Below are 143,583 nucleotides of genomic sequence, written 5' to 3'. Positions count from 1 at the left end.
TCGCCGAGCAGAAACTTATAGCCAAGTTCCGCACACATGAGTGCGGCCTCAACCGGGACCTGGGATTCATGTCACATTACATTCATCCCCCACCATCTGGCCTGCGAAATCCTACCAACTGTCCTGGCTTGATGCAATTCACACCTCATTAACCTGGGGTTACCCCATCTCTGGATCTGTAAAGATTTAATCACCTGCTAATGCTCGCATTCCAAGCATTGTTTGGCATCTTTGAATTTGTCTATATATGTGTTTCTGGAACATACCTCTTCATTCACCTGAGGAAGGAGCCGCGCTCCGAAAGCTAGTGACATCGAAACAAACCTGTTGGACTTTAACCTGGTGTTGTAAGACTTCGTACTGTTCTCTTTGGTGAATGCTGATGCAAAGTATTCATTTAGTACCTCGCCCATTTCCTCTGGCTCCACACATATATTCCCTTGCCTATCCTTCAGTGGGCCAACCCTTTCCCTGGCTACCCTCTTGCTTTTTGTGTACGTGTAAAAAGCCTTGGGATTTTCCTTAACCCTATTTGCCAATGACTTTTCGTGACTCCTTCTAGCCCTCCTGAGTCCTTGCTTAAGTTCCTTCCTACTTTCCTTATATTCCACACAGGCTTCGTCTGTTCCCAGCCTTTTAGCCCTGACAAATGCCTCCTTTTTCTTTTTGACGAGGCCTACAATATCTCTCGTTATCCAAGGTTCCCGAAAATTGCCGTATTTATCTTTCTTCCTCACAGGAACATGCCGGTCCTGAATTCCTTTCAACTGACACTTGAAAGCCTCCCACATGTCAGCTGTTGATTTGCCCTCAAACATCCGCCCCCAATCTATGTTCTTCAGTTCCCGCCTAATATTGTTATAATTAGCCTTCCCCCAATTTAGCACATTCATCCTAGGACCACTCTTATCCTTGTCCACCAGCACTTTAAAACTGACTGAATTGTGGTCACTGTTCCTGAAATGCTCCCCTACTGAAACGTCTACCACCTGGCCGGGCTCATTCCCCAATACCAGGTCCAGTACCGCCCCTTCCCTAGTTGGACTGTCTACATATTGTTTTAAGAAGCCCTCCTGGATGCTCCTTACAAACTCCGCCCCGTCTAAGCCCCTGGCACTATGTGAATCCCAGTCAATATTGGGGAAGTTGAAGTCTGCCATCACCACAACCCTGTTGTTTTTACTCTTTTCCAAAATCTGTCTACCTATCTGCTCCTCTATCTCCTGCTGGCTGTTGGGAGGCCTGTAGTAAACCCCCAACATTGTGACTGCACCCTTCTTATTCCTGATCTCTACCCATATAGCCTCACTGCCCTTTGAGGTGTCCTCCCGTAGTACAGCTGTGATATTCTCCAAAACCAGTAGCGCAACTCCGCCACCCCTTTTACATCCCCCTCTATCCCGCCTGAAACATCTAAATCCTGGAACATTTAGCTGCCAATCCTGCCCTTCCCTCAACCAGGTCTCTGTAATGGCAACAACTTCATAGTTCCAAGTACTAATCCAAGCTCTACGTTCATCTGCCTTACCTGTAATACTTCTTGCATTAAAACATATGCACTTCAGGCCACCAGACCCGCTGTGTTCAGCAACTTCTCCCTGTCTGCTCTGCCTCAGAGCCCCACTGTCCCTATTCCCTACTTCTCCCTCAATGCTCTCACCTTCTGACCTATTGTTCCCGTGCCTACCCCCCTGCCATACTAGTTTAAACCCTCCCGTGTGACACTAGCAAACTAGCCAGGATATTTATGCCTCTCCAGTTTAGATGCAACCCGTCCTTATATAGGTCACACCTGCCCCGGAAGAGCTCCCAGTGGTCCAAATAACGGAAACCCTCCCTCCTACACCAGCTGTTTAGCCACGTGTTTAGCTGCTCTATCTTCCTATTTCTAGCCTCACTGGCACGTGGCACAGGGAGTAATCCCGAGATTACTATTCAGCCCATATCATATCAGCCCGCCTTTGGCCTCCACTCCAAATTTTTTGTCGGGGTTTACTCCCTTTGCTCTCCCAAGGTCTCCACAAGGAAGTGGGGCTATTTGCCCACAGCTGGGAGTTTGCCTAATGAGTGCTGGGGATGTCCATATTCCGGTGGGCCTGCACATGGCATGCCTAGGGACAAAATCTCTCTAAGTTCCTCTGAAGTTTTTGCTGTAGCTCTCTGCCCTCCTTTTGTAAGACATGTACTAAACCCTGCTTCTATGACAAAGTGTTTTAGTTACCATATCCGTTCACTTCTGGTGACGCTGTCAGGGTGCTCGCCAGTGAAACAAGACCCCCCTCCTGCAATTTATTCAAGTTGCCAGGACAGTGGGTTAAGTGAACCCATCTCAAAAGAACATTCACCAGGAAGACTAACTTGCCTGTTGCAAGCCACCATTAAAATGTCATAAATTTGAAGGTGCATGTTTTTCATTTGCTGCTGACTTAATTGCAAAAGTACAATTTAATCTTGCGACAATGTCTTTTATTGAGTATACATGACATGCAAATTTATTAAAAATAGGTGTCTACCTCTTCCTGCAGCACGGTAGTCTTGTGGATAGCACAATTGCTTCACAGCTCCAGGGTCCCTGGTTCGATTCCGGCTTGGGGCACTCTGTGCGGAGTCTGCACATCCTCCCCGTGTGTGCGTGGGTTTCCTCCCACAGTCCAAAGATGTGCAGGTTAGGTGGATTGGCCATGATAAATTGCCCTGTGTCCAAAATTGCCCTTAGTGTTGGGTGGGGTTACTGGGTTATGGGGATAGGGTGGCGGTGTTGACCTTGGGTAGGGTGCTCTTTCCAAGAGCCGGTGCAGACTCGATGGGCCGAATGGCCTCCTCCTACACTGTAGATTCTATGATCAAGAACCACAATCTGTCTTTAATCTGCCACCAACTTTTACCCCATCATCAGGAATCTGACATTACAGGGTGGCGCAGTGGTTAGCGCTGCTGGCTCACAGCGCCAAGGACCCGGGTTCAATCCCGGCCCCGGATCACTATCCATGTGGAACTTCCACATTCCCCCCTTGTCTGCATGGGTCTCAACCCCACAACCCAAAGATGTGCAGGTTAGGTGGATTAGCCACGCTAAATTGCCCCTTAATTGGAAAAAAGGAATTGGGTTCCCTCAATTTATATTAAATAAAAGGGAAACTGACTTTTCACTTGCACTGCTAAGTACCCTACCTGCCTTGTTTCCTCATATCATTAGATTCTGCCCCAGGGCTACCAATAGGACTTTAAACTAAATAGACAGAATTCATACAAGGTGAAATTTCGAAGCTAAAGAGAAAGGGCAAAACAATAGCACGGGGCAGTAATATAGGTAATGATAACCCAGACTGTGATGGGAAGGGGCAGAGAATGCAATCATAAAAGTGCACAACCAAAGAGGATCAGGTGGGCGACACAGTAGCACAGTGGTTAGCATTGTTGCTTCACAGCTCCAGGGTCCCAGGTTCGATTCCCGGCTTGGGTCACTGTGCAGAGTCTGCACGTTCTCTCCGTGTCTGCGTAGGTTTCCCCCGGGTGCTCTGCTTTCCACCCACAGTCCAAAGATGTGCAGGTTAGGTGAACTGGCCAGGTTAAATTGCCCTTGGTGTCCAAAAAGGTTAAGTGGGGTTACTGGGTTATGGGGATAGGTTGGAGATGTGGACTTGAGTAGGGTGCTCGTTCCAAGAGCCAGCGCAGACTCAATGGGCCGAATGGCCTCCTTCTGCACTAAATTCTATGATCCTATGAAAGGAATACTGGGAAAAAGTCACCCCGAATTTTTAACCAGATAGAGGAATTGATAACACAAAGGAAATAATTGCTCAGTTAATAAAAGAATGAGATCAGTAGTAGTGAGAGTGATCTTCGCTCAGAAAGCCAAGATGCAGAATCAGTTTGGTTGTGATAAGTAGCAAAGGAACTTCCACATAACAATTGACTGGGAGTAGTTTTGTAGGACAGATTAATCATGAATTTTGGGGACTTGTAAGAACGGTGCCACAATAATCATGGCCGACTTTAGGTTGGACAAATCAAACTGCGACAAGTTCATAGTGTATTTGAGACAGTTTCTTAGAAGAATATGCTGTGGAACCAACCAGGGAACAGGCTATTTTAAATCTTATGATATGTAATGAGAGCGGATTGATTAATGATCTCGTAATAAAGGTTCCCCCGAGGAAGAGTGACCATAACATGATAGAATTTCACATTCAGTTCAAGAGTGAGAACTTTGGGTCTGAAACCAGTGTCTTAAACTTAAGTAAAGGCAATTACAAAAGTATGAAGGCAGGGTTAGCTAAAGTGAACTGGCAAGACAGATTGAAAGGTAAGGCACTAGATAAACGGTGACAGGCATTTAAGGAGATATTTTATCATTTTCATATATGAATATAAAGTTATATTCCATCAAGAACAAAGGACAATACAAAAAAATGTACCATCTGTGCCTAAACAAGGAAGTTATAGATGGTATCAAATTGTAAGAAAATTATATCAAATAATGTTGCAAAGTACAGCGGTAGGCCAGAAGATTGGGTTAAAAAATTGGAAACTAGTAAAGGATGTTAAAAACATAATGAGGGAGAAAATAGTTTGACAGTAAACTAACAAAATGCAAGAACCGGCAATAAGAGCTACAAGTATGTGCTATCCACAATGCTTATGTGAGTGTTGGCCCCTTAGAACAAAGAACAAAGAAATGTACAGCACAGGAACAGGCCCTTCGGCCCTCCAAGCCCGTGCCGACCATGCTGCCCGACTAAACTACAATCTTCTACACTTCCTGGGTCCGTATCCTTCTATTCCCATCCTATTCATATATTTGTCAAGATGCCCCTTAAATGTCCCTATCGTTCCTGCTTCCACTACCTCCTCCGGTAGCGAGTTCCAGGCACCCACTACCCTCTGCGTAAAAAAACTTGCCTCGTACATCTACTCTAAACCTTGCCCCTCTCACCTTAAACCTATGCCCCCTAGTAATTGACCCCTCTACCCTGGGGAAAAGCCTCTGACTATCCACTCTGTCTATGCCCCTCATAATTTTGTATACCTCTATCAGGTCGCCCCTCAACCTCCTTCGTTCCAGTGAGAACAAACCGAGTTTATTCAATCGCTCCTCATAGCTAATGCCCTCCATACCAGGCAACATTCTGGTAAATCTCTTCTGCACCCTCTCTAAAGCTTCCACATCCTTCTGGTAGTGTGGCGACCAGAATTGAACACTATACTCCAAGTGTGGCCTAACTAAGGTTCTATACAGCTGCAACATGACTTGCCAATTCTTATACTCAATGCCCCGGCCAATGAAGGCAAGCATGCCGTATGCCTTCTTGACTACCTTCTCCACCTGTGTTGCCCCTTTCAATGACCTGTGGACCTGTACTCCTAGATCTCTTTGACTTTCAATACTCTTGAGGGTTCTACCATTCACTGTATATTCCCTACCTGCATTAGACCTTCCAAAATGCATTACCTCACATTTGTCCGGATTAAACTCCATCTGCCATCTCTCCGCCCAAGTCTCCAGACAATCTAAATCCTGCTGTATCCTCAGACAGTCCTCATCGCTATCTGCAATTCCCTAGTCTTATCCTTGGAGGATAAGACTAGGGAATTAATAATGGGAAGTAAGGAAATGGAAGAGACTTTGGACAAATATTTTGCATCTGTTTTCATGGGAAAAGACAGTAAAAGCATCCCAATAATAATGGAAAAGCAGGGAACAAAAGGAAGGGAGGAACTTAATTTTAATTAGCAAAGTTAGTACGAGACAAATTTATTGGACTGAAGGCTGACAAGACTCCTGGACCATGCAACCTGTATCTGAGGGCCTTCAAACATGTGTTGTTTCTAACTAGCAAGAAAGGCGGGCGAGAGAAATCAGGAAACTATAGCACGGTTTCTATATGTCCAGTATCTGTCACTGAGATAATGCTGGAAACCATTATTAAAGAAATAATAGCAGGACATTTAAGCATAATACAATCAGACAGAGTCAGCATGGTTTGAAGAAAAGGAACTCGTGTCTGACAAATTTAGAGTTCTTTCAGGGTGTAACAGGTGGGTGGGGGGGGGGGGTGGAATTTAAAACCTATACATGTACGAACGAAGATCAGAAATTGGAGCAGTAAACCGTATGGCCCATTTAGCCTGCTCCACCTTTCCATACTATCATGACTTCTTTAGCTTAGTTCCACTTTCTCATCCGCTCCCTGTATCCCTCATTTCCCCTGGGGAATGTAGTGTATTTGATCAGGTGCCACGCATAAGGTTACTGCACAACATCAGAGCTCATGGTGCTGGGGCTGATATATCGGCATGGATAGAGGATTGGCTAACTAGCCCAAAACAGAATAGGGATAAACAGGCCATTTTGAGGTTGGAGATTAACTAGTGGAGTGCCGCAGGGAGCAGTGCTGGGGAAAATATTGGCAGATGGAGTACAATGTGGGGAATGTGAGGCAGAATAGCAAAACAATGATTTAAATGGTGAGAGACTATGGAATGCTGCAGCACAGAGAGATGTACAGGGTGTTCTTGTGTGTGAAACATGAGTTTGCATGCGGTACAGCAAGTGATTAGGAAGGCAAATGGGAAGTTGGCCTTGGGTGGAGTATAAAAGGAAGCCTTGCTGCATCTGTACAGGGCATTCATACACCCAAACATTTTTGTATACATCTTATTTAAGGAGGGATATACTTGCATTGGAGTGAGTTCAGAGAAGGTTCACAGGGTTGATTCCTGGGGTGAACGGGTTGGCTTATGAGGAAAGCTTGAGCAGGTTGGGCCTGTAAGTCCCGAAAGACGTGCTTTTTGGGCGAATTGGACATTCTGAATTCTCCCTGTGTACCCGAACAGGCGCCCGAGTGTAGCGACTAGAGGATTCTCACAGTAACTTCAATGCAGTGTTAATGTAAGCCTACTTGTGTCACTAATAAAGATTATTATAGTCATTTGAGTGGGAAATAACCTCACTCTGAGAGGGCTTGACAGGGTCTTTCTCTCTTGAGGAATTGAACTGTTTCAGAACATGGGCTCACCCATTTAAGAGGCGAGGAGGGATTTCCTCTACCAGAGGGTCAGTAATCTTCGGAATTCTTTACCACAGAGCTGTGGAGTTGTGTTATTGAATAGATTCAAGGCTGAGGTATAGATTTTTGAACAATTGGGGTGGGGCGGGGGTAGGGGCAGACGAAGAAGTGGATTTGAGGCCAAGATCAGATCAGCCATGATCTTATTGAATGACGGAGTGGACACAAAGGGCCTACTCTTGCTCCTAAGTCTTCCAATCTTATGAGCTCGGCTGAGCACCTGCCAAACCAGTCAAAATACTCTCTGCAGCTGTGAGACTCCATTGGGAATGTACAGTGTTATTGCACTGCCTTCTAGTCTAGGGGGTGGTGTCTGGACACTACAGGGTGACTCCTGGTTTTGTTTACTTTTACAAACTTTGTTTTTGTGACTTTGTGCTCGACAGAGGGGAATTGGATCAATCTTTGAAATGGGAAAAAAATGGGGATTAAATAGCTCTTTCAAAGGGCTGACACAAGCACGATGGGCTGAATGGCCTTTTTATGATTCTACGAAGAGGGACTTGTGCCGGCGATTTGGATGAAGGGATCAAAAGTATATTTCCATGTTTGCTGGTGACACCAAACCTGGTGAGAATATTAGTGGTGAGGAGGAAGCAAAGAGGCTCAAGGTGATGTAGACAGGTTGAGTGAGTGGGCAAGTGCATGGCAGGTGCAGTATGATGTGGGTAAATGTGAAGTTGTCCAGGGAACAGAATGGCAGAGTAGCATCTAAATGGTGATAGATGGGGAAATGTTGAGGTAGAAAGTAACCTGGGACCTTACATTAACAGTTAGGTATGTAAATGGAGCGGGCAACACGGTGGCGCAGTGGTTAGCACTGCTGCCTCACAGCGCCGAGGTCCCAGGTTCGACTCCCGGCTCTGGGTCACTGTCCGTGTGGAGTTTGCACATTCTCCCCGTGTTTGCGGAGTTTCACCCCCACAACCCAAAGATGTGCAGGTTAGGTGGATTGGCCACGCTAAAATCCCCCTTAATTGGAAAAAGTTAATTGGGTACTTTTTTAAAAAAGGAATGTAAATGGCGTGTTAGCCTACATTGCAAGAGGATCTGAGTACCGGAACAAAGATGTCTTGCAGCTTGGTGCGACCACACCTCGAGTGTTGTGTGCAGTTTTGGTCTCCTTACCTAAGAAAAGATGTACTTGCCATAAAGGGAGTGCAACAAAGGGTAACCAGACTGATTCCTGGGGTGGCAACATTGCTGTACGAGGAGAGATTGGGTTGACTTGGCCTGTATTCATCGGAGAGTTTAGAAGAATGAGAGGGAATCTCAATTGACACGTATAAAATTCTGACAGGGCCGGACAGACTGGATGCAGGTAGAATGTTTCCTCTGGCAGGGACTCCTGGGGATACGGGGTAGGCCATTGGGACTGAGACGAGGAGAAACCTTGTCACTCAGGGTGGTGAAGCTGTGGAATTCTCTACCACAGAAGGCTGTGGAGGCCAAGTCACTGAATATACTTAAGAAGGAAACAATACTAGACTATAAAGGCGTCAAGGGGTATAGGAGAATGTGGCAGTATGGTGTTGAAATAGAGGATTAGCCATGATCATATTGAATAGCGGAGCACTGAAGGGCCTCCTTTCTACCGTCCAACCTGGATTCAACCCAGAGTTCTAGAGATGAAGGCAATCTCCTAACTGCACAATCTTGTGGCTTCCTCACCACTTCTCCACCTTGATCTCTGCTGCATATTCCACTTTCATTCAGCACCCTCCTAAAAAGCTGCCACTTTTCAGGTGGTGAATCATGGCTATGAGTCTCTCTCGGTGGAACAGTGCCTTCAGAATAAAGATGCCCCACCCAAACACAAATGGCCTGCTAATGACTCGGGCGATCAGTCAACCCAGCCATTAAATTATAAAAGAATATAATTTAAAAACTATACAGCTGAGTCAGAACAAAATAACAAATTTGCAAATCAACGGGAAATGAGGACTGGGCAAAGAAAGGGTTGTATTTTGTGTGTTAAATTGTGCACTGCGCATGCTTCGTTGTAGCACATGGCTGTTCTTTGTTGCTGTGGTTTAATTCCTGACCACAGTCCACCTCCAGTCTCAAATAAGTGCAACAGATTTTGCATTGTTCTCGTTTTCTTGTTTCATGAAACAATTTCCCCAGTAAATTTCGCTTTTTAAATTTATTAAAAATATAGTTTCTGTTGCCTTTGATTGTTTATACATGTAACGTTTTAGGATGGCTGGAACCTATCGAATTGACTCCTATTGTAAAGTATGTCACAATTTGGCTATTTGTGAGGTTTCTCTGTAATATCACTCCGCCATCGGTGGGACTTTATTGTAATTGCTTGGCTGCTTATTCAGATATGACCTGTCCCTGGGAATCTATTGGCTTGGGTGTCTGCATAGCTGATTCAAAATCATTGCAGCCAGAATTTTCCGGGGCTTGAGTGGGAATGTGCCCAACCCGAACTCACGTAAAAACGCACCTTCAGGAGATATTTTTTAAAAAATTTAAATTGAGAGTACCCAATTCATTTTTTCCAATTAAGGGGCAGTTTAGCGTGGCCAATCCACCTAGCCTGCACATCGTTTTGGGTTGTGGGGGCAAAACCCACGCAGACGCGGGGAGAATGTGCAAACTCCACACGGATAGTGACCCGGAGCCGTGATTGAACCTGGGACCTCGGCGCCGTGAGGCATCAGGACTAACCCACTGCGCCACCGTGCTGCCCCCTTCAGACGATATTTTGGTCAGTGCGCGAAAGTTGGATACGGGCCTGCTGACAATTAAAAGGACCGTTGAGCCCATTAAACATACAATTGGCCTGAATTTTACATGGTCAGTGCACTTTTACGCTTGCTGCAAGGGTCATTGGGCCAGGTGGCGTACACGTTTTTTTTTTTTTTTTTTTTTTTTACACCATTCCCGATCCAGGGCAGGCGAAAGAGTCCAGGATGAAATAAAATGTGATGCCCGAGTGTTGCAGTGTTGGGTGTTTCACAGCATGTTAGTTGACTCTGCATGATGGAGAGTATTTGCAAATGTCATTGGCTCAAAAGTGCAGTTCGCTGAGGCAGCTGTCAGCCTTCCAAGAGCTGGTTGGAAATGCCCACCTGCACTGTCACTTCTCTTGGCACCCACCTTCCTCCGCAGCACTCAGCCTTTCATAGCATGCATTTCATGCTCGTGGGCTGTTAATTGGGGCTGATCATGGCCTGTGTGTATTGAACCTGCTTCCACCAGGTTCGTGTGACTGACGGGTGAAAAATTCAGGCCTGTGCTTAGTTACCAACCCTACAATAGATACCAGTGTCCGTCACTTCTGAATATTTGCAGAAAGTCTCATGGTGAATGTATTTATACGTGTCCATGTGGAAACGGGTATTGAGGAAAGAGCAATCTCCCAGCATCTTAGAAGCACACCCAGTGTTTGTAATAATTAGCATGCAGTGTGAACAGGCTGCTTTGACTTGGTACAGTGGTTAGCACTGCTTCCTCACAGTGCCAGGGACCCAGGTTAGCACTGCTGTCTCAGTGCCAGGGACCCAGGTTAGCACTGCTTCCTCACAGTGCCAGGGACCCGGGTTAACACTGCTGCTTCACAGTGCCGGGACCCGGATTAGCACTGCTGCCTCACAGCGCCAGGGACCCGGGTTTACACTGCTGCCTCAACAGCACCAGGGATCCGGGTTAGCACTGCTGCCTCAAAGCACCAGGGACCCTGGTTAACCACTGCTGCCTCACAGCACCAGGGACCCATGTTAGCTCTGCTGTCTCACAGCACTAGGGACCCGGCCTTGGGTGACTCTGTGTGGAATTAGCACATTCTCCCTGTGTCTTGTGGGCTTCCACCGTGTGCTCCGGTTTCCTCCCACAGTCTACATATGTGCAGCTTAGGTTGATTGGCCATGCTAAATTACCCCTTAGGATGAGGTTGCAGGAAGAGGGCAGAATATCTGGCCTAGGAAGGGTGGTCTTTCGAAGGGTCGGTACAGACTCGATGGGCAGAATGGCCTCTTCCTGCACTGTAGGGTTTCGATGACTCTTTGCCCCCTCTGTATTTTTACAAATACTCAGTAGAAGACTTCTTAAATCTTTGCAGCAGTCTCTTTACTTTTAATTCGTCAGGTGTTGCAGGATTTGGTTTCTGATTTTTTTTTTAATTGACTTATCCATCTAAGCTTGTTTCATTTTAACTGCACCTCCAAGTCCTTGCTGTGTTTGCACTTACCCTACAAGTGCTGCAACTATTGAGGTTTCATTGAGCACAAACCCCGCCCCAATCCATTTCCTCAAGCTCTTCCTGTGTAATGTTGAAGTTGGCCTATTTCAAAGTTGCATATCTGACTATTTTCTGCAGTGGTGGCACAGTGGTTAGCACTGCTGCTTCGCAGCGCCACAGACCAGGGTTTGACTCCGGCCTTGGTGACTGTGTGGAGTTTGCACGTTCTTCCCGTGTCTGCGTGGGTTTCCTCCAGGTGCTCCGGTTTCCTTTCACAGTCCAAATATGTGAAGGTTGGGTGAATTAGTCATTATCAATGTGCGAGGTTTCTGGAATAGGGCGGGGGACTGGGCCTAGGTAGTGTCGGCGGGTCGGCGCACATTCTGGCTGAATGACTTCCTTCTGCACTGTAGGATTCTATGGTTTGTGCTGAATTGTGTGGAATTTAACCCTATTCCATTCACTGTTGTCTTAAGGGTGCTATTACCTCTATTTCCAGTTAGCAATCTGGGTCTACCTTCCTTTATCGCCCACGACAAACTCAAATCAGAAAGCAACCCTGAACGACATCCACCAGCTCAGTTCTAGAATGCTGGAGCAGTCACAAGCCTGACCCATCCTTTACCTTAAAGGAAGAATGAAAGAGCTTGCATTTATAATCAACGTATCATCTTTGCCCCAAAGTAATTTACAACAGTTAAGGTACATTTGAGTTACGGTCTCTGCTTTCACAAATGGGATAGCCAACTCGTGAAAAGCAAGCTCTCGTGTAGAATTGAGAGGAATCACCAGTTTGACAAATTGAGCAAGTGGGCAAATGAATGGCAGATGCGGTATAATTTGGATAAATGTGAGGTTTCCCACTTTGGTAGCAAAAACGGGAAAGCAGACTATTGTCTGAATGGTCATACATTAGGAGAGGGGAATGTGCAATTAGACCTGGCTGTCCTTGTACACCAGTCACTGAAGGTAAACATGCAGGTGCAGCACGCAGTAGAGGCAAATGGTACGTTGGCCTTCTTTGCGAGAGGATTCGAGTACAGGAGCAGGAATGCCTTGCTGCAATTATACAGGGCCTTGGTGAGGCCCCACACCTGGAGTATTGTGTGCAGTTTTTTCTCCTTATCTGAGGAAGGATGTTCTTTCTTTAGAGGGAGTGCAGCAAAGATTTACCAGACTGATTCCTGGGATGGTAGGATGGACGTATGAGGAGAGATTGAATCGGTTAGGATTGTTCTCGCTGGAGTTCAAAAGAATGAGGGGGCAATCTTAGAAATCTATAAAATTCTAACAGGACTGGATAGAGTAGATGCAGAAAGGATGTTCCCAATGGCGGCAGTGTCCAGAACCAGTGGTCACAGTCTGAGGATACGGGGTAGATCATTTAGGACTGAGATGAGGAGAGATTTCTTCACTCAGAGTGGTGGGCCTGTGGGATTCGTTACCAGAGGAAGTAGTTGGGTTCAAAACATTGTATGTTTTCAAGAAGCAGTTAAATATAGCACTTAGGGCGAAGGCGATCATAGGATATTGGGGGGGGGGGGATTAGGCTATTGATTTGGATGATCAGCCATGATCATAATGAATGGTGGAGCAGGCTCGAAGGGCCGAATGGCCTCCTCCTATTTTCTATGTTTTCTGCTGGAGTTAAATCAGGGTGAAGAGTTGGCTGGTAGCCCAGGGGAATTCCTCTGCTCTTCAAGTTGTGTCATGGGATCTTCTGCAGTCACCGAAACTTCCGGCTTCACACTGTTCATAGAATGCAGCAGAAGGCAATTTGGCCCATTGAGCTTGCACTGACAATCTGAGAGAGAGCACCCTACCTAGGCCCAATCCCCCAGCCTATCCCTGTAACCCCACCTCGGGGCAATTTAGCATGGCCAATCCACCTAACCTGCACATTCTCTGGAATATTACGATACCCTGGGCTTGTGCATGGTCAATTCCAGCTCCACTTGAGCCGGAGCTACAACACAAGTGAATTAACCAACAATTCTTGGAGAAATACCCAAAGTCTTTGGCCCTTGGCTGCCCAATAGTTACAGTCACCAGGCTTGTAAATGTAAACACAATTACTGTATATTTATAACAAGAACTATAATGAAATATTCAGCAAATACAACTGGTGATCTATTATCTAATTCCGGTTAGCACTGCTACCTCACGGCGCCGAGGTGCCAGGTTCGATCCCGGCTCTGGGTCACTGTCCGTGTGGGGTTTTCATATTCTCCCCGTGTCTGCGTGGGTTTCAGCCTCGTAACCCAAAGATGTGCAGGGTAGGAGGATTGGCCACACTAAATTGTCCCTTAATTGTTATTTTAAAAAAACTTATATATAATTCTCCACTTTATAGTGTGCTGCCCCCTCGCCCTCTATATACACACACAAGGGATGGGGGGAAGTTGGGGGGAGGGGGGTAGGAAGGGGAAGGGGGGGAAGTGAGAGAGAGAGATTCTTCTAAAACACTCTTCCACACACCTGTGCACTGTCTTCTTCAACAGGTCCATGTTACGATTCATTCAGTGTACTGAGCCAGTATAAGCACACATGTGCTCTAAACTCCTAAAACAATGGGGCCTTTTATTTCAGATTGGCAGGTGGAATTATATGAGATAATGTTTCATGGAGGAGGGGGGGGGTCACCCCTGCTAGCCCCACCTTGGATCACAACTGCACCACTCTATCAATTCCACAGGAATTACAAACCTACTGACACCACTAACGCCATCGGGTATCACAGCCTCACTGATCCCATCAGGTATCACAGCCTCACTAATCCCATCAGGTATCACAGCCACACTAAATGTATCGGGTATCACAGCCACACTAAATGTATCGGGTATCACAGCCTCACTGATCCCATCAGGTATCACAGCCTCACTAATCCCATCAGGTATCACAGCCACACTAAATGTATCGGGTATCACAGCCTCACTAACCCCATCAGGTATCACAACCTCACTAATCCCATTAGGTATCACAGCCTCATTAATCTGATCGGGTAACACAGCCCTACTAATCCCATTGGGTAACACAGCCCCACTAATTCCATCAGGTATCACAGCCCTACTAATCCCATCAGGTATCATAGCCTCATTAATCTGATCGGGTATCACAGCCCCACTAAATGTATTGGGTATCACAGCCCCACTAAATGTATTGGGTATCACAGCCTCATTAATCCCATCAGGTATCACAGCCCCACTAATCCCATCAGGTACCACAGCCCCACTAATCCCATCAGGTATCACAGCCCCACTAATCCCATCAGGTCTCGCAGCCCCACTAACGCCATCGGGTATCACAGCCCCACTAATCCCATCGGGTATCACAGCCCCACTAATCCCATCAGGTATCACAGCCCCACTAATCCCATCGGGTATCACAGCCCCACTGATCCCATCAAGTATCACAGCCCCAGCTGTAGTGACATGTACGAACGACTGTTAGAGAGGGCCGACACCAAACTGGCCACGACAAGGAGGAAATGGGGGGAAGACTTGGGGTTTGAAATATGGTGGGGTCTGGAGTGAAGCACTGCACGGGGTCAACTCTACCTCCACATGCCATTTTGTGGGCAGCACGGGAGCACAAGTGGATAGCACTGGCTTCACAGCGCCAGGGTCCCAGGTTCGATTCCCCGCTGGGTCACTGTCTGTGCGGAGTCTGCACGTTCTTGCGTGTCTGCATGGGTTTCCTCTGTTGCTAAGTTTTGGTTGGCTCTTAAATGTTGCTCGTTGTGTCTTTACTTAATTTGCTCTGTTTCTATAACCTTTGCTCTAGAGTCGCCAGGTATCTTTATGATACCACCACGAGGTTCAAGTTCCAGTGCTGATCAATAACTCAATACACCAGTTAGTACGTTTCAAATCAAAACACATTTATTATACACAGTCAATCACTACTCATGCTTAAAACTCTACTTACTAGACTATCTCTAACACTAAAAGGCCTATACTTAGCTTTGGAACTGGCCCACCAGGTCTGGGGAACAAATGGCCTTTCGTTCGATTCTGAGTCTGCAGGCTTCAAAGCTGGTATAGACTGGTAGCTAGGAGCGCCTATCTCGTAGCGTGCGTTGACTGGAGACTTGGTTGGTGCAGCTACTAGGCAGGTCACGGTCGAGGGTTGTTTCGAGCTGCTGAGAGGCCCTGCCAAGAAGGACAAATTGAACTTGGGGACTCTATTTTATAGTCCCCGGGGGCTTCGCGCCATTCGGGGCGGACCCCGTACCTGGTTCCAAGTGATTGGACTAAGTTCTGATCACTTGGATCGATTTCTCCAATACTGGAGCTGTTCCCTGATCGTTGGGCGGTTCCTAAGTGTCCGTTGGCCTTCCTTTGTCTTGGCTCCTACTGGCGCTGAGGAGTCTGGTTTGGCCTTGTTTACCTTCACTGTTTCCAATTGTTTCTGGGGATCGCTCATTAGTATGTAGATGGTTGTTAGTTTCAGTGCTGTCTGGGTTCCTGCAAGTTCTGATATACAGGAAACTTTGCACCTGCTTGTTTTTCCTGCGTTTGACTGAATTTCCCTGCATTCTTAGCGGATCTCCATTTTAAAGTCGGGAAGTGGCCACACCTCCCACAGTCCAAAGACATGCAGGTTAGGTGGATTGGCCATGCTAAATTGCCCTTGGTGTCCTAAAAGGTTAGATGGGGTTATTGTGTTACGGGGATAGGGTGGAAATGAGGGTTTGTGAGGTCGGTGCAGACTCGATGGGCCGAATGACCGCCTCCGCACTGTATGTTCTATCTGATCTATGCGCGAGGCTCAACCAAACGCAGCTAAAAGTGGTACATAGAGCCCACTTGACCAGAACCCGAATGAGCAGGTTGTTCCCGGAGGTGGGTATAGATGTGAATGATGCCAAGGAGGCCTGGCCAACCATGCCCACATGTTGTAGTCTTGCCCCAGACTACTTCGAGGCAATGTCCAAGGTGGTGGGGATGAGGGTGGAGCCATGCCCGAACATGGCGGTTTTCGGGGTGTCAGTCCAGCCAGATCTATTCTTGGGGAGGAGGGCGGCGCCCTAGCCTTTGCCTCCCTGATCGCACGCCGCAGAATCCTGCTCGGTTGGCGATCAACAGCACCACCTAAAGCTGCAGACTGGCTGTCCAACCTATTGGAATTTCTCCAAATGGAGAAAATCATATTCGCCTTCTGTGGGTCAGAAGAGGGCTTCCACAAAACATGGGAGCCATTCACCTGACTGCTCCGGAACCTGTCTGTGGCCAACACATAAATAAATAAGTAGTCAGGATCCAGGGAGAAATAGCCAGGACAAGACAGAAAGAGAAAGCGAGCAAGGTGAGGCAGCAAAACCCAGCGAAAACGAATGGGAGGCAGCAGAGGGGGAACAGATAAGAGAACAAAAATGGGATGACAGCACAGGGGAAGACAACAGTGGCAGCAACCACAGCACGGCGAGAGAACGCAAAGAAAAACGGGAAGGGGAAACGAGCAATGGCTGATGCTGAGGCAACTGCACAAAAGAATGTAAAAAGCATTACCTCCATCCTAGTTAGATGATCTGTAAAAAAGAAAGAATAGAAGAGGGGGAGGAAAGACCCCTTCCGTCAGGCTCTAGGAAATAAAACCAATGTGTTTTGCTTCACAATTATATACCTGTATCTATTGTACAAAACCCAATAAAAAACATTTGTAAAAATAAACGTATCACAGCCTCACTAATCCCATCAGGTATCACAGCCCCACTAATCCCATCAGGTATCACCGCCCCACTAATCCCATCAGGTATCACAGCCCCACTAATCCCATCAGGTATCACAGCCCCACTAATCCCATCAGGTATCACAGCCCCACTAATCCCATCAAGTATCACAGCCCCACTAATCCCATCAGGTATCACTGCCCCACTAATCCCATCAGGTATCACAGCCCCACTAATCCCATCAGATATCACAGCCCCACTAATCCCATCAGGTATCACAGCCCCACTAATCCCATCAGGTATCACAGCCCCACTAATCCCATCAGGTATCACAGCCCCACTAATCCCATCAAGTATCACAGCCCCACTAATCCCATCAGGTATCACAGCCCCACTAATCCCATCAGGTATCACAGCCCCACTAATCCCATCAGGTATCACAGCCCCACTAATCCCATCAGATATCACAGCCCCACTAATCCCATCAGGTATCACAGCCCCACTAATCCCATCAGGTATCACAGCCCCACTAATCCCATCAAGTATCACAGCCCCACTAATCCCATCAGATATCACAGCCCCACTAATCCCATCAGATATCACAGCCCCACTAATCCCATCAAGTATCACAGCCCCACTAATCCCATCAAGTATCACAGCCCCACTAATCCCATCAGGTATCACAGCCCCACTAATCCCATCAGGTATCACAGCCCCACTAATCCCACCAGGAATCGCAGCCCCTCTATCCCATCGGGAATCGCTGCCCCACTACTCCTATCGGGAATCACAGCCTCACTAGCCTCATCTAGAATTGCAACCCTGCTAATCCCAGTCGGAATCACAGATTTGTCATTCCTGCTAACCTCACTGCGGATCACAGTTGCACCACTCATTATTCCAGCAGGAATTACAAACCTTCTGAGCCCTACTAGTGCCATTGGGAATCACCACTCCAAGCACCTGATTGGGAATCACCACCTCACTAATCCTATTGGGATTCATAATCCCACTAACAATGGAAATCCCAGCCCCACTATTCCCATTGCTAACCATAACCCCACTACCCCATTGGGAGTAACAGTTCTGCTATTCCCAGTGGGAATTGAAATCCCCCTAACAGTGGGAATCAAAGTCCCACTGACATTGGGAATCCCGATCCCAATAATCCTATTGGGAATCCCGGTCCCACAAGTCCTGTTGGGAATCCCGGTCCCACAAGTCCCATTGGGAACCCAGTTCCACTAATCTCATTGGGCATCCCGGCCCCACTAATCCCATTGGGCATCCCGGCCCCACTAATCCCATTGGGAATCCCGGCCCCACTAATCCCATTGGGAATCCCGGCCCCACTAATCCCATTGGGAATCCCAGCCCCACTAATCCCATTTGGAGTCCCGGCCCCACTAATCCCGTTGGAAATCCCGGCCCCACTAATCGCATTGGGAATCCCAGACCCGCCGGCGCCGTGGGTCCCAGTCCCACTAATCCCATTGGGAGTCCCAGTCCCGCCGGGTGTCCCAGTCCCACTATTCCCATTGGGCTTCACAGCTCTAATTGTGAAGTTCTTGTCTGCTATATAATTGGCCTTATTTTAAAATCGTGTTTACACTTTTTATCAGCCTTATATTTTTATATAATGCTTTAACTAATCTAGTGCTCTATTTAGCGATTGTACACAGTCAGAGTTACTTGATGCACTAAACTAGATTGCCTAATGCTCGAGTCCGATTACCTTTGCTCAGGACCTAAATCCAACACATGGCGGCGACCTTTATTTCGCTGCAGCTCTTTGCTGTCTTCTTTGGTGGCATGGACTTCTAACACACAAAGTGTTACTAAAACAATACTGTACCTACAAAGAAGAAATAGAGTCTATGAAACTGGCCGTATTGCAGATTGTTTTTGTGCAATGAGTACGCTGGTCAACTTAGAAATAATGAACAGGAAATGATATGTAAACTGATATTCTAAAGATATAAAGCCTTAAAATCAGAATTTCTTTCAGGGGTAATTAGTCCAGCTGCCTGACCCTGTAAAATTTTACAAACAAGTTGCAACACAAACAGGCCTGTGCTGATCCATGCTCCAGGCAAGCCATCCCCAACTTCCCCTCTTCACACCCTCTCAGACTACCCTTCTATTCCGACCTCCCTCAAACTTAGCCTCGCTCCCCCTTTGCAGCTATCTATGCTTTTCATCTCAACTGCTTGCTGTCGTAGTAAGTTCCACATTGTCACCACGCTGTGGGTAGCAATGCTTCTCCTGACAACATTATTGGATTTATTCCTTTCCGTTGTGTATTTATGTCCCCCTCGTTCTACCTCCACCACAAGTTGAAACATCTTCCTTTTCCAACCCCTTCATAAAGTTAAAGTCCTCTTTTCTGTCACTTCTCAGCCTTCTGTTTTCTAGAACTTCAGAACCTTGAGCCAGTTATGTCACTTAGTGAGATTAGGTCTGATCTGTATCCTAACTCCATCCGCATGCCTTGACTCTGTCCCTTAATACCCTTGGCCAACAAAAGTCATATTGCTCTCAGATTTAAACTGATTAATTGAGTTTACCTCTCTAGGTTTTCTTTTTGGAAGAGTGTTCCAAATGTTTCGGAGATGTGTTCCTTAATTTCTCACCTGAATGGCCTAGTACTGATTTTGGATACGAGAGAGCCAACATATTCAATCTTTTCTAATAACTATGGCCTCTTAGTTCAAATATCCTCCTTTTATAGATTTGCTTATTTACACTTTGTCCAGTCCCTTTATACCCCTATTGTAATGCAAAGACCAGAACGATGCAGTGAGTGCTCCTAACCGTTTATTAAAGATAATCTCTTGCATCCATGCAGTCCTGAAGATGGAAACCACTGACCTGGTCGAGAAAGCGAAGCTCGCCGAGCAGTCGGAACGCTATGACGACATGGCAGCCGCAATGAAAGCCGTCACGGAGAAAGGCGATGAACTCTCAAACGAGGAACGGAACCTGCTCTCCGTTGCCTACAAGAACGTAGTGGGAGCCCGTCGGTCATCATGGCGGGTCATCTCCAGCATAGAGCAGAAAGCAGAAAGCAACGAAAAGAAGAAGGAATTGGCCAAAGCATACCGAGAGAAGATCGAGAAAGAGCTGCAGGACATCTGCAATGATGTGTTGGTAAGGTCATGCACTGCTTGTGGGATTTCAAAGAGGAGTTGAACAAATGCTTCAAGGGGATGGGGAAATGTGCTGGGTAAGGAGAAGGGCAGTGGGACTAACTTTCCCTTTAATCTTCCTTTGCTATGACGGCCTGCTTTTTGGACTGTGGCCTCCCTTTAAGATTATTACACGGCCACACTTCTTAAAGGGAACATTGCTATTCTCTTTGCCACCTGTATGGCAAGTTCCTGATTGTTGCTCAGACACGTAGCAATGCAGTTTAGGGGGAACGTTGGGATTGATTGATAAGAATCAGTTCAGGCTGATGGGTTCACCAATCCCTTTCGATGCTCCTACAGTCTGTAAGCAGGCATTAAGGTGAGATAGCCTGGCCCTTGATTGGTGAATCCATTTATTGCTCCCCAAGTGGAGCAGTTACAATCAGAACTCTCCTTGTAATAAATTACATTTGTGGATTTTCTCATTTTACAATTTTGCTGAAGGTCAAATTAAATTCATGCAACCGTGATTGCAGTGAAGTCGGGGAATTATTGAGTGACATGTTATCCAGCTATTTCTCCATGCAGATTTGTTGCTTGCATTGGAATTATTCCTCCAGTTGAGATGTTTGGGACTTCGCTCAGTCTCTTGGACCTAGTTGCATTGTGTAAAATTTTAAGTTCAACACTCTGGCTTTATGTTGGAACCTGGCTTTCCCATTAGTGTAAGATATAATTGAAATAATAATATAATGGAACAATTATTATTCAGAATACTACCTGGGTGAGATCTTCACTGTATCATTGAGAGCCCATGAACAATGCTTTCTGTAGCCTATTTTCCTTGCGCTTACTGAGCTTGAGTTTCAGGGGTGGAGCACTCTACATTGTTCCAGTTGCTGGTTGAATGATCTAACCCCATTACGCTGAATAGTAAGCATGGGATGCCAATAGGTTCTGGTAAACGTACGCCAACCACCGAAACTGGAATGCTGCATAGCTCTGCCTGTCGTTCCACCTGGAGTCGCTGCAGTATTTGAGAAAACGTCAAAGAGTTGAGTGCACCCAACTGCAGTTATGACCTTAGAACAGTCATTCTCGTCAGACCCCACAGATTCTGATCACCTTATGTTTCTCCATATGAGTTATGGGAAGGAGATTACATCCATGGAGATATCAATTGGTTCCTAACTGGGCATAATCCTGTATCATATGATATACCATCTGTTTAGAGCTCTGCATATATCATTTTGCATTCTTAATTATTAGACATTGCAATTACAGTTAGTAGTCCTGCTGGCTTATTAGCACAAACCTTGGTTGTCACTATATGAATATACATAAGGAGAATGTAGCTCTTTATTTTTTGAAGTTTTATTTCAGTCAGGATATTGATGTGCCTTCCTTTTTATCCATGTCCACACCAATTAGATTAGGTTTCATGATGAATGCAGAATATTTTGTTTATATGTTCATGAAGCTGACATGGGAAAGAGACCATGGTTATCGCACAGAAAAGCATATTGTGAAACCATGGAGAAAGAGTAGTATCCACTTAATCAGCATCTAAGAATTCCAGTTTAGGTTCATTCTACTCATTCTCTGCTAACTGCTAAGTTTCCTTGGCTTGGCATTGACACTGTGTCGAGCAGCTCCAAAGAGAACTTTTCATATTTTCTATAGGTTACCAAGTCCTGTTTGTCCATCACGCTGTGCTCTACGACCTACATAAAAACAAAATTTTTAAAAAATAATTATTCTCCTCTTCAAATCTCTAACCTCATCCAGCACTACAACCCACCAAGATCTCTGCACCCCTCCATTTCTGGCCCCTTGAGCATCCCCGATTTCTGTTGCTCCATCATTGGCACCGTGTCTTCAGCATCTCGGCCCTAATCTCAAGATGTTCCTTCCAAAACCTCTTCCATCTCTTTACCCACTTTCCCCCCTTTAAGGTGAGTCATGAATCTACCCGGCAACAGCAGTAAACCGAATGTAACAAAACATAATATGATGCGAGATATCCAGCAACAAGTAGGAATCTTCCTAGAGACAGTAGTAGACAGTTTTCAAAAGGCCTCAATGAGATGCATGTCTCCTAGTAACGGGTTTAGAAATCAGTTAGATAAGAAAATGTGAATAGCTTATGAGGAGAAACAGCTAATCGACGTTTGGAAAGATAATGAGGTATACATAACCAGGTATATACTGGTTAATGTATAGTCAAGGAAGTTATTAAGGGGATCAGGGGTTATGGGGAGAAGGCAGGAGAATGGGGATGAGAAAATATCAGCCATGATTGAATGGCGGAGCAGACTCGATGGGCCAAGTGGCCTAATTCTGCTCCTGTGTCTTATGGTCTAAGTTGAGAGGGGCAGACAGCCAAATGCACGGAAGGCATAATCAAAGAGGAACAAAGGTATAATTTGCCTGACGATCAGATGCCAGGCAGGCAGTTAGCACCTAGCAGTCTCAGAATGCAGACAAGCCAGTTTACAGCCACCCGGCTTGATGGCCAAATTTCACAGCTAACAGTCTCGAAGTCCTAGAGCCAAGGCAGTGCAGAAAATCTTTATAAAGGCAGCTTAAATATCTTCGCTGGACCAGACAAAGACGTTTCCCATCCCTATGTTGTGTGTAACTATAAGCTGGTTATTTAAGATGGATGTTGTTTGGAGAATAGTAAAGTCAAAGTCTTAAGAGTTCAGGTATCGTCGGTATGTTTTGGAATAAGGAGTATGTTCTATATAAACTTGTGTGTGTGTTTAGTAATTCATATACCATAATTGTCTGAGAGTAGAGTAGTCCTGTTCATGTTTATTTGTCTTTACTTTAATAACTAGTCTTTAATAATAATTGTTACACGGCGATTGGGCTGTTTATTCTCACTGTAGTTTCACTTATCTCAAAGCAAAACTGTACACCCCTACGAACCACTGTTCCAAGTTGGGATAACATCAGCGTGATTCATGACGGATGCTTCTTAAAACATACTCCTTTGATCCCGCTTGTGGTCACTCATCCAAAATAGCTCCTTATGTAGGCCGGTGTCACATGCTCCTATTAAACTCTTTGGGATGTTTCATTATGTTAAAGAGAAATTCTATACGTTTTTGTTGTTGTTTGAACTTAGCCGGGAACTGTGACATCTTGGTGTGCATGGGTCAGTTTCTAAGTTTGAGGGTGATACGAAACTTGGAAACGTTGTAAATTGTGAGAGGAACAGCGCAGAAATTCAGAGGGACAGGGATAAGTTGGTGGAGTGGGCAGATATGTGTCCGGTGAAGTTCAATGCAGAGAAATATGAGGAGGTGGTAGGAAGAACATGGACAAGCAATATAAAATAAGGGGTGCAATACTTAAAAGGGCGCAGGAGCAGAGGGAGCTGTGCACATCATTGAAGGCGGCAGGGCAGGTGGAGAGAGCAGTTAATAAAGCAGATAGCAGGGCAGCACGGTGACGCAGTGGGTTAGCCCTGCTGCCTCATGGCGCCGAGGTCCCAGGTTCGATCCTGGCTCTGGATCACTGTCCATGTGGAGTTTGCACATTCTCCCCGTGTTTGTGTGGGTTTCCCCCCCACAACCCAAAGATGTGCAGGCTAGGTGGATTGGCCACGCTAAATTGCCCCTTAATTGGAAAAAATTAATTGAGTACTCTAAATTTAAAAAAAAAAAAGCAGATAGTATTCTGGGATTTATTAATAGGGGCGTAGAGTACAAGAGCAAGGAGGGTATGCTGAACTTATACAAGACACTAGTGAGTCCTCAAGATGGAGTATTGTGTACAGTTGTGAATGCCACACTATAGGGATGATGGAAACACATTGGAAAGAGTGCAGAAGAGATTGACAAGAATGGTTCCAGTAATGAGAAACTTAGGGCATGAGGATAGATTGGAGCGGGTGGGACTGGTCTCCTTGGAGAGAAGGGGTCTAAGAGGAGATTTGATAGAGATGTTCAAAATCATGACCGAGTTGATAGGGAGAAACTGTTTCCTGTTCCCACTCGTAAAAGGATTGAGAACAAGAGGACAAAGATTCACAATGATTTGCAAAAGAAGCAAAAGTGATGTGGATCATTTTGACACAGCAAGTGGTTCAGGTCTGGAATGCACTGTCTGGAAGTGTGGTAGAGGGAGGTTCAATCGAGGTATTCAAGGGGGCATTATATGTGCAAGGATACGGGGAAAAGGATGGAGAATGACACAAAGTCATAATGTTCATTTGGAGTGCCGGCCGGTACATTTACGGTGGGGCGAATGGTCTCCTACAGCACTTCTGCATCGGTGATCTTTTTTCCAACAGATTTCTTTGGCATCAGGTTTGCAGTATTCCTGTTTGAGTCTTTTCCTCCCATTCCTCTTCCCCCTCCCCCCAATCTCCTTTCATCCCATTCACCCTAAGTGCTATATCTAACTGTTTCTTGAAAACATACAATGTTTGGGCCTCAACTACTTCCTGTGGTAACAAATTCCACAGGCCAACCACTCTCTGGTGAAGACATTTCTCCTCATCTCTGTCCAAAATGGTCTTAACCTTTATCCTCAGACTGTGACCCCTGGTTCTGGACACCCCCACCATCGGGAACATCCTTCCTGTATCTACCCTGTCCAGTCCTGTTAGAATTTTATAAGTTCCCATGAGATCCACCCCCCCCCCCCCCCCATTCTTCTGAACTCCAGCAAGAACAATCCTAACCGATTCAATCACTCCTTGTATGACAATCCCACTATTCCAGGAATCAAGCTGGTAAATCTCACTGCACTGCCTCTAGAGCAAGAATATCCTTCCTCAGATAAGGAGACCAAAACTGCACACAATATTCCAGGTGTGGTCTCACCCAAGACCCTGTTTAATTGCAGCAAGATATCCCTGCTCCTGTTGGGGCTGGTTTAGCACAGTGGGCTAAACAGCTGACTTGTAATGCAGAGCAAGGCCAGCAGCGCAGGTTCAATTCCCGTACCAGCCTCTCCGAACAGGCGCCGGAATGTGGCGATTAGGGACTTTTCACAGTAACTTCATTGAAGCCTACTTGTGACAATAAGCGATTATTATTATTATCATTATTATTATTATTTACTCAAATCCTCTCGCAATGAAGGCCAACATTCCATTTGCCTTCTTTACTGTCTGCTGTACCTGCACGCTTACCTTCAGTGACTGGTGTACGAGGACACCCAGGCCTCGTTGCACATTCCCCTCTCTAATTTATGGCCATTCAGATAATCTGCCTTCCCGTTTTTGCTACCAAAGTGGATTTATCACGTGTATCCAAATTATACTGCATCTGCTATGCATTTTCCAACTCACTCAGCTTGTCCAAACATCTCTGCATCCTCCTCAGAGCTTGTCCTCCCACCCGGCTTGATATATATTGTGAATAACTGGGATCCCTACAGTATCCCACTAGTCACTGCTTGCCATTTGGAAGATGACCCGTCTATTCCTACTTTGTTTCCTGTCCGCCAATCAGTTTTCTATCAATACATTACCCCCAAACCCATTCACTTCAATTTTACACGCAGATCTTTCCTGTGCGACCTTTCCTTCTGAAAGTCCAAATAGATCACATTGGCTCCCCCTCATCAATTCCACCAGTTACTTCCTCAAAGAAATCCAGTAGATTTTTCAAGCATGATTTCCCTTTCATAGATCCATGCTGGCTCTGGCCAATCCTGCCATTCTTTTCCAAGTTTCAGGGGACAAGAGTCAACCGCATTGCTGTGGGTCCGGAGTCACCTATTGGCCACACCGGGTAAGGATGACAGATTTCCTTCCCGAGAGGGTGTCGGTCAACCAGATGGGTTTTTACAACAATCAATAAGAATTTCATGGTCACCGTTACTGAGACTAGTTTCCAATTCTAGTTTCAATGATCAGTTAAATTGCACCAGCTGCCATGTACAATTTGAACCCATGTCCCTGAAGTTGGATTATTAGTCCAACTACTTCACCACTGTCTTCGTCCAAGTACTGACATTTCTGGATCAATAAAGGCCTGTTATCGTGAGAAAGACAACAATTCCGTGAAACAGATTGGTTTACAATTTGACAGAATGACAGAATTCAGAAGAGGCCCTTCAGCCCATCGAGTCTGCACCAGCACATGAAAGACACCTGACCTGCCTACCTAATCCCATTGGCCAGCACTTGGCTTGGCCCATAACGTTGAATGTTAAGACGTGCCAAGTGCTCATCCAGGTACTTTTTAAAGGATGTGAGGCACCCTCCCAGGCAGCGCATTCCAGAGCGTAAACACACTCTGAGTAAAAAGGTTTTTCCTCGCGTCCGTCCTGTCCCGTCGTCGTTCTCTTTCCCCCCCCCCCCACCCCCCCCAAACCTCCTGCCCCTCATCTTGAACTTGTGTCCCTCGTGACTCACCCTTTAACTCCTAATCCTGTACACCTCGGTCAGGTTGCCCCTCAGTCTTCTCTGCTCCAGCAAAAACAACCCAAGCCTATCCAACCTATCTTCAGGCAACATCCTGGTGAATCTCCTCTGCACCCCCTCCAGTGCAATCACATCCTTCCAATAATGTGGCAACGAGACTAACATCTGAGTGGGTTGTTGAGAAATCCATGCACTCTACTTTGGTTGCATCCGTCATTTATTTTGGAATGTGGTGTGTCTCACCACAGGGCGCCTGTTGGTTCACACGCACCTCATTCTTACCCTGAGTGTTGCCATACAGGATAGCTATTGTGGATTGTTATATCTTTCTGAATTTGTACGTGTGTAAAATTATAGCTGGGGTGAAGGAATAGTGAGTTTGAATCATTTTCTTTTGATGGTATTGGATTGGATTGGATTGTGTTTGTTTATTGTCACGTGTACCTAGGTACAGTGAAAAGTATTTTTCTGTGAGCAGCTCAACAGATCATTAAGTACATGAGAAGAAAAGGGAATAAAAGAAAATACATAATAGGGCAACACAACATATACATATACATAAGCACTGGCATCGGATGAAGCATACCGGGTGTAGTGTTAATGAAGTCAGTCCATAAGAGGGTCATTTCGGAGTCTGATGACAGTGGGGAAGAAGCTGTTTTTGAGTCTGTTCGTGTGTGTTCTCAGACTTCTGTATCTCCTGCCCGATGGAAGAAGTTGGAAGAGTGAGTAAGCCGGGTGGGAGGGATCTTTGATTATACTGCCCGCTTTCCCCAGGCAGCGGGGGGTGTAGATGGAGTCAATGGATGGGAGGCAGGTTTGTGTGATGGACTGGGCGGTGTTCACGACTCTCTGAAGTTTCTTGCGGTCCTGGGCCGAGCAGTTGCCATACCAGGCTGTGATGCAGCCTGATAGGATCCTTTCTATGGTGCATCTGTAAAAGTTGGTAAGAGTCAATGTGGACATGCCTAGTTTCCTGAGGAAGTATAGGCGCTGTTGTGCTTTCTTGGTGGTAGCGTCGACGTGGGTGGACCAGGACAGATTTTTGGAGATCTGCACCCCTAGGAATTTGAAACTGCTAACCATCTCCACCTCGGCCCCGTTGATGCTGAGATCTTTCCAACCTTTTTGTCTAGGTGTGGTATATTTAAGTTTTCTTGTTTAATAATTTTTCTTTTTTCTGTGTTAAACGTTCATCAGATTCCTGTGAATTTGTTCAGTACCTTTCCTCCGCATTTGCTGAAAAGATGTTGGAATCAATGGAGCCGCTTTCGCTCTGAAATCTGACTTTTCCGGTATTATTAAAACTCCTGGGATTGTAATAGGACTAACTCCAGTGAAATTGTTTCTGGGATTTGTACACTAAGAAGAACACAAGGAGGAATTGTGTGCCAAAAATATTTCAACGTTTTTCTGTTAGTCCAGGTGATGCTTTGCACCATGTCTTTTTAAATGTATGAGCCGTTCAGTTCTCCTAATAGATTTTGGTTTGTTCAGTTTGCATTGTGACAGAGAGTGCACTTGGTTAGCTGGTTACCCTCACAAACCCTCCACACAATTCATTTGAACCATTGTCTAGCATCGTGGTTATGGCGTTCCAACTAGTGACCCAGAGGTTGAGATTACAAATCCCACAATGGTAAACTGGATTAAATCACCTTTGAATGGTGCCACCATGAAATATGACTGATACGAACACCCAACTGGCTCACTCATGAACTTGCTGGCCTTGCCCGATCCATGCCACACAATTATCCTCTCATTTGGTTTTCTCAGATGACACTGTGCTTGAATAGGAGCAGGAGTAGGTAATTCAACCCCTCAAGCCTGCTACACTATTCAATACCACCATGACTGACCTCCTCTTGGCCTCAACGCCCCTTAAATATACCGTGAATATAGGAGCAGGAGTCAGCTAATGAGCCCCTCAAGCCCCTTTTACCACCTAGATCATAGAATTGACAGTGCAGAAGGAGGCCATTCGGCCCATCGCAGCTGCACCGGCCCATGGAAAGATCACCCCACCCAAGCCCACACCTCCACCCTATCCCCGTAATCCAGTAACCCCATCTAACCTTTTTGGATACTAAGGGCAATTTAGCATGGCTAATCCACCTAACCTGCACATTGTTGGACTGTGGGAGGAAACCGGAGCACCCGGAGGAAACCCACGCACACACGGGGAGAACGCGCAGACTCCACACAGACAGTGACCCAAGCCGGGAATCGAACCTGGGACTCTGGAGCTGTGAAGCAACTGTGCTAACCACTGTGCTACCGTGCCGCCCATTTTTTTAATGGACGCTCCATTATGATCTCCTTATCTGAGGAAGGCTGTTTTTGCTATAGAGGGGTTGCAGAGGTTTATTTTTTTTTTTAAATATAAATTTAGAGTATCTAATTCTTTTATTTTTCCCAATTATGGGGCAATTTAGCGTGGCCAATTCTCCCACTCTGCACATCCTTTTGGGTTATGAGGGCGAGACCGACACAGACACAGGGAGAATGTGCAACCTCCACACAGACCGGGGGCTGGGATCGAACCCGGGTCCTCAGCGCTGTGAGGCAGCAGTGCTGACCGCTACACCACCGTGCCGAACCTGGAAGTGGCCAAATCAATAGATTATAAGAAGCAATCCTAACTTTATCTACCTGTGCTTGTTCCATTGCCACCTTCGCCTAACTAAAGTCTATCTGGCTTAAATTGTAAGTTTTTACCTTGCTCCAATCCAATCCCCCCCCCCCCCCCCCACACACACACAACCAATCCAAGGAAAAGGTTCCTCTCTGTGTGCTCTGTCAGATACTTTATCATCTTAAACATCTCAATTAGATCGGCTTTTGCTCAAGATTACAAATCTAGCCTATACAACCCCTCCTCACAATTTAATCTCTTTGACTCCAGTATCATTCTGGTGACATGGTACCTGGAGATGGACAATCAATGCAGCATTTTCTGTATCCTCCTCAACAGTTATAAATTACAGGTTTGGTAATGCAAGCGTAACATTCAACATCCAAGTTTTATCAACATTGCTTAATTTGTGTACAGTATCTTACATCTTTGTTCAATCCCTTTCCACTCAGGCTCTTCTGGATAAGTATCTTATCGCCAACGCAACCCAGTTTATGTGCAAGGTCTTCTATCTGAAAATGAAGGGAGATTACTTCAGATACCTCTCTGAGGTTGCAAATGGGGAGGAAAAGAAAGGTGTGTTTGGAGATCTGATACTGTGTGACCACAGCACAATTGAAGTCTGTTGTTTTGCCAACCCCCTCCCCAATCCCCCAGTAAGTCAATCATTGGTTCACTGGATCCCCCATGTGTGCATCATGAAGGATTGACATGTACCCACAAGATTGCAACAATCTGGTGGGTCTGACAGAATAGCTCAAAGTGTGTTTGAAAAACTAATGTTTGTGTTTTGGGGAAGAATCATGGCTGGCACAGGTAATTGAGGGTTTATGTTCCATTTCGTTATTGCCTCGTCTTCCTTATTTTGCATATTTTGTAAATTGACATGAATTGCTTTTCTGTAAATGAAGCTGTTGGTATTTCCTGTTAGCATTTGCTCATGGCAAAACGTCCCATCTTTCTGCAGTACCCCCAATATGCAGTTTTAGAAAGACACAATGGGGCCTGTCCAATTTTATATTGAGCTGAGGCACCTGGCAAGACCTACAATAAAGTATGCTTGCAACTCCCACCAGTTCCCAGTTCTTGGCAGTATGAAATTCTACTCCCTGTTTGTTATGGGCCAGGGTTTAGAGAATCCCAAAGTGTATCATGGAGTTCACCTGACCCACAACTTTTAATAGATTGTGGTATGGGGAGCACACGGCCCACTCTACAGGTGTGGTACAGCAGAATGTTTTAAAAGCAAAACAATGTTTATTCTATGAATTCAAGTTAACCTTTTAAAAACATACAGTGAACATCTTAGCAACCATTAATTCAAATACAACCCCCAAAGAATACAACACTAAGTAATGCTTACGCTGGCCTTTTAACATCCAGAAGACTTACAAAAGAAACACCTTTTAACAGAAGCATCCCAGGTTAAAGTCACTACTGAGAACATTTATAATTCTGAATTCACCAAATGATCAAGAGATAGTCTTTTCATGGCAGAGAGATCAACAGTACACCTGCTCTGTCTGGCTTCAGCTCCAACACTGAAAATAAAACTAAAACACACCCTGCAGCAAATAGCCTAAAACGAAAGTAAAAGGCTGACGGACAGCCCAGCTCCACCCACACTCTGACATCACTGATAAACACCCATTTCTTAAAGGTACTCTCACATGACACTGTTTCAATAACAACGACTTACATTTATACACGCTTTCAATGTAGGAAAAAGTTCCAAATTGCTTGACATGAGAATTAACAGTAAAAGAAATGAAGGTTGGAATACTCCGTTCTCGGAGGGTGCCTCACTCACTGACTGAAAAGTGGTGAGACGCCGGCATTGACTGAAGTGGAAGACACTTTGTCAGGCAGTTAAGTGGGCATTAACAGCCCCCCCCCCGCCCCCACACACACAGACACACACACACACCCTCCAAGGTGACATGCAGGCAACTGAGTTTTACCAGTCGTGCAGGCTGCATGTCCTCATCTGAAGCCATAAAGATTACACTGGATGGTGGGGGAAAGGAACCCATAAGTAGTTGCTAATTGGCCTCCTAAGGGACTTGATGAGTGGATGTGGGGCAGGAAGGTCGATCATGGGTCTTCCCACTCAGAACTTGCTTCTGGTGGAGGTGGGAAGGTGTCTGGTATCGGCCCTGATGCCAACCCACCAAATTTGCAGGCCACCAGCCTCCTTTCTGGGCTAAAGATTCCAGCCAGGGGAGCTGGAATAACTGGTGAGAGAGAAAGGTTGATAGTGTGAGAGAGGGTGTGAAGCATAAATATCGGGGCAGACCAGTTGGGTTGAATGACCTGCTTCTGTGCTGTAAATTGGATGCTGTAACACTGGATTCCATATGTGGGCAGTGGGTAGTAATTTCTCGGAGGCATTATCACTTCTGAGTCGTGTGCACAAGCGGCTGCTTCCAGCATCAACCTCTCCTCTTCTTTTCAAAGCTACGGTGGAAAGCTCACAGCAGTCCTATCAGGAGGCATTTGACATCAGTGCGAAGGAAATGGATCCAACACATCCCATCCGACTTGGCCTGGCTCTCAACTTCTCCGTGTTTTACTACGAGATCCAGAACTCTCCTGAAAAGGCATGCAAGCTGGCAAAGTCAGTAAGTAACATCAAAAGAGTTATTCAAGGTGTGGCTAGTAATGTGTAGCGGTGCCAAGATCTGTCTCCAGCGCTCGCCATATCCCCTTCTCCCAGTTAGTTTTTAAAAATAAATTTAGAATACACAATAATTTTTTTCCAATTAAGGGGCAATTTAGCGTGGCCAATCCACCTACCCTGCACATCTTTGGGTTGTGAGGGTGAGGCCCACGCACACAATGAAAGAATGTGCAAACTCCACATGGACAGTGACCCGGGGCCGGTATCGAACCCGGGTCCTCAACGCCGTGAGGCAGCAGTGCTAACCACTGCACCACCGTACTGCCCCCTTCTCGCAGTTAGTGCTTGAGTAGATGATCTCGTATGGATTTATTTCAGCCCTCGCCCACATTTCTCCCTTTCTATCTGTTTTTTCATCTGGTATAGGCCATCTACTGATACCTGTTGCAACTGCCCTGTCTCATAGAATCACAGAACCATTGCAATACAGAGGAGACCATTCAGCTGGTTGCACCTGCACTGTCCAGAGGAGCACGTTACGCAGTGCCTCCGCCTTCTGCCCATAGACCTGTATGTTCTTTCTTTTCAGATAACAATCGATTCAATTGCCTCTTGAAAGCCTCAATTGAATCTGGTCCACCACACACTCCGACGTCGCATTCCAGGCCCTAGCCCTTGTTGCGTGAAAAGGTTTTTCTCAAGTCTCCATTGCTCCTTTGGCATATGATCTGAAATCTGTGGCCTCTGGTTCTTGATCCTTCCACCAATGGGAAGATGTTCTCCCTGTCAAGACCCCACATGATTTTGAATGCCTCTATTAAAACTCCACTTAACCTTCTATCCTCCAAGGAAAACCGTCCCAATTTCTCCAATCTATCTACATAACAAGTTTCTCATCCCTTGGACCATCCTTGTGAATCTTTTCAGCACTCTCTCTAGTGCCATCAAATTGTTCTAATGTTTGGCCGCCAGAACAGGATGCAGTACTCTGGTTGAGACTAAACCATGTGCTGTGCAAGTTTAAGTTGCAAATTTAGGTTGTGTCAGAGACTTGGTAGACCCGTCAACTGTAATAATAATAATAATCACTTATTGTCACAAGTAGGCTTCAATGAAGTTACTGTGAAAAGCCCCTAGTCGCCACATTCCGCCGCCTGTTCGGGGAGGCTGGTACGGGAATTGAATCCATGCTGCTGACATTGTTCTGCATTCCAAGCCAGCTGTTTAGCCCACTGTGCTAAACCAGCCCCTTCCTCATTCTTCCTGGTTTTGCTACTGAAGCGGATAACCTCACATTTATCCACATTATACTGCATCTGCCATGCATGTGCCCACTCACTCAGCCTGTCCAAATCCCGCTGAAGCATCTCTGCATCCTCCTCACAGCTCACCCTCCCACCCAACTTTGTATCATCTTCAAACTGTGGGGGCCATCATAGCTATGCAATATCCTTATCAAGTGTTCACGCACTCTACTAACAGTCACAGGATAGTGATCAGGGATTGATGCATTGCTTGATTTCTCTTTTCTCCCCTACCCACTCTTCCCTTCTTCACCTCCACCTTTTCCCAGTGCTGCTGTGATGAGTCTTCGTGCATGAGCTGCTGCTTTGGTTGGGATCAATGAGCTGAGCTCAGGCTCTTGCCCCTCTGGTCTCTCTAACGGATTAGAGAGAGTGTGGATCACGCATTAGTTTTACCAATTGGAAAATCTGGAGTGCTTCCAGTCGTGCAAAGAAGGACCGAGTGACAGGAGAGAAACCTTATGAATCATTCCCTCTAGTTTCATGTCATTGCATTTACTCCAACCTCAAGTCTCCCATTTTCTCCCTTTGTTTTCTCAATTCACCACTGGCTTCTCCGTACTCGGGGCACCTGTCAGTCAGGAAATATAAAATCTTGGGAATATTCTGCTACATCCAGAGTGCGCGCAGATGGAAGGGATTGCATTGATGCCCTAACCTGCCAGAAACTTCACATATAACAACCCCTGACTTATACTTATTTGGACCATTTAACAAACGCCCCAAGGTGCTGTACAGGGAAATTGTACAGCAACGTTTGACACCAAGCCACATCAGGAGATGCTGGTTCTGTTGACCAAAAGCTTGCTCAATGGCCTCGGTTTAGGAGCGTCTTAAAGGAGAAAAGCGAGGGTGGGGGAGGTCGCGGGAGGGGATCCGGAGCTTTGGACCAGGGCAGTAAAAGATGTGATTACACTTCAGGAATGCACAAGAGGCCAGAATTAGATATCTCGGAGGGCTGTGGGAGCTGAAGGAGATTACAGAGATAAGGAGAGGCAAGACCATGGAGAGATTTGAATGAAAGGATAAGAATTTTAAAATCAAGACATTGCTTGACCGGGAGATAATGTAGGTCAGCAAACAACGGGCTGGTAGGGGAACAGGACTTGCACTGAAGCCAGACATGGGCAGCAGAGCTTCATATTTACAGAGGTAGTAAATTATCTTTGAAGTAAAGTGCAGGCAAACACAACCATTTAATGAAATGAATTGAAAATCGCTTATTGTCACAAGTAGGCTTCAAATGAAGTTACTGTGAAAAGCCCCTAGTCGCCACATTCCGGCGCCTGTTCGGGGAGGCTGGTACGGGAATTGAACCGTGCTGCTGGCCTGCCTTGGTCTGCTTTAAAAGCCAGCTATTTAGCCTTGTGCTAAACCAGCAAGATCCCGCAGCAGTAACTAGTTGAGTGACCAGTTTATCTGTTTTTAAGGAAAGTTTTGAACCTGGGATGAATGATGATAACACCAGATAAACTCTGCCCCTCATATAGTGATATGGGATCTTTAAATTTCTATTTACTGGAGTTCTGATGCAGCAGTGCTGTGTGTCAATCTAGACTGCTCAATTCTGGAGTGGGCTTTTGACCCAAACTTTCTGGCTGCGAGACCAGCATGACATCAGCTGAGTCAGGCTGGTGCTGTGCCGTTTCGGCTGAAGGGACATTGCAGGCTGTATGCGTGTGATTTTCACTCCACATTGGTTAAGATCTTCGGAACAGGTGGGCAAGGTTGAGCCAAGTGTTGCACTTCTGGATTCATCTCTGCCCACAGGAGCCTGGAGATGCCCCTGTCCAATTTTAAAATTGTGACCCTAACTGGCAGCATCTGGCAAAGAGAAAGAAGATAGGCGTGTTCTCTCGCTCATACTGGCTTACCCAAAGCACGGGAAGAGAGAGGCAAAGGTAGAGGGCTGAATTTTCCTGGGAATTGTCAACAGCTGATAGTGGGTGGGGAAGGTGGCGTGGAGGTCGCCGACGGTAACTGCAGATTCCTCCGCCGTGTAGTCGTGGGTCCCCCCCCCCCCCCTCGGAGACCAGTCCGGTTTTACGTCGTTCTGCCCTCACACCCACAGGGGAGGATGATTCGGGAGTAGTGGCCTGATAATGATATACTGATGAATTCAAACTAGCCCAAAACAATTCCGCTACCTGGGCATCCAGATAGCCCACGACTGAACATGGATCCACAAGTGGAACCTAACCTGTCTGGCAAAATAAGTTAAAAAGGACTTCTAGAGATGGGATACACTCCCGCTCTCCCTGGCGGGGAGGGTGCAGACGATCAAAATGAACGAACTGCCGCGGTCCTCTTCAGATCTATAATGATCTTCATCCGCAAGGCCTTTTTCCACAGCATAGACAAAATAATCATGGCTTTTGTGTGGGGGGTGCGGGGACGAATCCCCAAATCAACACTGCAAAGAAGGAAAGTTTTGGGTGGTCTGGCACTGCCGAATCTACAATAGTACCACCAGGTAGCTACGGCAGAGAGAGTGAGGGGATGGATATGTGAACCCACCATGGAATGGGTGATTACGGAAGAATCTTCCTGCAAGGGAATGACCCTCCGGGCCCTCGCCACGGCAGCGCTCCCATCCCCCCCCCCCCCCCCCCTGACTAAATACACATCCTGCCCAATGGTAGTAGCCACACTAAAGACATGGAACCAGATGAGGCAACATTTCAGTCTAACCGAGCTGACCCCCCATGGCCCCCATCTGCGGAAACCACAAATTTCCACCGGCCATGCTCGACGCCACTTTTAAGAAATGGAGACAGGACGGGGGTTGCTAACAGTTAGGGACTTTTACATGGGGGACAGACTAGTGACACTGAGCGGACTGACGGAAGACCTGGAACTACCGACAGGACAGGAACTTAGGCACCTTCAAGTCAAGAACTTCCTCCACAAGGAGACGTTAGGATACCCCAGGGTCCCAAGAGACACACTATTAGAGGAACTGATAAACACGGACGGCAAAGAAGGGAGGATCTGCAGGAACATCTATGGAGAGTTACTGGACAGGGCAAGACTACCACTGGACGAGACCAGACGGAAATGGGAGGACGAACTGGGGACAGAAGTGGGTTGGGGACTATGGAGCGAAGCACTGAGCAGGGCCAACTCCACCTCTTCCTGCATAAGGCTCAGCCTCATGCAGTTTAAAGTGGTGCACAGAGCGCACCTGACCAGAACCCGAATGAACAGGTTCTTCCCGGAGGTGGAAGATAAATGTGAGCGGTGCCAGAGGGGCCCGGCCAACCACACCCACATGTTCTGGGCCTGCCCCAGACTTGTAGGATTCTGGACAGCCTTCTCCGAGACAATGTCCAAGGTTGTGGGGGTGAGGGTGGAGCCGTGCCGGAGAGTGACAATCTTCGGGGTATCGGAACAGCCAGAACTACACGTGGGGAAGAGGGCCGACGCCCTTGCTTTCGCTTCCCTATTCGCAAGCCGGTGAATCCTGCTCGGATGGCGATCAGCAGCACCACCCCCAGCTGCAGACTGGCTGGCAGACCTGGTGGAATTTCTCCATCTGGAGAAGATCAAGTACACCATCCGAGGGTTGGACGAGGGCTTCCACAAACGTAGAGACCATTCATCAGCCTGTTCCAAGACCTGTTCGAGTTCAACAGCAAGTAGGGAAAGAGGGAGAGGTGGGGTAGAGCAGACAGGGAAGGGGGGAAGAAATGAGGAAACCCAGGGGAACCACAAGGAGGAGCGTGGAGGGGGAGGAGATGGGGCAGGCACCCCCCCCCCCCCCGAACCAACAAGGCCTGCAACAAAAAACACAGAAGAGGGTGGGGGGTGAAGAAAAAAGGACCGGAGCAGAGCGGTAGAACACCCAGGTCGGAAGAGGGGGATGCCAAGGAGGGGACGGGGGGGGAGAAGATATATTCAAGAAAGATGCATGTAAATAAGAAACTGTATAAATTGTAAATATCAGACACACAAGTTTCACTCTGTAAAATTGAAAATGCCAATAAAAAACATTTATAAAAAAAAAAAAAGATCTACTGATGAATTCAAATGATCCTGACGCTGAGCGTTGGGAAAGGTGCCCCATTACTGACTGGAGGGGACAATCCCGTCACACAATCACATAAAACGACAATCGCGTGAGATTTTCCATTCCCATTGGAAATCCACCCATCTCGATCGGGAGTGGAAATCCCGACTAGAGCGTTTTACCTCCAAGCCAGTTGATCAGCTGTCAAAGTATCAGTTCATCCTGCTGGCTTGCACGAAAAGGTAACACTAATTCCCAATGCCAGTCGTCTTTGCATGTGCACACTCATCCCACACACAGCTTTTCCCATTAGTAACACCATTGGCCTGCACCTCTCAGCCCATTCACTGAGGCCTCTTCTGGTTGGGAGCCTGTGTGAAGTGAAGCCATCAGACTCCTCCTCGCTGCCGGTGATTCTCGCACTCCACCTTTCTCACATAACCACAATCTCTGGATCAGAGGCACAATGTGCTAGTCCCTCTGTCTCTCATTGTGCCGACTCGGCCATTCTCCACCGCCTCTCCTGAGCCACCATCTCCGTCACTCTGGGTCAGGCAGTGCACCAATTTCACCCCCTCGCCCGCACCCCGCCAGAACTCGGAACCTCGCTCATTCAGACCAAGAGCTGACACTCCAGCCAGCTTCAGCACAACCGGTGTTGCAATTGGCTGAGAGCAGGACTGACAGCCAGTTGTGTGCAATGATAACGAACCTCACCCTTACCTTGTGTTTGCAGGCATTCGATGACGCAATTGCGCAGCTGGACAGGCTGACTGATGATTCATACAAAGACAGCACCTTGATTATGCAATTGCTTCGGGACAATTTAACTGTACGTATTACCACAAGGGAAAAACTCCCAAAGATTAAAATTAAATCACTTTTTTTAAATGGGCTTGATGCACATCCTATTCAAGTTGTGTTTCAGATTGGGGAGTGTGAAATACTGGCAGGGTGAGCGGAGTCCTTACCCACTTCCATGCTAGCGATTCTCTGTACTTTAAAACAAAGTCTTCCTTAAAGCAGCTCTGATCAGTAAGTTCTAAAACTTCACTTGACCATTGAACAAAAGTAGAACTGCAGATACTAGAGAGAGCCACAGAGTTTCAGATCAATAACCTTTCATCATACTGGCAAAGTGAGCTTAAATCATTGCCCACTTTCACACAAACAGTTCCCTGCACTTAGAAATCTGCTCTAAAGTAGCTCTGACCAGTACTGGGGAAAACTAGAAGAAATTTAACAATTTTTTAAGCACGTACAGAGGCAGAGAAGGTCCATGCAGGAGGGGAGGAGACAGCAAAAGGAAGGGTTTCGGATGGGGTTGAAGGCAAGAGAGATTAAATGATAAAAAAGAGACTATGTTAAAATCCAGGAGGTATAGTAATGGGGCAAAGTTAAGAAACAAAGGAGCAAATCTTCCATTCAAGGTCGGGAACTCCTATTTCTGACCCTGATCAGACAAAAGAAACCTACCCACTTCCTCCAATTTTTCTGGTCAATCTTCTGATGGGGGACCCTGCAGAACTCACTCAGCACAGGAAGCCTCGGAGGGAGAGGTGCAGAGAATCTGTGCAGAAGCCGATAGCTGGCATATTCTGGTAAGAAGGTTTAAATGTCCCTGGGTGAATCTGTAAGTGGGTAGGGTGGTCAGGTCAGGTCGGGGGGGGGGGGGGGGGGGGGGGCTCAGTGGGGGGTTAAATGGTTGAGGCTGGTCAAGTTGGATTGGGGGGGGGGTGGGGTGGACACTGGTGAAGTGGTCAGGAATCGGTGGTGGGAGGTAGTCAGGTTGGGACGAGGCGATGTCGGTGGATTGAGGGGGAGTCGCGGGAGGGGGTGTCGGTGTGTGATTGAGCGGGGGGGGGGGGTGGGGGGGGGGTCAGGTGTACGATAGGATTTTTCTGTCCAACATTTCCTGGGGGTAACCATCCAGGTAAGGAACTCGGAACCATCTGAAGTCTCTAACTCTTGGGTCCGAGACTTTTTCGGAGCGTCCAAGGGAGCAGGGCAATTGACCCTCAGAATCCAGGTTTCCCAGGAACTTCCCACGAAGCCAGTCTCTCTGACAAACCAGAGACCAGAGGTTCTGAGCCCAGAAGGACAGTAGCAGAATCATTCCTAGTTCATGTGACAGTCTAAATCTAAAATATGCTGCCTCCCATCACGCGACATTAACCTGCATCTGCCCTCATTTGTCCTGCTTACCGAAGGTCTGTCCACCTGCTATTTAATCTTCACAATAGACTCAGCAGGTGGCAAAATGGCTGTAAAACCAGGAACTGTCTGCTGCCTGTATACTGAGGGCTGGACGAAGCGTATTTTAAATGTATGAAATATTAGTGGTACAGTAGGGCATTGACTGTGTTACTGGCTTGGTAAATCCAGAGCACATGAGGGAGGATTTAGAAACGAGGATTCCCACTGGGATACAGGGACGATGTGATGATGCATTTTGTAAACATTGGGTTATATGCACCGCAGATGAAGTTAAGAAAGTTCCTGATTGAGGTGAAGGGGAGATCCCAGAACAGGAAGCTGGAAACATGAAGTCCAAGAAACACTGGTTTAATGCAGGGGAAGTCTCTTTACACATGAGGATAATGAGTGTGTGGATTGAATTCTTAAAAGCTTAAGGATGGCAGTTCAATTGATGCTTACGTAAGAGTATGAAGAGCAGTGAAATGGAATTAAAAAGATTAAGCTGCCATGGTTAACCGTGACCGATTTCCATTCCTGTGTTTCAATGCAGTGATCACTTTCTGTATTACCTACTGAAACTACTTATCTGTATTTGAAACTAATATTTTCATTGAGGTGCTACAAACGCACTTTTTCAAATAAGAAAATTTTCCACTCTGCGTTCGATTTGTTCCTCAGTTTTTAATATAGTTTTTTTCTCTTTTTTTTGCAGTTATGGACAGCAGACAGTCAGGGAGATGAAGGAGATGCTGGCGATGCGCAGAACTAAACTATCTGTTACACTTACAACTTATCCATCGATTTATTTTCACATGCTCCTGTCTGGCCAAACTGCCCCACCATTCCCCCTCTCCTCCTCTTGTTCCTCTCTTTCAAGGCCATGCACACCATTTATTTGACTGCACAGGGTTTCACACCAACGTGCTGTGCTCTGATGTGCTGACAAAACACTGGACTGGAAGAGGCTTACACCAGGGCAGCTCTGAGCTTCCCTGCTTGTGATTGTTGTCTTAATCTGGCTGGGTGTCATGGTGTAAAACCAAGTGGCAAAAAGGTTCAGAATTTGTTAGAGCAGTTAGCCTGGTCTGGGGGGAGAGTGAGAAAATAAGGGGAGGCGAGAGGGGAATGTGAAAGGACTGTATACTATGAGCACCGCTGGGTGAGGGATCTGCTGCTTGTTAAATTAATCAACCCTGGAAGGTAGAGGACTTCCTTGATTGTACCTGCTTTGTGACTTGCCCCGGGGTTTTCATTCCCTCAGTCCAGTTGCCCAAGTGCGCACTCCCACTGGCAAGCAGTATTTTCTACCCCCTCCTGCCCTGCTCAGCGAGCACGCTCCCGTGAAGTTGCGTCCGTGTCGATGACTAAGGGACTGCCCCAGTTCTGCTGTTGCCACAGGGTTCTTATCTCGTAATCATGGGAATCTATGGGGAAGGGAATGCTGGAGCCTTTACCCCGTCGGAATTCTGATTGTGCTGATGTTTGACCTTCAGGTGTTGGTGAAGTTCTGACAAAGCAGGTTCGCCATCCCCCCTTCCACACACATACACACACTTTCTCCTCCACCCACACAAGTCATTGGGGCACGCCTGCCACTTTCCAAGCTCTGACTGTTTTATACGTTCTGTTCCTGGTGTCTGGAGATTGATCGTGGTGCTCTGCTGTCTCTGTTCACTCTGCTCTGGGTTCCCTACGCTCTCCTCTTTTGCTCTTTCTTCTCTCCCCCCCCCCGCCACACACACACACCATCCCCAGACCACAATGGGGACTCTATAACACTTTGCACCTTTGCAGCAACTTATGTTATTCTTCTTTAGGTTTTTTTTTCTTGCACAAATCTCAATCACGTGTTGTAATAACTGGTATCTTCAGCAATCCCCCCCCCCCCCAATCTCGTTCGGATTCTAATCACTATTTGAATAAATGCTTTTGGTATATTGATACTAAACTATTGAATTTCTTCAGACCTGTCATACAAACATAGACCTTTCCCTCCAACTTTCTGCTCCTGATACTATGACTATCTTGGGTGAGTGGGGGTAGCTGCATGATGATGTTTCCGTTCACAGTTCCCCAGGAGTTCTACGGTTTCCCAAAATTAGAACCATGGACATGAAAAAAGTGCGCAGGTTTTAATGATGCAGTCCTACTTGATTTCATCCCCGATCAAAATACTACCTGTGTCCAAATGTGAATTTGGCAAAATCACTGTAATTGACTTAATCTTTCTCACTGTTGTCTCGAATGATGAGCTGACTCTCAGCTGGCAAGCTGAACAGTCGGTTCTGTATGTGGACTGAGTGATTTGATCGTTCTCTGTTAACGCGGCTGCTGACGTGCACAGTAGGGGGAAAAGGTTGACGCTATCGTGAGGGAGGGAAAAAGCCTGGGTGGAAACGGACAAATTGGTCAGTATCCTAATGCGTTTCCTGTTGTTTTTTTTTGTTTTTTTTAAATTACATTCCACGGATGTGCAATTCCAATTTGTCCTTTCAGTCTGTTGTCCACTGGAGAACTCGCTGTGCACTGAAATAATAAATTGAAATCACTTTTTGACTGAACAAACATGCAATTGAACTCTAGGTGACCTCTGGTAGTGAGTGTGGACCGGATTCTGACCTCGTGTCTGTATACCTGATAGCTGCCTTCCTGCTTTGTTTTTACTGATCAGTATTCTGCCTCCCGTCGCTTCTGTGACCGTTGTAGCACGCACGTGATTGTGTAACAGTAGTGCGAAACATATTAAAAAGAAACTTTTTTTGATGTACGAATAGATTTGTGTAAGTCTTTTAAATGGACTGTGGGGAAAATAAATTCAAAATGTGTACACAACAGTTCAGTTAAGAAAATAAAGGTTCTATCGAATAACGCATGTTGTTTTACATTGTTTCACTGAGGGATTTAATGATGCCCACAGCACCCAAGGTGGGAATTATTCTGTGTTCTCATTTAACACGATAAATAAATCTTGATGGTGCAGAGGAGAATGACTACAATAGCAGCAGCAGGGATGAGGGAACTTCAGTTATGTGGAAAGACTGGAATGGCTGTCCTCCTTCAAGCATCGACAACGAAGGGGAGATTACAAAGATGTATTGGAAATTCTGAAAGGTTTCAAGAGAATAGGCAACCACTAACAAGAGTGTCGGTAACTAGGCAACATATATTTAAGATGATTGACAAGGAACCGGAGAGGGGGTGAGAATTTATTTAATGAAGCCAGTTTTGATTGTCTGGAATGCACCACTTGAACGGGGTGGGAGAGGATTCAACAGTAAACTTTTTAGGAATTGCACATATTCTGAAAGTTACAGATTTACAGTGCTGTGGGGACTAACTGGATAGTTCTTTCATAGAGGAGGTCCAGGATTGATGGGCCCAATGGGTTTCTGTGCTATATCATCCGAAATATTGATGGAATTTGGTCTAAACTTGTCCGTTTTTCAAACCAAATTCTTCTCTCAGTTTTAAAAAAAAATGTTTTTATTCTTTTTAATATTTTCTCCCAAATTTGCACCCACCAACAATAAACAAGCAGTGACGAATATAATATCAATCCCCATTTCAACAACGATCCCATCCTCCCACCAACCCCCAAACAACTGCCCGCTTGTTAACATAAACAAATAACAAAAAGGAATCAGGAATCACCCATAGTCACCATTAGCAGATACAGTCCCCCTCCCCCCAACCCCCTCCACCCCAAATAATTGATGTTATCCAGTTCTTGAAAGTATATAATGAATAATGCCCATGAATTATAGAACCCCTCCATCCTTCCCCTCAGTTCAAACTTAACCTTCTCAAGAGGCAAGAATTCCAACAGGTTCCCCAGCCAGGGCACAGGGTGGAAAGGCTGCTCTCCATCCCAACAGGATCCGCCTTTGGGCGATCAACTAGGCGAAGACTACAACATCTGCCTCCGCACCCGTTTCCAACCCCAGCTGGTCTGACACGGCCTCCTGAGGGCCCGGGGTCCAGTTTCATGTGCACCACTTTAGCGATTACCCGAAACACCTCCTTCCAGTAATTCTCCAGCTTTGGACAGGACCAAAATATAAACGTGGTTTGCCCCCCCCCCCCCCCCCCCCCCCCCCAGCAATGTTCACGCACGTCTTCTATCCCCTCAAAGAGCCGGCTCGCCCTCGTGAGGTGCGCTCTATACACCACCTTCAACTAACAGCCCCAACCTCTCGCACCAGGTGGAGGTGTTCACTCTCCGGAGCACCTCACACCACAACCCCCTCCTCCATATCCTCTCCCAACTCTTCCTCCCATTTTGATTTGATCCTTTCCAGTGGTGCCTTCTCCCTCTTCCAAAATAGCCCCGTAAACCGCCGACACTACTCCCTTCTCCAGTCCCTCTGTCGACAGCACCTCCTCCAGCAATGTGGAGACAGGCTCCACCAGGAAGCTCTGTATCTCCTTTCTGGCAAAATCTCGAACCTGCAAGTATCTAAACATTTCCCCCTGCTCCAGCCCATACTCGCTTCCAGCTCCTTCAATCCTGCAAACCGACCCCCAAGAAACAAATCTTTCAGTGTCTTAATCCCCTTCTCCCATTTCCGAAAATTTCCATCCCACATCCCTGGCTCAAATCTGTGGTTCCCCCGAATCGGCATTTCCCTTGACCCTGCCCCCAACCCGAAGTGTTGGTGAAACTGCCTCCAAATTCTCAATGAAGCCATTGTTACCGGACTCCCGAGTATTTCCTGGGGCCATTGGGAGCGGCATTGTTGCTAGCGCCTTCAATCCCGACCCCCTGCACAAACTCTCCTCCATTCTGACCCACTGGGAAATCAACCCCTCTGACCCAGCTCCGCACCTTCTCCACATTCGCCGCCCAGTAATAATACTTCAGGTTCGTAAGACCCAAACCCCCCTGCCTGCCTTCCCCCTCTGTAGCAGCACCTTTCTAACTCTGGCCACCTTCCCTCCCCATGTGAAAGAGGTAATCATTCCTTCAATCCCCGCTGAAAAATGCCTTTGGCAGGAAAAATCGGCTGGATTGGAAAATAAACCGGAATCGCGGCAACACGTTCATTTTAACCGCCTGCACCCGACCCGCCAGTGACAGAGGAAGATCATCTCACCTTGCCAGATCAGCTTTCACCCTCCCCACCAAACTAGAAATATTGTACCTACGGAGTCCCCCCCCCCCCACTCCCGGGCAACCTGCACCCCCACGTATCTAAAGTGAGTCCCTGCCCTACAGAATGGCAGCCCCCCCACCTCTGCCCCCACCCCAGGCCGAGACACCACAAACTATTCACTCTTGTCTAGATTTAATTTGTACCCCGAGAAAGACCCAAACGCCCGAAGCAGCTCCAATATTCCCCCTATTGACACGCTCGGTTCCGACACGTATAACAAGTCATCGGCATATAAGGACACCCTATGCTCCATCTCCCCCCATCCCTTTTCAAACCCTTGAACTCGACAATCTCTTTTTATAAATGTTTCCACGTTTTTTTTTGCCGACACCCTATTCTGTTGTTCGCCCTACATAAACAATGCATCCAGTGTTAAAGTTAGGAACAGGTGAAGGCCGTTTAGCCTCTCCAACCTGTTACGCCATTTAATGAGATCCTGGTTGATCTGTGACCTAACTCCGTATACCAGCTTTGCCCAGTATCCTTGAATGCTTTCGCTTAACAAAATATAAATCTCAGATTTAAAATTAACAATTGAATGAGCACCGATTTCCATTTGTAGAAGAGAATTCCAAACCTCTTGCACTCTTGGAGTGTTTGGCTCTAGTTTTTAGACTGTGCCCCCTCATCCTCTACTCTTAACCAGCAGAAATAGCTTCTCTCGGTAAAACTTTGATCAAATCACACCTGAATTTCCTAAACTCTTTTGTTAAATCTCTCTTTGTAATTTAGCCCTTGGCATTCGGGCCTCATTCTCGTAAATCTCTGCTGCACTCCAGCCCAAGATCAATACACCATTCTTGAGCTGTAGTCCAACTGGAGCTGTGGCTGAAGCATTACTTATATCCCTTTGTATTCTAGTCCTCCAGATTATAAAGAGCAGCATTCCATCCGCATTTTTGGTTGTTTTCTCTACCCTATTCTCTCTATCAGGCCCCCATGTCATAGAATATCTACCGTGCAGAAGAAGGCCATTCAGCCCATCGAGTCTGCACCGACCCTCTGAAAGAGCACCCACCTAAGCCTAAAACCCTATCCTATCCACATAATACACTTGGGGCAATTTACCACTGCCAATCTACCTAACCTGCACACCTTTGGACTGTGGGAGGAAATCTGAGTACCCGGAGGAAACCCACGCAGACACGGGGAGAATGCGAACTCCATAATAACCATAATCTATTATTGTCACAACTAGGCTTACATTAACACTGCAATGAAGTTACTGTGAAAATACCCTAGTTGCCACACTCCAGCGTCGGTTCAGGTACACTGAGGGAGAATTCAGAATGTCCAATTCACCCAGTAAGCACGTCTTTCGGGAGGAAACCCACGCAGACACCGTGAGAACGTGCAGATTCCGCGCAGACAGTGACCCAAGCGGGAATCGAACCTGGCGCTGTGAGGCAGCAGCGCTAACCACTGTGCTACTGTGCTGCCCTGGGAAGTCTCTGGGCTCCCACTGTTCCTGGCTTTTCACCAGTTAGAAAGTCCCATGTTCTGTGCTTTTGAGATGCGTAGTGGATGGCCTCACATTTGCCGACATTGAAATCGACTTGCCACAGTTCTGTCCATTCACCTAATCTATCAATATCTTTGTAATTTTGCACTCCATCCACACCACCTGAAATACCACCTGGGTCATTAGCAATCTTGGGTATGTGGCTTTCTACCTCATGATCTAAGTCACTAATGAAGACGGTAAATAATTGCAGACAATTCTTGTGTAACACCACTAGTCACATCCTGTCAATTAGAGTAGCATTTTATTTTCTGCGACGTGCTCATCACTGGCAAAGCCAGCATTGGTTTCCTGTCCCTGAATGCCCTTGAACTGAGTGATTTTCCAGTCCATTTCAGAGGGGAGTTAAGAGACAACCAGATTGCTGTGGGTCTGGAGTCACATGTAGGCTAGACCGGGTAAGGACGAGTGATTTCCTTTCCTAAAGGACATTAGTGAATCGGGTGGATTTTCACAACAATCGATGAGAGTTTCAAGGCACCATTTTTGTAACTCGTTTTCAATTCCAGATTATATTAGATGGAATGAAAATTCCATCCAGCTGCCTTGGCAAGATATGAACCTATGCCAGGGACTGGTGCATGGAATGGGTTAGTGAGCACCAGCTGATGTCACCCTTCCTGGGTGAACCTTTGTTCATGTGGACTAGACTTGTATTCCCAGGCATATAGAATGTTAAACATAGAACATGAAATTGTACAGCACAGTACAGGCCCTTCAGCCCACGATGTTGTGCAGAACTAGTCTGAAACTAAGATCAAATCAACCTACTTCCAATCATTCTAATGCACTCCATGTGCCTATCCAATAACTGCTTGAAAGTTCCTAAAGTGTCCGACTCCACTACCATAGCTGGGAGTGCGTTCCACTCTCTGAGTAAAGAACCTACCTCTGACATCCCTCCGATATCTTCCACCATGAACCTTATAGTTATGCCCCCTTGTAACAGCTACATCCACCCGAGGAAAAAGTCGCTGAACGTCCACTCTATCTATCCCTCTCATCATCTTATACACCTCAATTAAGTCACCTTTCATCCTCTTTCGCTTCAATGAGAAAAGCCCTAGCCCCCTCAACCTTTCCTCATAAGACCTACCCTCCAATCCAGGCAGCATCCTGGTAAATCTCCTTTGCACCCTTTCAATGCTTCCACATCCTTCCTATAGTGAGGTGACCAGAACTGCACACAATACTCCAAATGTGGTCTAACCAAGGTCTTGTATAGTTGCAGTATAACCTCACGGCTCTTAAATTCAATCCCCCTGTTAATAAATGCTAACACACTATAGACTTTCTTCACGGCTCTATCCACTTGGGTGGCAACTGTCAGAGATCTATGGACATGAACTCCGAGATCTCTCTGCTCCTCCACATTCTTCAGAACCCTGCCGTTAACACTGTAATCCGCTTTCAAATTTGTCCAACCAAAATGAATCACCTCACACTTATCAGAGTTAAACTCCATCTGCCACTTTTCAGCCCAGCTCTGCATCCTATCAATGTCTCTTTGCAGCCTACAACAGCCCTCCGCATTATCCACTGCTCCACCAATCTTGGTGTCAACAGCAAATTTACTGACCCAACCTTCAACTCCATCATCCAAGTCATTGATAAAAATCACAAATAGCAGAGGACCCAGCACTGATCCCTGTGATACGCCGCTGGTGACTGGGCTCCAGGATGAAAATTTACCATCGACCACCACCCTCTGTCTTCTATGTGATAGCCAGTTACTGATCCAATCGGCCAAATTTCCCTCTATGCCATGCTTCCTTACTTTCTTCATGAGCCGACCATGGGGAACCTTATCAAACGCCGTACTAAAATCCATTTTACGACAGCAACTGCTCTACCTTCATATATGTACAGTACGAAGTCTTACAACACCAGGTTAAAGTCCAACAGGTTTGTTTGATGTCACTAGCTTTCGGAGCGCTGCTCCTTCCTCAGGTGAATGAAGAGGTATGTTCCAGAAACACATATATAGACAAATTCAAAGATGCCAAACAATGCTTGGAATGTGAGCATTAGCAGGTGATTAAATCTTTACAGATCCAGAGATGGGGTAACCCCAGGTTAAAGAGGTGTGAATTGCATCAAGCCAGGACAGTTGGTAGGATTTCGCAGGCCAGATGGTGGGGGATGAATGTAATGTGACATGAATCCCAGGTCCCGGTTGAGGCCGCACTCATGTGTGCGGAACTTGGCTATAAGTTTCTGCTCGGCGATTCTGCGTTGTCGCGCGTCCTGAAGGCCGCCTTGGAGAACGCTTACCCAGAGATCAGAGGCTGAATGCCCTTGACTGCTGAAGTGTTCTCCGACTGGAAGGGAACATTCCTGCCTGGTGATTGTTGCGCGATGTCCGTTCATTCGTTGTCGCAGCGTCTGCATGGTTTCGCCAATGTACCACGCTTCGGGACATCCTTTCCTCCAGCGTATGATGTAGACAACGTTGGCCGAGTCGCACGAGTATGTACCGCGTACCTGGTGGGTGGTGTTCTCACGTGTAATAGTGGTATCCATGTTGATGATCTGGCACGTCTTGCAGAGATTGCCATGGCACGGTTGTGTGGTGTCGTGGTCACTGTTCTGAAGACTGGGTAGTTTGCTGCACACAATGGTTCGATTGAGGTTGCGCGGTTGTTTGAAGGCAAGTAGTGGGGGTGTGGGGATGACCTTGGCAAGATGTTCATCGTCATCAATGACGTGTTGAAGGCTGTGAAGAAGATGTCGTATTTTCTCCGCTCCGGGGAAGTACTCGACGACGAAGGGTATTCTGTCGGTTGTGTCCCATGTTTGTCTTCTGAGGAGGTCGGTGCGGTTTTTCGCTGTGGCGCGTTGGAACTGTCGATCGATGAGTCGAGTGCCATATCCCGTTCGTACGAGGGCATCTTTCAACGTCTGTAGATGTCTGTTACGCTCCTCCTCGTCTGAGCAGATCCTGTGTATACGGAGCGCTTGTCCATAGGGGATGGCTTCTTTAATGTGTTTAGGGTGGAAGCTGGAGAAGTGGAGCATCATGAGGTTATCCGTGGGTTTGCGGTAAAGCGAAGTGCTGAGGTGACCGTCCTTGAGGTGACGCGCCACAGCGAAAAACCGCACCGACCTCCTCAGAAGACAAACATGGGACACAACCGACAGAGTACCCTTCGTCGTCCAGTACTTCCCCGGAGCGGAGAAACTACGACATCTTCTTCACAGCCTTGAACACGTCATTGATGACGATGAACATCTTGCCAAGGTCATCCCCACACCCCCACTACTTGCCTTCAAACAACCGCGCAACCTCAAACGAACCATTGTTTGCAGCAAACTACCCAGTCTTCAGAACAGTGACCATGACACCACACAACCGTGCCATGGCAATCTCTGCAAGACGTGCCAGATCATCGACATGGATACCACTATTACACGTGAGAACACCACCCACCAGGTACGCGGTACATACTCGTGCGACTCGGCCAACGTTGTCTACCTCATACGCTGCAGGAAAGGATGTCCCGAAGCATGGTACATTGGCGAGACCATGCAGACGCTGCGACAACGAATGAACGGACATCACGCAACAATCACCAGGCAGGAATATTCCCTTCCAGTCGGAGAACACTTCAGCAGTCAAGGGCATTCAGCCTCTGATCTCCGGGTAAGCGTTCTCCAAGGCGGCCTTCAGGACGCGCGACAACGCAGAATCGCCGAGCAGAAACTTATAGCCAAGTTCCGCACACATGAGTGCGGCCTCAACCGGGACCTGGGATTCATGTCACATTACATTCATCCCCCACCATCTGGCCTGCGAAATCCTACCAACTGTCCTGGCTTGATGCAATTCACACCTCTTTAACCTGGGGTTACCCCATCTCTGGATCTGTAAAGATTTAATCACCTGCTAATGGTTGCATTCCAAGCATTGTTTGGCATCTTTGAATTTGTCTATATATGTGTTTCTGGAACATACCTCTTCATTCACCTGAGGAAGGAGCAGCGCTCCGAAAGCTAGTGACATCGAAACAAACCTGTTGGACTTTAACCTGGTGTTGTAAGACTTCGTACTGTGCTCACCCCAGTCCAACGCCGGCATCTCCACTTCATATATGTACTTAGTTACCTCCTCAAAGAATACAATCAAACTTGTGAGGCAAGACCTACCCCTCACAAATCCGTGCTGACTATCCTGGATTAAGCTGTATCTTTCTAAATGATCATAAATCCTATCCCTCAGGACTCTTTCCAATAACTTACCTATGACCGAAGTGAGACTAACCGGCCTATAATTCCCAGGGTTATACCTATTCCCTTTCTTGAACAAGGGGACAACATTCGCCTCTCTCCGGTCTTCTGGCACTATTCCGGTTGACAGTGAGGACATAAAGATCAAAGCCAAAGGCTCTGCAATCTCATCTCTCGCCTCCTAAAGAATCCTAGGATATATCCCATCAGACCCAGGGGACTTATCTATCCTCAGGCTTCTCAAAATTTCTAACACATCTTCCTTCCAAATATCTACCTCCTCCAGCCTACCAGCCTGTATCGCACTATCCTCCTCAACAACATGGCCCCTCTCCTTTGTGAACACTGAAGAAAAGTATTCATTTAGGTCCTCTCCTATATCCCCAGACTCCATACCAGTGATTTGATTGAGGTTTTCAGGAATTGGCAGAGTAGAAACAAGAAGTTGCATTTCTATAGCACCTTTGACCTCATGCCATCCCCGACTGCTTTACAGCCAATTATGCATTTTTAAATGTAGCCACTGTTATCATGGAGGGGGAAAAAAATCCAGATCCCAAAACAAACAATGTGACAATGGCCAAATAATCTGTTTTAAAGATGTTGATTGAGGGATGGATATTGGGGAGAACTCCCCTTGCCTTCAAAATATTGGGCCAAGATTGTTTATGTCCATTTCGGAGAGTAGACATTTAACATCTGATATGACAAACATCAACTCTGGCAATGCAGCATTCCCTTGTTTCTACCCGGGCTTCACAAGTTTCGATTTTTGTGCTTGAGTGAAGTTGAACTTGAACCTGTAACCTTCTGAATCGAGCAAGAGCGTTACCCATTGAGCCGGAGATGACACGAAAGAGAGGAACATTTTTCTTGCTGGTGTACAGGTATAGGACAATGAGACATCAGCTTAAAGTACAGTGGTTAGCATTGTTGCCTCACAGCTCCAGGGTCCCAGGTTTGATTCCTGGCTTGAGTCACTGTCTGTGCGGAGTCTGCACGTTCTCCCCGTGTCTGCGTGGGTTTCCTCCGGGTGCTCCGGTTTCCTCCCACAAGTTCCAAAAGACATGCTGTTAGGTGAATTGGCCATTCTGAATTCCCCCTCTGTGTACCCGAACAGGCGCCGGAGTGTGGCAACTAGGGGCTTTTCACAGCAACTTCATTGCAACGTTAATGTAAGCCTACTTGTGACACTAATAAAGGTTATTATTAAGTGGGGCAGCATGTGGCACAGTGGATAGCACTGGGACTGTGGCGCTGAGGACCTGGGTTCGAATCCTGGCCCTGGGTCACTGTCTGTGTGAAGTTTGCACATTCTCCCCATGTCTGCATGGGTTTCACCCCCACAACCAAAGATGTGCAGGTTAGGTGGATCGGCTAAATTGCTGCTTAATTGGAAAAAAAAAATAATTGGGTACTCTAAATTTTTTTTTTTTAAGATTATTATTAAATCAGAGCCAGGTCGTTCATGAGAGAAGTTAGGAATTATTTCTTCACAAAGATTAGTAAAAGTGCAGAACTCTCTCACACAAGAAGCAAGTTCCGAATGAAAGCTCATTAACCTGTCTCTCTCTCTCTCTCTCTACAAATACTCCCAGATGTACTGCACATTCCCGGCATTTTCAGTTTTTATTTCTAAAAGCAGTAGATGTCGCCACAATGAATGATTTTAAAGAGGAGATTGATATTGTTGCCAGACTTGGTCAAGGAAGAATATGAAGGCAGGGAGATGGGAGTTAAGATTCAGATCAGCCACGATCGCACTGATTGGTGGAACTGAAGGGATGAGTTGTTATTGGTCCCTATTGACGAGCCAATCATTGAGCCTTTTAGATAACCTGCAAGTTAATTTCTCGGAGTTTTAAACAATTACATGACACCTGACAGGAAGTGAAGGCAATGACTGAAATTCAAGTACAGGGGAAATTAACCCCCCAAACAACCAAGACTCGCCCTGATTGTGATGCTCTCCGAGTCGAATAGCCCAAATCGAGACAACACCTGGGCGAATAAATGAAGGATAGCCACATTTCCTGAAACCCCCCACCTACATACATAATTCCAAATGCTTCAATTAACAAGGCATTGATTTGACCTGCCTCTAATTGCAATGATATAATTAACTAAAACCTAATCCGGGCCCAGAGATCCCAGCAGACTTCTTGTTGATTTGAATAGTTTATTTAAGCATCTGCAGCTCCCCCTCCCGCCCCTGCATGGCGGAGGTGTGAGGGAGTTTGGTCGGATTTTGTGTTGACCAAATATTTTTTAAAAATAAAAAAAAAAAGAAACATCTTTAAAGACAAACAGCAGCGAGACGACCTTTGATAACCGCGGTTAGTGATGATTTTATTTCTGCTGACTTTTTTTTTGGGGGGGGGGGGTGCAGAAGGTTTGTTTGTAGGAAGGGTTCAAATTGTAAATTGGGATTGTTTCAAACTCACCCTGGGAGCCGGTGGAAAGTTTGGGGAGAAAGTTTTAACTGATTTTTGGAGTGGGATTGTTTTCCTCGGCCTCTTGTTCCACAACGTGGAACACTTGAGTCCCCTTTTCACAATCCTAGACCAGGGAATTGGGGTAAAGGTTTCATCAAAAACTGAGTCTGTTTGAGAATCTTTCTTGTCTTTAGCATCCCGGGCTGGTTCAGAGAGTTTGTACATCTTGATGTTGGAGATTGCCGGGTCCCTGACTCCATTGTCAATGTTCTTGAAATTAACTTTTTTGTGTGTGATGAGGATTCCCACCGCTGGGAACTGGACGTAGGAGTTGGCGGTAGGTTTTGAAAGGGGGCATTTTCTGAAGTGTCTGCTCCTATGATCAATCTCACCATCACCCCCTCAAATTAACAATCCCTTTAGTGTTTTATCCTTTTAGATTCGAACAGGTATTGCCAGAGGTGCAGTGTGTTGCGTTAACTGTTGAATAATCCAACCCCCTTTTTGCAATCGTTTTCTGTTTGGAGGAATGAGCGAGTCTGTCACTAAATCACACGTGGATTTTGATATCAATCAGGAATTTCTATTCCAGGAATGATTACAGTCTAATGGATCTGTGTCTAATAGCAGATGTACAGAGGATGCACTTGGCAGCAGTAGACAGCTTTTATCCATTGGTCCATCTGTTGCTATGCTGGGTTCTATTTGTTTGGAGGATGCGTTATTACCTTACTGCTGAAATACTGCTCCCATTGATCTGTCCAGGCGCTGAATTTGTTTCTTCGTCCATTTTGGTCGTAGGGCTTAATTTTAGTTTTATTTTGGGCTGTGTTTGCTAGCACAGACAGGAGGGGGGTTAATTTAAACTACCCTGATTTCCTCACTATCTACCTGTCTTAAACCGAAAGGTGTTTTTTAATATTCTGATACGCCCCCTTTTTAAATGGTGTATTTTCCCCAACCCTTAAATGTGGAAATGTCCCAATCTTCTCTTAACCTGCACGACAAACTCTAGGTGAGATGGAGATAAAAGGGGTTGGTTTATTTTTACTTACACAGGCAGGCACGCAAGTAAAGCAGCAGGTGGGGAGGTGGGTTCAACTCCATGGAAAATTGTGGAAAAAGTTAAATGGAAGAAGAACTCGGGATGTTATTAATGGAGGTGTTAGGATTTAAAAGCAAGGTATAAAAACTAGCAAAGGGCACTTTTCGAATAGTAAGGTAAATGAGTTGACGGCACAAATCATTGCGAATGAGTTTGATTTAGTGGCCATTACAGAGACATAGTTGCAGGATGGTCGCAACTTGCAGGATGGTCACGTCTGGGAGTTAAATATCATGGGGTATCAGATTATTTGGAAGGACAGACAGAAGGAGGTAAGGTGGTGTAGCTCTGATATTTAAGGATGACATCAGGGCGGTAGTGAGAGATGATATTGGTTCTATGGAGAAAAAGGTTGAATCCATTTGGGTGAAATTAGAAATAGTAAGGAGAAAAGGTCACTGATGGGCGTGGGCTATAGGCCACCAAATAATAACATCACGGTGGGGTGGACAATAAACAAAGTAATAACTGATGCATGTAAAAATGATACGGCAATTATCATGGGGGATTTTAATCTATATGTCGATGGCCAAACTAGGTCGGTCAAGACAGCCTTGAGGAGTTCAGAGAAAGTATCCACGATAGTTTCCTCACACAGGATGTAATGGAACCTATGAGGGAGCAAGCGATCCTAGACCTGGTCCTGTGTGATGAGGGAGGAATAATTAATGATCTCATAGTTAGGGATCCTCTTGGAAGGAGTGATCACAATATGGTTGAATTTAAAATGGGGATGGAGGGTGTGAAGGTAAAATCCAATTCCAGTAGCTTGTGTTTAACCAATGGAGACTCCAATGGGATGAAATGAAAAAATGAAATGAAATAAATCACTTATTGTCACAAGTAGGCTTCAAATGAAGTTGCTGTGAAAAGCCCCTCATCGCCACATTCCGGCGCCTGTTCGGGGAGGCTGGTACGGGATTGAACCCGTGCTGTTGGCCTGCCTTGGTCTGCTTTAAAAGCAGATGAGGGAGGAGTTGGCCAAGGTAGACTGGGAGCAAAGACTTTATGGTGGGACAATTGAGGAACAGTGGAGGACTTTCAAAGCGATTTTTCAGTGCTCAGCAGAAATATAATAATCTTTATTAGTCACAAGTAAACTTGGTAACATTACTTTGAAAGTGCCCTAGTCACCACACTCCACTGCCTGTTCAAGTGCACTGAAAAAGAATTCAGAATGTCCAAATCACCTAATAAGCCACAGATATGTAGGGAAATAAAGGAGGGTATCAAATTGAAAGAAAATGCAGATAGTGGCAAAGATTAATGGGAAACTAGAGGATTGGAAAATCTTTAAAGGTCAACAAAAAAACACGAAAAAAGCTATGAAGAAAAGCAAGATAGATTGAGAATAAATTAGCTCAGAATATAAAAACATAGCAAAAGTTTCTACAAATATATAAAATGGATAAAGAATGGCTAAGGTAGAGGATGAAAATGGGGATTTAATAATGGGAAATGAGGAGATGGCCGAGGCATTGAACAGGTATTTTGTGTTGGTCTTCACAGTGGAAGGCACAAATAACATGCCAATAATTGACGGCAAGAAGACTATGGCAGGTGAGGACCTAGAAACTATCATTAAGGAAACTATCATTATCACTAAGGAGGTAGTGTTGGAAAAGCTAATGGGGCTAAAGGTAGACAAGTCTCCTGGCCCTGATGGAATGCCTCCCAGGATACTAAAATGGATGGCAGGGGAAATAGCAAATGCGCTCGTGGTAATTTACCAAAATTTGCTGGACTCTGGGGTGGTTCCAGCAGATTGGAAAACTGCAAATGTGACGCCACTGTTTATAAAAAAAAAAAAAAGGAGGGAGATAAAAGGTGGGAAATTATAGGCCAGTTAGCTTAACTTCCGTAGTGGGGAAAATGCTTCAATCTATCATCAAGGAAGAAATAGCGAGACATCTGGATAGGAATTATCCCATTGGACAGGCGCAGCATGGGTTCATGAAAGGCAGGCCATGTTTGACTAATTTACTGGAATTCTTGGAGGACATTAGGGAACCGGTGGACGTGGTGTATCTGGATTTCCGAAGGCATTCGACAAGGTTTTGCACAAAGGGTTGCTGCATAAGAGAAAGATGCACAGAGTTACAGGTAATGTATTGGCATGGATAGAGGATTAGTTAACTAACAGGAAGAAAAGAGTGGGGATCAATGTTTTTTCTGTTTGGCGATCAGTGGCTAGTGGTGTATCTCGGGGATCAGTGTTGGCACCGCAATTGTTTATAATTTAGAGATGATTTGGAGTTGGAGACCAACTGTAATGTGTCAAAATTTGCAGATGACACTTAAGATGAGTGGTAAAGCAAAAAGTGCAGAGGGCACAGTCTGCAGAGGGTGAGCGGGCAATGTAATGTTCTTGTCGGATGGCCTGATTTATATTACAAGAACACCTGTAGCTAAAGCTATAAATAATTTATTAACATTAACTGCGGATCAAATATATGCAAACAACAGATGAATAATAGTATGAACATGTAAAAGCAACCTCTCTGTAGTCAGTCTGAGGTCACCTGACTCTAACATTCACTGACACTAATGAGAGTCCGAGTGGTCAGTCGATGAATTACAACACAACCATGATATCACTACAGGCTAGATGGAGTACAATGTTGGTAAAAGTGAGGTCATGCATTTTGGTAGGAATAACAGCAAAATGGACTATTATTTAAATGGTAAAATTTGCAGCATGTTGCTGTGCAGAGGGACCTGGGTGTTCTTGTGCATGAATTGCAAAATGTTGGTATGCGGGTGCAGCAGGTTATTAGGAAAGCAAATGGAATTTTGTCCTTCATTGCTAGAGGGACGGAGTTTAAAAGTAGGGAGGTTATGTTGCAGCTGTATAGGGTGCTGGTGGGGCCACACCTGGAGTACTATGTACAGTTTTGGTCTCCTTACTTGAGAAAGGATGTACTGGCACTGGAAGGGGTGCAGAGGAGATTCACTAGGGAACTTCAGTAGGGAACGAATCTCCCAGTTAAACCATGATTTCCGGTTGGGGAATATATGTGCTCCCTTCCTTGGCACGCAATCTGCTGCACACTTGCTGATGAAGTCTGTGACGGTGGTGGCATACTCGTTTAGGTTAGTTGCTGAGTTCTTTTTTTTTTTTAAATATATTTATTAAAGTTTTTTCTCACAATTTTTCTCCCTTACAAACAATAACCCCCCCCCCCCGGCCTCGTAACAAACAAAAACGAGAAATCGCGCAGAGCAAGATATATACATGGCAAAATGATATATTCACACAGCTTTGTGCACTGGCCCTCACCCGTACGTGCCAGTTTCCCCAACCCTTCATGTTATCTCTTGCTCATCCACTCTCCCAGGCAGTCCCCCCTTTCCCCCCCCCCCCCCCACCCCTCCCAGGACGTGTCTCTCCCCCCACCCCCCCACCCCCAGGTTGCTGCTGACCGACTTTCCTCTAACGCTCCGTGAGATAGTCTAGGAACGGTTGCCACCGCCTGTAGAACTCCTGCGCAGACCCTCAAGGCAAACTTAATCCTCTCCAACTTTATGAACCCAGCCATATCATTTATCCAGGCCTCCAGGCTGGGGGGCTTCGCCTCCTTCCACATTAGCAAGATCCTTCGCCGGGCTACTAGGGACGCAAAGGCCAGAATGCCAGCCTCTTTCGCTTCCTGCACTCCCGGTTGCTGAGTTCTTAAATATGGACCAGTCCACTGTCTCTAAGCAGTCACGTAGGAGCTCTTCTGTTGCTTCAGAACAAAATTTTACAACCTTCTTAGCGGGATTCTCCCACTTAAGTTTCTGCTTGTTGTGGTGGTATGTATTAGGGGTAATACGGTACACCACGTGTCGACAGGCTATTGGTGGAGGGATGCCAGTTCCTGATAGGATCTGCCGCCTACTGGACTCCACCCAGAAATGCCGGTATAAGAACCCAGTTTTTCCCTCCATTTCCCTCAGCAGCTGCATTCTGTAACCACGCTGCAGGGGATAAAGTTCTGCTTAATAAAGCCTTCAATTGACATTACCTCAACCTGCCTCGCGTCATATTGATGGTGCTACAATTTATTAAGCAGAATTTAAATTGAAGAAAACGACGTGGGAACATGGAGCTCCGAATCACCCCGGAGTGCCTGCGCATCGCACCCCAAGCAGCTAACTCGGCCTCTATCTTCAAACACTGGATGGCATGCTTTGAGGGCTACCTCCGAACTGCCCCCGGCACACCGACTGACGAACAAAAGATGCAGGTCCTCTATTCCAGGGTGAGTCCAGACGTCTACTCCCTTATCGAGGACGAGGACGGTTTCACAGGTGCTATCGCCGAGCTGAAGGATATCTACATCCGGCCCGCCAACCAGGTTTTTGCTCGCTACCAGCTCGCCACACGACGGCAATTTCCGGGGGAATCGCTGGACGAGTTTTATAATGCCCTGCAGATCCTGGGTCGATACTGCAACTGCCCGGCGGTAACAGCGAGTGAACACACAGAGCTCCTGGTCCACGATGCGTATGCGGCAGGTTTGGCCTCTTCCCAGATCCGCCAGAGTCTTCTGGAGAAAGAATCTCTGGGACTTACAGAAGCTCGGGCCCTGGCGGCATCCCTCGATGTGGCCTCGCGTAACTCCCGCGCCTACGCCCCCGACCGCACTACAGCCCCTTGGCTCCGTGGACCCCCGCTGCGGTCGACTCTCCGACACCCCCCCCCCGCCCCCCCCACCCCCGCAAACCTGCGCGGCCAAAACACCAGACCAACCGGGGGTGCCCCGCTGCTATTTTTGCGGCCAGCCGAAACACCCTCGGCAGCGATGCCCTGCCTGCGCGGCTACCTGCAAAACTTGCGGGAAGAAAGGCCACTACGCGACGGTGTGCAAGTCCCGCGGGGTCGCCGCTATCTCCGGGGAAGAAACGGGACCACAGACCCAGCCCCCCCCAGCGATCCACGTGTGACCAACGGATGCCGCCATTTTGGACCCCGGACGCCACGAGGGAGAGATGGGCGCCGCCATTTTGTCCACCCCCGACCGCGCTCGATCCGTGGATGCCGCCATCTTGGATGAAGGACCCCGACACAGACGGCCACACACTGCCTGATTACGATGCTCAACTTCAACAACCACGTCTGGCTTCAACGACCCTCGACCAGTCGCGACCCCGGACGCTCCAGACTGCAACCACTACAGTCCTAGTGAATGGCTACGAGACGCCGTGTCTTATCGACTCTGGGAGCACGGAGAGCTTCATTCATCTGGACACGGTAAGACGCTGTTCCCTCGTAATTCGGCCAAGCACCCAGAAAATGTCCCTGGCGGCGGGATCCCACTCCGTTCAGATCACGGGGTTCTGCATCGCTAACCTAACGGTGCAGGGGAGGGAGTTCCGAAATTACCGGCTGTATGTCCTCCCCATCTCTGTGCGCCCACACTCCTAGGGTTGGACTTCCAATGCAACCTCCAGAGTTTAGCATTTAAATTTGGCGGCCCTATACCCCAACTGACTGTCTGCGGCCTCGCGACCCTCAAGGTTGAACCGCCTTCCTTGTTTGCGAACCTCTCACCGGATTGCAAACCCGTCGCCACAAGGAGCAGACGGTACAGCGCCCAGGACCGAGCATTTATCCGGTCCGAAGTCCAGAGGCTGCTGAAGGAAGGCATCATCCAGGCTAGCAACAGTCCCTGGAGAGCCCAGGTGGTAGTTGTTAAGACCGGGGAGAAACAGAGGATGGTCATCGACTATAGTCAGACCATCAACAGGTACACTCAGCTAGATGCATACCCTCTCCCCCGCATATCCGACATGGTCAATCGGATTGCACAGGACAAGGTCCTTTCCACCGTGGACCTCAAGTCCGCCTACCACCAGCTCCCCATCCGTCCCGGTGACCGCAACTATACTGCCTTCGAAGCAGACGGGCGGTTATACCACTTTTTAAGGGTTCCATTCGCGTCACGAACGGAGTCTCGGCCTTCCAACGAGAGATGGACCGAATGGTTGACCAGCACGGTTTACGGGCCATGTTCCCGTATCTCAACAACGTCACCATCTGCAGCCACGACCAGCAGGGCCACGACGCCAACCTCCAAAAATTCCTCCAGACCGCTCACGCCCTGAACCTCACTACAAAGAAAAATGCGTGTTCCGCACCGATCGTCTAGCCATCCTGGGCTACGTAGTGCGTAATGGAGTGATAGGCCCCGACCCTGAACACATGCGCCCCCTCATGGAGTTCCCTCTCCCCCACTGTGCCAAAGCCCTGAAACGTTACCTGGGCTTCTTTTCTTATTACGCCCAGTGGGTCCCCCAGTACGCAGACAAGGCCCGTGCACTAATCCAGTCCACTACTTTTCCCCTGACGACAGAGGCATGCCAGGCCTTTAGCCGCATCAAAACGGATATCGCAAAGGCCACGATGCGTGCCATCGACGAGTCCCTCCCCTTCCAGGTCGAGAGCGACGCATCGGATGTAGCTCTGGCGGCCACCCTCAACCAAGCGGGCAGACCCGTGGCCTTCTTCTCCCGAACCCTCCACGCTTCAGAAATCCGCCACTCCTCCGTGGAAAAGGAGGCACAAGCAATAGTGGAAGCTGTGTGACACTGGAGGCATTACCTGGCTGGTAGGAGATTAACTCTCCTCACTGACCAACGGTCGGTTGCCTTCATGTTCGATAATGCACAGCGGGGCAAGATCAAGAACGACAAGATCTTGCGGTGGAGGATCGAACTCGCCACCTTCAATTATGAGATCTTGTATCGTCCCGGAAAGCTGAACGAGCCATCCCATGCCCTATCTCGCGGCACATGTGCCAATGTACAAGTGGACCGTCTACAAGCCCTCCACGAGGACCTCTGCCACCCGGGGGTCACTCATTTCTACCACTTCCTTAAGGCCCGCAACCTCCCTTACTCCATCGAGGACGTCCGAACAGTCATCAGAAACTGCCAGATCTGCGCTGAGTGCAAACCGCACTTTTTCACGCCAGATAGAGCGCACCTGGTTAAGGCCTCCCGACCCTTTGAACGCCTCAGTTTGGATTTCAAAGGCCCCCTCCCCTCCACCGACCGCAACGCGTACTTCCTGAACGTCGTTGACGAATACTCCCGTTTCCCTTTCGCCATCCCCTGCCCCGACATGACCGCGGCCACGGTCATTAAAGCCCTCGGTACCATTTTTACACTGTTCGGTTTCCCCGACTATATCCATAGCGACAGGGGGTCCTCCTTTATGAGTGACGAACTGCGTCAATTCCTGCTCAGCAGGGGCATAGCCTCGAGCAGGACAACCAGTTACACCCCCGGGGGAACGGGCAGGTAGAAAGGGAGAATGGAACGGTCTGGAAGGCCATCCTGCTGGCCCTCCGGTCTAGGAGCCTCCCAATTTCCTGCTGGCAGGAAGTCCTCCCGGATGCCTTTCACTCTGTCCGGTCCCTGCTGTGCATCACCACGAATCAAACGCCTCACGAGCGCCTCCTCCTCTTTCCTAGGAAGTCCTCCTCTGGGACGCCACTTCCGACCTGGCTAGCAGCTCCGGGACCCATTCTGCTCCGGAAACATGTGCGGGCACACAAGTCAGATCCGTTGGTGGAACGGGTTATCTCCTTCATGCCAATCCGCAATACGCCTATGTGAGTACCCCGATGGCCGACAGGACACGGTCTCCCTGCGAGATCTGGCGCCCGCCGGAGCTACCCACACCCCCCACCCCCCACACCCCCCACCCCCCACCCCCCCCCACCCCCCACACCCCCAACGCCAATCACCACCTCCTCACTCCCGCCGGTTCATCCCGCAGCCACCCCCTTCCTGGGGGGTTCGGTTCTCCTCCAAGACCCGCCCAGGTGTAAGGACATAGGGGACAGCGCTATGCTCCCAGAGTCGACGGGACTCGAGCCAGAGCCAGCGCCATCACCACCATGCCCGAGACGATCGGAAAGGACGACCAGGACGCCCATCCGGCTCATCGAATCACTTTAACTCTCAACATTTTCAGTTATTGTGTCTTGTTATAGTTATGGCATAATGTCGACCCTGTTTGGCCCGTTGGCCCAGTTGAAGCGACAATTTTGTGTTTTGTTCAAAGTTACGGCACAGTACCAACTCTGTAAACCCCTACCACCATGCGAACCACCTTTTTTCAACAAGGGGTGAATGTGGTGGTATGTATTGGGGGTAATACGGTACACCACGTGTCGACAGGCTATTGGTGGAGGGATGCCAGTTCCTGATAGGATCTGCCACCTACTGGACTCCACCCAGAAATGCCGGTGTAAGAACCCAGTTTTTCCCTCCATTTCCCTCAGCAGCTGCATTCTGTAACCACGCTGCTGGGGATAAAGTTCTGCTTAATAAAGCCTTCAATTGACATTACCTCAACCTGCCTCGCTTCATATTGACGGTGCTACACTTGTATGTCTGGAGAAGGATTTACGGTCCGATTTTTCCAAAGTGCGGTCGGGGGATGGATTGGTATGCACCCTGGATTTTTGAGTAGCAGTGGGCGTGAGTGCTGTCGCCCCTGGTGGGGCAGGAGATGGGTTGGTGGAATTTTGGCAGTACACTCTCTTTGAGGTTGGCCTTGTTGAAGTCCCCAACCACAATGAACAAGGCCTCTGGGTTTTCTGTTTTTCTTTTTAAAACTGTGTTCCGTTAGCCCAGAGCCGCCTTCACCTCTGCCTGGGGTGGGATGTAGGCCGCAGCCGCCTTCACCTCTGCCTGGGGTGGGATGTAGGCCGCTGTGATAATGGCTGAAGTGAACTCCTGTGGAAGGTAGTATGGGCGGCACTTCAGTAAGGTATTCCAGGCCCCTTCCCCTTCATCCCGGGTCTGTCACCAGGAAGTGTCGGCCTGAAGTCTGCCGACAAATGGGTATGTCACAGAATCCCTTACAAAAAACCAAGGCTGGCATTGATAGACCACACTACAACCACTGAGGTCTCAAATACTGGCGTAATTTTGTTGGCACTTTGCAATGTAGGAAATGGGGCAGTCAATCTGTGCGCCGCTCCACAAACAGCGATGTGACCGTGGCCAGCCACTGGTTTCCTGTGTGTCATGTTGCCAATGGGGTAAATATTGGCCTGAACACGGCTGCTCTTTGGAATATTGTAGTGGGGGTCCTTGCATCCACCTGAGGGGGGTCTCAGTTTAACATCTCGTAGGAAACTGGCACCTCTGACAGTGCAATACTCAGCCTGGAGTTTTGTGGTCCAGTCTGGGAATTGAACCTGGAATCTTGTCCTTCGGAGGGGAGAGTGCTGCACACTGGGCCATGTCTGACACTGGTGGGCAAAGTAAATGGAAGCTGTATTATTTTGAATGGGTTTGGTCGTTAGTTTTGAATGGTTTATTTTTCCACAGCTGTTGGGACAGTGCAGATTTAGCAGTGTGAACATTACTGCTCGGGTTTTATTGCCTTGGGAAATGAATACTTTCTACCTTCCAATTCCCTTTTCATATTCTGCTGGGCTGCAGGAACACCGTTATAAGCCACCTGTTCATCATGGTCATCATGGTGAATCCTGGCAGCTGTTGAACTGCGGGGGGCATCATGACTGCTCTTGCTTTCACTGAACCAGCTGGAGAAGGGGTGGGGAGAGGCCTTGGGTAGTGTTCAGGAGCTAGCTGTCTTTAGTATTGATTTGCTAATGTGCGGTTAATGAGAGGAATTCTCCTCTTTAGGGCGCACACCTCCCCCTCTGCCTCACCACTGAGGGAAGTCAGAAGATTATATTTGAAACCAAATCCGCGCTGAGGATTGGGACACTATGCAACAAAGCATCTTAACGACCCACTCTCTCTGCTGCCTGCAATGAGGGTGTTTGAGATGATTCCAACTTTTCAGGAAGTAACTCTCTTTAAATTGTCTTGTAGAATTGAACAGACACCAAAAATGAATGCAACTGGTCCTGGCTATCCAATCGCTTCGCTGTATGTTGGGGACTTGCACCATGATGTCACTGAAGCAATGCTCTATGAGAAGTTCTCCCCTGCTGGACCCATCATGTCTATCCGTGTGTGTCGTGATGTGGTCACCCGACGCTCCCTGGGATACGCTTACATCAACTTCCAGCAACCTGCTGATGGTGAGTGCGGAAATCCGGATTTGCAATCTATGTAATGTTGGGAGTACTTTGTTGTTCTATAGAGTGATGATACGTCCGACGTTCCATTCCTGTTATTTCCAAATAGAAGTTACCAATCGCACTTGCACATTGGGCATGTAGAATGTAAACTGCTGTAGGGCAGGTATTGGACAGGTAATTAGACCTCCCAGGCACTGCACGCCACACCTAACCACTCGCTGTGTATAGAAAAAAAAATATTCGTACCAATCACCTTAAAGCAGTGCTCTAATTTTCAGTTCTTCCACCAATAGAAACAATTATCAACTCTGCCTAAACTCCTCATGACTTTGCCTCCATTCTAGTAGAGGAATGATGGCTAAGATATAGGAAGGGTAGTGAGTGAGTAAACCAGGGAAGACTTTATTTTTCCTGGTTATCGAGTCAAATGGAGAAGATTCATTAATTTAAGGACATTGTGATGAATGAGTGGAGAGGTTAGAAAAAAATATTCGATGAAAATGGGCAGCTATTCTATGGGCGGCACGGAGGCACAGTGGTTAGCACTGCTGCCTCACAGTCCAGAGTCCTGGGTTCAATTCCCGGCTTGGGTCACTGTCTGTGCGGAGTCTGCACGTTCTCCCCGTGTCTGCGTGGGTTTCCTCCGGGTGCTCCAGTTTCCTCCCACAGTCCAAAGATGTGCAGGTTCGGTGGATTGGCCATGATAAAAATGCCCCTTAGTGGCCAATGATGTGCAGGTGAGGTGGGGTTACGGGGATAGGGAGTGGGGTGGAGTGTGAGGGTCGGTGTGGGCACGATGGCCTCCTGCACTGAAGCGATTCTATGGAAATGTATTTTTTGGCATATGGAATGTTTTGGCTGAGCGGGTAGTTGAAAGAAAGACTAAAATACCCTTTTCGACGGGAGGAGAGAAAGTTCTGGGCCTCTAGGGAGTACAGTGGTGGGTGGGGGGGGGAGGGGGGGGGGCATAGTACAGACCTGAATGGTGATTTTTTAAGTGGCAGGCAGGGACTCGAGAGGTCCCGCAGGAACCAAATGTAATATTTCCAAGTTTGCGGATGACGCAAAACTTGGTGGGAATGTGAGTGAGGAGGATGTTCCGAGGCATCAAGGTGATTTAGACAAGTTGAGTGGGTGGACAATACATTAGCAGATGCAGCATAACGTGGCTGAATGTGCGGTTATCCACTTCAGATAGAGAAACAGAATGGCAGAGTATTATTTAAATGGTGATGGATGGAGAAATGTTGAAATGCAGAGGGACCTGGTCCTCGTACACCCGATACTGAAAGCAGCCACACAGGTGCAGCAAGTAGTGAAGAAGGTAAATGGTATGTTGCCCTTCTTTGCAAGAGGATCTGAGTACAGGAGCAAAGGATGTCTTACTGCAGCTGTACAGGGCCTTGCTGAGACCACATCTAGAGTATTGTGGGCAGTGTTGGTCTCTTTATCCAAGAAAGGCTGTACTTCCCATAGAGGGAGTGCCGCAAAGCTTCCCCCGACGGATTCCTGGGCTGGCGGGACAGACGTATGAGGAGAGATTGGGTCGATTGGGCCCTGTATTCACTGGAATTTAGAACGATGAAGGGGGATCTAATTAAAACAAAATGTTGATGGGGTTGAACAGACTGCATGCAGGGATGCTTCCTCTGGCTGGGGGTTGGGGGGAGGGGTGCTGCTAAAACCAGGGTTGCAGTCTCGGGATACGGGGTGGGCCATTGGGGCTGAGACGAGGAGAAGCCTCTTCGCTCAGAGGGTGGTGAAGCTGTGGAATTCTCTGCCAGGGAAGGCGATGGAGGCCAAGTAAATTTAAGATGGAAATAGATTTGTAGCTATCTAAGGGTGTCAAAGCGAGAGTGCAGGACTAGGGTGTTGAACTGGAGGATCAGCCAAAATACTGAATGTGGAGCAGGTCCGCGTTTCTCTGTTTCTGAGTTCAGTGATATCCTGTCATGTAAAATGAAATGAAAATCGCTTATTTTCACAAGTAGGCTTGAAATGAAGTTACTGTGAAAAGCCCCTAGTCGCCACATTCCGGCGCCTGTTCGAGGAGGCTGGTACGGGAATTGAACCGTGCTGCTGGCCTGCCTTGGTCTGCTTTAAAAGCCAGCTCTTTAGCCCTGTGCTAAACCAGCCCCTTAAATAGAGCTTAAATAGCCCTCGGTGTGAAGCCGCTGGAGTGATGTTCACATTGAAGAAGAATTTGGGCTATTCCCTCTTTGTCCTTACAGCTGAGCGTGCCCTGGATACTATGAATTTCGAGGTGATTAAAGGTCGTCCTGTCCGGATCATGTGGTCTCAGCGTGATCCATCCCTCCGCAAGTCCGGAGTGGGAAACATCTTCATCAAAAACCTGGATGAGTCTATTGACAACAAGGCTTTGTACGATACTTTCTCTGCTTTTGGAAACATTCTGTCCTGTAAGGTAAGCGTGGTGGATTCCCAAATGGGGTTCATCCTGTACCTCCCAGAGATGTCATCTTCTCCTTGATAGGTAGAGAAAGGCTTGCATTTCTATAGCACCTTTTATGACATCGGGGGTGTCCCCAAGTGTTTTTACGAGCCATTCAATGACATTTGTAGCTGCTGTTGTAATTTGATAATGCGGCACCCAATTTGTGCACTGTAAGATTGTACAGACACCTGGAGTGGGACTTGAAATTCTGCTGCCTCTCACTGAACCACAGCTGACAGCCTGTCCTGCCGTGTTCTTCAGTAGAAATGGTTCACCAGTCAGAAATATGGCTATGATGACACATGATCTAAATTTAGTTAACAAAACTGTGACACGCAAGCCGGGTAAGGTGCTTTGTGATTATGTGCCAGTGTCAAAATGAATTTAAAGTACCCAATTATTTTTTTCTCCCAATTAAGGGGTATTTTAGTGCAGCCAATCCACCTATCCTGCACAGCTTTGGGTTGTATGGAGAACGTGCAAACTCCACACGGACAGTGACCCAGGGCCGGGATCGAACCCGGGTCCTCGGCGCCGTGAGGCAGCAGTGCTAACCACTGCGCCACCGTGCCACCCTTGGAGTAAACCAACCGCAATGATCAAAACACGCACTACTTCTCGCCATTTTCCGATGATGACTCAAAGATTAAAGGTGCACACAAGCAAGGGCGGCAGGTGCACAGTGGTTAGCACTGGGACGACGGCACTGAGGACCCGGGTTCGAATCCCGGCCATGGGTCACTGTCCGTGTGGAGTTTGCACATTCTCCCCGTGTCTGTGAGAGTTTCACCCCCACAACCCAAAGATGTGCAGGGTAGGTAAATTGGCCACGCTAAATTACCCCTTAATTGGGAACTCTAAATTATTATATATATATTTTTTAAAAGGTGCACATAAGCCTTGTGAATAAGAATATTGCGATGACTTAATTACTAAAAATGCAAAGACCCCACAGATCATAACCAATTGGTCACACTTCTAGCAGCTTCCACATTAGGACAGCACAATTGTAAGTACAAGCTGACTGGGCTGGGGGCAGGGCCTGGTTCAGCTGGCAAGGTGGGTGGTGTCACTGACCGTGATGGGTAAGTGGGGTCAGGCAGAAGGAGTAACCCTTTACCTGACAAGAGTCAGTAACCCAAGACTCTTGGGAGCGACAACCGGTTCTGATTAGAATGGATTGAGCCAATCCAGTCGTGATGTTCGGCAGGAAAGAGTTCAAACACCGAGCTATTTGGGGCGAGGGTGGGTGGGGATGGGTACTGCAGGGTTTTTTTGGGGGGGTGGTGGGGGGGGGGGGGGAGAAGAGGAGGAGATAAAGATGAGATTGAGGATTGTCCAATTTTAGTTTTGCACCCAGTGTGATCAGTGTCTGGACTGTCTGCACAGGGAAAGCTCATTGAGGAGGTTGGTGCGAGGTCCTGTAGAGCTCGAGATGGATCATCAAAAGACGCGGCACGCTTCCTCAGTTTGTAAAAATCAATCGTTTTACTATCTCTGCAGGTCGTCAGTGATGAGAGTGGGTCGAAAGGATACGGTTTTGTGCACTTTGAAACACGGGAGCCTGCCAGCCGGGCGATTGAGACAATGAACGGGATGTTGCTCAATGATCGAAAAGTGTGAGCTCTATCTGGGAATGTGAGGGGTGGGCAGAGAAGGGAGGTGCACCCTGGGGTGGGGGGGGGGGTGCTCTGCGGACTCCTTCTTTTCAAATATACAATGCCGCAAATTGTTCTCGCTGACCTAGGCTGTACCTTGGTGGTGAAGAATCACTCTTGCTATCCGTGAATGTATTAATCCTGCGGAGAAGTTAGAGGGTGATAGAGGGTCAGCCAGTGCACGCACTGATTACAAACAAATGCAGATATTCCCCAATTTGTATCAATGACTATTCTGTTTTTAAAACAGTTGATTCTTTTTTGAAACAATTATTTCCAGGTAGGAACACTCCGAGACACCAACATCTGTATGATGACACTTCATCAATCACCTGCTCCAATGAGTTGCATCCCAAAACGTTGGCTAGTCTGACCTGTCCTCCAGTCCAGATTGACGTGCTAGTGTTCCCAACCATAGAACAAACAAAGAAAAGTACAGCACAGGAACAGGCCGCCGACCATGCTGCCCGTCTAAACTACAATCTTCTACGCTTCCCTGGGTCCGTATCCCTCTATTCCCATCCTATTCATGTATTTGTCAAGATGCCCCTTAAATGTCACTATCGTCCCTGCTTCCACCACCACCTCCTGTAGCGAGTTCCAGGCACCCACTACCCTCTGTGTTTTTAAAAAAAAAAAAAAACAACTTGCCTCGTACATCTACTCTACACCTTGCCCCTCGCACCTTAAACCTATGCCCCCCTAGTAATTGACCCCTCTACCCCGGGGAAAAGCCTCTGACTATCCACTCTGTCTATGCCCCTCATAATTTTGTAGACCTCTATCAGGTCGCCCCTCAACCTCCGTCGTTCTAGTGAGAACAAACCGAGTTTATTCAACCGCGCCTCATAGCTAATGCCCTCCATACCAGGCAACATTCTGGCAAATCTCTTCTGCACCCTCTCTAAAGCCTCCACATCCTTCTGGTAGTGTGGCGACCAGAATTGAACACGATACTCGAAGTGTGGCCTAACTAAGGTTCTATACAGCTGCAACATGACTTGCCAATTCTTACACTCAATGCCCCGGTCAATGAAGGCAAGCATGCCATATGCCTTCTTGACTACCTTCTCCACCTGTGTTGCCCCTTTCGGTGACCTGTGGACTTGTACACCTAGATCTCTCTGACTTTCAATACTCTTGAGGGTTCTACCATTCACTGTATATTCCCTACCTGCATTAGACCTTCCAAAATGCATTGCCTCACAGTTGTCCGGATTAAACTCCATCTGCCATCTCTCCGCCCAAGTCTCCAAACAATCTAAATCCTGCTGTATCCTCTGACAGTCCTCATCGCTATCTGCAATTCCACCAACCTTTGTGTCGTCTGCAAACTTACTAATCAGACCAGTTCCATTTTCCTCAATCATTTATATTTACTACAAACAGCAACGGTCCTAGCACTGATCCCTGTGGAACACCACTAATCACAGCTCTCCAATTAGAAAAGCATCCTTCCATTGCTACTCTCTGCCTTCTATGACCTAGCCAGTTCTGTATCCACCTTGCCAGCTCACCCCTGATCCCGTGTGACTTCACCTTTTGTACCATGAGGGATCTTGTCAAAGGCCTTACTGAAGTCCATATAGACAACATCCACTGCCCTACCTGCATCAAGCATCTTTGTGACCTCTTCGAAAAACATCTTATCAAGTTAGTGAGACACGACCACCCCTTCACAAAACCATGCTGCCTCCCACTAATACGTCCATTTGTTTCCAAATGGGAGTAGATCCTGTCTCGAAGAATTCTCTTCAGTAATTTCCCTACCACTGACGTAAGGCTCACCGGCCTGTAGTTCCCTGGATTATCCTTGCTACCCTTCTTAAACAGAGGAACAACATTGGCTATTCTCCAGTCCTCCGGGACATCACATGAAGACAGTGAGGATCCAAAGATTTCTGTCAAGGCCTCAGCAATTTCCTCTCCAGCCTCCTTCAGTATTCTGGGGTAGATCCCCTCAGGCCCTGGGGACTTATCCATCTTAATATTTTTCAAGGTGCCCAACACCTCGTCTTTTTGGATCTCAATGTGACCCAGGCTATCTACACACCCTCCTCCAGACTCAACATCCACCAATTCCTTCTCTTTGGTGAATACTGATGCAAAGTATTCATTTAGTACCTCGCCCATTTCCTCTGGCTCCACACATATATTCCCTTGCCTATCCTTCAGTGGGCCAACCCTTTCCCTGGCTACCCTCTTGCTTTTTATGTACGTGTAAAAAGCCTTGGGATTTTCCTTAACCCTATTTGCCAATGACTTTTCATGTGATCCCTTCTCACCCTCCTGACTCCTTGCTTAAGTTCCTTCCTACTTTCCTTATATTCCACACTGGCTTCGTCTGTTCCCAGCCTTCTAGCCCTGACAAATGCGTCCTTTTTGACGAGGCCTACAATATCTCTCGTTATCCAAGGTTCCCGAAAATTGCCGTATTTATCCTTCTTCCTCACAGGAACATGCCAGTTTTGAATTCCTTTCAACTGACACTTGAAAGCCTCCCACATGTCAGATGTTGATTTACCCTCAAACATCCACCACCAATCTAGGTTCTTCAGTTCCCTCCTAATATTGTTATAATTAGCCTTCCCCCAATTTAGCACATTCACCCTAGGACCACTCTCACTGTTCCCGAAATGGTCCCTTACTGAAACATCTACCACCTGGCCAGGCTCATTCCCCAATACCAGGTCCAGTACAGCCCCTTCCCTAGTTGGACTATCCACATATTGTTTTAAGAAGCCCTCTTGGATGCTCCTTACAAACTCTGCCCCGTCTATGCCCCTGGCACTAAGTGAGTCCCAGTCAATATTGGGGAAGTTGAAGTCTCCCATCACCACAACCCTGTTGTTTTTACTCTTTCCAAAATCTGTCTACCTATCTGCTCTATCTCCCGCTGGCTGTTGGGAGGCCTGTAGTAAACCCCCAACATTGTGACTGCACCCTTCTTATTCCTGATCTCTACCCATATAGCCTCATTGCCCTCTGAGGTGTCCTCCCGTAGTACAGCTGTGATATTCTCCCTAACCAGTAGCGCAACTCTGCCACCCCTTTTACATCCCCCTCTATCCAGCCTGAAACATCTAAACCCTGGAACGTTTAGCTGCCAATCCTGCCCTTCCCTCAACCAGGTCTCTGTAATGGCAACAACCTCATAGTTCCAAGTACTAATTCAAGCTCTAAGTTCATCTGCCTTACCCATAATACGTCTTGCATTAAAACATATGCACTTCAGGCCACCAGACCCGCTGTGTTCAGCAACTTCTCCCTGTCTGCTCTGCCTCAGAGCCATACTGGCCCTATTCCCTAGTTCTCTCTCAATGCTCTCACCTTCTGACCTATTGCTCCTGTGCCCACCCCCATGCCATACTAGTTTTAAACCCTCCTGTGTGACACTAGCAAACCTCGCGGCCAGGATATTTATGCCTCTCCAGTTTAGATGCAACCTGTCCTTATATAGGTCACACCTGCCCCGGAAGAGCTCCCAGTGCTCCAGCTAACGGAACCCCTCCCTCCTACACCAGCTGTTTAGCCACGTGTTTAGCTGCTCTATCTTCCTATTTCTAGCCTCACTGGCACGTGGCACAGGGAGGAATCCTGAGATTACAACCCTAGAGGTCCTGTCTTTTGACTTTCTGCCTAGCTCCCTGAACTCCTGCTGCAGGACCTCATGCCCCTTCCTGCCTATGTCGTTAGTACCAATATGTACAACTGTTTGCCCTCTGCCTGTTTGCCCTCCCCCTTCAGGATGCCATCTACCCGTTCGGAGACATCCTTGACCCTGGCACCAGGGAGGCAACATACCATCCTGGAGTCTCTTTCACGTCCACAGAAGCGCCTATCTGTGCCCCTGACTATAGAGTCCCCTATTACTATTGCTCTTCTGCGCTTTGCCCCTCCCTTCTGAACATCAAAGCCAGCCGTGGTGCCACTGCTCTGGCTGCTGCTGTTTTCCCCTGATAGGCTATCCCCCCCGACAGTATCCAAAGGGGTATACCTGTTCGAGAGGGGGACAACCACGGGATTCCTGCACTGCCTGCCTGCCCTTTCTGGTGGTCACCCATTTCTCTGCCTACACCTTGGGTGTGACCACATTTATATAACTGCGATCTATGACGCTTTCCGCCACCTGCATGCTCCTAAGTGCATCCAACTGCTGCTCCAACCGAACCATGCGGTCTGTGAGGAGCTCCAGTTGGGTGCACCTTCTGCAGATGAAGCCATCCGGGACGCTGGAAGCCTCCCGGACCTGCCACATCTCTCAGTCCAAGCACTGCACCCCTCTAACTGACATTGCGTCAATTAATTAGTAAATTAAATTTAAAAGTTTTTGTTTTTAAAGTTACTGTTAACTATATGTTTCCTAGCATTAGATTTCTACTATAAATGTGAAAGCTAAATACCGTACTCTCTGATCTCTGGCTTAGGTACCCCTCTAAATTATAATTAAGTAATTATGTTTAATTAGTTTACCAATGCTTAATTTTTTTAATTTAGTGTAGATTCCCAACCAGCCAATCGGGTCACAGCTTTTCTGTGATGTCACTTCAGTTTCCCCCCACACACACTTTGAAAAGGTAATAAAAGTAAAAATGAGTAAAAATCACTTGCTTACCTTCCCAGGGTCTCAGATGCTCTCTGGTTCTCTCCCTGCTGATTAAAAGTTACAGGCCAGAAGAAAGAGTGAACAAAACCGTAGGGAAAAAGCACCTTCCCCCACTCTGCACCGAATTACCTCACTGCACCAAATTACCAAGTTCCAAATTCCCACTCTGGATGTGTCTCACTCAGGCTGTGTCTCTTTGACCTGTTGTTTGATATTTAACTTTGACTTGAGGCCACGTTGTGTAAAGTCATCCTAGTTGTGTGTGTGTGTGTCTTTCAGAACCTTAAGCCTGAGATATTTCAGCATGGTGACTGACTATTGGAAGTTCAGGGTGTTCTGTCCAATATGCAAACCCCCCCCCAGTGTCATGCTGGGGCTGCCCCCCCCACCCTGTAGCCACCTGTGCCCCCTGCTGGTGATGCTGCAGTTAGCACCTGAGGAAAATCGGATCAGATGCACTATCTTTCCGTTGAGATCTCGTCCTGCTAATGGAAATGTGACAGCCAATGTCACAGCAGGATCCTGCGCACTGCGGTGTTCTGATCAGATAATCTCTCATTTTCAGCACTGTTTGGTTGAAGGATAATTATTGACCAGGGCAGTGGGCTCTGGACCCTTGTGGCTTCCTGTTGCAGGTTAGTGGGACACTGGGTGAAGTTGTAACATATTCTAATAATCGCTTATTGTCGCAAGTAGGCTTCAATGAAGTTACTGTGGAAAGCCCCTAGTCGCCACATTCCGGCGCCTGTTCGGGGAGGCCGGTACGGGAATTGAACCCACGTTGCTGGCCTTGTTCTGCATTGCAAGCCAGCTTTTTAGTGAGGAGCCTGAGCTAATTTAACCCCACCTCCGCTGTATCTGGGTTCCTACCTGTCCAGAATTGGTGAAGGATACACTCCCAATAGTTCGGCTCAGAACCTCTTCCATCTGAAGAGGCTGGGGCCAGTTGGATTGGCTGGTCCCCTCCACCGAGCCTTTCCCGAGCTCAGCTCATGTCCGCTTTCGATTGAGGCTCTTGTCCATGCCTTGATATGAGGCAGATTCACCCGTGTTCAGATGGAGTATCATCCAGCACACTTGGGACCACCTCCACCCCTCGTGTGTCTTCCTGTAATCTGTTTGGAAAGCTTTCTTCCGAATGATGAAGCTAATTGAGCTCTGGATCGAGACAGCAGTGGGGACATCATTAGGGCCAAATAACGTGATAACTTCCATTAAAATGCAACAAGGGCTAAAATTGAAATGATAGCCTCGGCAAATTGTCATTTTACTCGGGCGATATTCGCTGAAAGAATGCTAAAAGCTTGCAGTTAACTTGTGTGGAAGATTTATTTTTGTTCCGTTTTCCTTTCCCCTGTTTGCAAATGACTAATTTTGTAAACTTGTGTTTGTAAAAAGGTTTGTCGGTCATTTCAAGTCCCACAAAGAACGTGAGGCTGAATCTGGGTATAAAGTTCTGGAATACACCAACATCTACATTAAGAACTTTGGAGAAGACATGACCACTACCAGGCTGAGGGAAATCTTCAACGTGTTTGGTAAGTTTCCAGAACTGGGATTAATACATTTTATTCTAAGGCCGGTTAAAAACCGATCAGCCATGATCTAATTGAATGGTAGAATAGGCTTGATGAGCTGAGTGACTGCCTCCTGCTCCTATATACAAGTGCTAATTTTGTTGAGGTCTTTCCATCCTGGTGCTGGAGGAGGAAGCAATAACCCAGCTGATTATATTGCAGCATCAACAAGTGGAGAACTTTGTGCTCTCTACTCTGCATTGAGGACAGAGTGAGGAAAGAGATCCCAGAGAGGAGCCTGTGCTCCCAGTGCTGAATATCAAACTGTTCTCTTTGCCAATTGACACAGGATTAGCCCCCCCCCCCCCCCCCCGGCTCTCCCCACACATTTAAAAAGCTCTATGGAAAGTAATATGAGACAGTGCTTCATCCTCATGGTCGCTCTGCATGGTGTTATGAAATTCCACAAGAACACAAATAGGCGCAGGAGTAGGCCATTTGGCCCCTTGAGCCTGCTCTGCCATTCAGTACTATCCTGGCTGACCTGTCTCCACCTTCTCCCACTAACCCCTATTCCTTAATTCCCTTTGTTTCCCAAAACACTCTCAACCTTTGTCTTGAACACACTCGATAACTGACCACCCACCGCTTCCTTCAGGTAGAGAATTCCAAAATTCACCGCCCTCTTAGAACCAGCGGTCACAGCGGCGAATCAGGCCATTCGATCCATCTGGTCTATGTCAGCCTGAGGGCTCCCAGGTGTCCTTTCTAATCCCACCTTCCTGCACCCAGCCCATATGTTTGTAGCTTAAATAAATCGGATCGTGTTTTCCGGGTCCTTAGGGGGGAGGGGGAGCAGCCCCAAGTCGTGGTCCACATTGGCACTAATGACATAGGTAGGAAAGGGGACAAGGATGTCGGGCAGGCTTTCAGGGAGCTAGGATGGAAGCTCAGAACTAGAACAAACAGAGTTGTTATCTCTGGGTTGTTGCCCGTGCCACGTGATAGTGAGATGAGGAATAGGGAGAGAGAGCATTTAAACACGTGGCTACAGGGATGGTGCAGGCGGGAGGGTTTCAGATTTTTGGATAACTGGGGCTCTTTCTGGGGAAGGTGGGACCTCTACAGACAGGATGGTCTACATCTGAACCTGAGGGGCACAAATATCCTGGGGGGGAGATTTGTTAGTGCTCTTTGGGGGGGTTTAAACTAATACAGCAGGGGCATGGGAACCTGGATTGTAGTTTTAGGGTAAGGGAGAATGAGAGTATAGAGGTCAGGAGCACAGATTTGACGTCGCAGGAGGGGGCCAGCGTTCAGGTAGGTGGTTTGAAGTGTGTCTACTTCAATGCCAGGAGTATACGAAACAAGGTAGGGGAACTGGCAGCGTGGGTTGGTACCTGGGACTTCGATGTTGTGGCCATTTCGGAGACATGGATAGAGCAGGGACAGGAATGGATGTTGCAGGTTCCGGGGTTTAGGTGTTTTAGTAAGCTCAGAGAAGGAGGCAAAAGAGGGGGAGGTGTGGCGCTGCTAGTCAAGAGCAGTATTACGGTGGCGGAGAGGATGCTAGATGGGGACTCTTCTTCCGAGGTAGTATTGGCTGAAGTTAGAAACAGGAAAGGAGAGGTCACCCTGTTGGGAGTTTTTTATAGGCCTCCTAATAGTTCTAGGGATGTAGAGGAAAGGATGGCGAAGATGATTCTGGATATGAGCGAAAGTAACAGGGTAGTTATTATGGGAGACTTTAACTTTCCAAATATTGACTGGAAAATATATAGTTCGAGTACAATAGATGGGTCGTTTTTTGTACAGTGTGTGCAGGAGGGTTTCCTGAAACACTATGTTGACAGGCCAACAAGAGGCGAGGCCACGTTGGATTTGGTTTTGGGTAATGAACCAGGCCAGGTGTTGGATTTGGAGGTAGGAGAGCACTTTGGGGACAGTGACCACAATTCGGTGACGTTTACGTTAATGATGGAAAGGGATAAGTATACACCGCAGGGCAAGAGTTATAGCTGGGGGAAGGGCAATTATGATGCCATTAGACGTGACTTGGGGGGGATAAGGTGGAGAAGTAGGCTGCAAGTGTTGGGCACACTGGATAAGTGGGGCTTGTTCAAGGATCAGCTACTGCGTGTTCTTGATAAGTATGTACCGGTCAGACAGGGAGGAAGGCGTCGAGCGAGGGAACCGTGGTTTACCAAGGAAGTGGAATCTCTTGTTAAGAGGAAGAAGAAGGCCTATGTGAAGATGAAGTGTGAAGTTTCGGTTGGGGCGATGGATAGTTACAAGGTAGCGAGGAAGGATCTAAAGAGAGAGCTAAGACGAGCAAGGAGGGGACATGAGAAGTATTTGGCAGGAAGGATCAAGGAAAACCCAAAAGCTTTCTATAGGTATGTCTGGAATAAGCGAATGACTAGGGAAAGAGTAGGACCAGTCAAGGACAGGGATGGGAAATTGTGTGTGGAGTCTGAAGAGATAGGCGAGATACTAAATGAATATTTTTCGTCAGTATTCACTCAGGAAAAAGATAATGTTGTGGAGGAGAATGCTGAGCCCCAGGCTAATAGAATAGATGGCATTGAGGTACGTAGGGAAGAGGTGTTGGCAATTCTGGACAGGCTGAAAATAGATAAGTCCCCGGGACCTGATGGGATTTATCCTAGGATTCTATGGGAGGCCAGGGAAGAGATTGCTGGACCTTTGGCTTTGATTTTTATGTCATCATTGGCTACAGGAATAGTGCCAGAGGACTGGAGGACAGCAAATGTGGTCCCTTTGTTCAAAAAGGGGAGCAGAGACAACCCCGGCAACTATAGACCGGTGAGCCTCACGTCTGTAGTGGGTAAAGTCTTGGAGGGGATTATAAGGGACAAGATTTATAATCATCTAGATAGGAATAATATGATCAGGGATAGTCAGCATGGCTTTGTGAAGGGTAGGTCATGCCTCACAAACCTTATCGAGTTCTTTGAGAAGGTGACTGAACAGGTAGACGAGGGTAGAGCAGTTGATGTGGTGTATATGGATTTCAGCAAAGCGTTTGATAAGGTTCCCCACGGTAGGCTATTGCAAAAAATACGGAGGCTGGGGATTGAGGGTGATTTAGAGATGTGGATCAGAAATTGGCTAGCTGAAAGAAGACAGAGGGTGGTGGTTGATGGGAAATGTTCAGAATGGAGTACAGTCACAAGTGGAGTACCACAAGGATCTGTTCTGGGGCCGTTGCTGTTTGTCATTTTTATCAATGACCTAGAGGAAGGCGCAGAAGGGTGGGTGAGTAAATTTGCAGACGATACTAAAGTCGGTGGTGTTGTCGATAGTGTGGAAGGATGTAGCAGGTTACAGAGGGATATAGATAAGCTGCAGAGCTGGGCTGAGAGGTGGCAAATGGAGTTTAATGTAGAGAAGTGTGAGGTGATTCACTTTGGAAGGAATAACAGGAATGCGGAATATTTGGCTAATGGTAAAGTTCTTGAAAGTGTGGCTGAGCAGAGGGATCTAGGTGTCCATGTACATAGATCCCTGAAAGTTGCCACCCAGGTTGATAGGGTTGTGAAGAAGGCCTATGGAGTGTTGGCCTTTATTGGTAGAGGGATTGAGTTCCGGAGTCGGGAGGTCATGTTGCTGCTGTACAGAACTCTGGTCCGGCCGCATTTGGAGTATTGCGTACAGTTCTGGTCACCGCATTATAGGAAGGACGTGGAGGCTTTGGAGCGGGTGCAGAGGAGATTTACCAGGATGTTGCCTGGTATGGAGGGAAAATCTTATGAGGAAAGGCTGACGGACTTGAGGTTGTTTTCGTTGGAGAGAAGAAGGTTAAGAGGAGACTTAATAGAGGCATACAAAATGATCAGGGGGTTGGATAGGGTGGACAGTGAGAGCCTTCTCCCGCGGATGGATATGGCTGGCACGAGGGGACATAACTTTAAACTGTGGGGTAATAGATATAGGACAGAGGTCAGAGGTAGGTTCTTTACGCAAAGAGTAGTGAGGCCGTGGAATGCCCTACCTGCTACAGTAGTGAACTCGCCAACATTGAGGGCATTTAAAAGTTTATTGGATAAACATATGGATGATAATGGCATAGTGTAGGTTAGATGGCTTTGGTTTCGGTGCAACATCGTGGGCCGAAGGGCCTGTACTGCGCTGTATTGTTCTATGTTCTATGTTCTATGTTCTAAGAAGAGATTTTTTTCACTCCATCCTATTTGCCTGACCCCTTATTCTTCAATTGTGACCGTGTTCCAGACTCCCCACATGGCCAAACTGTGGGGGAGCAGGAATTTTACAACAACATCTGGTATAAAATTGTATTTTTTTTTAAATAGGGCAGCACGGTAACACAAGGGGATAGCACTGTGGCTTCACAGCACCAGGGTCCCAGGTTCGATTCCCCGCTGGGTCACTGTCTGTGCGGACCTTCTCCCCGTGACTGCGTGGGTTTTCTCCGGGTGCTCTGGTTTCCTCCCACAGTCCAAAGACGTGCAGATTAGGTGGATTATCATAGATTATCATAGAATTTACAGTGCAGAAGGAGGCCATTCAGCCCATCGAGTCTGCACTGGCTCTTGGAAAGAGCACCCCACCCAACACCTCCACCCTATCCCCATAACCCAGTAACCCCACCCAACACTAAGGGCAATTTTGGAGACTAAGGGGCAATTTAGCACGGCCAATCCACCTAACCTGCACATCTTTGGACTGTGGGAGGAAACCGGAGCACCCGGAGGAAACCCACGCACACACGAGGAGGATGTGCAGACTCCGCACAGACAGTGACCCAAGCCAGAATTGAACCTGGGACCCTGGAGCTGTGAAGGAATTGTGCTATCCACAATGCTACCATGATAAATTACCCTTAGTGTCCAAAAAGGTTAGGAGGGGTTATTGGGTTACGGGGATAGGGTGGAAGGGAGGGCTTAAGTGGGTCGGTGCAGACTCGATGGGCCGAATGGCCTCCTACTGCACGATGTTCTATCTATGCCCCCCCCCCAGCCCCCTCGCTTTCCCTTTTTAAGTGATGAAGAGCAAAGTGAGGAGGAGAGGTTGAGGGAGAGAATTGCAGAGATTGGGCACAAAGGCACGGACACCAATGGTGAATCAAAGGAAGTGGGATCTGAGGCCAGAGTTGGAGGAGTGCAAAGATCAGGGGGTTTATCAGGATTAAGGAGGTTATTTGGGTTAAATCAGGCTCTGCCTGTTTAGAGTTTTTGCATCGTACGGCCCACAACAACCATCAACCAGTTTTCAAGTTCCTTTCTCTTGTTTGAAGGGACGACGCTGAGTGTTCGGGTGATGACTGATGAGCGAGGCCGCTCCAGAGGATTCGGGTTCGTCAACTTTGAAAAGCACAAAGATGCCCGTAATGTGAGAATTTTTTTTCTAATAAATTTAGAGTACCCAATTAATGTTTTCCAATTAAGGGGCAATTTAGCGTGGCCAATCCACCTAGCCTGCACATCTTTAGGCTGTGGGGGTGAAACCCACGCAAACACTGGGAGAATGTGCAAACTCCACACGGACAGTGACCCAGGGGCGGGATCGAACCCGGGACCCCGGCGCCGTGAGGCAGCAGCACTAACCACTGTGCCAAACTGCTGCCCTGCAAGGTGAGAATTTAAATAGATGTCTCGCAGGCTCAGCACACACCTCATGGAGACCTGGAGTCTATCTTGACCATTGTAACCAGGGTCCAATATGAATTTAGAACAATTAATTGCAGATGTATTGTGGCCATTTCTCACATGAAACACACAACTGTAAATGGCCACAACCTTCAAGAACGAAATACTCAGCAGGTCTGGCAGCATCCAGAAAGACCAACAGAGTGAACATTTTGAACCAAATAACACCAGTGAAGACGGTCTTCTGCAACTGGAGAGTAATTGTACAGCACAGGTGGCCATTCAACCCATCTTGCTTGTACTGTCCCTTTGATATGTCTAATTACTCCCACGAACCCTAAAAATTTCCGCCTTTCAAAATTATCCCAATTCCCTTTTGAAAGCTATGTTGAATCTGCTAGACAGCGTGCTCTAGGTCATAGCTTTAATTTTTATTGGTCCGATTCTGTTGCCAATCTCTTTACGTCTGTATCCTCTGGTTATCAGCTCTCCTTCCAGTGGAATCGTTCACGTGGACCAAGTCTGTAACTGGCCACCATACAGGATCTGGCTTGTCCATTGCTGGCTGGTTCTGCAAAATGAGTTGGGTGCTGGCTCATTCTCTTCTCGGCGTGATTGAAGCGCTTGTTAGTGACGTGCAGACCTTTGCATCTAGTAGTGAATCTTCCAAACCTTTTCTCTCGTGTTTAGGCGGTGGCTGAGATGAACGGGAAAGAGATTAACAGCCGCGTTGTTTACGTTGGCCGAGCTCAGAAGAAGATGGAGCGGCAGGGTGAGCTGAAACGCAAATTTGAGTTGATGAAACAGGAGCGGATCAATCGATATCAGGTCAGTAATTCATCAGCCTGGGGTCGGTGCTTAAATGGACATTCCCAACAGGGTATTGACTGCTCCTGCTGACTACAGTTCACCTTTGTGGAACATGATCTCACACAATCAGAGAAAGGTCCATCATGACTGCCCGAGCCATTTTGAAGAGCTTTCCAATTAGTCCACCGCTCTGCCCCCTGCCACATTCTGTCTCCCCTAAACCCTGCAAAATATTTCCTCACCAACTATCTATCCAACTCCCTCTTGAAAGTTGCTATTAAATCACAGAATCTTTATATACGTGAAAAGATAGATTTAGAAGCAGGAGGAGGCCATTTGGCCCTTCGAGCCTGCTCCGCCATTCACTATGATTATGGCTGATCATCAAGTTCAATATCCTGACCCCGCCTTCCTCCCATAGCCCTTGATCCCTTTACCCCAACACCTTTATCGAATTCCTTCTTGAAATTACACAACATTTTGGCCTCAACTACTTTCTGTGGGAGTGAATTCCACAGATTCACCGCTCTCTGGGTGAAGAAATGTCTCCTCACCTCAGTCCTAAAAGGCTTACCCCATATCCTCAAACTATGACCCCTAGTTCTGGACTCCCCCACCATCGGGAACATTCTTTCTGAATCCACCCTGTCTAATCCTGTTGGAATTTTTATAAGTTTCTATGAGATCCCCTCTCACTCTTCTAAACTCCAGTGAATATAATCCTAACCCACTTAGTCTCTCCTCATATGACAGTCCCGCCATCCCGGGAATCAGTCTGGTAAACCCTCGCTGCTCTCCCTCGAGAGCAAGAACATCCTTCCTCAGATAAGGACACCAGAACTGCACATACTACTCCAGGAGTGGCCTCACCAATGCCCTGTACAATTGTAGTGAAACATCTCTATTCCTATACTCAAATCCTCTCGCTATGGAGGCCAACATACCATTTACCTTCTTTACTGCCTGATGTACCTGCATGCTTACTTTCAGTGACTGATGCACGAGGACACCAAGGTCTTGCTGAGTATCCACCTCTCTCAATTTACACCCATTCTAATAATAATTCCTATTTTTGCTTTTGGAGCAGACAACCTCGCATTTACCCACATTATACTGCATCTGCCATGCATATGCCCACTCACTCAGCCTGTCCAAATCACAGTGAAGTATCTCTGCATCCTCCTCACAGCTTACCCTCCCACCCAACTTTGTATCATCTGCAAATTTGGAGATAATACATTATTTTTATTTTCCTGACTCAAGTCCATCTCGATTTTGACTCTCAAACGTTCTCCATTCCCTCCATTCAACCCCCTCATCTCTCTCATTCCAGTCGATCTCTTTTCCCTTTCTAAGGCAGTGACTGCAGAGAAAAGGGTTAATATCAGGAGCATCATAATCTTTATTGTTAGAAGTAGGCTAACAACAACATTGCAATGAAGTTACTGTGAAAAGCCCCTAGTCGCCACACTCCGGCGCCTGTTCGGGTACACGGAGGGAAAATTCAGAACTCTGTTTGCCTAACAGCACGTCTTTTGGGACTTGTGGGAGGAAACCGGAGCACCCGGAGGAAACCCACGGAGAGAATGTGCAGACTCTGCACAGTGACCCAAGCGGGAATCAAACCCCGGACCCTGACACTGTGAAGCAACAGTGCTAACCACTGTGCTACCATGCCGCCCATGCATGATGCTGATGTAATAATGGTGTCAGGTCACATGACCGAGGAGGCGATCTGGAAGGTGGAGATGCTCCAAACCCGTGCAGAGACCCAAATGCGTGAATTCTAGCTGTAAATAAGTAGTTCTGGTAAAAAAGACTATGGACTCGAGCAGCGTACTTTCTGGAGGCCTGCTGTTCCCAAACAACAGTCAAAACACTTACCACACGACAAAACATTGACATCCTCTCTAAAGTATAGTGCCCAGAATTGGACACGACTACTTCCAGCTATGGCCTAACCGGGCGATGTTATTTTGGCACACCTTGTTTACTTTTGTATCCTGGCATTGTTAAAAGGGGCAGTGATTTAATTTGCCTTTTTCCAGCCTTCTCAACTTAACCTGCAGCCATCCTGTGCAGTCTACTTTGTGAATTTCTCCGTTCTTGTTCAGCACGAGATCCAGCGGTTTTAGGAAAATATTGCAATTGACATAGTCACAACCACAGAATCATACCTTACAGACACTGTCCCACAATCACCCTTCCTGGGTGCGCCCTGTCTCACTGCCAGGACAGACCCAGCAGAGGTGGCGGCACAGTGGTGTACAGTCAGGAGGGAGTTGTCCTGAGAGTCCTCAACATCGACTCTGGGCAAAGTCTCACAGCACCAGGTCAAACATGGGCAAGGAAACCTCCTGCTGATGAATCAGTGCTCCTCCATGCTTAAATACCCAGTATTTCCCCGGAGCGGAGAAACTACGTCATCTTCTTCACAGCCTTCAACACGTCATTGATGGTGATGAACATCGTGCCACGGTCATCCCCACACCCCCACTACTTGCCTTCAAACAACCGCGCAACCTCAAACGAACCATTGTTTGCAGCAAACTACCCAGTCTTCAGAACAGTGACCACGACACCACACAACCCTGCCATGGCAATCTCTGCAAGACGTGCCCGATCATTGACATGGATACCACTATTACACGTGAGAACACCACCCACCAGGTACGCGGTACATACTCGTGCGACTCGGCCAACGTTGTCTACCTCATACGATGCAGGAAAGGATGTCCCGAAGCGTGGTACATTGGCGAGACCATGCAGACGCTGCGACAACGAATGAACGGACATCGCGCAACAATCACCAGGCAGGAATGTTCCCTTCCAGTCGGGGAACACTTCAGCAGTCAAGGGCATTCAGCCTCTGATCTCCGGGTAAGCGTTCTCCAAGGCGGCCTTCAGGACGCGCGACAACGCAGAATCGCCGAGCAGAAACTTATAGCCAAGTTCCGCACACATGAGTGCGGCCTCAACCGGGACCTGGGATTCATGTCACATTACATTCATCCCCCACCATCTGGCCTGCGAAATCCTACCAACTGTCCTGGCTTGATGCAATTCACACCTCATAAACCTGGGGTTACCCCATCTCTGGATCTGTAAAGATTTAATCACCTGCTAATGCTCGCATTCCTAGCATTGTTTGGCATCTTTGAATTTGTCTATATATGTGTTTCTGGATCAGACCTCTTCATTCACCTGAGGAAGGAGCAGCGCTCCGAAAGCTAGTGACATCGAAACAAACCTGTTGGACTTTAACCTGGTGTTGTAAGACTTCGTACTGTGCATATCTTTGGGTTGTGGGGATGAAACCCACGCAGGCATGGGGGTGAGAATGTGCAAACTCCACATGGACAGTGACCCAGGGCCGTGATTCGAACCCAGGTCCTCCGCGCCGTAGTCCCAGTGCTAACCACTGCACCATGTGCTGCCCTGGGGAAAAACATACTTGACCTCATCCTCACCAACCTTCCTGCCGCAGATGCATCTGTCCATGACAGTATCGGTCGGAGTGACCACCACACAGTCCTTGTGGAGATAAGTCCCATCTTCACATTGAGGATACCCTCCATTGTGTTGTGTGGCACTAGCACCGTGCTAAATGGGATAGACTCCGAACAGATCCAGCAACTCCAGACTGGGTATCTATGAGGCGCTGTGGGCCATCAGCAGCAGCAGAATTGTATCAACCCCAATCTGTAACCTCCTGGCCCGGCATATCCCCCACTCCCCCATTACCACCCAGCCAGGGCATCAACCCTGGTTCAATGAAGAGTGCAGGAGAGCATGGCAGGAACAACACCAGGCATACCCAAAAATGAGGTGTCAACCTGTGTGCCAAACAGCATAAGCAGCAAGTGATAGAGCTAAGCAATTGCACAATGAACGGATCAGATCTAAGGTCTGCAGTCCTCCAACATCCAGCTGTTAATGGTCATGAACAATTAAACAACTCATTGGAGGAGGAGGCTCCACAAATATCCCCATCTCAATGATGGAGGAGCCCAGCATACAGTGCAAAAGATAAAGTTGAAGCATTTGCAATGATGGAGACATTTGCGGCATGTTCAGCACCATTTGCGACTCCTCAGATACTGAAGCAGTCCGTGTCCGGTTGCAGCAAGACCTGGACTTGGGCTAAGTGGCAAGTTACATTCGCTCCACACAAGTGCCAGGTAATGACCATCTCCAACAAGAGAGGATCTAACCATTGCACCTTGACATTCAATGACATTAGCATCACTGAATCCTCCACTATCAACATCCTGGGGGTTACCATTGATCAGAAACTGAACTGGACCCAGCCACATTAATACTGTGGCTGTAAGAGAAGGTTAAAGACAGGGAATCCTATGGTGAGTAACTCGCCTCCTGACCCCCCAAAGCCTGTCCACCATCTACAAGGTACAAGTCAGGAGTGTGATGGAATACTCTCCACTTGCCTGGATGAGTGCAGCTCCAATAACGCTCAAGAAGCTCGACACCATCTAGGACAAAGCAGCCCCGCTTGATTGCTCCCCTTCCACAAGCATTCAAACCCTCTACCTCCGATGAACAGTGGCAGCCGTGTGTACCATCTACAAGATGCCCTGCAGTAACTCACCAAGGTTCCTTAGGCAGCACCTTCCAAACCCGCGACCACCACCAACTAGAAGGACAAGAGCAGCAGATACCTGGGAACCCCACCACCTGGAGGTTCCCCTCCAAGTCACTCACCACCCTGAGCTAGAAATATATCACTCCCTCCCTAACAGCACTGTGGATGTACCTACACCACAGACGGATTGCCACCACCGCCATCTAAAGGGCAAGTAGGGATGGGCAGAAGGGGCGAGACAGTGTTGCAGTGGTTAGCACAGCCTCAGTGCTGAGGACCTGGGTTCGATTCCAGCCCCGGGTCACTGTCCGTGTGGAGTTTGCACATTCGCCCCGTGTTTGTGGGGGTCTCACCCCCACAACCCAAAGATGTGCAGGGTAGGTGGATTGGCCGCACTAAATTTCCCTTTAATTGGAATTTTTTTAAAATTTAAACTTTCAACGAATGGGATGGGCAGAAATGCTGGCCACATCCCATAAATGAATTTATTAAAGTTAACATTTCAGCAATGACTTTTTGTCAGTGTCTCAATTTTTCCAGTTCTGGCAAAATGTCATTGGCCTGAAACCTGAACGGTTCCTCCATTCACAAACTCCAACTCTTTCTGGAAACCCTCCTGAGTGCCACATTGATCAAATGCAACCGTTTTGGTCATTAATTTTAACAGCATCGCATTAACTTGCCAATTGATATTGTGTTGCTCTGTGGTTACTCTTGAGGTGACGCTAGCACAGCACCAAGACTAGAGTCTGGGGGGGAGAATGCAATCTGTTTGATCCCATTTCTGTACCTCCCCCTTGGCCCCAACTGTTCTGCCTGTTCTTGGTTTTCAGGGAGTGAATTTGTACGTGAAGAATCTAGATGATGGAATTGATGATGAATGCTTGAGGAAGGAATTCTCTCCATATGGAACGATTACCAGCGCAAAGGTACGAGATGGCAATACCCCACCAGCATGTCGGGGAAGGAAACATCACCATTGGCGATTGGGAGACCACTTGGGGAGGCACGGGGGGTGGTTTTTCAAATGAATCTTCTGAAGGATTGATAGTTAAATTGTGTATTTTTAGAAGAAATTTTAGACTTTGACTGTCTGTTGAATTCAGATTTTCCTTTCCTTGGTTTCTCCCTCAATCCTCCAATCTCATTGGTGTTTGAAAGACGTGCCTTATTTGGGTTCTTGACGGGTAACGTGATATTGTGATTCTGATCCTGGGCTAACATCCCAGAGATCGAGCTTAGATCCTACATTAGAAAGTTGAGCAGTTAAATTCACTTAAGTCTGGTATTTTGGGAACAAGCAACAGAAAACTAGGTTAGCGCAATTGCTTCACAGCTCCAGGGTCACCGGTTCGATTCCCGGCTTGGGTCACTGTCTGTGCGGAGTCTGCACGTTCTCCCCATGTCTGCGTGGGTTTCCTCCGGGTGCTCCGGTTTCCTCCCACAGTCCAAAGATGTGCGGGTTAGGTGGATTGGCCATGATAAATTGCCCTTGGTGCCAAAATTGCCCTTAGTGTTGGGTGGGGTTACTGGGTTATGGGGATAGGGTGGAGGTGTGGGCTTGGGTAGGTTGCTTTTTCCAAGAGCTGGTGCAGACTCGATGGGCCGAATGGCCTCCTTCTGCACTGTAAATTCTATGCAAACGATGAGAAAATCGAAAGTCTGTAGAACTATCATTTTAATTCAGTTAGAGGCACCAATTAGTTTCAACAGGATAGGAACTTTCTATCCCTACCCAGGTGTGCCTGCGTGTGACACCAGACCCTCGCTAAGTGTTGGTGTTTGGTGACCTCGCAAGTTCATGGATAATCATCGACAGGACCAGTTGAACTGGGTAATTTACCTCCTCCATGTTGGTGTCCACATCTGGGAGCAGTGGATTATTTTACTGGAATGGGACCCCCTCGCTGTGCACCCCATTAGTTAGAATTTCCTGCTCACCCTGATTCATTTGCGTTGCCTTGCTGGGAGTGAGGGGGGATTATTATTGTGATCTGAGAGAAAGGGGCCCTTGCTGATTGGTGGGGCCAACAGTCTATCTTAACCAATGAGATTTATTTTTTTTGAGTACCCAATTCATTTTTCCAATTCAGAGGCAATTTAGCGAGGCCAATCCACCTACCCTGCGCATCTTTGCGTTGTGGGGGCGAAACCCACGCAAACACTGGGTGAATGTGCAAACTCCACACGGACAGTGGGCCGGGATGGAACCTGGGACCTCGGCGCCGTGAGGCAGCAGTGCTACAACTGCGCCACCCTGCTGCTCGTCATCAATGAGATTTGAGGATTGAGGGCGAAACCGAGGAAGAGGAAATCTGAATTGATAAAATCAGCGGGGGCAGGAAGAGAAATGGCGGGGGGGGGAGAGGAGAGGAAAGACTGGGCGGATTAAGCAAGGAGAAAATAGAGGACCAGGCAGAGAAATTGTTGTAAATTCAAATCTTGCATATTCAAGATCCTTTTATTTTAACACCTGAAGCAATGCAACTCTGCATTTAAATTGTTTCTATTCTGGGAGGGAGAAATGGTTTGTTCTGCTCTCCATTAACAAGACCATGTTGTTAAAAGGATATTTGCACTTTTCATCGACCAGACCTGTCCTTCTGCAGCAATTAAATGGGCAATTAATATGCAAATTCTTAACATTAATGGGGAGACGGAGGGCGAGATGCTGGAATAGAAGCTGTGATGGTGCAAATCAGCCAGCGGGTTCTGAAGATTTGCGACTCCGAACATGTCTCAAACGCTGCATTAATAAAATTGAGAAATTAACACACGGTGTTTGGGCAAACCCGCCCAGGTGCTGTCTCCGTGTTCACTTTGACTTCTGACTCGCACTCTTTTTCATTTTGTTGAAGGTGATGACAGACGGGGGCCACAGCAAAGGTTTCGGATTTGTCTGCTTCTCTGCGCCGGAGGAAGCTACGAAGGCCGTCACCGAGATGAACGGGCGGATTGTCAGCACTAAACCGCTGTATGTGGCCTTGGCCCAGCGCAAGGAGGAACGCAAAGCGCATCTGACCAACCAGTACATGCAGCGCCTGTCCACCATGAGAGCTATACCCAATCCCTTGCTCGGCTCATTCCAGCACCTAGCACATTCTGGGTACTTCATGCCAGCCGTACCACAGGTAAGGGCGCCAGAGATGTGATGCTGTCGAGTGGCAACACTCTAAAGTCATGCCATACTGTGTTTGGAGCAGCAGTGGTTAGATTAACAGGACTAGCCAGCGAGCGATTGTAAACTTCAATCCCACCACACTGGTCAGAATATTTCAAGAGTTGGAAATAAAATGTGATCAGTAAAAGTGACGAAAACTGTTAGGATTGGTATAAAAATCCAACTCGTCCTCAGATTAATATCCTTTTTGGGGGAAGGAAGTCTCCAGTCTTGACCTGGTCTGGGTGGCACACTGGTCTTGCATGTGCCAGGGACCTGGGTTTGATTCCGCTCTTGGGCGGCTGTCTGCATGGGTTTCCTCCGGGTGCTCCGGTTTCCTCCCACAGTCCAAAGATGTGCAGGTTAGGTGGATTGGCCGTGATCAATGCGCGGGGTTACGGGGGGAGTGGGCCGAGGTAGGACGCTCTTTCAGAGGGTGGGTGCAGACTCGATGGGCTGTGAATGGCTTCCTGCACTGTATATAGAGATTCTCTGATTCAATGATCTGTGACTCCAGTCCCATGCCAGTGTGTTTGACTGGCTTACCCTCCAAACTGGTTGTTCAGTTGTACCCAACCTACTCGGTCTATTCTCCATCATCGGCAAAATAATGGAAGGAGTTATCTATCAGCAGTGCTATCAAGCGGCACTTACTCAGCAATAACCTGCTCACGGACGCTCAGTTTGAGTTCCACCAGGGTCACTCAGCTCCTGACCTCATTACAGACTTGGTCCAAACATGGACAAAAGAGCTGAATGCCACAGGTGAGGAGACACTGACTGCCATTGGCATCAAGGCAGCATAAACTGGAGTCAGTGGGATTGAGGGGGAAATTCTCCGCTGGTTGGACTCCTACCTGCCACAGAGGAAGATGGTTCTGGTTGTTGGAGGTCAATCATCTCCGTCCGAGTCCATCTCAGCAGGACTTCCTCAGGGTAGTGTCCTCGGCCCAACCATCTTCAGCTGCTTCATCAATGACCTCCCTTCGAACATAAGGTCAGAGTGGGGGGTTTTGGTTAGCGCGCACCATCCTCAACTCCTCCGACACTAAAGCAGTGCATGTCCAAATGCAGCAAAACCTGGACAACATCCAGGCTTGGGCTGACAAGTGAGATTCATATCACACAAGTGGCAGGCAATGACAAACACCCCTTGACAGTCCAAGGCATTACCATCGTGGGTTACATGCGTGGGTTTCCTCCGGGTGCTCCGGTTTCCTCCCACAAGTCCCGAAAGACGTGCTGTTAGGTGAATTGGACATTCTGAATTCTCCCTCTGTGAACCCGAACAGGCGCCGGAGTGTGGCGACTAGGGGCTTTTCACAGTAACTTCATTGCAGTGTTAATGTAAGCCTACTTCTGACAATAAAGATTCTTATTATTATCACTGAATGCCATCAATGTCCTGGGGGTTACCATTGACCAGAAACTGAACTGTGGCCACAAGAGCAGGTCAGAAGCTAGGAATTCTGAGGCGAGCGACTCTCCTCCTAACTCCCTGAAGCTTGTCCATAAGACAATAGACATAGCAGTCCATAGGGCCCATTGAATCTGCCCTGCCGGTCAATGAGATCATGACTGATCTGAAATCCTCAACTCCACTTTCCCACCTTATCCCCATGATCCTCGATTTCCCCCACTGATTAAAAATCTGTCTATCTCAACATATCTTGGATATACTTAACGACCCAGCCACGACCGCTCTCTGCAGTAAAGAATTCCACAGATTCACTCCCCTCCGAGAGAAGAAATTCCTCCTTATCTCTGTCTTAAACGGGCGACCCCCTTACTCTTGAGATTCTGCTCTCTGGGCCTAGACTCTCCCACAAGAGGAAACATCCTCTCAGCATCGACCCTGTCAATCCCCCTGGGAATCCGATATGTCTCAATAAGGCCGCCTCTCATTCTTCTAAACTCCAATAAGCACAGGCCCAAACTACTCAACCTCTCCTCAAAAGCAAATCCCTCCATACCCGGAATCAACCGAGTGAACCTTCTCTGGACTGCCTCCAATGCCAGAATATCTTTCCTTAGGTAAGGGGACCAAAACTGTTCACAGTATTCCAGGTGTGGTTTAATTATAGCAGGACTTCCATATTTTTATAATCTTTATTAGTGTCACAAGTAGGCTTACATTAACATTGCAATGAAGTTACTGTGAAAATCCCCTAGTCGCCACATTCCGGTGCCTGTTCGGGTACACAGAGGGAGAATTCAGAATGTCCAATTCACTTAACAAGCATGACTTGTGGGAGGAAACCGGAGCACCCGGAGGAACCCCATGCAGACACGGGGAGAACGTGCAAACTCCACACAGACAGTAATCCAAGCCGGGAATTGAACCTGGGTCCCTGGAGTTGTGAAGCAACTGTGCTAACCACTGTGCTACCGTGCTGCCCTCTCCATTCCTTTTGAAATAAAGGCCAACAATCCATTTACCTCCCCATTTACCTGCTGATCTCCTTGACCGTGTAGCCACTCTCCGTCCTCCAATCAGCTCATTGGAACACTGCTGCTGTCTCAAGCTGATCCAAATCCCACCCCACCCCCTCCCACACCTAGACTATCTGCTCTGCAAATGCTTGATATTTTAAACTCTAATCCAGTGTTTAAATTAATCCATGGCTTCGTCCCGCCCCAATCTCTGAAAATTCATCAATCCTCCAGTACTCCCAATACTGTTCCTCTTACATCATCCCTCCTAATTTTCCCTTCCTCCTTATGCCTCCCCGAAGCATCCTGGCATTGTAACAACACACACTTGTTGATGCTCTCCCACCCTGGGCTGGGCTGGGGGTCTCCCACCCTGGGCTGGGCTGGGGGTCTCCCACCCTGGGCTGGACTGGGGATCTCCCGCCCTGGGCTGGGCAGGACTGGGGGTCTCCCACCCTGGGCTGGGCTGGGCTGGGCTGGGCGTCTCCCGCCCTGGGCTGGGCTGGGCTGGGCTGGGCTGAGCGTCTCCCGCCCTGGGCTGGGCTGGGCTGGGCTGGGCTGGGCGTCTCCCGCCCTGGGCTGGGCTGGGCTGGGCGTCTCCCGCCCTGGGCTGGGCTGGGCTGGGCTGGGCTGGGCGTCTCCCGCCCTGGGCTGGGCTGGGCTGGGCGTCTCCCGCCCTGGGCTGGGCTGGGCTGGGCGTCTCCCGCCCTGGGCTGGGCTGGGCTGGGCGTCTCCTGCCCTGGGCTGGGCTGGGCTGGGCTGGGCTGGGCTGGGCGTCTCCCGCCCTGGGCTGGGCTGGGCTGGGCGTCTCCCGCCCTGGGCTGGGCTGGGCTGGGCGTCTCCTGCCCTGGGCTGGGCTGGGCTGGGCTGGGGCGTCTCCCGCCCTGGGCTGGGCTGGGCTGGGCTGGGGCGTCTCCCGCCCTGGGCTGGGCTGGGCTGGGCTGAGCGTCTCCCGCCCTGGGCTGGGCTGGGCTGGGCTGGGCTGGGCGTCTCCCGCCCTGGGCTGGGCTGGGCTGGGCTGGGCTGGGCGTCTCCCGCCCTGGGCTGGGCTGGGCTGGGCTGGGCTGGGCGTCTCCCGCCCTGGGCTGGGCTGGGCTGAGCGTCTCCCGCCCTGGGCTGGGCTGGGCTGGGCTGGGCTGGGCGTCTCCCGCCCTGGGCTGGGCTGGGCTGGGCTGGGCTGGGCGTCTCCCGCCCTGGGCTGGGCTGGGCTGGGCGTCTCCCGCCCTGGGCTGGGCTGGGCTGGGCTGGGCTGGGCGTCTCCCGCCCTGGGCTGGGCTGGGCTGGGCTGGGCTGGGGCGTCTCCCGCCCTGGGCTGGGCTGAGCGTCTCCCGCCCTGGGCTGGGCTGGACTGGGCTGGGCTGGGGCGTCTCCCGCCCTGGGCTGGGCTGGGCTGGGCTGGGGCGTCTCCCGCCCTGGGCTGGGCTGGGCTGGGGCGTCTCCCGCGCTGGGCTGGGCTGGGCTGGGCTGGGGCGTCTCCCGCCCTGGGCTGGGCTGGGGCGTCTCCCGCGCTGGGCTGGGCTGGGCTGGGCTGGGGCGTCTCCTGCCCTGGGCTGGGCTGGGCTGGGCTGGGCGTCTCCTGCCCTGGGCTGGGCTGGGCTGGGCGTCTCCCGCCCTGGGCTGGGCTGGGCTGGGCTGGGCTGGGGCGTCTCCCGCCCTGGGCTGGGCTGGGCTGGGCTGGGCGTCTCCTGCCCTGGGCTGGGCTGGGCTGGGGCGTCTCCCGCCCTGGGCTGGGCTGGGCGTCTCCCGCCCTGGGCTGGGCTGGGCTGGGGCGTCTCCCGCCCTGGGCTGGGCTGGGCTGGGCTGGGCGTCTCCCGCCCTGGGCTGGGCTGGGCTGGGCTGGGCGTCTCCCGCCCTGGGCTGGGCTGGGCTGGGGCGTCTCCCGCCCTGGGCTGGGCTGGGCTGGGGCGTCTCCCGCCCTGGGCTGGGCTGGGCTGGGCTGGGGCGTCTCCCGCCCTGGGCTGGGCTGGGCTGGGGCGTCTCCCGCCCTGGGCTGGGCTGGGCTGGGGCGTCTCCCGCCCTGGGCTGGGCTGGGCTGGGCTGGGGCGTCTCCCGCCCTGGGCTGGGCTGGGCTGGGCTGGTGCGTCTCCCGCCCTGGGCTGGGCTGGGCTGGGCTGGGGCGTCTCCCGCCCTGGGCTGGGCTGGGCTGGGCTGGGGCGTCTCCCGCCCTGGGCTGGGCTGGGCTGGGCTGGGGCGTCTCCCGCCCTGGGCTGGGCTGGGCTGGGCTGGGGCGTCTCCCGCCCTGGGCTGGGCTGGGCTGGGCTGGGGCGTCTCCCGCCCTGGGCTGGGCTGGGCTGGGCTGGGGCGTCTCCCGCCCTGGGCTGGGCTGGGCTGGGCTGGGGCGTCTCCCGCCCTGGGCTGGGCTGGGCTGGGCTGGGGCGTCTCCCGCCCTGGGCTGGGCTGGGCTGGGCTGGGGCGTCTCCCGCCCTGGGCTGGGCTGGGCTGGGCTGGGGCGTCTCCCGCCCTGGGCTGGGCTGGGCTGGGCTGGGGCGTCTCCCGCCCTGGGCTGGGCTGGGCTGGGCTGGGGCGTCTCCCGCCCTGGGCTGGGCTGGGCTGGGCTGGGGCGTCTCCCGCCCTGGGCTGGGCTGGGCTGGGCTGGGGCGTCTCCCGCCCTGGGCTGGGCTGGGCTGGGCTGGGGCGTCTCCCGCCCTGGGCTGGGCTGGGCTGGGCTGGGGCGTCTCCCGCCCTGGGCTGGGCTGGGCTGGGCTGGGGCGTCTCCCGCCCTGGGCTGGGCTGGGCTGGGCTGGGGCGTCTCCCGCCCTGGGCTGGGCTGGGCTGGGCTGGGGCGTCTCCCGCCCTGGGCTGGGCTGGGCTGGGCTGGGGCGTCTCCCGCCCTGGGCTGGGCTGGGCTGGGCTGGGGCGTCTCCCGCCCTGGGCTGGGCTGGGCTGGGCTGGGGCGTCTCCCGCCCTGGGCTGGGCTGGGCTGGGCTGGGGCGTCTCCCGCCCTGGGCTGGGCTGGGCTGGGCTGGGGCGTCTCCCGCCCTGGGCTGGGCTGGGCTGGGCTGGGGCGTCTCCCGCCCTGGGCTGGGCTGGGCTGGGCTGGGGCGTCTCCCGCCCTGGGCAGGGCTGGGCTGGGCTGGGGCGTCTCCCGCCCTGGGCTGGGCTGGGCTGGGCTGGGGCGTCTCCCGCCCTGGGCTGGGCTGGGCTGGGCTGGGGCGTCTCCCGCCCTGGGCTGGGCTGGGCTGGGCTGGGGCGTCTCCCGCCCTGGGCTGGGCTGGGCTGGGCTGGGGCGTCTCCCGCCCTGGGCTGGGCTGGGCTGGGCTGGGGCGTCTCCCGCCCTGGGCTGGGCTGGGCTGGGCTGGGGCGTCTCCCGCCCTGGGCTGGGCTGGGCTGGGCTGGGGCGTCTCCCGCCCTGGGCTGGGCTGGGCTGGGCTGGGGCGTCTCCCGCCCTGGGCTGGGCTGGGCTGGGCTGGGGCGTCTCCCGCCCTGGGCTGGGCTGGGCTGGGCTGGGGCGTCTCCCGCCCTGGGCTGGGCTGGGCTGGGCTGGGGCGTCTCCCGCCCTGGGCTGGGCTGGGCTGGGCTGGGCTGGGGGTCCCCTGGGCTGGGGGTCCCCTGGGCTGGGGGTCCCCTGGGCTGGGGGTCCCCTGGGCTGGGGGTCCCCTGGGCTGGGGGTCTCCTGGGCTGGGGGTCTCCTGGGCTGGGGGTCTCCTGGGCTGGGGGTCTCCTGGGCTGGGGGTCTCCTGGGCTGGGGGTCTCCTGGGCTGGGGGTCTCCTGGGCTGGGGGTCTCCTGGGCTGGGGGTCTCCTGGGCTGGGGGTCTCCTGGGCTGGGGGTCTCCTGGGCTGGGGGTCTCCTGGGCTGGGGGTCTCCTGGGCTGGGGGTCTCCTGGGCTGGGGGTCTCCTGGGCTGGGGCGTCTCCTGCCCTGGGCTGGGGCGTCTCCTGCCCTGGGCTGGGGCGTCTCCTGCCCTGGGCTGGGGCGTCTCCTGCCCTGGGCTGGGGCGTCTCCTGCCCTGGGCTGGGGCGTCTCCTGCCCTGGGCTGGGGCGTCTCCTGCCCTGGGCTGGGGCGTCTCCTGCCCTGGGCTGGGGCGTCTCCTGCCCTGGGCTGGGGCGTCTCCTGCCCTGGGCTGGGGCGTCTCCTGCCCTGGGCTGGGGCGTCTCCTGCCCTGGGCTGGGCTGGGGCGTCTCCCGCCCTGGGCTGGCCTTCTCCGGGCTGGCCGTCTCCCGCCCTGGGCTGGCCTTCTCCGGGCTGGCCGTCTCCCGCCCTGGGCTGGCCTTCTCCGGGCTGGCCGTCTCCCGCCCTGGGCTGGCCTTCTCCCACGCTGGGCTGGGCGCATGATTATCTCAGAATGCCCGGCTTTTCCCCATTCCCAATTCCGTTTTCATGGTTCCAGGTGAGGTGGAGGCCCACTGAACCGTTTGGTGTGTCCTGTGACATCTCACCAATTACAGCAAGCTTGTGTTTTCCATGTTTTGAGTGGAGCGCTGGGAATCCGCAAGGTTTACGCGTTGACCGTTCAGTATTTTGGTCTCCACAGGTTCAAAACCGAACAGCGTATTACGCCACCTCTCCAGTGACCCCAATCCGACCCTCCCAACGCTGGACGGGACAGCCCATGCGGCCTCCAAGTAAGTGAAGGATTCACCTCGCGGAAGTATTTACCAGGAAGACTGATTCATCTGGCAAATTATTGGGAGGCAAAAGTAAAACTGCCATTGCCCAAAAACATTTTTGAGTTAATCATAAACTGACCAACAGAGGGCAGCCTTCACCACAAAACTCTGCTGAATCGTTTGTCTTCATCTCTCTGGTGATGGTGCTCACACCATGATGGGGGATGGTGATTTACTTTCTTCTGTAGTTTGGATTGAATTGCTGTTTAAAATTCTTTCTCTTCTGCTTCAACAAAGACTCTCCATTTGTCTCTCAGTTACAGGTTGCCTAGTAACTGTGGTAGTCACCACTAGTAGTATATTGCATATATTACTGCATGATGCACTTATCAATTACCACAAAGACGAGAGGAGTGGAATAATCGGGGCTTTATTGAGCAAAGATGTTGTGCCTCCTGTAGCTGGAACCAGAATGGCTGCAGCACGGCGAGCACACACATTTATACTCCGCCTACTGGGCGGAGCCAGCAGGCAGGGATTTACCCATGTACCTCTAGTATACGTGTCTTACCGTAATACATATAATACAGCTAGTGGTGACTACCACACGGCACTGCCCGTATATTAGAGGCACAAGGGTAAATCCCTGCCTGCTGGCTTTGCCCAGTAGGCGATGTATAAATGTGTGCGCTCTTCTGTGCTGCTGCCAGTCTGGTTCCAACAGCTTGCTCAATAAAGCCGCGATTGTTCCACTATTCTCGTCTTTGTGTAATTGATAGTGCATCAATTTATTGAGCAAGATTTTTAATCGATGGATCTCCGCATCAAGCCTGATCGCCTGCAGCTGAGCGCTCAAGCAGCCAATGCTACGTCCGTCTTTGACCACTGGTGTGAGTTGTCTCAAGCCAGGAGAGTTGGCAGGATTTCACAAGCCCAGGCCAGATGGTGGGGGTTAAATGTAGTGAGCCATGAATCCAAGATCCAGGTTGAGGCCGTACTCCTCGTGTGTGTGGAACTTGGCTATAGGTTTCTGTTCGGCGATTCTGCGTTGCCGTGCGTCCTGAAGGCCGTCTTGGAGAATGCTTACCCGACGATCAGAGGCTGAATGCCCTTGACTGCTGAAGTGTTCCCCGACTGGAAGGGAACATTCCTGCCTGGCGATTGTCGCGCGATGTCCGTTCATCCGTTGTTGCAGCGTCTGCATGGTCTCGCCGATGTACCATGCCTCGGGGCACGAGTATGTACTGCATACCTGGTCGGTGGAGTTCTCGCATGTAATGGTGGTACCCATGTCGATGATCTGGCAGGTCTTGCAGAGGTTGCCATGGCAGGTTTGTGTGGTGTTGTGGTCGCTGTTCTCCTGAAGGCTGGGTAGTTGCAAACAATGGTCTGTTTGAGGTTGCGTGGTTTTTGAAGGCAAATAATCATCATAGATTATCATAGAATTTACAGTGCAGAAGGAGGCCATTCGGCCCATCGAGTCTGCACCGGCTCTTGGAAAGAGCACCCTACCCAAGGTCAACACCTCCACTTATCCCCATAACCCAGTAACCCCACCCAACGGGTGTGGGGATGGCCTTGCCAAGATGGTCTTCATCGATGACGTGTTGAAGGCTGCGAAGAAGATGTTGTAGTTTCTTCGCTCTGGACAACAAAGGGTATTCTGTTGGTTGTGTCCCGTGTTTGTCCTCTGAGGAGGTCGGTGCGTTTCGTTTGCTGTGGCGCGTCGGAACTGTCGATCGAAGGTCCTCTGCGGTGAGGAGGTCTTGTTCGAACTTGTGCATGAAGATGTTGGCATATTGAGGTGCGAATCTGGTCCCCACGACTGTTCCGTGAGTCTGGATGAAGAACTTGTTGTCGAAGGTGAAGACGTTGTGATCCAGGATGAAGCGGATGAGTTGCAGAATTGCGTCTGGAGATTGGCAGTTGTCGGTGTTGAGTACTGAGGCTGTTCCAGCAATGCCGTCGTCATGGGGGATGCTGGTGTAGAGTGCCGAGACATCCATTGTGACGAGGAATGTTCCTGGTTCAACATCAGTTTCTGTAAGAGCTCTGTCGCATCGCGACAGAAGCTGGGCATTCCTTGTACAGTGGGTTTCAAGATGCCCTCTATGTAGCCAGAAAGGTTCTCTCACAGGGTCCCATTGCCTGATACGATAGGATGGTGTGTTGGCTTTGTGTATTTTCGGGGGGCAGTAGAGATCTCCAACACGGAGTACGTGGGATGAGAGCACGTAGGGAGCTCTGAAGGTCTGGATCCAAGGTCTTGATCAGTCTGTTGAGTTGGCGGGTGTGTTCCTTAGTCGGATCTGCGGGTAACTGTCTGCAGTGTTCCTGGTTGTTGAGTTGTCGGTACACCTCTTTGCAGTAGTCCGTTCTGTTCAGTATGACGGTGGCCCCTCCTTTGTCTGCTGGTTTGATGACGATGCTGCGGTTGGTCTTGAGAGCGCGGATGGCATTGCGTTGTGCTTGGGTGATGTTCGGGGCTGTCTTGTGAATGCGACTGATTAATCTGGCATTGACCTGACTCCTGACAGCTTGAGCATACATGTCCAGTCTAGGACAGCGGCCTTCCGGAGAGGTCCAATTCGATTCTTTCCTCTTCGGTTGCCACACCGCAGATCTCTCGGTCTGCTGCTCTGGTTCATTGGTTGTCTCATTGGGTTCGCTGTCGGCCTCTTGGGGTCTGTGGAAGAACTCCCGGAGCCTCATTCACCTGATGAATTCCTCTGTGTCTGCTGCGAGATTGATGGGGTCCAATTTGGTGGTGGTGCAGAAATTGAGCCCTCTACCAAGGACTCCAATTTCGTCTGGTTGAAGGGTGTAGTCCGACAAGTTAACAATAGATTTCCCTGTATTATTTTCTACTGTGGGTCCGGGGGTGACTTGTTGCAGCAACCGAAGAGCAAAGAGTCGAATTGGACCCCTCCGGAAGGCTGCTGGCCTCGACTCAACATGTATGCTCGGGCAACATCGTCAAACCAGCAGACAAAGGTCACCGTCATACTGAACAGAACGGACTACTGCAAAGAAGTGTACCGACAACTCAACAACCAGGAACACTACAGACGGTTACCCGCAGATCCGACCAAGGAACACACCCGCCAACTCAACAGACTGATCAAGACCTTGGATCCAGACCTTCAGAGCACCCTACGTGCTCTCATCCCACGTACTCCCCGCATTGGAGATCTCTACTGCCTCCCGAAAATACACAAGGCCAACACACCAGGCCGTCCTGTCGTTTCAGGCAATTGGACCCTGTGTGGGAATCTCTCTGGCTGCATCGAGGGCACCTTGACCCATCGTACAAGGAACGCCCAGCTTCTGTCGCAATACGACGAACTTCCTACAGAAACTCAGCACCCATGGACCAGTTGAACCAGGAACATTCCTCGTCACAATGGACGTCTCGGCTCTCTACACCAGCATCCCCCATGACGACGGCATTGCTGCAACAGCCTCAATACTCAACACCAATCGCCAGATGCAATTCTGCAGCTCATCCGCTTCATCCGGATCGTAACGTCTTTTCCTTTGGCAAGTTCTTCATCCAGACGCACGGAACAGCCATGGGGACCAAACTCACACCTCAATATGCCAACATTTTCATGCACAAGTTTGAACAGGACCTACTCACTGCACAGGACCTTCAACCGACGTTATACACCAGATACATGGATGACATTTTTTTCCTTTGGACCCACGGCGAAGAATCACTGAAACAACTCCACAATGACATCAATAAGTTCCATCCAACCATCACTCACCATGGACTACTCTCCAAAATCAGTTGCATTCTTGGACACACTCGTCTCCATCAAGGACGGTCACCTCAGCACTTCGCTTTACCGCAAATCTACGGATAACCTCATGATGCTCCACTTCTCCAGCTTCCACCCGAAACACATTAAAGAAGCCATCCCCTATGGACAAGCGCTCCGTATACACAGGATCTGCTCAGATGAGGAGTGTAACAGACATCTACAGACACTGAAAGACGCCCTCATAAGAACGGGATACAGCACTCGACTCATCGATCGACATTTCTTTCCTTCTTAAAAAAAAATTTAGAGTGCCCAATTCATTTTCTTTTCCACTTAAGGGGCAATTTAGCATTGCCAATCCACCTACCCTGCACCCTTTGGGTTGTATGGGCGAAACACGGGGAGAATGTGCAAACTCCACACAGACAGTGACCCCAGAGCCAGGATCTAACCTGGGACCTTGGCACCGTGAGGCAGTAGTGTTAACCCACTGTGCGGCAGCAATGTTAACCCACTGCGCCACCGTGCTGCCCTCTCCAGGAGCTAACCTGGGACCTCTGCACCGTGAAGCAGCAGTGCAAACCACTGTGCCACCGTGCTGCCCATCGATTACATTTTCAACGCACACAGCAAAAAAAAAAAAAAAGCACTGATCTCTTCGAAGGACATGGGACACAACCAACAGAATACCATTCGTCGTCCAGTACTTCCCCGGAGCGGAGAAACTACGACACTTCGGAGCCTTCAACACTTCTTCGATGAAAACGAACATCTTGCCAAGGTCATCCCCACAACCCCACTACTTGTCTTCAAACAACCGCGCAACCTCAAACAAACCATTGTTTGCAGCAAACTACCCAGTCTTCAGAACAGTGACCACAACACCACACAACCCTGCCATGGCAATCTCTGCAAGACGTGCCAGATCATCGACATGGATACCACCATTACACGTGAGAACACCACCCACCAGGTACGCGGTACGTACTCGTGCGACTCGGCCAATGTTGTCTACCTCATACGCTGCAGGAAAGGATGTCCCGAAGCGTGGTACATTGGCGAGACCATGCAGACGCAGCGACAACGGATGAATGGACATCGCGCGACAATCGCCTTGCAGGAATGTTCCCTTCCAGTCTGGGAACGCTTCAGCAGTCAAGGGCATTCAGCCTCTGATCTCCGGGTAAGCATTCTCCAAGGCGGCCTTCAGGACGCGCGACAACGCAGAATCGCCGAGCAGAAACTGATAGCCAAGTTCCACGCACATTTATAAAAAAAAAAAAAAAAAAAAAATTTGGAGTACCCAATTAGTTTTTTCCAATTAAGGGGCAATTTAGCGTGGCCAATCCACCTAGCCTGCACATCTTTGGGTTGTTGGGATCTAAACCCATGCAAACACGGGGAGAATGTGCAAACCCCACATGGTCAGTGACCCAGAGCCGGGATCGAACCTGGGACCTCGGTGCTGTGAGGCAGCAGTGCTAGCCACTGCGCCACCGTGCTGCCCAAAGTTCTGCATGCATGACTACGGCCTCAACCGGGACCTTGGATTTATGTTGCATTACGTGTCCTTCCCCCCCCCCCCCCCCCCCAACCCCCACCATCTGGCCTGGGCTTGTGAAATCCTGCCAACTGTCCTGGCTTGAAACAACTCCGACCTTTTTAACCTGGGATTATTATCAACTTCTGGTAGCAGCATGTAGAGGGGAAGCTGAATGCTGGCTGGCTCCAGCTTCAGGCTTGCTTTTAGTCTGGTCCTGGAGGCAATTTGCCAATGATTGGATGTAGGAATGGATTGGATGATATAAAGAAGGCGAAGGATGTCAAAAGGATTCGGAAAAACAGCCATGAAGAAGGTGTTCACTGTCGAGTGAGGGGGCCAGCCAGGGAGCTGGCAAGGTGGTGGAGGCTGGGCGACCGGGTGGGGCGGCATTGCCCACAGCAGAGAGGGTGACTGAGGTGATGTCCTTGGAGCTGGAGAAGCAGTTTGCAAAGCATATGGAGGGAGATGGCGGTGGCTTTGAAGACGTTGGTGGAGGAGGCCGTTGCCCCAGTGAGAGTAACTGGCATCGGCCGAGGTGAGGGAGCAGAGTGAGAGGTTGAAGGGAGTGGAGGAGGCCATGTTGCAACACAGTGATCAGCTCCCCTCGATGGGGGACAAGCTATGGAGGGTGGTCGAGGCCAATAAGGGGCTGCGAGCAAAGCTGGAGAACTGCTCGAGAGGACTGTGGGCCTGCCCAAGGGGGGTGGGGGGCTCGAGGCCGGCGGAGTACTTCGCCAAGATGTTAGCGGAACTAATGGAGGTGGGGGGGGGGGGGGGGGGAAACAAGAGAGAGGAGCCCTCTCTGTATGAACTGGACCGAGCCCATCGGTCACTGAGGCCGAAACCAAAGTTAAATGAGCCGCCAAGGGCAGTGATCATCTGCTTTCACAAGTACCAAATGAAAGAGGGTTTTGAGCTGGGCAAAGCAGAAGTGGGAGGTGCAGTGGGTGGATGCTGGAGTTTGCATTTACCAGGACTTGACGGTGGAACTGGCCAAGAGGTGAGCGGCTGGCCAAGTGAAGGCGGCATTATACAACAGCAGAGTGTGGTTTGGGGTGGTGAACCCAGCGAAGCGGAGAGTGACCTACAAGGCCAGCGATTTCTACTTTGAGGTGGTGGAGGTGTTTGTGAAGGCAGAAGGCCTGGGACAGTGAAGACTGGGACTCGGGTGGGTTGTGGACTGTGAAAGGGGAGTTGAGAGTGTGTGTAAATGTAGTTTTGACCTATATTGTTATTTTACTTCAAGCTGTTGTAGAGGGTGAGTTTTTAAAAATTGTTATTCTTTGTTGCAATGGTTTTACTTTGTTGAAATGTTTTGGATTTTGTTTTCCTGGGACTGGGTGGGAGGGGAGGGAAAGCCTTGGGTGGAGCCCCCACACTAGCTAACAAGTCGGCTAGTGAACGGAGGTGAGGTGTGGGGGGGGGGGGGGGGGGTGCTGCGGACATTGGAGCTTGGCGAGCAGGTTTCGATGGGCCCAGGAGGTGTGAAAAGGAGGGATGAGGGGATCAATACTGGGTGAGGGCTTTTCCAGCAGAGGGCAGTAGAGCGGAGCTGCTGATTGGCTGTTGCGGGGAAAGTTTGCATCAGTGCATTGCAGTCACTGCATCCAGAAAGTGTACCTGAGCAAGTCACCCTAGGTGTTCAAGTGAAGGCAAGCATCCAGCAGAGGGCAGTAGAGCAGAGCTGCTGATCGACTGTTGCGGGGAATATTTGCATCAGTACATTGCGGTCACCGTATCTTGAAGGTAGTTTGTGGAGGAGCTGTTGTCAAGTGACAGTTAAACCCGAAACACTTAATGGTTTCCCTCCCTACCACGTCCTCTAAGCCACGGTGAACGGATCTCCAGCACTGAGTCCGTCCCTGTGGTCAGAAGGGAAGGAAGGAGAGCAGGAGAGCAATAGTTATTGGGGACTCGATAGTTCAAGGGACAGATAGACGGTTCTGTGGCAGCAAAAGAGACTCACGGATGGTATGTTTCTTCCCGGGTGCCAGGGTCCGTGACGTCTCGGACTGTGTTTTCAGAATCCTTATAGGGAGGGGGAGCAGTCACAAGTCATGGTACACATTGGTACCAACAACATAGGTAAGAGAAGGGACAGGGATTTAAAACAGGAATTTAGGGAGCTAGGGTGGAAGCTGAGAGCCAGGACAAACCATGTTGTCATCTCTGGTTTGTTGCCGGTGGCACATGCTAGCGAGGTGAGGAACAGGGAGAGAGTGCAGATAAACACGTGGCTGCAGGGATGGTGTAGGAGGGGGGGTTTCAGGTACGTGGATAATTGGGGCACATTCTGGGGAAGGTGGGACCTGTACAAACAGGACGGTTTGCACCTGAACCAGAGGGGCACCAATACCCTGGGAGGGAAATTTGCTACGGCTCTTCTGGGGGGTTTAAACTAATTTGTCAGGGGGATGGGAAAACGAGCTGTAGTCCAGAAGCCAGTGTTGAGAGTAGTGAGGTACTGAGGAGGGTATCAAGGTCGCAGGAGTGAACCGGCAGACAGGAAGGTGGGTTGAAGTGTGTCAACCTCTATGCAAGGAGCATCCGGAATAAGGTAGGTGAACTTGGAGCGTGGATTGGTACTTGGGGCTACGATGTTGTGCCCATTACGGAGACATGGTTAGAACAGGGACAGGAATGGTTGTTGTAAGTTCTGGGGTATCGATGTTTCAGTAAGAGTAGGGAAGGTGGTAAAAGAGGTGGAGGAGTAGCATTGTTAATCAAGGATAGTTTAACGGCTGCAGAAAGGCAGTTTGAAGGGGATCTGCCTACTGAGATAATGTGGGCCGAAGTTAGAAATAGGAAAGGAGTGGTCACATTGTTAGGAGTTTTCTATAGGCCCCCAAATAGTAATAGAGATGTGGAGAAAGAAATTGCAAAGCAGATTATGGATAGGTGTGGAGGTCTCAGGGTAGTTGTCATGGGTGACTTTAACTTTCCAAATATTGATTGGAACCTCTATAGGTCGAACAGTTCGGATGGGGCAGTTTTTGTACAGTGTGTGCAGGAGGGTTTCCTGACACAATATGTGGATAGGTCGACGAGGGGGGGGGGGGGCGGCTAGATTGAGCTTGGTACTGGGTAATGAACCGGGACAAGTGTTAGATTTGTTTGTGGGAGAGCACTTTGGAGATAGTGACCACAATTTGGTGTCTTTCACTATTGCAATGGAGAGGGATAGGGCCATATGGCAGGGCAAGGTTTATAATTGGGGGAGGGGTAATTATGGTGTGATTAGGCAAGAATTAGGGAGCATAAGATGGGATCAGAAACTGTCAGGGAAAGGCACAAATGAAAAGTGGAGCTTGTTCGAGGAACAAATACTGCGTGTCCTTGATAGGTATGTCCCTGTCAGGCAGGGAGGAAATGGCCGTGTGAGGGAACCATGGTTCACAAGAGGTTGAATGTCTTGTCAAGAGGAAAAAGGAAGAGTATGTAAGGATGAGAAAATTCGGTTCAGTTGGGTCGCTTGAGGGTTACAAGGTAGCAAGGAATGAGCTGAAAAAAGGGCTTAGAAGAGCTAGGAGGGGGCATGAGAAGTCCTTGGCAGGTAGGATCAAGGAAAACCCCAAGGCTTTTTACTCTTATGTGAGAAATAAAAGAATGACCAGGGTGGGGATAGGGCCAGTCAAGGACAGTAGTGAGAACTTGTGTATGGAGTCAGAAGAAATAGGAGAGGCGTTGAATGAATACATTTCTTCAGTGTTCACAAAGGAGAGGGGCCATGATTTTGAGGATTAGAGTGTGATTCAGGCGGGTAGGCTGGAGGAAGTAGATGTTCTGAGGAAGGATGTATTAGCAATTTTGAAAAACCTGAGGCTCGACAAGTCCCCTGGGCCAGATGGGATATATCCAAGGATTCTTTGGGAGGCAAGGGATGAGATTGCAGAGCCTTTGGCTTTGATCTTTGGGTTCTCGCTGTCCACGGGGATAGTGCCGGAGGACTGGAGAGTGGTGAATGTTGTTCCTCTGTTCAAGAAAGGGAATAGGAATGACCCTGGTAATTATAGGCCAGTTAGTCTTTCTTCGGTGGTCGGGAAGATAATGGAAAAGGTCCTGAAGGATAGAATATATGACCATTTGGAAAGATGCAGCTTTATCCGGGATAGTCAACACGGATTTGTGAAGGGTAGGTCTTGCCTCACAAATTTGATTGAATTCTTTGAGGAGGTAACTAAGTGTGCAGATGAAGGTAGAGCAGTTGATGTCGTATACATGGATTTTAGTAAGGTGTTTGATAAGGTTCCCCATGGTCGGCTCATGAAGAAAGTAAGGAGGTGTGGGACAGAGGGAAATTTGGCCGATTGGATCAGTAACTGGCTATCACATAGAGGACAGAGGGTGGTGGTGGATGGAAAATTTTCAGACTGGAGACCAGTTACCAGCGGTGTACCACAGGGATCAGTGCTGGGTCCTCTGCTATTTGTGATTTTTATCAATGACTTGGAGGAGGGGGCTGAAGGGTGGGTCAGTAAATTTGCTGATGACACCAAGATTGGTGGAGTAGTGGATGAGGTGGAGGGCTGTTGTAGGCTGCAAAGAGACATTGATAGGATGCAGAGCTGGGCCGAAAAATGGCAGATGGAGTTTCACCCTGATAAGTGCGAGGTGATTCATTTTGGTAGAAAAAATTTGAATACGGATTACAGGGTCAACGGCAGGGTTCTGAGGAATGTGGAGGAACAGGGAGATCTTGGGGTTCATGTCCACAGATCTCTGAAGGTTGCCACTGACGTGGATAGAGTTGTGAAGAAGGCTTATAGTGTGTTAGCGTTTATTAACAGTGGGCTTGAGTTTAAGAGCCGCGGGGTTATGCTGCAACTATACGTGACCCTGGTGAGACCACATTTGGAGTATTGTGTGCAGTTCTGGTCACCTCATTATAGGAAGGATGTGGAAGCATTGGAAAGGGTGCAAATGAAATTTACCAAGATGCTGCCTGGTTTGCAGGATAGGTCTTATGAAGAAAGGTTGAAGGAGCTAGGACTTTTCTCTTTGGAGCGGAGGAGGATGAGAGGCAACTTAATAGAGGTTTATAAGATAATGAGGGGGATAGATAGAGTGGACGTTCAGAGACTATTTCCTCGGGTGGATGTAGCTGTTACAAGGGGGCATAACTAAAAGGTTCCGGGTGGGAGATATAGGAGGGATGTCCGAGGTAGCTTCTTTACTCGAAGAGTGGTTAGAGTGTGGAATGGACTGCCTGCTGTGATAGTGGAGTCGGACACTTAGGAACTTTCAAGCAGTTATTGGATAGGCACATGGAGCACACGAGAATGACAGGGAGTGGGATAGCTTGATCTTGGTTTTGGACAATGCTCGGCACAACATCGAGGGCTGAAGGGCCTGTTCTGTGCTGGACTGTTCTATGTTCTATGTTTTGGAGAGAAAGTGCAGGGGGGATTCATGGAGGGGGAAGAGAGGGTTCAAAGTTAACAATGGATAGGGGCGGGTCAGGCTCATTGGTCAGGGTCCCGTGTTATGATGATGGTGGACAGGAAGGGGAGGGGGGTGCGAGGGACCGGTTAGGATAGTTACGTGGAATGTGAGGGGGTTGGGAGGCCCAGTCAAGATGGAGGGTGCTGGCACATCGGAAAGGTTTGAAGGCCTATGTGGCGATGCTGCAGGAGACTCACTTGAGGGTGAAGGACCAGGTGAGGCTTAAGAAGGGATGGGGTAGTTGGGTGTTTCACTCGGGATTTGATGGTCGGGCCCGAGGGGTAGCGATCCTGGTTAACAAAGGAATACGGTTCCAGGCGGAGAAAGTGGTTGCGGACCAGCGTGGCAGGTATGTGATAGTGACAGGAGCATTGGAGAGGAGGCTGGTGGTGCGGGTAAGTGTGTATCGTCCCAACTGGGATGATGTAGGGTTTGTAAAGAAGGTGTGTGGGGCCATCCCCAACTTGGAATCACATGAATTGATAGTGGGTGGAGACTGGAACTTGGTGCAGGAGCCAAGATTGGACAGGTCACGCCCGCGCTCGCTTGTTTCTTCCGAGTGGGGGGGTTGCGGTGTGGCTGGACTAATGGTGGAATGGGGAGATGTGCACCCTTGGAGGTTTCTGCACCCAGGGGAGTGTTGTTTTTTTTTTTTTTTTTTTTTGTCGTCTTGGTCTATTCGCGGATTGACTTTTTTGTGGTGGGGATGGCACTGTCAGCTGGGGTCAAGGGGTCGGCAATTGCAATATCTGATCATGCGCCGCATAGGGGCAGCACGGTAGCATTGTGGATAGCACAATTGCTTCACAGCTCCAGGGTCCCAGGTTCGATTCCGGCTTGGGTCACTGTCTGTGCGGAGTCTGCACGTCCTCCCCGTGTCTGCGTGGGTTTCCTCCGGGTACTCCGGTTTCCTCCCACAGTCCAAAGATGTGCAGGTTAGCTGGATTGGCCATGATAAATTGCCCTTAGTGTCCAAAATTGCCCTTAGTGTTGGGTGGGGTTACTGGGTTATGGGGATAGGGAGGAGGTGTTGACTTTGGGTAGGGTGCTCTTTCCAAGAGCCGGTGCAGACTCGATGGGCCGAATGGCCTCCTTCTGCACTGTAAATTCTATGAAATTCTATGAAATGGTGTTGGAGAGGGGGGACAGTGCAGAGGCCAGGGTGGAGATTAGATGTGGGGCTGTTGGGGGACCGAGGGTTTTGTGATAAGATTGGGAAATTAACAAGGAATATGTGGGGTTCAATTTTGCAGGCGGTGGTTTGGGAAGCTCTAATGGCAGTGGTGAGGGGGGGGGAGGTGGAAGTGATCTTGTTAAGGCAAAGGTGGATAAGGAGGAGAGGATGGAGCATCAAAGGCTAATAGATGAGATGCTGGAGGTAGACCGAAGTTTTATGCAGAAGACGGGGATCCAGCGAAGTTGGAAAAGAGGAAGGAGCTCCAGGTGAGTTTTAACCGACTGTCCACTGGGAAGGTGGTGCGCCAACTGAGTCGGGCAAGGGGAGCGGTTTATGGATCTGAATTGGCAGGACAGCTTCACAGGGAGGTGGTGGTGAGGGAAATTGTCCAGCTGCGGGATAGGGCATGTAAGTTGGTGGTGGCTCCGCATCAGATTAATGGGGTATTTGAGGAGTTTTACGAGAGATTGTATAGGTCGGAGCCACCTGAGGGGGGATCGGGGGGATGCAGGATTTCCTGGATGGTTTGGAATACCTGTAGGTCGGGGAGGGTGATTGGGGACATATTGGAGGTGGTGATAGTGGAGTAGGAGATAAAAGATCCGATTAGCAGGCTACAGTCGGGGAAGGTAGCAGGCCAGATGGGTTCCCGGTGGAGTATTACAAGAAATTTAAAGATAATTTGGCACCGCTAATGGTGGGGGTGTTTGAGGAGGTGATAGGGAAGGGGATGTTGCCACAGACTTTGGGGCAGGCATCTGTCTCCCTGTTGCTCAAGATGTATAAGGATCCGATAGAATGTGGGCCGTGTAGGCCCATATCACTTTTGAATGTGGATGCAAAGGTGTTGCCGAATGTATTGGCAGGTAGGCTGGAGGAGTGCCTCCCGAAGGTGATTGGGGAGATCAGACGGGGTTTGTGAAGGGGAGGCAGCTCTTTTCGAACATTAGGAGGGAATTGAATGTGGTTATGGCACCGGCGGAGGGGAGGGAGACACAGAGGTGGTTGTGGCGTTGGACGCCGAGAAGGCGTTTGACCGAGTCGGGGTATTTGATGGCGGTTCTGGAGCGGTTTGGGATTGGACCACGATTTGTAGATTGGGCAAGACTGTTGTATCGGGAGCCGAGGGTCCACGCGAATAACATGACTTTGGGATACTTTGCTCTGCACTCGGGGACCAGGCAGTCATGTCCTATGTCCCCCTGTTGTTCGCGCGTGCGATTGAGCATCGCGGAAGTTCGGAGGTGTGGAGAGGGATATTGCGGAGCTGTGGGGAGGGGGCGTAGAGCATAGGGTCTCTTTGTATGCGGACAATGTGCTGTTGTATGTATCAGAACAGAGTGCGTCAATGGGTGGTATAGTGTGTGTGGTATAAGCTGCATCGGATGTTTGGGTCTTTTTCGGGGTATAAACTAAATTTAGTTTTTGGGTATAAGCTAAATTTTTGTATATTTTGTGGTGTCTTAGCCAGGGGTGGGGGGGCTACTATTCCGTAGGGTGGGGACTCACTTTAAATATCTGAGGGTGCAGGTGGCACAGGATGGAGGGGGGCTCGAAGTATAATGGCACTAGTTTGGTGGGGAGAGTGAAAGTGGATCTGGCAAGGTGGATCTGTCGCTGGCAGGTCAGTGCAGGCAATTAAAATGACGTGTTGCCGCGATTCTTGTTTATTTTTCAGTGCCTGCCGATCTTTCTGCCAAAGGCATTTTTCAAGGAGGTTGAAAAGATGATTGCCTCGTTTATATGGGGGGGTGGGGGTGGGGGGGGTGGCCAGGGGGGTGGCCAGGATTAGTAAGGTGTTGTTGCAGAGAGGACGGCAGTCAGGAGGGTTGTGTTGCTCTCTTTGGTTGGCTCTGAATATGGCGGTCAATATGGTCGCCTTCCTTAATTGTAATTATGTTTGCTCTGGAGTCGCCAGGTATCTTTCGATACCGCCACAAGGTTCAAACCGAATACTGATCAAAGAGTCGGTACACCAGTTAGTTAGTTCAAAGTCAATACTATTTATTTACACACACAGCAATATCTACTCATGCACAAAATACTACAGGCTAAACTATCACTACTGCTAAAGCCTATACTTAGCTTCGGGCGCCCACTCAGTCAGAGGAACAATGGCCGTTGTTTGGTTCTGAAGCTGCTGGGGTCGAAGTGGTGAAGGGGAACAGCTAAGTTTGTCTGTCTGGTAGCGAGCGCTGACCTTGGACTTACTTGCTGCTGGTGTAGCTGGTGGACGGGTCTCTCCGCTGTGAGAGCCAAGTCTGAGAGAGCGATTCTCTCGGGGCCGCCGCCTTATACCCAAAGGGGCTTCGCGCACTTTTGGGCGGGCCTTGAACTTGGCCCCAATCAATTGGGCCGTTTCTTGATCATTCCTGTTGATTTCATCCAATAAAGGGGTGGGTGCCCTGATGGCTGGGTGTGTCCTAGGTGGCCGTTGGCCTGCTTTGTTTCGGTCTCCTCTGGCGCCGGGGTGTCTGCCTTAGTGTCGGTTACTCAAATGTTACTCTTTTGTTCCCGGGGATGGGCCATTAGTATGCTAATGGGCCTACAGTTTTGGTCTTGTCTGGGAGCTGCGGCTCCAATATACAGACCAGCTCTGAACCTGCTTGTTTCCTCAGCATTGTCCATTTTCCCTGCAATCTTTGCAAAGTGTCCACTTTGCAATCGGGAAGTGGCCATCCCAGATGGCTACAGTTGGGTCTTCTGAATTTACTGTATTATTACTGGGCGGTGAATGTGGAGTAGGTGAAGAGTTGGGTTAGAGGGGGGGGGGACACCCAGTGGGTTAGGATGGAGGAGAGTCTGTGCAGGGGGTCGGGGCTGAGGGCGTTTGCAACAGCGCCGCTCCCGATGGCCCCGGGGAAATACTCTGAGTCCGATAGTTGTAGCAACATTGAAAATCTGGAGGCAGTTGCGGCAGCACCTTAGGCTGGGGCGGGATCAAGGGAAACGCCGATTCGGGGGAATCACAGATTTGAGCCAGGGAAGTGGGATGGGAGTTTTCGGAAAAGGGAGTTCAGGGCACTGAAGGATTTGTTTCTGGGGGGCTGGCTGCTTTGCAGGACTGGAGGAGCTGCGAGCGAAGTATGGGTTGAGGCAGGGGGAAACGTTTAGGTATATGCAGATCTGGGATTTCGCTAAGAAGGAGATACAGAGCTCCCCGGTGGCGCCGGACTCCTCACTGTTGGAGGAGGTGCTGACGACGAGGGAGTGGAGAAGGGGGTGGTGTTTATGGGGTGATTCTGAGAGAAGAGAAGGCATCGTTGGAATGGATTAACACAAAGTGGGAGAGGAGTTGGGAAAGAGCATGAGTGAGGGGTTGTGATGTGAGGTGCTCCAGAGGGTGAATGCTTCAACTTTGTGCACAAGGTTGGGGCTGAAGGTTGTGTATAGGGCGCACCTCACAAAGACGAGGATGAGCCGACTCTTTGAGGGGGTAGAGGATGTGTGTGAACATTGTGGGGGGTTGGGCAGGGCTTGCAAACATGTTCATATGTTTGGTCCTGTCCAAAGCTGGAGGGGTATTGGAGGGAGTCTCCCCTGGTGTGGCGGGGAGATCTGTTGGAGTTCCTATCTCTTGAAAAAGTGAGTTGAGGGGAAGGATGGAAGGGTTCTACAATTCATGGGCTTTGTTTATTATGTACTTTGAAGAATTGGATGACATTGAACATTGGGGCGGGGGGTTGGGGTGGTGTGGGGTGGGGGGTTGGGGTGGGGGGGGTGTTGAACTCTCTATGTTGTTGGTGACTATGTATGGGGTGGATGGTGCATTCCTGATTCCTTTTCTTTGGTATTTTTATTTAAAATGTTGGGGGTGGTGGGAGGAGGGGATGTTGGCCAGGGGATTGACATTGTATTTGTTATTGTTGATTGTTTGTTGGTGGGTGTAAATTTGGATGAAAATGTGGAAAAGGAGGAGAATAAAAATATTTTTTTTAAACTTGTAATTATCGCTCTCTCCACTTGCACCGTCTGGACCTGTAAAGACTTAATTATCTGCAAAAACTTGCATTCAAAGTATCATCTTGCATAATTGGCTTTGTCTTATGCTGTGTCTCTTCACTCACCTGATGAAGGAGCTGCGCTCCAAAAGCTAGTGATTCCAATTACCTGTTGGACTTTAAACTGGTTTTGTGTAACGTCTTATTGTAGGGAGTGGCAGATAGACAGGGGTTGCTAGTTTTCCCTCCCAGGGACTCCAGTTTCCTCCCGCAAGTCCCGAAAGACGTGCTTGTTAGGTGAATTGAACATTCTGAATTCTGCCTCCGTGTACCCGAACAGGCCCGGAATGTGGCGACTAGGGGCTTTTCACAGTATCTTCATTGCAGTGTTAATGTAAACCTACTTGTGACAATAAAGATTATTATTATTAGTAGTAAATTTTATCCATGACTGTGCTGGACAAGGCAGTGGTCAATGCATTATATTTTGGGGGATGGAAAAACCCAGTTGGCTGGTTTGTGTTCCTAAACCGTGACGCGTGTGCGCGCTTTATTTTTTATTTTATTTTTTTTGTTTTCAGCCCCCTACCAGAACATCGTTCCCTCAGTGAGAGGGACAGCACCCAGAAGAGTGGCCACAGCCATCAGCACAGTGAGACAAGCATCCACACAGGTCCCCCAGCTCCCACCCAACACACAGAGAGTAGGTAAGTCCATCAGTGACTCGGTTGCCGCAGGCTAGGAGGAGGTCTGGGGGAGGGGGAGGGGGTGAAGGGGGGGGCTGAGAAGGAAACCTATACTTTTGGCCGTGTCCTCCGAAGGGGCTTTATAATTCTAGCCTCCATGAGCGTCCTCGATCGCCACTGCCCCGCCATTGCGGGCCTGCGTCTTTAGCTGGCTAAGGTCTGGAATGACCTCCCCTAAGCCCCAATCCTTTGGTGTCTTTATGTGGTTGGTGTCAACTTTGACAAGCAGCCGCCACAGGATTAATCAAACATTCACAAAGCCTTTTGAGGTTTTCATACACTGCCTTAAAATAATGTTGTTGATCTGACAAATCCTACTTTTATTAGAATTGGAATCAGAAACCATTTAGCCTAGTGGTTGTATATATTAATTTACTGGGTGTGGGCAAGGGTTACTCATGACCTTTGGCCTCAAAGATGGCTCCGGAGGTCAGTTAAGACTGAACTGTGTTGGTGTGGGACTGGAGTCACCTATATAATGGGGCTGGTAAGAACTGCAAGGCCCCCTCCCTAAAGGGATATTAGTGAACCAGTTGGTGTCTATTTCTAAATCCTATGTAGTTGAACGCTTGTTTTTTTTGTTTGTTTTGTTTTTGTTGCATTTGTTAACAAAGCCTCTGGATTGTGTGTCATTTTAGCTTCACTTCCTTTCCTGGTTGAATGAAAACTTTGATTAATGCTGGAACCCAATGAAATGCAAATAAACTATTTTTTAATAATTGAATTAAGTTTGCATTCCGTCTGCAATTTAACCCCGTTATTATCCTCTGCTCACACCTTCTAGCCACTATAGGAACTCAGACGGCTGGACCGCGCACTGCTCTGTCTGGACCTATGGTGAGGGTGCTCCCTCAATATAAATACACAGCTGGAGTCTGCAACACCCAGCACCCTCCCAGCGCACAGCAGGTACTGACCTGAGGCGCTCTGGCCGACCTTCGTAGCTATTGTGGTGTCCTTTGTGATTCTTGTTCTCAGGATGGATGTCGTAGTGTTCACAAAAGACCACAGAAGCTAAGTTCATTAATGAAACTGACTTTCATTTACCCTGCTTGAAGAGGGATGATACCCTTTAAAACTGAATAGTTTGGATGCCACTAGAGTAGTTTTGCATAAATTACTTTATTAAGGATTGAGATGAATTGTAGGAAGGGTACTGAATAACCATTATTAACCATTAAACATGTATTTTTAGGACATAGCGGTAATAAGTAATCAAATGAGATATAGGGTAGCTAACTTGACCAAATGAAAATGAACTGAAAATCGCTTATTCTCACAAGTAGGCTTCAAATGAAGTTACTGTGAAAAGCCCCTAGTCATCACATTCCGGCACCTGTTTGGGGAGGCTGGTACGGGAATTGAACCGTGCTGTTGGTCTGCTTTCAAAGCCAGAAATTTAGCCCTGTGCTAAACCAACCAAAAGGACGTCATTTCTGATATCCTGTCTTTGTGAAACAATCCAGGATGCTGGTTTTGCTGTCCTGCTGCTCACAGACAATGAATGCACAGCAAATTACTGTAAAACTATTCTAGTGGCATCCTAGCTATTCAGTTTTAAAAGGTATCATCGCTGAAACCCCCCCCCCCCCCTTCACTGCTTATTAAAGCTCGACCACTTCGCCCTATAGCAAACAATAATCTAGTAATCGACAATCTACACTCTACTAACACTAGTCTCCACACTGTATCTCTAACTGTACTCTAAACTCTCTACACCCCTCCTCTGCCTCGCTTCAGCCCTCTCCCAGAAGCCTTAGAGTCGTTGCTTTATATAGTTCTGCATCTAGCTCCATCAAGTGGTTAATTATGATATTACATTAACCCTTTATATTCTAGACATTCTACATAATGTCACAACTATGGTTACGTGCTGCATCAGAAATCATTAGCTGGAAAATTAGATTGGGGAAGCTCTCGTGGGTTTTGTTCAAATGTTTCTCAATTCCCTTAATTTTTCTTCTGACCAGCGAGTGGCAGTCAGGGTTAAGCTTTAGGTACCGAGGCATCCAAATGGCGCGGGAATGGGACCGGCTGCATAAATTGAATCTGGCTCGGCTAGTGGACCAAATGAAGGACGATTTTCGAAGATGGGACACGCTTCTGTTGTCACTAGCTGGGAGGGTGCAAACGGTGAAGATCCTCCCGAGATTCCTATTTGTATTTCGGTGTCTACCCATCTTTATTCCGCGGTCCTTTTTTAAGCAGGCCAACAGAGTGATCACGGGCTTCGTCCGGGGCGGGCAAGACCCCGCGAGTGAGGAAGGTAATGCTTGAGCGGAGTCTGGGAGAGGGCAGACTGGTGCTGCCAAATTTTAGCAACTATTACTGGGCGGCTAATATAACCATGATCAGGAAGTGGGTGGTGGGGGAGGGGTTGGCATTGATGCGTATGGAGGCGGCAATAAGGGCACCACTCCAGGGGCATTGGTAGCTGCACCTCTGCCGTTCCCGCCAGCACGGTACTCCACCATCCCGGAGTGTTTGGGGCCAATGGAGGAGGCATGTGGGAGCAGTGGGAGCATCGGTCTGGGCCCCAATCTGTGATAATCACCGGTTTGCCCCAGGAAGTATGGACGGGGGGGGGGGGGCCTCTGGTTATGGCGGAAAGTGGGGATTGAGAGGATGGGGGATATGTTCATAGAGGGGAGCTTTCAGAGTATGAGGGCGTTGGAGGAAAAGTTTGGATTGGCGAGGGGAAAGGAATTTGGGTATCTACAGGTGCGGGACTTCCTTCGTAAACAGGTGTCAACCTTCCCGCTCCTACAGCTAAGGGGGATTCAGGACAGGGTAGTTTTCAGAGTGTGGGTAGGTGAAGGGAGCGTCTCAGACATTTATAAGGAGCTTATGGGGTCAGAAGAGACTCAGACCGAGGAGCTGAAGTGCAAGTGGGAGGAGGAGCTGGGAGGCGAGATAGAGGATGGTCTATGGGCGGACGCGTTGAGTCGAGTCAACGCGTCCGCAACATGTGCCAGGCTCAGCCTGATACAGTTTAAGATTGTTCACCGGGCTCACATGACAGTGGCCTGGATGTGCAGATTCTTTGGGGTGGAGGGCAGGTGCGCAAAATGTGCGGGAGGGCCAGCGAACCATGTCCACATGTTTTGGACATGTCCGAAGCTTCGGGGATATTGGCAGGGGCTTGCGGACGTCATGTCCACGGTGTTAAAGACAAGGGTGGCGCTGAGTCCAGAGGTGGCCATTTTCGGGGTGTCGGAAGACCCGGGAATCCAGGAGCAGAAAGAGGCAGACGTTCTGGCCTTTGCTTCCCTGGTAGCCTGGAGATGGATAATATTAGTTTGGAGGGACTCGAAGCCCCGAAGTCGGAGACCTGGCTATCGGACATGGCTAGCTTTCTCTGTTTGGAGAAAATCAAGTTCGCCTTGAGAGGGTCACTGTTGGGGTTCACCCGGAGGTGGCAGCCGTTCGTCGACTTCTTTGCGGGAAATTAATCATCAGCAGACGGGGGGGGGGGGGGGGGGGGGTAGTTTAGATTGGAGTAGGGGGTCAATAAGGGTGGGACCTGTACGAGAGGTAAATGGCTTTTGCACTATGTTTATGGTTTCATGTATATTGTTTATTTTGTTGTTGCTACTATACCAAAAATACCTCAATAAAATGTTTATTAACTAAAAAATGGTAGTCGGGGTTAAATTCAGAGGAGCATTATCCCAACAGTTAGCACACAGAACATCAAAGACACAGTCGAATAGATTCATTCTTTTAAGCTGTCACGAGGCATGACTCACCGAGCCTCCTCTCCATCGGGCAGGTTTGCTGGATAATTGTTACGTACTGCACCTTTCAGCTGCAAGTCGTGCACGATGTGCACCCCCCCCGCTCCCCAAACCACCACCAACCCCTTGCAGTTTACCAGATGGAGGGGGTGATCTGTTTAAAATGTTCAGGGGGCTCAATCGAGTAGCTACAGAAGTGATGTCCCACATTGGGGAAATTGAGTTGAAATTTAAACCTGACCATTGACGCAGGAAATCAGGAAGGGCTTCCTCGCGTAGTAGTAGCAATCTGGAATGTTCTCTTTTTCTCCCCCCCCCCACCCCCCCCCCCCCCCCCCCCCCCCGGTACGTTACGAACGCTGGGGGAATAATTGGAGCTTTCGTGTCTTGGGTTTGATAGATTTTTGTTGGTTACGGGTAACAAGGATATGGGACACAGGCGGGTAACTGGATAACTCGTTCGCTGACCCACACGACCTCCCGCTCACCCGATTTTGTTACGCGATGTTGAGGCAGGTTTGTGAAGCTGGTTTGCCTGGTAACTGGATTTTCTGATGTGTTTCTTTTTCCGGTTATGTTGCAGGTGTCTGAACCGGCCGTCCATGTTCACGGCCAGATGCCACTCACTGCCTCCATGCTCGCTGCTGCGCTGCCACAGGAACAGAAACAGATGCTCGGTATGTGTTTGAGACCGTTAGCGGTGCCAATGTGGCGTTTATTCCTGACACTGAATCAATGGTCGCGCCTGAACCGGTCTGCACCACTCCCAACGTCGAGCCTCTTAACCCGGTCTTTGGTCCCTTCACTAGAGCCCTGCCTTCAGCTATCTGGGCCCTAAGCTCCAGAATCTCTTGCAAGCTCTTCCCTGTAAACCTCTCCATCTTCCTTCCTCCTTATCTCTCCCCATGGATACCTTTCACTTTGAGCCCTGGAAATGTGTTCACACTGAATTCCACTCTCTTCGTTCCCCACCCCCCCCCCCCCCACAGTCAAACAGGTGATTTGGGGGAATTTTTCACCAAACTTGATGAGCCCTCATCTCTGTCATTGTTTTGTTTTTTTGGTAACTATTAACCGCTGCTAACTCACCCTGCAGTTTTGCGAGGGAGAAGCGGCAATCAGATGTAACTGTATTACAATTAAATAAGGGTAACTACAAAGACATGAAGGAGGAGCTGGCCATAGTTGATTAGAGAAGGAGCCCAGCAGGGAAGACAGTGGAACAGCAATGGCAGGAATTTTGGGGGGTTATTCGGGAGGTACAAAAGAAATTCATCCCAATGAGGAGGAAACATGCTAAGGGGATCAACCATGGTTGATGAGGGAAGTCGAGGCAGTTCAAAAGCTAAAGAAAAAGCATACAAAGTGGCGAGATTTAGTGGGAAGCCAGAGGATTTAAAAGCAAGCAGAGGACAACTAAAAAAGCAATTGGGGGGGGGGGGGTGCAGGGGAGGTGAAATATAAGTGCAAGCTAGCTAGTAATATAAAATAAGATTGCAAGAATTTTTTCAATTATATAAGAGGCAAGAATGGACATTGGACCACTGGAGCAGTAGTAGTAGATAGAACATCGAACGTACAACAGTACAGCACAGTACAGGCCCTTCGGCCCACGATGTTGTGCCGACCATTTATCCTAATCTAAAATCAACCTAACCCACACCCCTTCAATTTACTGCTGTCCATGTGCCTGTCCAAGTGTCGGCAGCTGGGGAATAAAGAAACGACAGAGGAACTGGATAGGTATTTTGTATCCGTCTTCATGGTGGAAGATACCAGAACTTCAAGAGAGTCAAGGAGCAGATTGAGTGTAGTGAACATCACTAAGGAGAAGGTTCTGGGGAAGCTGAAAGTGGATAAATCACCTGGACTGGATGGACTACACCCTAGGGTTCTGAAAGAGATAGCTGAGGAGATTATGGAGTCATTGGTGGTAATCTTCAGGTTTCACTGGAGGCAAGGATGGTCCCAGAGGACTGAAAAGTGGCTAATGTAACACCGCTGTTTAAGAAGAGAGGGAGGCAGAAGACGGGAAATTATAGGCTGGTTAACCTGACTTCGGTCATTGGGAGTCTTTATGAAAGATGAGATTGCAGAGTACTTGGAAGTGCGTGATAAAATAGGACTGATTCAGCACTGCTTCATCAAGGGGAGGTCATGTCTGACAAATCGTGAAAGCACGGTGGCACAGTGGTTAGCACAGTTGCTTCACAGCTCCAGGGTTCCAGGTTCGATTCCGGGCTTGGGTCACTCTGTCTGCGTGGGTTTCCTCCGGGTGCTCCGGTTTCCTCCCACAGTCCAAAGATGTGCAGGTTAGGTGGATTGGCCATGATAAATTGCCCTTGGGTTAGGCAGGGCTACTGGTTTACGGGGATAGGGTGGCGGGTTGCTCTTTCTAAGAGCCAGTGCAGACTCGACGGGCCGAATGGCCTCCTGCACATTTAATTCTATGATCATTCTATGAAATCTGTTTAAATTATTTGAGGAAGTAACGAGGAAATTAGACAAAGGACAGCCAGTGGATGTAATCTATTTGGATTTCCAGAAGGCTTTTGACAAGGTGCCATACAGGAGGCTGCTACATAAGATAAGAGCCATGGTGTTGGGGGCAAGGTGCTGGTATGGATACAGGATTGACTGACTGGCAAAAGGCAGAGAGTGGGAATAAAGGGGTCTTTTTCAGGATGGCAGCCGGTGAGACACAGACGCCTGTGCTGGGACCACACCTATTCATGCTATAGATTAATGGTCTGGAATTGTTGCTAGGTTTGCAGATGACACAAAGATATGTAGATGGACAGGTAGTATTGAGGATGTGGGGAGGCTGCAGAAGAACCTGGACAGACTAGGAGAGTGGGCAAAGAAGTGGCAGATGGAATACAATGTAAGGGTGGCAGCGCAGGGGGTAGCACTGCTGCCTCACGGCACTGAGGACCCGGGTTTGATCCTGGCCCCGGGTCACTGTCCAAGGGGCTGGTTTAGCACAGGGCTAAATAGCTGGCTTTGAAAGCAGACCAAGGCAGGCCAGCAGCACGGTTCAATTCACGTACCAGCCTCCCCGAACAGGCGCCGGAATGTGGCGACTCGGGGCTTTTCACAGTAACTTCATTTGAAGCCTACTTGTGACAATAAACGATTTTCATTTCATTTCATGAGGAGTTTGCACATTCTCCCCGTGTCTGCGTGTGTCTCACCCCCACAACCCAAAGATGTACAGGATAGGTGGATTGACCACGGTAAATTGCTCCTTAATTGGAAAAAAATAATTGGGTACTTGTACAATGTGGAAAGGTGTGCGGTTATGCACTTTGGTCGGAAGAATTGAGACATAGACTATTTTCTAAATGGGGAAAGGCGTCAGGAATCAAGCACAAAGGGACTTGGGAGTCTGAGTTCAGGATTCAGTTAACTTTGGAAGTTCACTTGGCAGTTACAAAGACAATGTTAGCATTCATTTCTAGAGGGCTAGAATACAAGAGCAGGGATGTATGGTTGAGGCTATATAAGGCTCTGGTCAGACCCCATTTGGATTGTGAGCAATTTTGTCCCCTTATCTAAGGAAGGATGTGCTGGCCTTGGAAAGGGTCCAGGGGAGGTTCACAAGAATGATCCCTGGAATGAAGAGCTTGTCGTGTGAGAAGCGGTTTAGGACTCTGGGTCTGTATTTGTTGGAGTTTAGAAGGATGAGGGAGGATCTTATTGAAACTTACAGGACACTGAGAGGCCTGGATAGAGTGGACGTGGAGAGGATGTTTCCACTAGTAAGAAAAACTAGAAATCGAGGGCACAACCTCAGACTGAAGGGACGATCCTTTAAAACAGAGATGAGAAGGGATTTCTTCAGCCAGAGGGTGGTGAATCTGTGAGACTCTGTGTCGCAGAAGGCTGTGGAGGCCAAATCACTGAGTGTCTTTAAGGCAGAGATAGATAGATTCTTGATTAATAAGGGGATCAGGGGAATAAGGGGATCAGGGGTTATGGGAAGAAGGCAGGAGAATGGGGGTGAGAAACACATCAGCCATGATTGAATGGTGGAGCAGACCCGATGGGCTGAATGGCTTAATTCTGTTCCTAGATTTTGTGATCACTTGTCTAAAGGCCCAGGTAGGCCCAGACTTCAAATTCAAAAGCTCTCCCAGAAGAACATAAGGAGTAGGGACTGGAGAAAGCAATTTTATCCCCTCATCGTAATTCGAGAAGATCGTGGCTGAACTCCTCCACATGTCCCTTGATTCATTATCATCCATAAACCTATCAGCTTCAGCCTTGAACATACTCCATGGCCAAGCATCCACAGCACTCTGGGATAGAGAATGACAAAGATTTGCGCTCCTCTTCGTGAAGAAAGCTGTCTTTCCTCAGTCCGAAATGATCAACTCCTTACTTTGAATGTCAGACTGTAACCTCCTTGCTCTAGATTCCCTTTGAATATTTTACAGGAAAGTCCCACCTTTTGTAACTTAGCTAGCGCCTTTGTACGCCCATCGCGAACAATTGTTCACTATCCACGTTCTCTTTCCCCGAGGAGACATCGGCCATGATGGAGCAAAGACCCTGACTGGTTTTAACCGGGAGATGGTGTAAACGTCTCTGAGAGCCTATTTCAATTCCATGTTCCCAAAGTCACAACTCCTTCCAAATATTGACTTCTCTTGGTATCGCTCTTAGCTGGCCATCATTGGTTCAGACTGGCCTGTCATTTTTTTTTTTTTCAATCCATCATAAATTTCTAAATGTTGGCCTTTTTGGGGAAGGTAATATTTAAAACAGCAATTCTGGGTCCTTCGGGAAACCAGCCAACCGGATGCTGCCAGATTGCTGTGTATTTGCAGGGTTTTCTGTTCAGTACCTGAGGAAGATTCCGAGATTTCCTGTTTTGTACAGGTGAGCGCTTGTATCCACTGATCCAAGGCATGCACCCCATGTTGGCTGGCAAAATCACCGGAATGCTGCTAGAGATTGATAACTGTGAGCTCCTGCACATGTTGGAATCCCAAGAATCCCTTTGCTCCAAGGTAGGATTTCTTCGTGTGTGTGTGTGTGTGTGGAGAAACGTTGGAGGAATGTATCCTGTTGGGGTGCCGGATGGCACAAGGGAGTAGATTCAGTCACTCCGTTCTTGGCTGTGATTTTGTGATGTGCGTTGGTGAATTTCCACAATGGGCCTCTTGAGAGCTTCAGGGTTTTACCACAAACATTCGCAGCATTCCTTTTTTGGAATTACTTAAATTAGATATGCAAAGAAAACATGTCCCAGTTGTTATAAGGGGTGTACTAGGGCAGAAAATAATAACCGCTTTAATAGAGGGATTCCTCTTCTTTATTATGAAGACCAGCTGTCGTCTTCTGTACACTTCCCGCGCTCCAACTTTGGAAATCGCTGCGTATATGCAGTTCCGATTTGTTCTGAGCTCCAGCTCAGATCTTTGGCAGGTTCCTGAATGGAGTTGCTGTTTCCCTGTCGGCTTACACTAAGTAGCCATGGGTGCCAGACTCTATGGGAAAGGCTCTTGCCCCTTCAGTCAGAAGGTTGTGGGTTTATGCCCCGCTCCAGACACATGATTGCCAAATCTAGATCAACAATGGTGCAGTATTGAGGGAATGCCGCACCTCCGAGATGGTGCTTTGCCAGAGAAATGAAATCAAAGTCCCGTCTGCATCTGTCAAACATTCCATTCTGTTTATTTTGATGCAGACTCCAGGCCCATCGTGACTAGCCTGCAAACTATTAGCTTGCCCCGCTGGTCAAATCTTGCAGAGACACTAGCCATTTCGAGGATGATAAAACAGCCGGTATTGATATCGTGCATGAATGTAATAAAACATCCCAGGAGGCTAAATAAAATGTCAATGGGAGCCACATAAGAAGGTACTGAGGCAGATATCCAACAGCTTAGTCAGAAGACTGTGTTAAAGGGGGGAGAGCGGGGTTTAGGGAGTCGTGCAGTGGCAGAATAAGGATGCCTACAAGGCCAGAATTGGAGGAGCTCGGAGGTCGCATTGTGTGAGACTGAAGGGAGATTCGAGAGATGGGGACAGTGAAGCCACGCAGGGATTTGCAAACCAGAATGAACACTATAAGATAAAGATATCTTGACTAGCAACCACTGCAGGACAGTGAACACAAGGGGTGAAGGGCGAATGGGATTTGGTGTGAGTTGGGTCAGTCAGCAGAGTTTTGGATGACCTCTAGTTTAGGGGGGTTAGAATGGGGGGTGGGGGGGTCAGCTGTTACACTGCTGCCAGGGTGCGGTTAGCATGAGCTGGAGGCACTGTCAGAAATACCCCCTCCAATACAGAGCTGGTAAAAAGGCAGGGGCCATGCATCAGGTGCCACCACTGGAATTTTTATTGCCCCAAAGTCCAGACATATAGTGAGCGTTTGAGTGCCAGTTGCCTGGGAGAGGGATATGTTCTGTGGTTAGGGAGTGAAGTTTGTATAGGGGAATTAAAACAGCGACATATCAGACTTGAACCCTGCCAGTCTGGGTGGAGAAGATTCAATGACTTTCTCCGATTTGGTGAAGAGAAGTCCATTAAAGATTGGGGAACGCTGAATGGTCCCCTCGACAGACTAGGCTTGGTGGTCAAAGCTGTGTTTTATCAATATCCAGTACCCAATGTAGCAATTTTAGATGAGAGTAGAACTGGGTTTAAAAACACATTTTCTGTTCAATTGGACAGTGGGTCAAAGTTTATTATTTTGAGCAGAATTGGTGCTTCTTTCTCCAGACTGGTCACTCAGTGAACCAAGCAATTTGGTAAGTCAACAATGACTCTCTGGTTACTTGGGGTAGGTGGAATACAGGGTTTGGTTAACCACACAAGTGTGTTGCGTCCCATTAGCTAGTTAGTCTGTGTGACTTGACATGTCCACAAGAAGTGGCTGAATTATTGCAGACTGAACAATGCAATCCTTGATGTGGAGACTTGATAGTGTCCTGTAATGTGTTTGGGTATCCAGAGAATAACAACATAATGAGTGGCATAAAGTTATTGACATTTTTTATACATGTCAATCGGCATTTGAAGTGAGATCTGTGTGAACTGCGAATCTGTGCAGAGTGGATTTGTTTTGTTATTGTCTGAAGTGTCCTTTACCACAGGACCAGCCATGACGCTTTATTGCCTCTTGTAGAGTTGCAAGATGTCAAATGGAATTCTGAGATAGACAACCCGGTCAAATTCCTTTGGGTAGCTGGAATTTTATTGTCTCAAAATGACACTAGGGGCGGTATGTGGCGCAATTGTTAGCACTGCTGCCTACGGCACTGAGGACCCGGGATCGAATCCCGGCCCTGGGTCACTGTCTGTGTGGAGTTTGCACATTCTCCCCGTGTCTGCATGGGTTTCGCCCCCCACAATCCAAAGATGTGCAGGTGAGGTGGATTGGCCATGCTAAACTGCCCCTTAACTGGAAAATAAATAAATTGGGTACACATTTATTATTTTTTTAAAATGGTACCAGGACCTCTGACTTTGGCCTTAAGTGTCACTCTCCAAACTATGGTGTCTGCTGGGCCTCCGTGGCTGGCAGTCCTGTCTTCAAGTCAGAAGGTTGTGTGTTAAAGTCCCACTCCAGGGTCTTGAGAGCTTGTCGTGGGCTGACGTGCCCATTGCTGAGGGAGTGCTGCCTTTCAGGGGAGATGTTACACTGAAGCCCCATCTGTCCCTTGGGTGGACATAAAAGGTCTCATGGCATGGGTTCAGGAAGAACCGTGCCCTCTCCATGGTGTCCTGGCCAATGATTAGTCCTCAACCAACATTGCTGTTTGTGGGAATATGTGATGTAGGAATTAGCTGCCTCGTTTCCCTAGTGACTTCAAAATTCCTTCAGTGGCTATAAAATTGTCTGGAGGTTAATTGTTCTTGTGGTACCCTGGACCTGATATGTTTTTACACAATTCAGCAGAGACCATTGACTAACGAGGAGCAGGAACTCCAGTTGAATTCCTGCCCTTTACCACCTCATCCAGCCAGCCATCATCACCTTTGAGGGAAGAGATGCCTTCTATTAGGACCTCTGATGCCAATGCAGCTAAACCAATGCAAGACCTGCAAAAAAGGGCCCTGGGGCTGTGGATTGCTTCTGTCTTCTTGTACCATTGCAGCCATCTTGCTTTACAAAGAAAATCTTGTCCTTCGATCTGCTGCAGCTTGAAGAATCTGTTGTTTTGGGTTCTTCCAGGTCGAGGAAGCCGTTGCTGTGCTTCAAGCTCACCAAGCTAAAGATACAGTGCAGAAAAAAGGCAACCCAGCTGCCTGAACAGGTGATGTCCACAGTTTGCAATGGGGAAGCACAATGAGATTTTGGCTTATGTTTGGTTGAGCTGATCAATACTGCATGTTTATGCCCCACATGAACCTTCCTCCCTCCTCTACCTCTCCCACCTGGTGTGTTTATCTAGTCTCCCCTTCAATGCAACTTCCCTCAACCATTTCCATATGGTCCACCATGCCACATTCTCACCACACTCACTAGGACTTTTCCTGAATTTATTGGCTATCCTATTGATGATATCTCATTATGGACCTGTTTGCAAAGGGGGATCCTCTTTTCTATTGAACCCCTTCACAATCTGATTCATTCTGCCTTTTACATCAAACCTTAGCTTCCATTTTCTCTGGGGAAATTGGACCCACCTTTCAATTCTGGCAACATGCTAGCAATATTTTTGTGCCTTTTCTTAGTTGCTTCTCTTGCCCTCTTTTTTGTTTTGTTTTGTAATATGGAGACCAAACAGAATATAAATATGAAAGCTGTCAGGTTGTCGTTTTGAAAACCCAACTGGTTCACTAAAATCCTCTGGAAACCCACCGTCTTTACCCGGTGGTTCTATGTGACTCCAGTCCCATGTTACATGGTTGAGTCTTGAGGCCCTTGGGTCAATAAAGGCAGCCCAGTCGGCATCTCCCATGTCCAGAGAACAAGTTTAAGCCAATAGCAGGATAGGCGAGTGAGGCGGGGGAGTGAAAAGGTGGGGGTTTCTGATTCGATTTCCGGACTTGCGGAAGCTAACATTGAGTGCAAGCGTGGTTTATTGATGAGTTTCCTATTTCTTGCAGGAAGGACTTGACTAACTACGAGAAAACTGTTTCATGAAGAAAATGTTTGGTCACATGATTCAAAGTTTAGGTGGGGAATAAACTGATTGGATGTGGGCTGGTAATAAGGTTCTGCTCATTCCTGAACACTTGTGCGTCGAGACTGTCCTCTGCTTTGTCCTGTACATTGCTCATTGACTTATTAAAGTACATTGAAACTGGATTGACACAGCTTTGTCCTTTTAAACACATCCGCTATGATTGAATGGCGGAGCAGATGCGATGGGCTGAATAGCCTAAATGTGCTCCTATGTCTTCTGGTCTTTGTCCTCCTGACACAATCACAATTGCTTTGATTTACTTTTGAGGATCGTGTATATATCACACACATACGAGGGATGGGGTTTCTAAAATATGTTCGGCCCAACTAGGAATTGCTGGATCTGAAATAAAAATGGAAAATGCTGGAGCAGGTGGAGGGAAAAACAATGTTTTGAGTCTGTGTGACTCTTAATTGCCGAATCTGATGCAGTGGAAATAGCTGGGCCAAGTGCCTCTGGGGGAAAGGTGTAGATTAGTAAATGGAGAAGAGCCAGGAGCAATCTTGCATATCCTGCTAAGTTCTAATGTCGCTGGGATAAGAGATCTAGCCAGGGTAAAAGAAACAAACGATTGTCAGGAAAAACAGTGGAAGAATGGTTGATCTTTGAGATGTTTCACCAACAGCAGAAACTCCTTGGCTGGTGAATCATATATGCATCATGAGATGTTCAAGTGAGAACCAGGACAAATAATAGAATAGAATATTGGTCAACATAAGAATATTGGTTAACATAAAATGGAACTGACTTCCGGTGACAGCGGGCGGGAGGCTGCCGCACAATGGAGGGCTCCCGTTCGGCAACGCATTTTCGGGGCTTTAAGCCCGGTCCCAGGGTCCGCGGAGGTGGCAGAAGCAGGGAGAAGGCACGGAGGAGGCACAGTGAAGACACAGGAGGCAAAAAAGAACAAAAAAATGTCGAGGGTGAGCAAGAAAACGGCCGGAAAAAAACCAGCTGGAGGTCCGTTGGGGAGTGGAAAGATCACCACGTAAAATGGAGGCTGGAGCACCAGGGAAGGCCGCACTGCTTACGGCTGAAGAAATAACTAAGGTGATGGCTGCGGAATTTGAAAAGCAGTTGGCGCAGATATTGCGAAATGCATGGAGACGGTGAGGAAGGAGGTTTTGAGTGTGCTGGTGTAGGAGGCGGCGAGCGCAGTGGCGGAGGTGCGAGAGCAAGGGGAGGCGCTGAAGGAAGTGGAGGTGACGTTATTGCAGCACGGTGATCAACTTGCCTCCATGAGGAAAGAGATGCGGAAGGTGATGGATACTAACAAGGATCTGCGAGGAAAAATGGAAGACCTGGAAAACAGATCCAGGCGACAGAATTTGAGGATTGTGGGGCTGCCCGAAGGAGTTGAAGGACCGAAGCTGATTGAGTATTTTGCCTCTGCTGGCAAAACTATTGGGGGAGGGGAGGATCCCTCCCGATATGAACTGGATCGGGCTCATCGGTCGTGGAGGCCTGTACCAAAGGCGAGTGAGCCGCCAAGGGCAGTGACTCTGTGCTCCCGTAGGTACAGGGTGAAGGAGAAGGTCCTGAGCTGGGCCAAGCAGAAGTGGGTGGTGCAGTAGGCTGGAGCTGGTATACGTGTATACCAAGACTTTACGGTGGAGCTGGCAAGGAGGCGGGCTGCCTTCAACCGGGTGAAGAGGGCACTGTACATTGGTGCGGCATTGTATATCCAGCGAAGCTGAGGGTGACTTACAAGCTCAGGGACTTTTATTTTGGAACGGTGGAAGCAGCGGAGGAGTTTGCGAAAGCAGAAGGACTGTGGCAGAACTGACAGATTGGGGAATGGCCATGTGCTGATGTAACCTCATGATTGTATTTTCTTTTTTGTATCACTGCGCGCGGGTGTAGAGATTAAAGGAGCCAATGTGGTATATATTTGGACAAGGGAAGGGACGGGACTTTCACTCGAAATGAGAGTTCTTTGGGGTGTAGGTGGATATGCGGGGTTTGTGTGCTAAAAGGGGATCTTTGGGCTTTCCTAGGGCCAGGCAAGTGGGAAAGGGACCCGGGCTGGGGCCTCCACGCTGGCCGGTTTGTGCCAGCCAGTGAACGGGAGTGAGGTGGGGGGAGAGGCTGTGGCCATCGGAGCCTGGCAGAACAGGGTCCGAGTGGTCTAGCCTGGGTGGAAAGTTGGAGGGGAAGGAACCGAGGTTGGGAGGAGGAGTTTTACAAGAGGCAGTGGATGAGAGGAGCTGGAGACCTGCGGTGGGAGGGAGCTGTGTAAGATTAAGGGTGACTACGGGTAATCCTGGATTCCTTTTTGTCATTTGTTTATGTAAACATGCGGGTTGAGGTTCGGGGGTAGATGGGATCGTTGTTATTATGGGGACTGACAGATCTTGCTGATTGTTTATTGTTGATGGATGTAAATGTGGGAGAAAATGTGAAAAAGGAGAATAAATTTTTTTTTAAAAAAAACATAAAATGGAACTAGGGCAGCACGATGGTGCAGTGGGTTAGCACTGTTGCCTCACAGCACCGAGGTCCCAGGTTCGATCCTGGCTCTGGGACACTGTGTGGAGTTTGCACATTCTCAGTGTTTGCATGGGTTTCACCCCCACAACCCAAAGATGTGCTGGGTAGGTGAATTAGCTATGCTAAATTGACCCTTATTTGGAAAAAATTAATTGGGTACTCAATTTATGAAAAAGAACATAAGGGTAACTCATTAACTTCCAGAAGGTTCTTAAGAATTGGAGCATCACCATTAGATCCTGGCAGAGCTGCCCCACAGCACGATGGTGCAAGTAGTGATCAATCAATGATATTTGATAGATGCCAACCGATTCCAAAGACAATCCACTTCAATGAGGTGGAAGTGCTGGCGGATATTGGACTGAGGTTAGTTTGAGGTACTGGAGGGGCTGTTTGGCTAAATGGAAAAAAGATAATCTATTAGCACATTTGATTCTCCAGCTAGTCCATAAAGCCAGGCCACGTTTTTTGGCAACGTTGGCCCTTGGATGCGAAGAATCTGTGTAATGGTGCTGCTTGGTGGTTCGATGACTTTGATACAACAGACGGGTATGAGAGTTGGAGATTCATTTCCTGCTATTGTCTCCAACAAAATCTGGAGAAATTCACCCCTTCTATTAATCACTGGCAAATCTCCTTCCCACATTCCCGTCAGAAATTGGTGGTTCAAAGGAGCTGTGACAAGTTGGCACAGTGGATAGCTGGTTCAGTGTAAGGAGTGAATGGTTCTGGATTACAACAGGACTTCAGCTCATCAACTTTTTCAGACTCTAAAACCAGCATGCTATCCCGGAACCTGAGCCGAGGGACAATTGTTTTAATCTAGAGTCTGACACCCTACACCACTCCAGCAAATAAGGACACCTACTGTCATTACCATAACAGTTTTAATACCTGAGTCCAAAAGGTTTTACAGTGCAATACAACATTCACACTAAACCAATAGCACATAGCATGACATATGGAATTAAGCATTAGGTCCCAGAGGACTAGACAAACAGGTGGTTTAGTAATAGTCCAGATAATATTTTCCATATTTCTATTACGATTCAGGGTAAAGACTAGAGATATGAATCAAAACAAGTTTATCCCTTTGCTGAACAGGTTGTGGACACCTGCAAAAGTGAGTTTGCCCAATCTATACTCCATATTCTGTATCTTACCCCACCCACTGCAGCAATCAGTAACACACCCTCTTATTGCGCAAAAAAAGAAATCCTGATCAAAATACTGAATTGTTAGCAGGAAAAGTCAGTTTGATGACAGAAATTAACTAAAGTTACAATCAATCAATGATTCCTCCAATTCAAAAACTACATATTTTACAAACCATTTCAGCAACAATGTTCCCCAACAGGAGTGAGCCGTGTGCAGGCGTGCACAATTAGTACTGGGTCTTTGGGAAACATTCATTCTCATGTCAGTCAATAAATCATTGAGTCAAAATAACACTAATCACATTACAATTCTGGGCTCACTGGCCAGAGACTCTGCATTTACGCACTGAACTCAGGCAAAATCTTGGAGTGAGAATTCCAGACAAAAGCGTTGCTGACTTCTCCCAGTAAATTGCAGGGTTTGTGATCAGCTGTTTCGTTTCTCCTGCCCCTCTACAGTACGTGGAGCGGTTTCTGGTTGGGGAGTTTTGGGTCAGAGTCAGATAGTGAAATTAGCAAAATACTTTTACACAAGGTCGAAAGGTGGAAAGTTTGAAAGTCTTCCACAAATGGTTGATGTTGGAGCAGTTAATTTTACATCTGAGATTGATGGATCTTAAAGGCATTAAGGGATATGCGATAAAGGTTGGTATAGAGTTGTGTCACAGATCAGCCATAATCTTGTTAAGGATAGGGCCAAGGGGGTTGAATAGCCTCCTGCTCCTATATTTCAACATCTTACTACAGCTCTGATCCTGATAGAAATTCGAAGTGCTGTTTCCCGGTCAGGAATGTTGTCAGTGCAGCAAAGTATCGAGGTGAAATGACAGAGGAGGAAGTGTAAAAAAAAAAGTGCGTTTTACCAAGCTGCCCTTATCCCCCTTTCTCACCTCCTCTTCCACGGTCCAAGAATAACCACATAAAATACCCCTTTGGTTGTTGTCAAGTTACTAAACCTCAGAAGAGACAGCAGACAGGTGGTGGGTGGGGAGAAAGAGGTTAGCGAGGACATGGTCACGTCTATATGTAACATCTTTGTTCTCAGTATCCTGGAAGTGGACGCAGTTGAAACTGGATCCCAGCAAGGAGTCAAAGCCATCAGGAAAAGTGGGGCAATAGGGGAGGGCACAAAGCAGAATAAAAGAGCGCACTGGAACACCAAGGGTTAAAAGCACAGTCTTGAAAATACAGCCAGCACAAAACAAACACCTCCTAAAAAAAATTTAAACTACGTCAAATTCCTCTACAGCATATTTTGCAAGCGGATTATTGCTTATATAAGCTGCGCAATCTCAGGACTGATTACAGTTCCCGTTGCCAAGTCAATGAGTCTTTTGCTGCGTAAGGAACCATTTTCTATTAATTTAATTTTTTGTGTCGGAATAAAGAGTCAAGTCAAGCTGTGGATTGTATAATTTAAATACTCTCACATAGTGCTCTTTGGTATTGAGACTAACGACCCGTAAAGCCCAAAACAAAAAATGCATAAATATACAGGGGTTCGAAACCTGCCTAAGCCCCTCTCTCATATGCACGTTTTCAGAGGTTTTTAGTCTGAAGCCCCCCCCCCACAAGAACAAGCTTTTATTTAACAAGCTTCTGGACTTCCTGCAGGAGGCGCTGGCCAGACGGGTTTTCTGGGTCCAGTCTAAGCATCTCCTGAACATCAGCAACACAACCACTGTAATCCTGAAGAAGAAATGAAAACAATATTTAGCAAGGCATTTTTGATCAGCCTCTTATCGAAGTGATTGAAACCATGCAATTATAAAGCAGATATGAAAATCACATATTGCTGAACATGTTGCTTTAAACATTTACCACCCAGATTCCAGCACAATCCAGAGGCAAAACTAGCCACGATCCCAGGGTAGAATTGACATTCTGCTGACTGCACTGATCAAAGGATTCTTCAAATTCTCCTCACCAATGACATTCGCACCTCAAGTCAGAGGGTTGTGGGTTCAAGGCCCACTCCAGACGTTGGAGCCCACAATAGAAACATAGAACACAGGAGTAGACGATTCAGCCCTTAGTGCCTGCTCCACCATTCAATGTGACCATGGCCGATCGTTATCTCAAACGTCACAGTCCCGCATGCTCCCCATTCTGCTCCACACCCGTAGAATCTAGAAATTTATTTCCGTCTAAAATATATTCAGTGATTGGCCTCAACAGCCTTCTGTGGTAGAGAATCTCTTCACCACCCTCCGTGAAGATTTTCCTCACCTCAATCCTAAATGGCCTGCCCCATATCATGAGACTGTGACCCCTTGTTATAGACCAACTCCCCTGCCCCCTTAGCCAGAGGAAACAACGTTCATGCATCTAGTGTGTCCAGCCCGGTCAGAATTTTATACATTTCAATTATATCCCCTCTCCTTCTAAGCCTAGGCAAACAGACAATCCTGCCATCCCAGCAATCAGTCTGGTGAACCTTTGCTGCTCTCCCTCCATGGCAAGTATATCCTTTCTTAGACAAGGTGGCCAAAACTGCACAAAACACTCCCAAGTGTGGTCTCACCAAGGCTCTGTACAGCTGCAGCAAGACATCCTTGCTCCTGAACGCAGGTCCTCTTGTAACAAAGACCAACATGCATTACCTTCCTAACTGCTTGCTTTCAGTGACTGGTGTAGAAGGAAACTTAGGTCCTTTTGTATATCAACATTCCCCACATAGTGGGCAGCACGATGGTGCAGTGGTTAGTACTGCTGCCTCACAGCGCCGAGGTCCCAGGTTTGATCCCGGCTCTGGGTCACTGTCCGTGTGGAGTTTGCACATTTGCCCTGTGTTTGTGTGGGTTTCACCCCCACAACCCAAGGATGTGCAGGGTAGGTGGATTGGCCACACTAAATTGTCCATTAATGGGGAAAAAAATGAATTGGGTACTCTAAATTTATTTAAAAAAACATTCCCCACATCTCCATCTAAATAATACTGCCATTCTGTTTCTCCGTCCAAAGTGGATAACCTCATCCCATTATACGGCACGTGCCATGTATTGCCCACTCACTCAACTTGTCCAAATCACTTCATCATCCTCTTCACATTCCCACCAAATTTCACGTAGGCAGCAAATCTGGGAATAATCCATTTGGTTCCCTTGTGCAAATCATTGATGTATGTTGCGAATAGCTGGGCCCAAGCACTGATCCCTGTGGGACTCCACTAGTCACCGTCTGCCACTCTGAAAAAGACCCATTCATTCCTACTCTCCCTGTCTGCTAATCAATTCTCAACCCATGCCAATATCTTACCCCCCAATCCCATGTTTGAATTTTGCATATTAACCTCTTATGTGGGACTTTAACAAAAACTTTCTGAAAATCCAAATACACCACATCCAATGGTTCACCCATATCTATTCTACTAGTTAAGCTCAAAAAAATGTCCAGTAGGTTTCTCAATCATGAATTCCCTTTCATAAATCCATGCCGATTTAGAAAATATCAACAGGATTAGACTAAGCATAATTTTCCCTTCTACACTTCAGGCTAACCGCTCTATAATTCCCAGTTTTCTCCTTCTCTCCTTTTTTAAACATAGTGGTTACATTTGCCACCCTCCAATCTGCTGGGACAATTCCAGAATTTTGGATGACAACAGACCATCCCCTGAGAGGGGGGGGGAAGAGCGAGAGGGGGGGGGGGGAAGAGCGAGAGGGGGGGGGGGGAAGAGCGAGAGGGGGGGGGGGGAAGAGCGAGAGGGGGGGGGGGGAAGAGCGAGAGGGGGGGGGGGAAGAGCGAGAGGGGGGGGGGGAAGAGCGAGAGGGGGGGGGAAGAGCGAGAGGGGGGGGGGAAGAGCGAGAGGGGGGGGGGAAGAGCGAGAGGGGGGGGGAAGAGCGAGAGGGGGGGGGGAAGAGCGAGAGGGGGGGGGAAGAGCGAGAGGGGGGGGGAAGAGCGAGAGGGGGGGGGAAGAGCGAGAGGGGGGGGGAAGAGCGAGAGGGGGGGGGAAGAGCGAGAGGGGGGGGGAAGAGCGAGAGGGGGGGGGAAGAGCGAGGGGGGGGGAAGAGCGAGGGGGGGGAAGAGCGAGGGGGGGGAAGAGCGAGGGGGGGGAAGAGCGAGGGGGGGGAAGAGCGAGGGGGGGGAAGAGCGAGGGGGGGGAAGAGCGAGGGGGGGGAAGAGCGAGGGGGGGAAGAGCGAGGGGGGGAAGAGCGAGGGGGGGAAGAGCGAGGGGGGGGAAGAGCGAGGGGGGGGAAGAGCGAGGGGGGGGAAGAGCGAGGGGGGGGAAGAGCGAGGGGGGGGAAGAGCGAGGGGGGGGAAGAGCGAGGGGGGGGAAGAGCGAGGGGGGGGAAGAGCGAGGGGGGGGAAGAGCGAGGGGGGGGAAGAGCGAGGGGGGGGAAGAGCGAGGGGGGGGAAGAGCGAGGGGGGGGAAGAGCGAGGGGGGGGAAGAGCGAGGGGGGGGAAGAGCGAGGGGGGGGAAGAGCGAGGGGGGGGAAGAGCGAGGGGGGGGAAGAGCGAGGGGGGGGAAGAGCGAGGGGGGGGAAGAGCGAGGGGGGGGAAGAGCGAGGGGGGGGAAGAGCGAGGGGGGGGGGAAGAGCGAGGGGGGGGGGGAAGAGCGAGGGGGGGGGGGAAGAGCGAGGGGGGGGGAAGAGCGAGGGGGGGGAAGAGCGAGGGGGGGGGAAGAGCGAGGGGGGGGGGAAAAGAGCGAGGGGGGAGAGCAAATGAATTCGAGAAGCGCAGAAAGAGAAATAGCAAGATGCGGACAGCACAGATGGAGAAAGCAGAAACCATATTCTCTGAATCACTGTCTACAATGCCAGAAGTGTGAAGTATTAAAGAAACTTCCACATGAACACGCTTCCCGTCTAATTTCCTGTGGTCCAATTCCTACCAACATTCATTCATCAGCATTTCACATTCAGAGTCCTGGTAAGAAATTCTAGAGTAACCTTTGTACCAAAACAGCGATGAGAAGGTGGAACTTGCTGGCATGAGAGGTGGCAGAGACAAATGGTATGGATATATTGAAGGGGGAAGCTGGATAACATGGCGTAGGAGATGCTGATCGGGTGGGAGAAGGCTCATGTGGAGCACCAACATTGGTTGAGAAAAATTCTGTCCTCTCGACTTAATATAAAACAGTTGTAACCTCTCCTCTGCCAACAGCAGGTGAAGTGCAATAGTTTCTAAAGTCTCTCCCCATCACATTAAAAAATATTCATTTGTACGGCATGGATATCACCGACGAGACCAGAATTTAATGTCCCTCCCTAATTGCCCTCAGTGGTGGGGAGTCATCTTCTAGTATAGCTACACCCACAAGAAGGGAGTTTGAAGATTGTAATCCAGTGACAGTGAAGGAACAGCCAATATTGTTCCAAGACATGTTGACGTGTGACTGGAGGAACCTGCAGGTAATGTTCCTGTACATCAGTGTGGCCCTCATTAGCCGCAGGCTTTGAGGGTGCTTTTGAAGAAGCGGCAATGCACCGTGTATAGGACGAGATGGTGCACACTGCAGGAACAGTGTGCTGGTGGTGAAGCGAGTAAATATATAATTGGTGGATGGGGTAATCAATTCAGCAGGGCTGCTTTGTCTGGTTAGGATCGAGTGTCGAATGCCGTTGGAGCTGCACTTGTCCAAGCAAGTGGAGAGCATTCCATTATACTCCTGACTTGTAGATGGTGTACAGGCTTTTGGGAGCGGGGGAAGGTCAGCTGGTGAGTTACTGACCGCAGGATTCCTAGCCTCTGACCTGACCTTGTAGCCACAGTATTAATGTGGCTAGTCCAGTTCAGTTTCTGATCAATGATAACCCCCAGGATGTTGATAGTGGGGAATTCAGCGATGGCAATGGCTAGATTCTCTCTTGTTGGAGATGGTCATTGCCTGACACTTGTGTGGCTTGAATGTTACTTGCCAATTATTAACCCTTGCCTGAACGTTGTCCAGGTCTTGCTGCATGTGGGCATGAACTGTTACAGTATTTAAAGATGCTCATCAGCAAACACCCCCACTTCTGACATTATGGAGGGAAGATCATGGACGTTGGCTGATGCTAGGACATGGCCGAGAAAACCCTGGGGAGTTGTCCTGAGGCCGAGATGATCGGTCTCCAATAACCATAAGCATCTTCCTCGTGATGGTGTGTGTACCATTTATCAAGTGCTTGCGACTAATGCCATGGAAAATATATCACAGTTTAATAATACTTAAAGATCTACATAAATGGACCACCGTTTAATAATGCGTAAAGATCCACGTAAATGGACCACCGTTTAATAATGCTTAAAGATCCATGTTAAGCTGCTGAACTCTGCTTACCTTAATCTCTTTCCGAGCACCAGCCCGTCGGTAGAACGCCTTCAGATTGTTGGGATCCAGGCCCAATGCGGCTGTGCAGTCGTTAATCGCTTCAGAATACTGCTTCATGTTCAGATAACACAGGGCTCTGTGGGAAGCAACAACACAGACTGGGTTATCAACACGGCATAGGCTGTCATTTTTTAACAATGTTAATGGGACGTGGGAGTCGCAGGCTGTGCCAGCATTTATTGCCCACAAGGGGGCAGTTAAGAGTCAACCACATTGCTGTTAGTCTGGAGTCACATGTAGGCCAGACCGGGTAAGGACGGCAGATTTCCTTCCCTAAAAGGATATTCGTGAACCAGATGGGTTTTTACAACAATCAACAATGGCTTCATGGTCACCATTACACTTTCAATTCAAATTTCACCATCTGCAGGGGCAGGATTTGAACCTGGGCCCCCAGAGCAGTACTCTGGGTCTCTGGTTTACTAGTCCAGTGACAAATACCACTATGCCTCCACCTCCCCACGACATACAGAACACAAAACTCCCAACTCCTTACGCACATGTTTATAAGAAGGGGAGATCGCACAGTCCAGAGGAAGAAACTAAATGTTGATCCACCAAGTATAATTACTGAAGTGAATGACAGGACATGAGAAGAGGGACTGTTTCATCCAATCTATCCCACAGAAAATCAGCGTACAGACACCTCTCAGACCACCTAGAATCCTGCAAACTCCTGTGATAGGCAACAACTCATGTAGCAGCCTTTTCCACAGCACAGTTCCCCTACTCTGTGAAAAGAAAACCTGCCAAACATGGTCGTCCTAACCTCATTAGTCGCAATAATTGGACCACAGAAACACAAGTCGTTTCATGATTTTATAAACTTCAAAAAAATTAGTCTCAAGTCTAGAAACATGGAAAATAGGAGTAGGCCATTAGCCTTCTCCACCATTCAATATGATAGCTGATCCTCTAACTCAATACCATACTCCCGTGCTCTCTCATATCCCTTGATGCCTTTAGAGAGACCAGAAATCAATGTTTTCTCCTCAACTATATTCAGTAACTTGGCTTCCAGTCTGCCAGGTAGCGAATTCCACAGGTTCATCACCCCAGGTGTCTCCTCATCTCAGTCCTAAATGTCCTACCCCGTATTCTGAGACTATGACTCCTGGTTCTAGATCCCGAAGCCAGAGGAAACAACGTCCCTATACCCAGTCCCGTCAGAATTTTATACCCTCAGAGATCCTCTCTCATTCGTCTATGGCTGCTTTCAGCGACGGATGTAGAATAACACCCAGGCCGCTTTGTCTGTCAACGTTTCCCGATCTGTCACAATTTAAATAATTCTCCGTCATTCTGTTTCTCCCTCTGAAGTGGATAACTTTACATTTGTCCATATTATACTGTAGCTGCCGTGTATTTGCCCACTCACACAAATAGTCTCCTCACCACTCGCATTCCCACCAAGTTTTGTGTCGTCAGCAAACTTGGAAATATTACATTTGGTTCCCTCATCCAAATCACTGATGCACATTGTGAATAGCTGGAGTCCGAGCACTGATCCCTGTCGGACCAGACTAGTCACCGCTTGCCACTCCAAAAGAAAACCCATTTAGAACATAGAACATTACAGCGCAGTACAGGCCCTTCGGCCCTCAATGTTGCACCGACCTGTGAAACCACTCTAAAGCCCATCTACACTATTAATCCTACTCTGGTTTCCTGTCTAACTAATTCTCAATCCAGGCCAATATATTACCCCTAATTCCATGTGCTTTAATTTTGCACACTAATCCCTAATGTGAGACTTTATCAAAAGCATTCTGAAAATCCAAATACACCACATCCACTGGTTCACCCATATCTATTACACTAGTCACGTCCTCAAAAGTCTCTAGCAGCTGTTTCAAACAGGATTTCCCTTCATAAATCCATGCTGACTTTGTTTAATTCTGTTGATATTTCAAAGTGTCCTGTTAGTGCATTCCTCCCTACAGACTCCAGCATTTCCCCTACAAGTAATGTTAGGCTAACCGGTCTACATTCTCTAAAGATCCTGTTTGTTCAGCCTCTGTGACTAAGGATGTTGTAAAGTGGAGCTTAATCTTGCAAAGCCCCAACCGCACCATTGCATAAGCCTCAGCCTGTGAGACACCAACCCTTGGGTCACAGCCTTCTAATTGAAGCCTGACCAAGGTCAGAATCATACATACAACATTTTTAAATTCATTTACAAGATATGAGCTTTGCTGGTTAACAGCTAGCGTCTGTTCCCCATCACAAAGTTCCCTCGAAGAGATACTGGTGACCTGCTTTCCTGAACCACTGTAGTCCATGTGATTCAGTACATCTATCCCACAAATGCCTCATTCTACCTGCATTCTCACTGTGTTACAATCAAGATCCCATCATCAGGCTGTTCCTTCTCCTTGCCCCACCCGTGGTGGAGATTGTGATCTCAACTCGAGGAGATGAAGTGTAGTGGTTGCACGACTGAATTAGGAATCTAGGCTAATAAACAGAGCATGCTCGAGTACCTGTTAGTGTAGGTAGTACACTCCTGGTTATTCAGCTTCAAGCTCGCACTGTATTTCTCCACTGCCTTTAGGTGCTCTCCTTTCCTCACCAACTCATTCCCTTCTTCCTTCAGAGACTTGGCTCGGTCAAGTCCGTAGCTGCCGGAACCTGATAACACAATGGGACAATGGGGCAGTGTAGGGTATTGACATAAAGTCAGCATCACAGTGAATAATAGAATCCCTACAGTACAGGAGACCGCCATTGGGTTGTTACTTCTCGCACATAGTCAGCCCGTCCCTGCGCCCACTGAAAACCCACCCCCCGCACCCCCCACCTCGCACACAGTCAGCCGTCGGGTGCCCTCCATAGCTCCTCATATAAAGTGCAACACGAGCACACCCACAGTGCGATCTCCTTGTGCATACCAGGGCCAGTTCCTAATTCGATTGGTAATAGCTGGGAAGTGAAGAGTTCATTTGTAACCCTCCCCGTATTGGGGTGACAGTGGGCGATTGTAACCCTCCCCGTATTGGGGCGACAGTGGGCGATTGTAACCCTCCCCGTATTGGGGTGACAGTGGGCGATTGTAACCCTCCCCATATTGGGGTGACAGTGGGCGATTGTAACCCTCCTCGTATTGGGGTGACAGTGGGCGATTGTAACCCTCCCCGTATTGGGGTGACAGTGGGAGATTGTAACCCTCCCCGTATTGGGGTGACAGTGGGAGATTGTAACCCTCCCCGTATTGGGGTGACAGTGGGCAATTGTAACCCTCCCCGTATTGGGGTGACAGTGGGAGATTGTAACCCTCCCCGTATTGGGGTGACAGTGGGCAATTGTAACCCTCCCCGTATTGGGGTGACAGTGGGAGATTGTAACCCTCCCCGTATTGGGGTGACAGTGGGCAATTGTAACCCTCCCCGTATTGGGGTGACAGTGGGCGATTGTAACCCTCCCCGTATTGGGGTGACAGTGGGCGATTGTAACCCTCCCCGTATTGGGGTGACAGTGGGCGATTGTAACCCTCCCCGTATTGGGGTGACAGTGGGCAATTGTAACCCTCCCCGTATTGGGGTGACAGTGGGCGATTGTAACCCTCCCCGTATTGGGGTGACAGTGGGAGATTGTAACCCTCCCCGTATTGGGGTGACAGTGGGAGATTGTAACCCTCCCCGTATTGGGGTGACAGTGGGCGATTGAATCATAGATTATGGGTCATGGTGGAAATAACAGAAGCTGATCCTCTCACCTGTGTCTCCAACGGTCTGTGGCATGTACCCTTGCCCTCCTGCATTCCCAGGGGCAGAGGGTTCCCATCGACGCTGAGCCGAGACAGGCACCGATGGCATCGGGGGGAGATCATCCCGCCAGCTGCTGCCATCCTTGTCCATCAAAACTTTCCTCATTCTGCAACAGTCAGAAGAAAAAACACTAACTCAGATCAAAACGCACAAGGTTCGGAGTTTGTTGGTACATTGGTCCACATGCTCTGGGACGTGGAGCAGAGAAACATTACCCATGACCCATTAACCCTTTCAGCACAGCAATGTCACTCGGGCACAAACTGCCGCGGGTCACAGGTCATGGGTCACAGGGCGCAAACTGTTTTATTTGGCAAGAATGAGGAACCAACTTGTTCAAAACTGCAACGGCTGGAAAAATTATAAAATGAACCCAAATGAAGTTGAGTAAAACTGCACTAGCAAAGAACCCACTGGAAATATTGACCTTCATTTCCGGTCTGCGGGGACACTCACCTGTTCATACCATCCTGTGCGGCCTGAACGCTGCCATCCACCTGCATCGCAGTTTTGTAGTCTACGAAAGCCAGTGAATATCGCTCCAGTGCCTCATAAGCAGCAGCACGGCGTAGAAGGGGCTTCAGCACGAAGGGAACAAGCTCCAATGACCTGGAGAGAATGAGTCACAGGACAGCGTTAAAACATCTATCTGCAGTAAGAGCAGAGAATGTAGCACCAATCAAACGCACATTTGAGGAGGAGAGGGGTGAAAATTCCCATCTGCTTATCAGCAATCAAAAAAATACGGAGGTAGCCCACGAGCAGACCTCCAGGCTCACCGAGCTGCTAGGCGGCACTAAGGCATGGATCAGACTACAGCCACAATCATTTAGCTGGACGGATCCAGCTGAGCAATGAGGATTCAGGAGTTTAGTCAGTGTCGTCGCCTCTACGTTGAATAAATGGAACACAATTTCCGTACACTTTCTCGATAACCTCGATCGCAAGTTACCACGACTTATTCAAAAAAGGTGCGGAAGGCGAAGGGTTCAAGTACCAAAGGACACAAGTTAGGAAGAGGGAGGCAGTATTCACTGGAACATCAGGGTTACATTAAAAAAATGTTTGGAACAAAAAAAAAAAAAAAGGTAAATCAAGTCGGTGTGTAATTATATCAGTCACTGACTCAGATTGCACAGTGTAAAGGGATAATTTTATATTACTGTGATGACAAATATTTTTTAGTTTAGCATAATGCACTAAGCTTCGATTCCCTTAGATACAGAAGCAGATCAGCTGGAGTCAATATGGGAGCAGCAACAGGGGGAGGCCATCCAGCGCCTCTAGCTTCCTTTGTCCCATATCCCTCATTACTTTACAACTCTGATTTCACTCGCAGGCACCACCTATGAAATGAAATGAAAATCGCTTATTGTCACAAGTAGGCTTCAAATGAAGTTACTGTTAAAAGCCCCTAGTCGCCACATTCCGGCGCCTGTTCGGGGAGGCTGGTACGGGAAACGAACCGTGTTGCTGGCCTGCCTTGGTCTGCTTTCAAAGCCAGCGATTTAGCCCTGTGCTAAACAGCATGGTTTCCTCAACACCAGTTTTTAAATCGCTCTCCTCCTGACATGCTCAACTACAACATCACAGGACACCCTGCTCTGTACCTGTACAAATGACCACTCTGCACATGCAGAATGAGTTAACTTTGCCATGCGATCTGACTACAAAGGGGCATCGCAACAGAATGCAGTTCACAAACACTCATTTTTCCCCCCCTTAGCCCTAGGTTAAGGGGGAAAATTGAAGGGAATATAGTGCGATTGATTCCTAGCTCACAGACCTTTATGTCTACTGCTTATTATATTTATACAGATATATTTGTGTTTATATAGCACCTTTAATACAATCAAATGTCCCAAGGCACTTCACAAGAGCATGATGGAACAAAGTACGAGACCAAACCACACAAGGAAATATTAGCTCAGGTGACCCAAAGGTTGATCTGAAAGGCGAGGTCTCTTAAAGGAGAAAGCGAGGTGGAGAGATTTAAGTTGGTATTTTCAAAGCTTAGGGCACAGCAGCTGAAGCCGCCAATGGTGGGAAAATTAAAGTCCGTGTGCTCAAGACACCAGAATTTGAGGGGCTTAAATATCTCCAACGATTGTGGAGCTGCAGGAGATTACAGAAATAGGGAGGGGCAAGGCCATGGAGGGATTTGAAGACAAGGATGAGAATTTTAAAACTAAAACATTGCTTGACCTGGAGTTAATGCAGGTCAGCGAATACAGGGGTAAGAGAGGAACAGCAATTGGTGCAAGTTGAGACACAGGTTGCAAAGAGGGTAGAATGTGGGAGAACAGCCAGCAGTTCTTTGGAATGGTTTAGAGACAGCATGAATGAGGCTGGGGTGCTCCTGGCTCAGATACATACACAGTACAATCCTTTATACATTCGCTGCAATTTCCGATCTTCAGATAACAGGCAGCTCGATTGGAATACACCACACTCAATTCTTCTGGGGTTTTTGTACCTGGTTAATCAGAGAACGAAAAGCAATATTGTGTGATTATTACATACTGCAAAGTCTGCTAAAAACACCTCACATAAACAAGGACCAATTGCTGAGCTGAGGAGAGAGGATTTGAGGGAGAAGGCTTGCAGTTTCTCAAGCAAATTACATTACTTCTTCAAGCACCGAGAAAATTGGCGGCAGTGGTTCGCACTACTGCCTTACAGCTTCAGGGTCCCGGGTTCAATTCCAGCCTCGGGTGACTGTCAGTGTGGAGTCTGCACGTTCTGTCCGTGGGTTTCCTCCCGGTGCTCCGGTTTCCTCCCACAGTCCAAAGAAGTGCAGGTTAGGTGGATTGGCCATGATAAATTGCCCTTAGTGTCCAAAAGGTTAGGTTGGGTTACTGGGTCACGGGGATAGGGTGGAGGTGTGGGCTTAAGTGGGATGCTCTTTCCAAGGGCCGATGCAGACTCTTATGGGCCGAATGGCCTCCTTCTAATAATAATAATAATATTTATTGTCACAGGTAGGCTTACATTAACACTGTAATGAAGTTACTGTGAAAAGCCCCTAATCGCCACATTCCGGGCCTGTTCGGATACACAGAGGGAAAATTCAGAATGTCCAAATTACCCAACAGCACGTCTTTAGGGAATTGTGGGAGGAAACCGGAGCACACGGAGGAAACTCACGCAGACACAGGGCGAACGTGAAGACTCCACATAGACAGTGACCCAAGCTGGGAATGGAACGTGGGACCCTGGAGCTGTGAAGCAACAGTGCTACCCACTGTACGAATTCTGTCTCTAATGACACAAGAAAGAACTTGCATTTATATAGCGTCTTTCATGACCTCAGGATATCTCAATGTGCTTTACAAGCATTACACTTCATTAGTAGTTCAATCACTATTGTAATGTAGGAAGTGGGAGGGAAGGCAGATTTGAGCACATCAAGATCTCACAAACGGAATGATAACGACCACATAATCTGGTTTAGTAAGGCCGATAGAGGGATAACTAGTTATTGCTCAGGACATGAGGGTAACTCTCCTCCGGTTTCCCAGAATAGTGCCACGGTCTCTTCTACATCAGCACCCGGAGGAAACCCACGCAGACACGGGGAGAACGTGCAGACTCCGCACCAACAGTGACCCAAGCCGGGAATCGAACCCGGGTCCCTGAAGCTGTGAAGCCACGGTGCTACCCACTGTGCTACCGTGATTTAGCAAAAATTATAGACCCAGAAAAATGATAGAAATGAGGCCATTCAGCCCAATTGGATCTATGCTAGGCCTTCAGCTTAATCACATTCTTCAGCTCGTTCACCAGCAACCCCTCTCAACACCACCCCCCCTCCAACGCCACCCCCCCTCCCAAAACCTCACCATCCCCCCCCACCGCCATTCCCCCCCCAACCTCAAACACCCCCCACAACCTCAAACCCCCCCAACCTCAAACCCCCCCCACCACCATCCCCCCCCCCAACTTCAAACACCCCCCACAACCTCAAACCCCCCCAACCTCAAACCCCCCCCACAACCTCAAACCCCCCCAACCTCAAACCCCCCCCACCACCATCCCCCCCCCCCACCATCCCCCCCCCCAGACCTCAGCCCCCCCCCCCCAGGCCATCCCCCCCCAGACCTCAGCGCCCCCCCCCCCCCACGCCATCCCCCCCCCCAGACCTCAGCCCCCCCCCGGTTACCTGACTCCTTCAGGCCGGTGATGGCCTCCGAGTAGCGGGCGGCGGCCTGTCCGAACTGCCCGTGCCGGAACAGCTCATTGCCCCGACTCTTCAGCTGCAGCACGGCGGCCGGAGAGGCGGCGCCCCGGCTGCGGCCCGACATCGGGAGGGAGCGGGGGGAGCGAGCGGGGCCTAGCGGGGACAGGGGGGGGCGTGGAGCCGGGCCGGGATGTCTGGGAGCGGCCGGGGGAATAGCGGGGCCGGGAGGACTGGGAGCGGGGCCGGGGGGACTGGGCCGGGAGCGGGGCCTTGGGGCCGGGGAGCCGGGCTGGGAGCGGGGCCTTGGGGCCGGGGAGCCGGGCTGGGAGCGGGGCCTTGGGGCCGGGGAGCCGGGGGGACTGGGCCGGGAGCGGGGCCTTGGGGCCGGGGAGTTGGGCTGGGAGCGGAGCCTAACGGGCAGAGCGGGGCCGGGGGGGACAGGGAGCGCGGCCTTGGGGCCGGGGAGCCGGGCTGGGAGCGGGGCCTTGGGGCCGGGGAGCCGGGCTGGGACCGGAGCTGGGACCGGGGAGCCGGGCCGGGAGCGGGGAGTTGGGCTGGGAGCGCGGCCTGGCGAGCAGAGCGAGGCTGGGATAGGGCCCGGGAGCAGCGCGGGGGAGGGAGCGGCCTCGCGGACTGGGCTGGGAGCGGGGCCTTGGGGCCGGGGAGCCGGGCCGGGAGCGGGGCCGGGGAGCCGGGCTGGGAGCGGGGCCTTGGGGCCGGGGAGCCGGGCTGGGAGCGGGGAGCCGGGCTGGGAGCGGGGAGCCGGGCTGGGAGCGGGGAGCCGGGCTGGGAGCGGGGCCTTGGGGCCGGGGAGCCGGGCTGGGAGCGCGGCCTGGCGAGCAGAGCGAGGCTGCGATAGGGCCCGGGAGCAGCGCGGGGGAGGGAGCGGCCTCGCGGACTGGCGGGGGCGGGGGGCGGGGGGCGGCTCCTCTATCGGAGCAATGCCGAGGGAGGCGATTGATTGGGGGGGGTCCCGGCTTCACTCTTTAACCATTATTATTCTAACTAACCCGTCCTCCCATTAACCCACT

General features: G+C 49.0%; 3 protein-coding genes across 7 annotated transcripts in view; 2 read left to right on the top strand and 1 right to left on the bottom strand.

Moving 5' to 3' along the window:
• The window catches only part of LOC140428652 (14-3-3 protein beta/alpha-1-like), a 65,996-nt gene extending 23,909 nt beyond the window's left edge, over positions 1 to 42,087 (top strand). For 2 of the 3 annotated variants that reach the window (XM_072515336.1, XM_072515334.1), the window contains exons 2-6: positions 19,782 to 20,083; positions 29,540 to 29,663; positions 31,545 to 31,708; positions 37,757 to 37,852; positions 39,932 to 42,087. In XM_072515336.1, the coding sequence (XP_072371437.1) occupies positions 19,790 to 20,083; positions 29,540 to 29,663; positions 31,545 to 31,708; positions 37,757 to 37,852; positions 39,932 to 39,988 (735 nt within the window). In that variant the 5' untranslated portion in view covers positions 19,782 to 19,789 and the 3' untranslated portion in view covers positions 39,989 to 42,087. Of the gene's footprint in view, positions 1 to 15,099; positions 15,121 to 19,781; positions 20,084 to 29,539; positions 29,664 to 31,544; positions 31,709 to 37,756; positions 37,853 to 39,931 lie in introns of those variants that run through there. The other variant, XM_072515335.1, reaches the window with a different exon arrangement.
• A 10,265-nt stretch (positions 42,088 to 52,352) lies between these two features.
• On the top strand, positions 52,353 to 124,761 carry LOC140428651 (embryonic polyadenylate-binding protein-like). Of its 3 annotated transcripts, XM_072515332.1 has the most exons (16): positions 52,353 to 52,457; positions 63,508 to 63,719; positions 65,951 to 66,144; positions 67,678 to 67,793; positions 73,837 to 73,976; positions 79,234 to 79,328; positions 80,276 to 80,413; positions 85,832 to 85,927; positions 87,857 to 88,129; positions 95,065 to 95,155; positions 111,592 to 111,717; positions 112,541 to 112,665; positions 116,077 to 116,170; positions 120,378 to 120,508; positions 123,682 to 123,763; positions 124,560 to 124,761. In XM_072515332.1, exons 2-15 carry the CDS (start codon positions 63,527 to 63,529, stop codon positions 123,757 to 123,759), a joined length of 1,890 nt encoding a protein of 629 aa, XP_072371433.1. In that variant the 5' UTR covers positions 52,353 to 52,457; positions 63,508 to 63,526; the 3' UTR covers positions 123,760 to 123,763; positions 124,560 to 124,761. The 3 variants fall into 3 exon arrangements, with proteins under 3 accessions (XP_072371433.1, XP_072371434.1, XP_072371432.1); XM_072515333.1 differs by lacking the exon at positions 120,378 to 120,508; XM_072515331.1 differs by lacking the exons at positions 123,682 to 123,763; positions 124,560 to 124,761 and having other exon boundaries at positions 120,378 to 121,690.
• A 4,928-nt stretch (positions 124,762 to 129,689) lies between these two features.
• Positions 129,690 to 142,952, bottom strand: LOC140428650 (mitochondrial import receptor subunit TOM34-like). Its single transcript, XM_072515330.1, has 7 exons — positions 142,535 to 142,952; positions 140,749 to 140,848; positions 138,829 to 138,981; positions 138,321 to 138,478; positions 137,089 to 137,236; positions 134,555 to 134,681; positions 129,690 to 129,975 (listed from the first exon to the last, which is right to left on the bottom strand). Exons 1-7 carry the CDS (start codon positions 142,674 to 142,676, stop codon positions 129,871 to 129,873), a joined length of 933 nt encoding a protein of 310 aa, XP_072371431.1. The 5' UTR covers positions 142,677 to 142,952; the 3' UTR covers positions 129,690 to 129,870.
• Positions 142,953 to 143,583: the final 631 nt, after the last annotated feature.

The sequence above is a fragment of the Scyliorhinus torazame genome, chromosome 8 (assembly GCF_047496885.1).
Source record: "Scyliorhinus torazame isolate Kashiwa2021f chromosome 8, sScyTor2.1, whole genome shotgun sequence".
Classification (NCBI taxonomy): domain Eukaryota; kingdom Metazoa; phylum Chordata; class Chondrichthyes; order Carcharhiniformes; family Scyliorhinidae; genus Scyliorhinus; species Scyliorhinus torazame.
Note: the sequence above shows the minus strand (reverse complement) of the source record. Positions and strands in the feature narration are given on the sequence as shown.

Excerpts from the sequence above, each read along its gene's own strand:
- LOC140428650 (XM_072515330.1), bottom strand. The coding sequence starts at position 142,676 with ATGTCGGGCCGCAGCCGGGGCGCCGCCTCTCCGGCCGCCGTGCTGCAG. Across the intron at positions 138,982-140,748 it reads TGTATAAAGGATTGTACTGT|GTCATTGGAGCTTGTTCCCT; the intron begins GTATGTATCTGA and ends CATTCTCTCCAG. Across the intron at positions 129,976-134,554 it reads GTGCTCGGAAAGAGATTAAG|GATTACAGTGGTTGTGTTGC; the intron begins GTAAGCAGAGTT and ends TTTCTTCTTCAG.
- LOC140428651 (XM_072515331.1), top strand. The coding sequence starts at position 63,527 with ATGAATGCAACTGGTCCTGGCTATCCAATCGCTTCGCTGTATGTTGGG. Across the intron at positions 79,329-80,275 it reads AGCACAAAGATGCCCGTAAT|GCGGTGGCTGAGATGAACGG; the intron begins GTGAGAATTTTT and ends TCTCGTGTTTAG. Across the intron at positions 111,718-112,540 it reads ACCCAACACACAGAGAGTAG|CCACTATAGGAACTCAGACG; the intron begins GTAAGTCCATCA and ends CACACCTTCTAG.